Source organism: Centroberyx gerrardi, chromosome 5 (genome assembly GCF_048128805.1).
Source record: "Centroberyx gerrardi isolate f3 chromosome 5, fCenGer3.hap1.cur.20231027, whole genome shotgun sequence".
Taxonomy (NCBI): Eukaryota; Metazoa; Chordata; class Actinopteri; order Beryciformes; family Berycidae; genus Centroberyx; species Centroberyx gerrardi.
The window spans coordinates 29,331,679-29,475,857 of record NC_136001.1 but is presented as its reverse complement, the minus strand read 5'-3'; the positions used below and the strand labels follow the sequence as shown (position 1 = coordinate 29,475,857).

General features: G+C 43.8%; 1 protein-coding gene across 6 annotated transcripts; it reads left to right on the top strand.

The window, feature by feature from the left end:
- The first annotated feature begins 32,764 nt into the window (after nucleotides 1-32,764).
- Nucleotides 32,765-131,435, top strand: foxp1b (forkhead box P1b). Of its 6 annotated transcripts, none has more exons than XM_078283566.1 (18): nucleotides 32,765-32,882; nucleotides 33,091-33,157; nucleotides 51,878-52,047; nucleotides 78,294-78,452; nucleotides 96,978-97,115; nucleotides 97,662-97,766; nucleotides 101,487-101,634; nucleotides 107,915-108,101; nucleotides 113,811-113,918; nucleotides 118,472-118,559; nucleotides 119,906-119,989; nucleotides 124,372-124,576; nucleotides 124,838-124,914; nucleotides 125,607-125,708; nucleotides 127,002-127,123; nucleotides 127,955-128,024; nucleotides 128,241-128,407; nucleotides 131,176-131,435. In XM_078283566.1, exons 3-18 carry the CDS (start codon nucleotides 51,889-51,891, stop codon nucleotides 131,318-131,320), a joined length of 2,064 nt encoding a protein of 687 aa, XP_078139692.1. In that variant the 5' UTR covers nucleotides 32,765-32,882; nucleotides 33,091-33,157; nucleotides 51,878-51,888; the 3' UTR covers nucleotides 131,321-131,435. The 6 variants fall into 6 exon arrangements, with proteins under 6 accessions (XP_078139692.1, XP_078139690.1, XP_071779060.1 ...); XM_078283564.1 differs by having other exon boundaries at nucleotides 101,484-101,634; XM_071922959.2 differs by having other exon boundaries at nucleotides 97,659-97,766.
- Nucleotides 131,436-144,179: the final 12,744 nt, after the last annotated feature.

The window sequence follows — 144,179 nt, the reverse complement described above, 5'->3', positions numbered from 1 at the left end:
ATCACTGTATCTTTCCCTTTCCTTCCTCCCTCCTCTCTCCGTTTTAGACAAGTGTCATCTGTGAAACCCCCATGTTCCTGCCCTCGAGACTGTGAGCTGAATTCTCATTGGAAGAATGGAGTGCCAGTCTGTCCTGCACCAGTGATCGGGGTATGTGGCAATCCTTCCTCTAGCCCTTCTCTCATTTCATATGTGCGTTCTGTCTGTCTGTGAAGTGACTCCAAAACACTGTGAGATCTGACTTATTAGGCTCATTTGCATCCGGCCATAATTAGCTTGAAGTAGATCCCAGCAGATTTACTCAAAGCGCTTTTCATCAGTTGTATTGTTCAGCCGTTCATGCCAGTGAATGTGGATGTGAATGATAAAGCGACTCATAGTATGGAATACTAAAAGATCTTCATCCACAAAGTGTGTGATGTGCTCAGACAGTGTTGTTTCTCATTATGTTAAACTGTAAATTTAATGCAGTGCATGCATAATGTAAAACAACAGCAACAAAAAACATGATTTTTTTTTGTGAGACAAGAAAAAACAAGGAAGCCTTTAGTGCTTGAGGCTATTTATCTTTAGTGGATTTTTTTAATTCTTTTAATACAGTATGGACAGTAAGGGGTATTTGCTTGTTTAACTGCTGTGTGATATTATATGTATTTTATAATATTTATGATCTTGTCATCGTAGTACGATCTTGTAGATATGTGCCTACTATATAATGGAAAGCAACGTTTTCATGATAATCAGTACAGATATTTGCTATCATTTGCCAACAGTACCTTAATAATAATACAGTTCATTGCACACCTGAAATCAATGAAATATTTGACATGCGTTAATGCTGCACATTGCCCTCTACCTGAATGGTGCGCTGTCAGCTGCTTTGTGTTCGTGACTCTCCTTTGTTTTTAATATCTTTGGCATGCTGTAGTCTTTCTGTCCCTCTCCTCACCTCTGTCTGCTCTGGGAGCCCTGATTGGCTGAATACTTTCTGCACTATAGTCTGGCTGCTTGCCAGCCATGCTGCCAGTGGCTGCCTTGCCCCCTGATCAGAAGAGAACGTGACATTTGTGCAGAGGTAATGGAATCTGTGTGCAATTAAATCTCTGACTGTGAAGAGGAGTCTATTTCCTCCGCGCTCCCCCCCCTCTCCCGCCTGTCCCAGCAGCAGGGGGGGCAGGCGTGATGATGAAACCGTCCCAGCAGGCCGCTCACCGCACCCCCTTTCCCAATCTCACTGTCAGGTTGCGTTTTTTTTTAACTTGAGCCGCGCTGGCCTCGGCTCTATTCGGCAATTAATTACAGAAAACGTCAATTAAAAATCTCCTCAAATATTGTATAAGAATTAAATTTCAATTATAGAAATTACATAAGAGGGCTGCTGCATTAGCATTGCTTTAATGAATTCTGCTGTAGGTGACAGTTGTTATTTTGTGGTTGAGCGTTGTTGTCCTGCTCAGCATGTTTTGATGAAAAAATTAAAATGGAGTTTCGAGGGAGGGGGAGAGAGAGAGGCAGAGGGCAGATCCATGCATGGATGAGAAGAGGGTCATATCTCTCAGCTCCTCTTTCTCTGCTGCCCTGCCACTACACTTAACGCCTCATTTGTGGGCTTTGCGGCCAATGGCTTGAGTCTGTGATCTGCTGCCATAAAAGGCAGTTTTTGCCTCTCTGCTGATGGGGCACTTGCTCATGGGTAATGCCAGACCCCCTCTATAGGCGGACTCTTATCTAATGGATATGTGCGTCCCCATCAGGATAGCTCATAAACATAAAACTCTCTGCTGCCATTGTGCTGGAGCTGGCGGGGCAGGACAGAGCCACGCCAGGCGAGCGTTTCCCTTGAACTTGTCGAGGAGTAGTTCCTATCCGTGTTCCTCGTCCACAGTGGGTGGACGGAGAGGCAGGATGTCCAGGTCAAGGGGCAGCAGTGTCTCATTCTTCTCTATGTTGTTCACACCCTCGGTGGCTCTGTCCAGAAGGGCAGGGCGCGATTTGTGACCAAGTTCATGCTTGCATTCAGCAGATAAGCTATTGGACACTCGGAGAGGCAAGATGTGGATATTGAATAGAGAATGCGTACTCCAGTCCATTTAAACAGTGATACATGAAATATAGCTACCTTTTTTTTGTTTGGCATGCTGTTGCCAATCTCTGAACCCAGTTTTAATTTGACTCTTTTTCTGTCATGATTGGCTCTTCTTTCTTTTTGGCTTCGCACTCAGCTTTCCTGTTAATGTATTTTGTCATGATGAATTATTTATGTCAATGCCGGTTGAAGGGAGTGTTGTCTCAGAAAATAGCAGGGTCACTCTAGTTCTTCTTCTCTCCGCAGCCGAGGGTTAATTTGAACCAACAGTTAAATGAACCTCCCCATTTCCTTGCTGCACTATGGGTCGTAATGAAAGCTGTTGGGCCTTACTTTATTCACTAACATCCTGCTAAACAAATGCAACCCTATTGCTCTTGGCTCTCTCCGTTTTCCTCTGTTGCAGATGGCTTTGCCTAGTCGTGTGATACAGAGGAAAGGGCTTCGCTTAGGGAGGGAGGGGGAAAAGAGGCTTACTACACTAGTGTCATTCTAATGGTGAATTAGATCAGTCTGACAGATAGATGCGGAAAATTGTTTTAATTGTATAATTATCTGTGGTTAGCCACTTGTGCGGAAAAGTGCTGTGATGTGGGTGAAGGCCAGGGAAGAGCACATTTTGGCCTTTATGTGCTTATTTTGTCGTTGCACAGGAAATGAACAACAACCACGGGTCCTCAGGATAAAACACACACACACACACACACACACACACACACACACGCTCACACACTCCCCCTGGGCAGGTCGAGACGTGCCCAGTGAGATGCTGCCCTTTTAAGTAATGTGTCTGGCCAGTGAGCCTTTTCCTCAGGCAAGGACTGAACACAGAGTGCGCCTGTGGCCACCTGACCAGGATGGCATGACTTCACACAAATTTAACAGCTATGCAGCATATGGCCCGCTTAATGCTATTGGCTCTATGAAGAGAGAGGCCTATCATATCAGTAGCTCTGCTTAATCACCATCCAGAGGATTCCTGATAAGATGTCAAAATACAAGGCTACGGGTACAGATGGTGCTAAATCTCTCTCTTTATATGCGTCACTTACTTTGTGTTGGTTTTTTTCCTGCAAAACATTCCCATGAATGAGTTTGCATGAAGTATCTGGCTTAACTGCCAATTTTGTTGGAAAATAATGATGCCTTTTCTCTCGTGTCAAACAGCAAGTGTTAGAACAGTGAGAAGTGGTTTCAGCAAAACAACTTATGTTTTATAATATTCAGTATGTTTAACTGTTGGATGAATTTGGCTTAGTCTTCTTTCCTTTATCCTTTTCTCCACATCATCATTGTTTTGCATTGTCATTTTTTTGAATAGAAAAAAAAATCCTGCATTGCATCCTTTGCACATAGTATGTCATCATAGATAAGGCAGTGTAGGGTCTAGTATTGAATAGCTGTGCCACTTTTAGTTTTCAACAAATTTTCTGTGTTTGGATTAAACAGCCTAGGGCTGTCCTCAGCTAAAATCCAGTTGACTAATCGTTATGGGAACTTGTTAACAAAGGGAATAGTTGATTTAATTAGCAATTCTATAAAATGTGCTTTTTCCTCATCATTGTCCTCGTGTAAATGAATGTTATCATGTAAAATGACCACTTTAAATCTAATGATTACTATTAAGCAGTGTGAATAGATAAATAGCATTGTCTTACCAGAGACCTGCAGAGAATCAGAGAAATGACTAATAAAACATGAGGGAAAAACCCTAAAAGACATACAAGTAATCTAGTGAATGTGTAGTTGAATGTTTAGAAAGGGGCCAGCTTTAAATAGCGTTATCATGCTTTGTATTGATAGACTAAATGTCTGGGTTCACACGTACAGATATTATAAATTCATAAGTGATTTGGCCTCCGCTGTCTTTGCCAGTCACATAAACATGAACTTTTAACTTCTGTCAGCCATTATTTAACCGTGCAACTAATAGTGTTGTAAACACAAATAAAGAGATAAGTGTAGGGACACATTTACACACACACATGCACACACAAACACGCACACACACACGCACACGCACACACACAAAGCTTGTAGATGTGGCTTACAGGCACCTCTTGACAGATCAGTAACTGAATGATTTTTCAAGCCTGGTGGGCAATGCTAAGCCCAGGCCAAACACTGATAGGCTGCAGTCAGCAGCTGCATGCAATTTTCAGCTCAACTCATTCAAGTGTAATAAAACAATGCAAGAAGTGCTAGGGGGACAGTGGGCCTGGATGCTCTCACCCTTGGAAGGGCTGGAGTGGGAAGTAGGACAGCAATAAACATCAAAGGGAGGGAGGTGCTACAGTTTATGGCATATTCCATGCTACCATATGCTTTCCCCTGAATGATTGGCTGTTTGTCTCCCTGGTTTTGTGTGTAATCGGTAACATATTGTCACGTAATACGCAGAACCAGGTTTTTCATCACATCAATATCAAACAGGCCTTTAATACTTCTTCACATAATAAGATCATCACACATTGAGCCTGTCTGGGGAGAGCCTGGCAACAGAGAGCAATTTGTGGACGGTGAGCTTGTCATGTCTCAGTTGTTGCCTCGGTCATGCTCTGTTGTTCAGCCGCATCTCCTGTGATAAAGCACGGGGGATTAGCAGGTAACAAGGCAGCGGCGGTCCTCGGAGGACGGTCTGCAGCGCATGACTTCGAGTGTCTCGAGCGACGCTTCATAAACGGAGGGGGAGTAGCACCTAATGGTGATTTCCCGGTCATACAGGGAGCCTCTCCCTGGATAATGTGGTAATGAAAGGTGACAGGAAGGGCTCGGGGTCCGGGACGGAGCCGGGGCAGCTGGTCAGAGCAGGAGAATAGGAAGCAGTGTGCACCCGGGCTAAACTGCAGCGAGAAGCAAATTAAAGCTCATATCTGCCATCTCCCTCGCCTCCCTGCACTTTCCTGTTTGGACTTGAAGGTGATTGGGAGCCAAGGCGGTGACAGTTGACGGAAGCTGCGCAGAGGAGAGAGTATTTATTTACAGTGAGACGCAGCGATGCTTGTTCAGGATGCGGTTTCACGCAGGATGTGCCGTCCCCCCCCCCCCCCCCCCCCCCTTCCTCCCACACGCACCTCCTCCCATCTTTCTCCTCTCCACCCTCACACTACAATTCCCCAGGTTTGATCATCTCAGAAGAGTGGAAGGTGGGTTATGGGGGGGAGGGGGAGGGCCGTCAGGCTGTATTGTGTAAGAGACTGGGCCAGGACAGAGCCAGCAGAGAGCTCACTCAGCACGCCTTCCTGGCCGGCCTCAGGAGGTGGGGCCAAGGTCAGCACAGGTCACTGAGAAAACTGAGTGTGGAGCATTAAGACTGCAATGTGTGACACAGATTGTTTATGTGTGTTAAGGAAACAGTGTGTATGTGCATGCATGAATTTGTGCGTCTACATGGGAGGGGGGGGGGGAGGGGGGCAAGACGAGTAGAGAGAATGAAAGATGATGTCTGTTTGAGATGGAGTATATGTGTAAGAGAGTGTGTGAGTAAGAGAGTGCAAAAGAGAGTGTGTGTATCCTGCCAGGAATTCCTCCTTGTAAAGGGGGGGGGGGTTGAAGGTGTGTAAATCCCAGTAATTACACTGTACGCAGTAGTTGCCGTACAATTACCTTTGTCGTCACCCTACAATACAGTATTCCCATTACGGTAAGCTGCTCATTTTAAATGTGCATGCGTGTGCAACACCACTCCATACCACCCAAGAGTAGACATGCACGAAATATCACTTTATCAGTCGCATCTTAAAGTCACAACTGCACATGCACAACTTTTCACCTGACTGTCCTGCTGTCCCAGGCTCTCGTCTGGTGGGATAGCGAGGGTCACAAGCATGAGAGCGTGGTGAAAAGGTGAGCCGCGCTGATGCCTGCTCACTAACTGTCATGTCGGCACTAGTCCAAAGTTTCAAAGGCAGGTTTTATGGCCTGCCTTACGGCCTCATCTATGTGGACAGCGGCATCTTAACTCTGGAGAACCTGCCACATAAAACGCACATCTGTTAAAGCTCGGGCTAAATTGTAAAACAGCCCCCTCGTCTCCTGGCAGCGTTGTGTTAATAATACACTCAAAGTATAGCTTACTGCGCTCGCCGCTGCAACAATGTCAAATGTGGATTGTCTTATATTCCCTACCTTTGATCAGCTGTTCTGTCTTTTTTGCCCATTTCATGTTGATGTCTTTTTCAGTCTGTTTGACCTTCAAAACAAAATAAGAGATTGTGTACAGTTTTTTTTTGTAGTAGAATTTCCCATAAATTATGTCCTTTATGAATAGAGAGGGTGTAGAAGAAAAGGTGATATTGAGCTAGAGCGCTGCACAGCTTTTGTGAATTTGTGTTTGCATTGTCCTTGTGAGTAGCTTTGGCTAATGGCTCAAAAAGACATTTAGTTCACAGATCACTTGTCTAGTAGCAAAGTATAATGCTTATTCTTATGCCTTGCACTTTAACACTACAGTCCAACATATGAGGTACTATTCACAGTTCTGAGAGTTGCTGCTTAAACAATAGCTCTCAGTACTAGAATACAGTTATACTGCATTTACACCAGTTCAGCCTCTTAAAGAGGAAGTGTAGCCGCTCCCCTTAGCATGTTCATTCATCGCTCTCGTATACGCAGCCATTCAGGGGGCTACATATATTGAACTGTGTCCTCGCTCCCCCCCCCCCAACCCCTCTCTGTTTGTTGTGTGCCAGTAAGTTCCTTCAAGGGACAGCGCTCCTCCAGATCGGTGAACTTGGCTTTGGACCTGACACAAACAACACAGAGGGGAGGGAGGGACAGAAAAACACAACACACTCAATCCCTGGGCTGTTTTGAAGTTTGTTCAAAGGCATCTGGCAAATAACCTGAGTGAGCACCACTGTGCGGTTCTGTATTGTACACAGTCGGGCAAGGCTAGCCACCGTTCCTCTTTGAAGTGGCCGTGGGTTACAAAGGGACGTGGTGGGAGCACCTTGTGGCCCATGTCATGGAGTGAGTGGGGGTGGGGGTGAGGGGGGGTGCATGAATTGGGTAGTTAGCATGAGCAGCGATAGCCACTATGGCTGAATAGTAGAGGAAGGCAATCGGGCTAAAAAAATGGCCGTCTCCAAGGCAAAAGTAGAACGAACATCCGCATTGCCTTTCCAAGACAAAAAGCTCTCCAAGATGTGAAGGGACTGAAGAGCGATGTAGATTTTGGACCGGTAGGTTCTGTTATCGTTTATTCCGCGGTCTACATTGAGTGTCTTTAATATTATGTTGGGCCAGTGCCTACACTGAGTTGCAAGTTAGCCAACTTTTATAAGAAGACATTATTTTGGTAGTCAAACATCGGGTAAACATTTCACAGCTAATTTCTAATTTCTCACTTGAGTATTTGCTTGCGGCTATTGATTGTAATAGATATGCAGAAATAGTGTAACTTAACAGTTATCACATTGTTTTATAAAACATGTTTGATATGTATATTATTATACTATGCACTGGCTGACAGTCTGTTGTTCCATTATTTGTAGTCGCTTCACTAGTCTCACCAGAACAGCCCATGATGGTTTGTTTGGGGTTGTGGGAGCTGCTGTCAGTCCAGTGACGTCAAAGTACCGGTGAAACTGTTGTGAAGCGATCGCTGGGAAATGCAGTGCAAAACACCGCTTATCACTGAAGGTGTTGCCACAATCAAGAAAAACAAAAATCTTACAGATTATCACTTTAGTTACTTTTTTGAATCGAAATGGCATGTGATGATGCTAATTCCCCATATGACTTGGTCCTATGAGAGGGTAGGTACTTTTTGGGAGACACTTTGACATTTCTGCAGGTGTACATTGTCCTGGTTGAAGGGTGATATTTTACTACATCTGTCTGTCATGCTTCCCCACCTATTCTCTAAATATAGTAACCATCTTTGCCCATTGTTGTCTTCTGTCATCTGCCACACTTAACCTAGCATAGCATTTTTCTCTCACATTATGAAGTGAATTAAAAGTTAATTTCCGACTTATCGATGCAGTGATCTGGCTTAATTTTTTGCATTTGATGAGTCAAAACAGAAAACGAGAACAGGGAAAACTACTCACTTCTTGACATTTGGAGAACATTTGCTTTCTATGTCCTTTCCATCTTTCTTGCAAAGAGTAACTGCACCTCAAGCTTAGACTTTTTCTCCTCATGTAGGATCAAACAGCGCAAGATCCAATGTCAGATTTGATGATCATGTCATTTCCTGGTAGCTTATTCTGCAAATGACATTTATAGTGTAGGATTATGGGCTGTTTCATGTGCTATTCACCTACATTGCAAGAGCGGTTGATTCTTTCTGCATTCACATTGTCCAACTCAGGTCTCAATTTTCACCGTAAAATTAATTTAGATTAACAGGGCAAAAATGGAACTGTGGAGCTTAATTACTTTTGCACTTTGTTTTTGGCTTCACAAGGTAAAGCTCAACGAGTTTCAGCGTGCACTAGTCTAATTTAAGTTTCTTCCTGAGAGAGAATACGCGTGTAAAAAGCATGAATAAAATTGAGACCCTTGAAATGTATTAGAGCAGGTTATTGATGTCTGTGCTGCGCTAGACTTCTTTTGAAGCATCAGCTATCCCATTGGCATTGAATACAGTTTACCAGAAATCCATGTGATATTTCTTTCCAACTGCACCAAGTTATTTTGGAATTACTTTGGAGAGCCGCAAATAAAGGGCTCAGGAGCCACATGAAACGGGCGGGTAGTGTTTGTGCCCCCTGTTGGAACACTGTTGGCCCACTCTGGACTTGGTGTACACAGTGATTTATTTGATTTAAGCTATGTTTTTTCAGCCTGAAATGTAATGGTAATGCTTTTTATACAAGGACTGACAGTAAAGGACAGCTTTTGCATGAGTTTTATATGCATTTTGAGCCAGTAAAGGGTTTGATTAAATCTGTAATGTTTGTAAACAAGTAAAGAGACCTGTGTTTTGAGTTGTAATGAGTTAAGAATGTACCTCAAAGCTTATTTCCGTCTATAAGCCAAAGTCTATTCAAGAACAAGTGAATTTAGCCAACACTGAGAGGGTCAAATAAATTCCAGATTGTGTTCTTAAGTGGAGCTGGCCTGGTGTTCACCGGGCCAGAGGGCGTAGCTACAACACCCACTGCTGCTGAAGGCACATAGTGAACAATCTTTAAGAAACAACAATGTGTTTTCGTCATTCGGTTCTGCATTGTGCCGCTCATGTCAGCAATTGATTATGACAACCTGGTTACATTTTGCATGAATAGGAAAAGATTTGTTATTTACTGTGATATAGCAAAAGCTCTATTTGAGTGTAAGCTGGGTCTTAGCCTAATTGATGTTTTGGAAGATGAGCCCAATCGGATGAGTCATTAAGCATATTCCCAGAGTTATATTATATGGCACAAAAAAAAAAGAAGAAAAAAAATCCGTAGTGGAATTTTCCCTTCCTAGAATAACAGGAGGTTGGATTGGTAAAAGGCAGATAATATATGTGTGAGATTGATCAGTGAGTAGCGACCCCATTATCTCCTGAGATGTTAATTACACTCTGCTCAGCTTGCATGTCAAAAGGCAGATAATTGAAGAAGGTAAAAGATGTGCCACACTTTATTTATGCTTTCACTTTGAGCTGGCGGCGGATCTGCTCTCTCGTGCAGCTTTTTATTCCTGTTCTTTCTCCTCTTCCTTTTTTTGGCTACCATTTATTTATTGTTGGGTAATATTACACTGTCAGAGTTGATAATTTTGCAGAGGTATTATTCACAGTCGTCATTGCGGCCTGCGTGTGTGTGTGTGTGTGTGTGTGGGTGTGTGTGTGGACACACTCAGGTTTTTGCTGCCCTGTCTCTGTATTCATGGTGTCTGCAGGTCCTTGAAAATGTCCTAAATTGAATTATCTAAATTCAAGCCGTTAATTCTAAATTCATGGTCTTAATTATGGTCAAATGTTGTGTTTGAGTCCTAAATACTATTTCTGACCTCTTAAACACGTTGCTTTTTCTCAGTGCACTACTCTCTCGGGTGTATTTTCTGATACTGCTACTGCCATTTTACTTTTCAGACTTATTTTGGGGGTGGATTTGGTCCTAAATTTTATTCATGTTGGCATTAAAAAGGTTTTAAAAAGAGTTAAATTTAAACTTGTAGTCACCCTTATGCTGTGCCTGAGTTGCTTTTGGCTGTAGGCCCTGTCAGAATACAACAGTGCAGTCATACTCCTATAGACCCTCAAGCCAAGGACGTTACAACTCCTCAAATTCTATTTAATCTTATGTAAAAATGAACGGTATCAAGTTTAAGCATTTATAAGAAGGGAAAAGTGGGTGTTATATTCTTCTCAGCCCATTTTAGACGGCTTGCTTGTCTATCTCTTGTATCAGTAATGTGTTCCTGTGCATCGACTGCAGCTAGTATTGGTTGGATGATGACAGCGAGAGTGGTGAAGCATGATACCAGCGCAAACAAGAAAGGAATGAAGACGATGGGAGCCTTTGTGAGACGGTCTTAGTGCTGCTCTCCGGCGGTAACCCAGACAGTTATCTAGCCAAAGTGGTCTTCTGAAATACGCTGAGGTGAGAGGGCGCAAAAAGCATCTGAAACCCCTTAAAAGGTCTGTCGCTTGTTTTGTTGTTTTTGTTTTTTTTTTCTTTTCATTGTTTCTGTTTTGAGTGCAGTTTCCCCCACCTGAACCACACGGAGCTTGGTGTCTTTTGACTTCCTATTGACAATGTGAAAGCCATAGGGGACGCGTTGTACCTTAAAAAAAAATGCCGCTTTTTTTTTTGTTTGTCATTTTGCGTGCTTATAGAGATAGCATCAGAACTCTCTCTCCTGTGGTTTCCTGTGGAGAACTGTGGTGTTTCTCTGCGCTGCAATTTACACGTGCACGTGAGAGCCGTCTGCACTCCCGAAAGCAGACGTGCACGCACACAATCACACACACACACACACACAGTCACACAAATACACACACACACACACACACAGTCACACAAATACACGCCTGAGTCCTCCTCCCCCTCCTGTGTTGTCATGCTAACGGGGGCGGGGCCTCAAGGGAGTGGCCAAAACAGTGGTCATCACACCTCAGGGGCTGATGGACAGCTGCTGCCCGGAGATGATTTAGTGCATCACCTGGTGGACACTGCTAAGAATGAGCAGAGCATGATGGGAAGGGGCAAGGCAAAGAGCTGGGATCTGCAGACTACCTCAGATATTATTCAGCGACCTGGAGTGAGCTAATCTGCCTGTGTCATATATTATTTTTCTGTTTTCATAGCTTACTTTCTCTCATTTTTCATCCACCCGTAAGATCTGGTACCCTAAAAAAAAATCAGCTCTCTTGTAACGGTACCAAGAAATGGACAAAGACACAGCAAGGGGGTTCTGAGCTGGTTTTGTAGTGGGACTGCAGTGGGTTTTTTTGTGGAACGTGTTGAAAGAAGAAATTGTGTAAACTAACAGGAAAGCCAGGACAGAGATGGAGCAGGGGGCTGGAGGTACAGGTTCGCCCTGGTCACACACACATATACACACACACACACACTTAACTGTAATATACAGCCACAACTCCTATGATGGGGACAAAACTAGAAACTGTTCCCTCTGCTGCTTAATTTGTTTTGTCTGACCAATATCTGGAAACCATTAGCATCTTTCCACTTGTTTATCTGTCGAGTCAGTAGGTCAGAAATGTCTGTTTGGCAGACAATGGACTCGAGCCTTGATTGCATTTAAAGTTTTATTGTATTTGATTTGAGCTGGGTCTTTTTTTTTTTTTGCCACTTTTTGTTTGCCAGAGAAAGACCTCTGTTCTCTTAGATGCCAGCCAGCAGTATTTTGCCGTGGCTGTGCGGCCTTATCTGTGCTTGAGGTCTGTACTTTAATGGGCTTTATTGATCTAAACAACATCAGGGGTTGCGGTGATGTTATTAAGGCAGAGATAACTTCTGTGTAATTCCACTCCAACAATATATTAGCCTTTTATTGGTCTAAATAACTTTGCCTTTTAGACAGTAATGCACCAGTAAGTCACAGCGGCTCTTCATGTCGGCAGGATCTTAATAAAGCATTTCCTCTGGACATCCTGCTGCGGAGAGAGTGAAAAACGACAGGTTAAAAGGCATGCTGGGAAGTTTCCATGCCATCACCGTAAATTATCTCTTTTGAATACATAAATAAAGCCAGAACAGAGCAGTGAACGGGAAGGGAAGGGAGGGGAGGGAGGGAGGGAGGGAGGGGTGGAAGTTAGCACAGGCATGGGCTCCAATGCTTTCTCCATTTCACACATGGAGGTGCTGCTAGGAGGAGCACTGCAGGTTCCCAAAGCACACACACACAGGAATGGGGGCAACCACATGTAGGCAGTAGCAGACCGGTGTGTTTTGTTAACATAGGGTTATATGAGTTATAACTGGAATTAGGGCTGTAACGATATAGAATCTGTGTAATCCCCACATATTAAATAGATCTGGAGATAATTAGAGTTTTGGAAGGTTGTTGGTTATTGTTAGTGTTTTCATTATTGATTAAAATGTACAATGGGTGACTGCAAACTTCTTAATGGACAGTTGCAATATTTCTTTCCTTTCAAGGGCAGCATATATCTAATATTTATATGAAATAACGAACCCATTTATCTGGAAGCGTATTTTCAAGGGGTGGGGGGGTGGGGTGGGGATTTATAATTTGCAGCTATTTAAAGCCCCGGTTTTGGTAATGAATTATTTTGTCATCTCGCCTGTGATGAGATTCATCTTTAATAACTGTAACAATTATTTTATTAAAAAGAGAAGCCATGCATTATGGCTATCTCGCCAAGGTCTCGAGCTGGAAAGAATTCTCATTAAGAGCATTATATTACCCCGGTGTGCTTTCAGTTGGATGTCCCGCTGAAATTACATTAGGTGTCAACAATGCTTGTGTTAGAAGTAAGCAGTCATATTTACAGAGGCTAGCTTTTTCATTTGCTGGCTGACACTGGGAGATGTATTAAAAAAGATACTAATGCTCTGTATCTGATTAAGTCACTTAAATAGGGAAACTCCTCTAAAGTGTTGACTTTTAATATAACGCAAGCAACTGAGTTTTCTGTTTTCAGCCTAGACATAAATCTTAATTCAAGGATGTGGAAGTTTTGATTGCTTGAGATTATTTTGTGATCTATTTAGTTGGCACAAAGAACTGCGTCCTCACCCCTCATTCCCAATATTTCGATCCTGCCCAAACTGTAGGCATCAGGTTGTTTGTTTCATGATTGATTCCTCAATGTCTTTTCATCTACTTCCTGTGTTTTTCTGATGGTTAGCGTGGTGCGCAGCATTGTGTTCTCTTAATGGTTTCAGGCCCAGGGTTGCTGCTAATGACATGGTTGTAATTGTTTGTCAGTGTGATAATGTGTGATTTCCTATTTCCATGTGAAGTTGGACATTTGATGAAGGAGGGATCTTGTCAGGAAGACAAAGTGCTGCCATTTGTCACCAGCTAAATGAGCTTCTCTCCAGCCATCCTGGTTTACAATGGCAACATTATATTCACACAGACAGATCTCTTTCTTGGGGTGGTATTTATGCTATGATTTCCCACATGATCCACTGCATTTTGTAAAGGGCAAGAAACCCCGAATCTTACCTGCTTGCTTCCTCTTGTGGCTACACATGAGAGCAAAATATCCCCAGATGAAGACAGTTGTCTTGAGTGAAACTACCACTGTTTACTAAGTGACAGCTCGGTGTTAGGAATTGTGAAACTGAGATTCGCAATGGCCAAACAAGGAGCTAAAAGTTCAATACAGGCAGTGTTGTTGAAGAAATCTGTTAACTGTATTTCACAGAAAGACAGAAGTGAAATTACTGAGCGTTTGGTAATCTTTTATTCTTAGTGTTTGCTAGGAGTCATCACTTCCTTAAACTTCAGATTTCTGAACTGAGGAACTATTTCATCATCTTCAAAGGAAAGATCTTGTCAATTCACTAGTCACTATATATTGAGTTGCTCTGACATTAGCTTATTGTGGATTACTCCCCTAGTCTGATAGTCAAGCATATATTTTCTTGACAGTGTTCCAGTGATATCATAAATATGAGGGACACAGTAGAAGCTGTTGTACTACCCTTCATACTTTCCAATGTCTTTGTTGTAGTCGTCCTCTATGAACAGACTGCTTCTGTTTCTGATCAGACTGGATCCATATTGTGGGGTAGGGTGCAGATTTCTCCTAGTTAACGATCTAATGAGCTAAACAGGCCAAACAAAGGAGAGGTGTACTGAACAGGTCTCCTGAGGGAGCTACTTATTGTCACAATTGCCCCTCTGTCTTCTCTTTCCCCTCCATATCGATTCATGTCGTCACTGGTTATGCTCCGGCCGCTGTAGCACACATGGGTGGTGTAATCAGCTAAATGTAGCCTCTGCTTTCTTATTATTACCTGGGTGCTTAACACTGATGTTTTTTTTTTCCTTCAAGGACAAATGGTGTAGGAGAAGGCTGATCCCGTGTGAAGTCCCTGAGCTCTCGCCGAGCGGCAGATCCCTTTTCAGCGCCAGCTGTTCTCTCAGATACACCAGGCCGTGCTGAAATTCTCTTAATATAATTCTGGGGGCTCAGGAGAATAGCGCAAAACAAGCGTGCCAGTGAGGAGAGCGTTGAATTTTTCATCAGCGGGCCTCAACTCGCTGAGTTAGTGGGCAGCGCTCTCATTCATGAGCAGATGTTCAGCGCAGTTACACTCTGCAGTTAATGTGAACTTATTGGCCTCTCTGCCATCGGCTGCAAGGACGTTGGCAGCGACCTGGCATCTGAGAATTACTCCCAGTAAAAGGCGCAGGCCTGGAAAGTGTAGCCCTGGCCTTTTTTAGCCACTTCCCAGCCCAGGAGCTGGAGCCTGGACAGGGGAAGGCACTGACAGCCCATCCGTCTTCAGGCCGACAGTGATGAAACACTCGCCACTGTTTGCTCGGGGAATAGCAGCGAAATTCCTGTAGACAATTTCCACAAGTTTTTCATTAATTTCTTATGACACACTAAACATAAAACCACACCACTTGCAGGGGAATGGTGCACATGAAAGATAAGTACAAGAAGCTACCAACCCCCGTTAGTATGAAGCAGTTATATATGAGGAGCGGTTATTCCAGTACCCTTGAAAGAGGAAATTCATAGAAATAAGGCACCTGTGAGGGGGTAACTGTTTGGCCCTGGTTGGTCCATGGCTGAAACCAGCTGGTGCTGTGGTCAGCCTGGTGGGCTGCATCCTCTCCCCAGCCTGGTGCTTCAGACATCTGCATGCCAAAGCTGCTCAGCCTGGGTTTGATGTGGCCATATAGATCTGTAATAGTTTCCTACTAACTAAGCAAAAGGCTATTTGAAAAGGAATGATGTAAAGCCCCATTATCTGATCACAGTGTGTACGTGACTGAAAGTTTAGTAGGTAGCATGTCGCTCATCTTGGGAGTGTGTGAAAGTCATCACAGTAAAGTTGTGCATATGGGACTTAAACAGTGGGAATGACAAGCTCTTGTTTCCTCTGCACATGTCTCATTTTCACTTTCTAATTGGTCGTTTTCAGGTTGGCTTTACGAGAGCAAAACTAATTAGTGTTTCTAAATTCAGCAGAAAAAAAAAGTCAGTCGGCTTGATTGTTCTGGTTTCCTCTCCTGTGTCAGGCGCTCAACAATAAAATAAGACTCTAATCATTTTCAAATTGCTCGTATTTTTAAACCCCGGAGCTGAATGTCACTCCCGGTCTCTTGGCATTTTGTTTGGCAAGATCAGGGAACAGCGGTTGCCCTCTCGCCTGTGTGCTCTCTTTGTGATTCGTGGGAAGTTTGGACTTGGGGCCGGTTGGAAAAAAAACAATGCATCGTGTTTTAGGTGGGGTTGTTTCTGCTTTGATTGGGAACGTCCTGCTGACAGGAGCAGCCTAGCAAGTTTACAGTAGCTCTGACATTGCCGTTACCTTTATTCAGAGTGCTCCAGCTGCAGCGAGCCCTCAGGAAGCCCAGCGCAGGCCCACATGGGCGGCTGGCGGCCCACAGAGGGGAGAGCGAGCCCTGTTTGAGTTGGCAGACGCTCCCCTCTCGGGGAACTTTTGCTGCCTCTGCAGAAAGGCCAGTGGCGGCGGCTCTGGTGGGGCGGCGGTGATTCCAGGGGCAGGATGGACTTTTTCCACCTCTCCTCCCTTTCAGGAAACACATTTTGCCGTTTCTTCCCTCCGTGTTTAAAAACGGAGGGAAGGAGTCGAGTCAAAGGGGCACGGGGGCAATGGGACTGAATGACAGATCTCAGCCGCTGGAGGTCGAGCGGTAATGCGTGGCGGCGATTTGAGACGGGGAGTTTAATACCCCGAACAAGCTATTTCAGAAAGCTTGGGTGTTCTGAGAGCTCGCTCTGTTGGGGCTTCATTTATATTGAATAAAAAAAAGTTTACAGGTCATTTTAACAGCGTGCTGTAAAACTTACACTATTTTTATTTTTCCATCAACACTGTAGGGATTTGTCTTCAGAGGCCAGTAATTAAGAAGTGCTTGATCTAAGGTTAGGGAGGAACGGTGTTTAAATGCAATTAGAGCAATGCTCAAATCAATTTGAACTCAATTACAGTTTTCTGAATGTGTCATTATTTGTTTAATCAAGGGAGTTCTCGTTTGAGATGCTAAATATGTGTCCAAAGATATTTAAAACGGGGGTGGGGGGGGGATAAGCTCTGTGGAACCTACTTAATGCTGCCTTAATGAATAATAGTTTCAAAGTGACCTCCCTCCCTCCACTCCTGCTCACACTCTCCTCAGAGGCACACGCATGCACACACATACACACAAACACACACACACACATCCCCGTAATAATCAACTTGCATCCTACTCTTCTGGTACTCTTTCACCATAAAACAAAGGAGGAAAAACAAAGAATATATTTTGCTTGCTGTTGGTCACGTTTTAAAGAGTTGCCACTGTTTTCTCTAACAAACAATCTCCCTCTCCCCCTCCTCCAACTTCCCCTCCTCCCTCCTCTGCTCTCCCTCTCTCCTCCCCGTCTATCTGCTGCGCGTCCGTCCAGCCAGGAGACTCCAGTGGTGACATCCTGTGGAGCCAGAGATCAAAGTAAGTAACTAGTGGCACTTCCCATGCACGTCAATAGACAGCTGCACGAGCCAGTTAGCATACATATTCCTCTCTCTCACACAGAGCCTCTATTGGCTCAGCAGCCTCCACAGCAAACTCCTGCATCATTCTAATTTTTAGACAAACCGGTTTCAATGTGTCTATTCAGAGAAGGCCATTATATGGAAATTGTTATCAAATGACTTGGTAAACGCGTGCGAAAGCCACAAAATGATAAGCCCGGTTTTTGCATAGTAACCGCTGCCTCAGTTCCTGATGCAGTTGCGTATTTACATCACTTTGAATGATGCTGAACGTGTTGACAATGACAATGCCCAGTCAATATAAGGCCTCCAGGCGTTACACAACTCTAAGGTGACTGTGAACCTGAAAAGTAAAGAAAATCGCAGATAGTGTGCAGGATCATGTCTGCATCCCCCTGACTATCCTAGAAGTCATTACTCTGTGTGTGGTGTATAAACACGTCAAAAACAAACAATGACCCTGGGCAGACTCCACACTGCAAAACAATTTCAAAGCCCGGAGTGTAGTGTAAACACAAAACATGGCTGACCTTCACGCAGGGAAGACTTCACCTTAAACCTGGTGTTTGTTTTATAGTCCCTGTCGACCTTGGTGAGATATAGTTTACGTTACACTCATCTGTTCGGCTTTTTTCAGTAGATATATCTCAGGTTGTATTCTGTGAACATGCTGACATTTAGGTGAAGGCTCACAGTGGATCTTTGTACAGTGGTGTTTATTAGTGAATGTATTGTATGCGTGTGTGTGTATTAATTAGGCTTCAACCTGTGTGGGTTTTTGAAGGCCGATACCAATGTTTGTGTATGGATTGAAGCTGCCAATATTTTGTGCCCATACTCAAAATGTGTAAATTCTACTGTTTTTGTGCCCCCCAAAAATACAAGCATTCAGTGTGTATCCCAGAATTTCATTCTTAATTCTTGTCAGGGCGGAAAAGCCTCTGAAACCGCATTTAGATCATCATGGGACACTAAAACTCTCCATTGAAACCCAGACTGACTAATGAAATTCCTTTAGGGGGGTGACCAGCTCCTTCTTTGCAGGTTTTACAGACTGTTGAGTAAAATCCTCTCACAGCACACTGGAATGATTTCTCTGGTCAGACATCTGAAATAAAAATAATAATAATAACTAGAAGGGCACTCAGAGCGCAGACCTCCGCCAAGGTTCGTGCTATTATTGCTTGTTCGTGAGTCGGATCCGGATCCGCTCCAAAATGTAATGGGTTCTTCCTTGGCCCATGCTACACCCTTCCACAAAGTTTCATGAAAATCGGGCCAGTCGTTTTTCCGTAATCCTGCTAACAGACAAACAAACAAACAAACGGCACAGAAAACATAACCTCCTTGGCGGAGGTAATAAAAAAAAACATTTCACTATATTCACATGGTGGATGACAGATTTTTGATAAAAGGCCAGTATTGTCCCAGTGCTTGCATATCGGTCTAACCCTAGTGTTAATGCTGCTTTGCTAGGTTGTAGCTGTCCCATGCAGGGAGCCTACATCTGAAATGATGAATATTCATATCCCTGGTTCATTGATTCTATTCCCTCTCTGAGCTCTCTCCCACACTGAGCTGGGGGTGACTGTAGGGTGCTGTGAACCCCCACTTTTAATAAAGCCCAGCTGCCGAATGATCAAATAGTGTCTCTAATTAAGGCCTCAGTGTTCACCCATGTAAAATTCTCCCTGGAATGCTAACAACCTGTGATATTTCCAGAGGAATTTGCTGGGCAGGTCTCAGAGAAGGGAGGGGAGCTGAGTGTTTGGGGTTCGGGGGGAGGGAGGGAGGGAGGGAGGGGGGCGGTGTTCATGTGGCAAGCCAACATGTTGTTCACATCCGTGTCAGATTGAGGCTAATGAAGGCCAGACTGATCCTTGGATGCAAGCCTTAAGCAAATGATCCCTCTTTGAATATATTAGAGCCCCTTAGCGGCGTTGTGCCTCCCTGCCGTGCCAGCGCAGCTCCGCGTTGTCTTGTGGTCTGACGTGGCCGGTCAGAACGGTAGTCACGGTGTTCGATCACGCCGCACGCCATCCAACCAGATTTCAGCCTGTGTTACGGCACTATTGTTGCGTCGTCTCGGTTCGTGAGGAGCCGCACGCTGATGGTTTCCAGGTTAGTGTTCTTGCAAAGCAGCTTGATAGTAAATGGAAAGTATGAGTGTTGTGTCATTTGACAATGTAAATGAGCCATCTACAAAATTTTTCCCCACCTTCTGAAGAGGGATTGTATTTACATAACAGGCTGGGGGTTTGACACTCACGCAAATTATTCACATAGAAAACCATGGCTTTTCGCATTTTCCAATTAGCTTTTTTTTTTTTTTTTTCGAGCTGTATTTAGGATGAAAGAATTTCATTTTGTTATTCAAAACATTTAAAAAATAGCTAAGATAGGAAAAACAAAAGAAAGAATTCTCACAGACAGAGCTTTTTCACTGCAATTTATGGACACACTGGCACTTTGCATGTAAATGAATCCTAAACGTGTAATTACTAGGCACTTTTGAATATTGATTGGAAAGACAAGGACATAGAAATGAAGCACTTCTGATCCCCCGTATCCCCCCCCCCCCAACCCCCCAGCTTCTGTAACCATCCCATTAATAAATACTTCTCTGGCTCTTTAGTGCTGGTCTTGCCTTACGCAGAGTGAAACAATGTCGTTTGATTTTCGCTGATATGGCATGTGTACTTCATAGATGGATGGATTGGATGGATCCAATTAGCCATGGTCATCGCTCATGTATTTAAGCTGACAATGTGAGTCTTGCATAGAATATCCTGGATTTTGGCAATTTTGTTTAAAGCTCTCTCAAAGTACTTTAAAAGCCCATAAAGAGCACATTGTGAGGAATGCATCCTTGATAGAGATTTGATTTACAGCAGTAAGATATTTTCTCAAGTAGACATGGGAGAGAAGTAATTGATTTTCAGTAGGTAGTGGACAGTGATGGGGAGTTCTTAAAGGACGATAAAGTGACTAAGATCCATACATTTTTTTTCCCTTTTATAGTATATACAATCAACACTGCAATAATCCCTGACTTTTACTTTACATTTCCCAGAGGATTTATCAGCAGATAATGCATTTCTTAATAGAGAGCTCTCACACTCTCACTCCACTACATTTTCAGCCAGCCGTGAGGATTGATGGCTCGTGACACCAGCTGTATAGGTCCAGGTAGCTTGTTGTCAGGCCTCCTGACCCTCCACACGCTGTCCACCGCGCCGGCCTGTTTGTAAGCGGAGGCCCTGTTTGTAAACACGGTCCGAGGCACGAGAAGCACGCTCGCTCGGGTCGCGCTCGACTCGCAGACATGTACAACACAATCTGACAAGCAACAGATGTGTCACACAGCCTGAAATCAAAACAGCCATCCAGCGCGGAGCGGCGCGCGCCATCAGACATGGCTGCTGTGATGAGGCAGGGAGGGAGCGGGCGCTGCTGGCAGACGAGACAAGGCAGCGCCTCCGCTGCTCCCAGCTTCCTGTCTGGGAGAGGACAGGCCTGTTCGTAGGCTGCTCTGACACTCCCAGTCACTTTGTCATCTGGGGTGCATGCCGGAGCTCTGATCACATGTACACGCTGCATTCAAAGAGCCTCATATCACCATATGAAAGGTAGGCTCCCGACGAGACAACAGCCAAAGGGGATGTCCCCTTGAATACGCTGTGAGTGAGTACAAATGTGCAGCGTGCTAAGACAAAATAACATCATATGACATCATTCAGAATGATCAAATTGCTCTTATGTTTTTTTTTTTTTTTTTTTCAGTTTGGAAAGCAGTGGGTAATGTACAGTGTCATTTTCAATACTGCCCCGCATCATAACAGAGAGGCATGTACAGAGAGAAAGGGACCAAAGCCACACTCAACCCATCCATGTCCACTTTATGCAAACTGATTGTTCTGTTTGACAGCAGCAGTAAAAGTGCAGCAAGCGTTTTGCCGTACAGAGGGACTGTTAATGATATTCTCAGCAGTTTAATCTGCCTATTGCCGCTGCCCCGTAAGCAAATAGTATGGGCCCGTGTGGAGCTGCGGGGGGAGAAACGGGAATCCATCATCTGAACAAGTGAATGAATGAAGGTGCTGCAACAGCTGCTTGACTGATCACGCACCGCAGACTGTCACCCCACATCTGTTTACCACTCCGACAGCCACACGAGTGTTTATATCCATGGGTGTAATTGAGCTATTTTCCCGAGGGCGGCTGTAACCCGCGCTAAGTTATATCCCAACTTTCCATTAGAGCGTGGGGGAAAGTTTTGCCGATAGGAATCACGCACAGCAACACTGCTATGTAAATATGGCTTTATCAGCATTGCCAATTTGGTTAAGTGGCATGGACGTGGGTGATCCACACATCCAGCTCTGTGGCTGTGACCCAGGCCACATACAGTAGACATAGTAGCTATAAAACATAGGTAAGTTGCATTGTTAGGTATGTATGCGACAAGAATGTAACCAGGAAAATAATAATGATAATAAAAATGATAATAGTGCCTCTGATCTTCATTGTTAAGAAAGGATGCAGATGTTAAGTGCTAAAGCTGCTATCTGGCCAAACTCAACTGTCTGCATTCAGCATGGTATATGGAAATTGCAATGGGAATATCTAGATCTAAAACGCATCATTTCAATATTCAAATGTTAACACCAAACAATATAATGCGTTATGGCTTTTAGTATTTGCATACAACCCTGTTTGCTGCTGTGAGCTCGGAATGATACAGGGAAGAGAGAGGGAGGGAGATAGTGTGAGAGAAAAAGTGTAGGAGATGGAGAACACAAACAAAGCTTTTGTCCGCCAGTTGTAGGCAAATGGAACCTGATAACTGTATGAACTCTGTATGTTAGTTCATTTTGTTATTGTATGTGCTGTCATTACTATGCATAGTACAGAAAGGTCAGTTTAAAGTATTAATCCACAACACTTTCATGTAAATAAGTGGCCTTTGTGCTACTCCCTATCACCGATTGATATAACACTGACTCAACCTATGTTCAGTTCAATGAAGTTTTCACATTTGCTGTTCTAAACAACCGGTGTCTGGTAGGTCTTCACCAGGTGATGTTGATGTGATGCTTGTGGCGTAAGCATCACATCAACTTTTCTCTGTTGTGTCACCACTATTGGGTATTTTGCCATAGTACTCCACTAATTCTCTTTCAGAAACACACATTACACCAAATAACCAGGTCTTATCCGTCACTCTCTCCCTTCTCTCCACTTTTCTCTCTCTCTCTCACCTTCCTCATCATCTCGGGAATGAGTCTGTAGGTCAGACATTCAGAGGACAGACGGGGAGGGAGAAAGGGAGGAAGAGGTAGAGAAGGGCGGGAGAAGGAGAGAGAAGGCCCCGGCCACTGTCTGACAGGGTTAAACATAGTGAAGGATTGCCAGTCCAAGCTGTGACATCTGTACCCACTATCAACACACACTGTAATTAAGTGGAATCAGCGATTTTTTTTAAAAATTCTATATGCTACGTAATAACAGCACCCGGTAATGAATAATTTAAGGAAAAAGGGGGTCGTTACTAGGCGCTTTTTCACTTTGTGTTTAAATTTAGCTGGTGTCATTGTCCGGCGGTGTGATTAATAGTTTATCGCTCTCGACTATACATCTCCATGAAATATCTCTTTCCATCTGTCATTAAACTGCACATGGAAATTGGTTATATTTTCAATCAGGCACAGACTAGACACTCGGAGGGGAAAAAAAAGAAATTAGAAAAGGAAATAGCCAGCAAGATGTACTCATATGCACGTAAAGGCTTTGACCCAATATGGGGCATAATTCGTGGAGTAAGTCTCATCTCAAACTCTACGCCTCTGAACACTGCTCACCCGAAAAATTACACTGAACGTTTTTTCTTCTTCTTCTTCTTTTTTTTTGTATGATAATTGGATTGAGAGCTCATACAAGGCACAATAAGCATCCTAAATGTGGTTTTAAACAAGCCGGAGGTGTGTAGCCGTGTAAGTGGGTTGTGTGTTTTGAGAGAGGGGCCCTACCGCAAGGGGTTGACCGGTGAGCCAGAGATTGGCTTCCTTGTCAAATAAAGATTAGGCCTTTATTTCACCATCTAATCCCTGTAAATCTCTCATGGAGGAACTTGGGCAGCGCGGGGCTTTTAACGGCGCGGGGGCTTCACCGTCTGCATGTCTTCTTTATCTCTGCATGTAGACCTCATTGGATACAACAACCTGTGGTCTCTAGTCGCTCCAGTCAATCCGTTTCAGTCTGGATCATTCTTGTGTTACAAACCAGTTTAAGGTGGCATGGGAAAGTGTTTTTTCCATGATAATTGACTGTTAGCTCTCTTAACTAGCTGCATACCACTTGAAGCTGCTCATAGGGCTTTGGGACTTTGCTGTTACAGTAACCAACTAACTTGGTGGTATAGTGCGACTTCTCCGGTTCCATTTTCCCACGTTTAGTTATCGAATGCCTCTCTTCAGTTTTTTTCCCTCAACTATGCTGAACATTCTTTTTATTGAATTATTAATTTGTGTGTAGTGAATTATTGAAGGAAGATAATTTCTGATCAGATTAATATTAACACCCTGTGAAATATTCATGGCTGATGTTAAAAACGATGAACTTACAGAACTATTAATATAATCGTAAACAGACATAGTAAAAAGCGGCGCGAAGTCAAATGTGCTAGGACTGCCCCAATTCCTTTTCAAGCTTCCCTTGAGGTCGGTTAAATATGAAATATTGCAGTAGCTGACTTCATGCTCAGATGTTTGGCTAATGTCAGCGGCCAGTCCTGCCCCGGGGCAGACGCAGGTGTCGCAGGGTTCACCAGCGTTTGTCTGCAGGTTACCTTTGTCACCGAGTCCACGAATGACCTGAACTATGGCCAGGGAAAAAGTTAGAAAGATGTTTTGGTTTTATTATCGGGCTGGCCCCTCCATCGCCCCCATACTGATTGGCAGAGCTCCGCTGACACCTCCAGTGGTCGGCTCCTCCTCCCCACTTTCTCTCTGAAGGCCAGTGGGTGAACTCAAGTGAAGCTGGAGTTGGCTGAACTGCGTTTTTATCTTTTCTGTCTTATTTATTCTTTTTTTTTTTTTACTCTTGAGTTGACATAAAGTGAATTTCATCCAGCGAACCCAGAGGAGGTTAAATCTAGTCTTTTGTCAGTTTTGATTAAATCTCTCTTTAGATTAATGATATTCAGCAAAGATTTGATATATCCTTAGCCATTCTTTGGTTTGTTATTACGATCTTCCCATTGTATTCATAAAATATGGAAATCAGAAAAAATAAACCATTATTGTAACATAATGGTAAGCACCTTGAAAAATATGGTTACATTAATTATGTTTTAAATGCTAATGCCAGCGAAGAACATAATAACGAAGACATGAAAGACTCCCTATTCAAAATCTGATAGCCAGGGAGAAGCAAATTATTTCAAATATTTGATATTTAAATTATTTTCAAATGAACAGAGACATGAGCAGAGCAAAGGCGAGTAGTTTCCCCTGGTGATCCTCCAGGCGCCTTTGTTTCCTTGGTGTGTCTCCAGCTCATTAATGTTCTAAGCATGTGAGAGAACCAGCACATACTCCATAACCCATAGCTGGGTGAGACCTCGGGCCCAACACACACACACACACACATATACACACACACACACACACACAAATCCCTCAGCCGTTTAAAGTCCACTGGCTCTTTCAGGAAGTGATGGCCGCCGAGCTGTCCTGATTAAAATGACAATAGTCTAATTAACTCGACCTCGGTGTCAGTGCACTAAAACGGCTGATGGCCCGCCAGTTCCTGTTTGAAAACCCTTTGTCTCCTCACCGTCCAAAAATAAGACGTTTTTTTTTTTTTTTTCCTCAGCAAAACGCCTCAACCCCATTTGACAAGATTTGCTAATGGCAATTATTTTTCATAAGCTAATTAAATCTAGGCAAAGTTTTTCATTTTTTTTTTTTTTTTTTCTCCCGTGGAAATCCTTCTGTGCAATCCTTGAGGGATTTGTCATTTGGGGTATAGCATTACAAGCACCTTCAAGCAATGTTAGTCGTTTTGAATACATACAATTACGAAATGGTCTGTTTGCGCTCAACCTGATTTTATTTCAAGCATGCTCAATTATTCTCATTCTCCACTCCAGCGATCTGTGCGTCCGAATCGAAGGTCAGTCCGCTGGTTGTGTTGCCCTCTACTCTCTGTAGCCTCCATCAGTCGACAAGGCAGAACAGACAGATAAAGAAAGGCCAAAGATGGTGGACCCAAGCAAAAGGAGCCTATTTTATGGTGGAAATCTTAACTAGATAGAGTGCCCGCTTTTATTCTCTGCAACAGACAATATTTGAAAGTGGGACTTTGCTTGTGCCCCCGTGATTCTTTAGCATTATTTGATGGGCTCATCTAAAGTGCGGGAGCGAGAGAAAAAGAACAACAACCAAAAAAAAAAAAACTTTAATGACTGAAGTAGAAACTGCTTTTTGTTCTATTATCCTTCTGCTGGTGATTAAGGTCTATAGGGAGATAATTACGCTTTAGTCTGGAGTTAATGAAACGAAAACTTCTCTTTTCTTCTGAAAAGGAAGGGCAGATCTTTTGTACTGCTATCTGCAGACATCTCCCACCCTTGACAAGGCACACAGAGAATTGGTTTTGTTTTAAGGTTGGAGCCCCCTCCCCTGCCTGTCAGTCTGAGGCTGATATGAGGGATCTGTGAATGAAGCCAGAGTCAATGAGGTCTCTCTCTGCTGCACCGTTGCATCTGCTAGTCTCTGTATGGTAGGTGCGCTGGAAAACATCAAATGAAACATCACAACAGGTCATCTGGGATATGTGCTGATTTGGAAAAAAAGAAAGAAAACGGGGGCGAAAAATCTTCATTCCAACTACTACATGTTGTATTATTGTTACAGTGCTCCACTTATCGCTCCCTGTTAACCATCTAACAGAAACTAGCATGTGTTCCCCATCCACAAATGACCCCTCGGTGTTGAGCATAAAAGGAATGTGCGGATCTGAATTTATCACACGGCAAAACACGGGAGCCATATGTATCATCTGACTTCAGATACCCGCGGAGACAGACGGCCCATTTGAACACATGGAGGTGTTGACCAAGCCGCTGTCTGGTATGCCGGAGCCGCGCGGCACAAGTGGCGGCCAGAGAGCACATATTAAACTGTCCTTGTGGAAGTTCACATCTGGTGTGTGGGGCTGTATGTGACTGTGGGGCAGCCCCCTCGCCCCCCCCCCCCCCCCCCCCCCCCCCCGCCCCCCGCCCCCCGCCCCCCGCCCCCCGCCCCCCTCGCCCCAACAGCACTCTCACATTTCATCATCTGTTCTCCAGCGCCAGGGTGCTCCGGCACAAGTTGGCCGCTCTGGATCCATCTGTTGTTATTATTTTCCACTGATAATTGGCTTGAACAATGGAATGCCTGTGTCCCCCCTTGCCTTTGAAACCCTACACCCTGTTTATTTTCCAGAGGTCTCATTTCTGCTCTCCTCTCTCTCTTTCTCTCTCTCTCGCTTTCTGTCTCTCTCTCCCCCCTTTACAACCTCCTTCGCCCGGTGCCAGCCCTCCCTCCCTCCTCCTCCTCCTCCTCCTCCTCCTCCTGCTCCTTCCTCCCTCCCCTCCCTCCCCCGATCCATTTGAGAGGGTTTCACATGAAAATGACATCTTTGACTGGCCACATCAGTATGTGTCACTCAGCATCTGAAGCCGGTCTCCAGATTTTCTGCGGGGGCTTAGCTCCCATTCTCCTTGGTTTTTAGTCATGACGGCCTGGCAATTTTCTCCAGGAGTCTCCCCCACTGCATTCATATCCCAAAAGAGGGAAAGAGAGGGATATACAGATAGAGGAAGAGGATGGGAGGGAGGGAGGGAAGCTGGGAGGTAAGAGAGAGACAGAGAGTCTTTAGGAAGTAAGACGTAGACAATGGACGTTCGTCTAAATCAATTTTTCCTGCCTATTGAAATTCAGCTTTTATTTTTCCCCTCTTCCACTAGGAGGTGTCTATAGGAGGAGCAGATGTAGGGATGAATGAAAGGATCACAAGGTGTATTCTATTTTTTTTTACTGGACATAATTTAATGAAAATCCACACAAAAAATGACCTAGTTTAATTAATTAAATTTGATATTTGAATTTTTAATTAGAGTTGAATGTTGTAATTAATCGGTTTAATGTTGAAATCTTCATGCCACCGTTAAAACCCCAGTTAATTTTTAACATCAGTCATAGCAGCTCTGCATGTTGTTTGCTAAATTCCATGACCTTTTATTAGCAGTTTGACAGTTGTTGAAAGTAAGGTCGGGGAAATAATTTGCAAAATTTATCGAATTGAACTGGCGAACTGAACGAGGTGTAAAGATGAAAATTGTATCAGGAAAAAAAACATATTCCACTTAATTTTGAATTGTGTGCGCCATTTCTTTTTCCAACTTCCCTATGCTCTTCTCTCATTGAGGACAAAGTATTTTTTTTTTTTTCTTCTCCCTTTTGTTCTGCCGTGTGTGACCGTGCTGATGTTCATTTGTTCTGCCTGCTCTTGTCTAATTAAAAGAGGCCAGGACAGGTAGGGCTCTCAGCAGGCATCTGCTCTGTGCCAGTTCTTCATTTGCTGAGTGTTTGTGTTTATGCAAAGGGGCCTCTTCCTGCATATTTAATCTAGAGCAAGGCACCGGCTTTTGTTGTGTTTAGACCACATACCTCCAGTCCCTCTCAACACTGCAGTCTGGGCTCCAGTTCACTCTCTCTCTCTCTCTCTCTCTCTCTCTCTCTCTCTCTCTCACTCTCTCTCTTTCTCTCTCACACTCTCAACTACCACGCACTACTTCAACTACTCCATACCTGCTACTTTCACTGGCAGCTTTCTCCTCTCCTTCACAAGTGGATTTCAAAACACTCAATCCTTGGAGGGAATCTGCATCAATATGATGAACAGAGTTTCATGAACGCAATGAAAGTCTGTTTCACTGTTCATGGGTAAGTCTGTAAAGATTTCATTGCTTTTTTTCCCCCCTCTCTCTCTCTCTCTCTCTCTCACTTTCTCCTCCTCTTCTCTCGCCTTTTATGGGACGGTGCTGGATGTATGTGTGTGCGTGTCCATGCGTGTGTGTTTGTAGGTGTGTTCTGGAAGTGACTGACGGAGCCGGTGTACAGCGTGTAGATAGCGACGTGTGCCTTTGTAGAACAGGAGTTATCATTGGACGTTGGGCATTTAGATGAAATACCTCACAGTGTGATATCTCACGTGGTTGGAACATTAATCACTTTTTAGTATGCATAACTCCTAATGAGTTCAAGAGCAGTCAACCATGGGCATCAGCTGCCCCAGGGATTCCACATTACATTTCTAAAACCTTGTCTGTAAATCTTACTGTAATGCATGTACAATTTATTGTTAGGGTAATCCGATAAATACACACAGTTCTGTATCCAGCGTTGTAATTTCCAAGCTAAATGGGGTTTGCACAGTACCTGTAGCTTATTCTTGCAGGCATGCTTATGTTAGTCAATAGCCTGATCAACTTAATACATTTTATTTAAAGCGCCTTTCAAGGAACCCAAGGACACCGTACAATACATATTTCTATATCATTCCCTATCTCTATAATCCGTATGGCTTAAACATTGTTTGCTAGTGAGGTTTTCAAAATGAATGCAAGTGAATGGAGAATCAGAGAAAATAACTTCAGGTGGCTGTAGATCGATAGAGATAGCAGATGTTGACAGGTGACAGTTCACGAGTTCATAATGGAGGCATGTGTGAAAATGCAGTGAAGTGAAACTTAAACAGCAGCTCAGCAGTTTGCCTGTGTTCACGTTGAAGAAACTGACATTGGGTGTGTATAGGTGTGTGTGTGTGTGTGTGTGGGAGAGAGAGAGAGAGTGTAAACTGCTCCTGTATTGTTTTTTTCGAGAGCAGCAGGGTTGGAGGCGATAGTAAGTGGTGACCCTACTGTGATGGGTGAGGGTATCGGTTCCTGCCCTCACTCATCCCCCTCTTGCTCTCCCATCGTCTTTGTCCGGGGAAACGGAATCTGCAGCTTATTGATATTAATAGCACACAGGATCTGTGGTTGGAGAAGAGCAAGGACCTGGGAGAGAGTGGAAACCCGATATGGCTGGGCAGAATTGACAGTCCTCCTACTTGACAGGGTGGAAAGGAGTTGGCCGTAAAAATAGGATTGCATAATGTGTGCCGCGCGTTAGCTCTTTGTGTGCTGTACATGTGTGATTAGAGCTGAACTTTTTTGACTGCCCTGATCTAGTTTCACGTGCTTGGAGTGAGACTTTGTTCAGCCGTGGTTCTAATGCTGTTTGTGGATCCTCAGCTGCCCCAGCTGTGGCTTTTCAACAGATGAGCGCAAATTACACACCAAGTTCAGTTTTGTGATTATTTGCTCCATGGATCAATAGATTAGAATCTCTATAGACACAGAATGGTGTGATTTGGGTATCCAGAGGAGGGGAATGCCTGTATTCAAAGAGCTCTGTTAACATTTAAATAGTGTAAAGAAATGCGCCGTCTTGTTTGTTTTGGGTTAGGAGTGAAATTCCACTTCCTTGGTATTAAGGCAGCAAAGCTCTCTGTGTGCACTCTGTGTACTTTGTTCTTAGCTCAGCAAAACGTGAGGGCAGGTCCAAAGAATCTGGGGGATCAGACAGGCCTGACATTCACCAGACTGCACTGTTGCCTTTTCAGCTTAGAAAAAAAAGAAGAAGAAAAAAGCCCTCCGAAAAAGGGCTGGTTGGAGTGAAGTTAGGTTTAATTGGTGGGTTTTGAGCCTGTTTGCGTGTCAGAAAGTGCTGTTGTTTACAGTCTGTGTGGGTGTAACAATATAATGCCAGGATCCTGCCAATCGCATCAAAAAGAGAAAAATATGCTTGCTTTTTTTTTCGTTTATTTGAATGCCGACTTCTTTTTCTTTTTTCTTTTTTTACGAGACTTAGCTATGTTTTTCATTGAATCAGTCCATCTTAATAAAAGCACAAGAGAAAAGAGAAAGAAAATAGTGTGCAGTCAGCCCTTTTAGGAAATCACAAGTACAGTAAGCAGCTGCATTTGTTGAGAAGTGAGTCATGCTTTAGATTTTCCTGTGTTTCAGAGCACAGACAGTGACTTGGAAAATCTCCTGCACACACCCTAAAAACAAACAGCAATGACCCTGTATATAGATATCACTGACTCTACACAACCTAAACTCTCCTACGCCCTCTTCTTATTTACACAAAGCCCTTAATACTGATCCACCGGCCATTTAGCCTTGAGGAGGAGTGTCGAACCAGAGTCGCTACCTTTTTTTTTTTTTGTTTTATTTCAACACACTGCGAGTCCATGGCATGATAAATAGATACGGTAGATCTATTCAGATGCTGTCACTAAGTGATCGAAGCACCCCGGACGGGCTGTAAAGAACCACGAGACAACTCTGGCAGCCTCCTATTGACAACCATTGAGTTGAGCATTAATTAATATGGTAATGATGTGTGAAAGTTCATTAACGAGCCGCCACAGAAGTAGCCACAGATATAGTATTAAGCGTGCTCAGAGTAATTAATGGAATAACTTTACTTAGTGGTAAATATTCATGGGCCCTCGTCTTTTTGTCTGCGCAATGTGAAGAGAGAGGAGAGCCTGTCCATTAGAGGAGCTGAAGAGCTGTCCAGAGTGGATGTGGGCCTTTTGTTGGGATTGGGTGCGTTTCAGTGGAGGGGTATTAATTCATATTTTGAACATGCGATCTTACAACAAAGCCAGAGGCACCGATAACATACCTGGGACTAGAGAGCATATTGTGGAGCCGCGACCTCCTCGCGAATAGGGGAGTCCACTTCACAGGTTTGCGCACAGAATAAAATGAGTCTTTGTTCACATTCAAATATAACCCCAATAGTTCATTACCATAGCAGAAAAACCCTCTAATTGTCCATTTCCTCTGAAAATATGGTGTTTGCATGTTTTTTTCCTCACAATTGCAGTGAAGCCATTTGCATAGAGAATGGAAACATGCATTTGGATCGTCTGAACTTCTAAAGGTGTCAACATAACTGACGTGTTATCTCTATTTCAACCCATTGGACATAACCGGTCTTGTGACTACCATGTTCTGTTTCTTTGTCAAAAGTCTTTTGCTGTCCTGTTTTTCCACCTCATCCAACACAGTATACCTACAGCATTCTCTAAATACTTTACCAGAGAACCTTGCAAAATACTCCTTGGCTTCTTTTGTCTTTTGAAATGGTTGCATTTTGATTCATATTCTTAGCTTAGGCCTCTCACTGAGCATGCACATAACCCACCTAGGTGGGTAATTATCTCAACCAGGAGTTGTTCTCTTCCCTAAAATCTCAATGTGGGAGTGTGTGATGGGCTCCGTTTTCCCAACCGGTTGAAGCAGCGTGTGCTTGTTTATCCTCACCCTGCGCTCTCCGCACCCCCACTGTTCTAAATGGCAATATTACAGCCTTGTGCAGTTTGAAATGGAGACAATTATCTATTTAGGTATTACAAGATGGGCATTATATTGCGAGGAAAAAAGGCATACAGCTGCTATCAGAATTCTGTTGTTGCCTTTTTCCCTCAATACAAATTTTCCATCATTAAAATGATGGAACATTTATCTAAATGGATGTTATGCATTGGGTAAACTCATTTAGCTCCCAGGGCTCTTTCAGGTGATGGGGATTAATGATGTTTAGTAGTTTGAAACTGAAAATATCTGTCATTTGTCACCACTCGCTATTGATTTACGATGCCATTGATGATATGTTAATTGAAGTGTAATGAATCAGAATAATAGGGGAGTTGTGTGGGAATGGTCCATTTTCGATGATTGTTCAACCCTCAGCAGAGTTCAGAGCGAGTTGAATGTTGACTCGCGTTTTCAACAAGGGCATTTAACACATAATTAATGCTGAAACTGGGCAAGGCGGGCTGGTGTGTTTTTTATCTATGCACAGTCTGCTTTAGATAAACACTTAAAACCTGCACAAGCGCCTGGCCACAGTTTTGACTGCCAAATGTAAACGGCACAAAAGAACAGTGGAAGAGGGGGTTGGATTTTTTTTTTCCCTTCATATTTGGATATGCTTTAATGCTTTTATTCAAATGCACCTGAGATATTGCCCCATAGTCACTTCTCAGTTTACCATAAAAATAAGATTTTGTTTCTTTCCTTCTCTTTTTTCATCTCTCCATGCCTGGGTTGAGTGCTCAGTTAGGAATGCTGTGTGCATGCAGAGCAGGGCGGCCCAGGGGAGTTGAGTCAGGGCCAGCCTAGGTATGTTCACCACCAGGGGGGGCCGTCCACGACTCCCACCTGATAAAGGCATCTGCTGTCAGGAATATGAAACAAAGTTTTTGTCTTGCAAATAAACTGTCCACTCACGTCAGACAGCCCCATTGTTCATTTTTATCATCCGCCACGGGTGTAGTGGTAGTTATCGGACAGATGGAAATGCGAGGATGTGACTGACGATGACAAAGGCTACAGTAGGATAGGCGAAGGGTGACTTCTGTCCTGCTCCGAGTCCGTGATGGTGGCTGCAGCTCCGTAGAAGCTGAGGGAGGTAACACCGGCTCGTACGGCTTCACACAAACAAAGGAAAAACAAACAGCACAGCAATGAAGAGAATTGATTCCATCCTGATGATTTCTCAGAACACGTATGAAACTGTCTGTGTATGTTGTTATCAATTGTGATCAATAGCAGCAGCAACCGGTGGGCGAGTTGGTACTGGCAGCATTACCAATATACATTGATTTAGTATGTTTCACTCTGTAAATAGCGTTGTGGGTGCTGATGACAAGTGTTTTGGTCTGCGGTGGTAATTACTTCATAACTAGAACTAATTCAACGTCTTGTGTCCGCAGGGCAAGGAGGCTGTAGTAACACCGCTGGAACTGAAGATTGCTTTAAATAAGCAAGTCCTTGTGGAAGGTAAACACACAATCATTCACTAGACCCAAGTCTCCGCATGAGGGTGAATGCTGTATTGAATTGGCTTAATAATTAACTGAATGCAGTGTGGTTGCCTTGTTTGTATATTTTGTGTGTGTAGCGGGGTGGGGGGAGTTGGGGTGGGGAGAAACTCTACAGGTGCACTCTGTCAGCCGTTTGCGAAGCTGCCGATTTGAGACTAACATGGTGAGTACTAAAGGAATAGTTTGCCTAAAAGTAAAAATTGGATTTGCGAGGTGTTGTTCCTAGTATTGCGATGTGTTTTAAGTTGCTTTTAGCACTATAAGGAAATGGGGACATGAGGTTGTCTGCTCCATTCAGATACATCTATCCGTACTTAACAATATCCAGTCTTCCCACGTTTGTGCATATTGACGTCTAGTCTTTGTCGTAAAAAGTTGAAATATGGCGATATTCCATGTCTGCTGAACATACCGGGAGCATACGGTCCTGTTATCAGTGGCATCTCAGCCACTGTTTGGCCGATATCTCGTGTTTGCTCCTCACACCCCTCTCTGTATCTCTGAAGTTTTGGGGCCCCAGGATGTGAACTGCCAGGCTGCAGCGATCCAATGGGGCGGAGCGGGGCTGGTGGGGGGTGTTGTGGGGGGTGTTAACACTTCAGGAGCTCAGGGCTTCAGAGGAGGAGTGTGTCTGTTTTCTGTCTCACACAGCTTCGGCTTCACCATCTCTCTCTCTCTCTCTCTCTCTCTCTCTCTCTCTCTCTCTCTCTCTCTCTCTCTCTCTCTCTCTCTCTCTCTCTCTCTCCCTCTCTCTTTCTCCTCTCTCCCTCCATCAGCACTAACAGCATGTTGTGACTTGTAGGTAGATAGATAGGCTATGTGCACATAATGTGACAAATAAAGACTGTACAGTTGAGCAGTGCTTGTTGTTTGTTGCTATTGGAGAACAGCAAAGCTGTTCTGAGGAACAGAGTTTGTGAGGTGTAACTACCGACAATTGTTTTTGAAGGCTGATACCGATTACAGTATTTTTTGGGATCGAAGCTGCTGATTGACTGATTGAGTTTATTTGATAATCTAATATACAAGGGGATGCCCTGACCAAGGAGGGATCAAGTACACATCAATAAAATTATCAAGGATAGCACAATAAAGCTTAAAAGCTTATTTCCATTGGGGTCCTTATGTAAATATCCTTATTTCCATAGGGTCCATTTACATATCCATATCCTTATTTCCATATCCTTATGCTGATATTTTGTTTTGATGTTCAGTTTGATCACAATGCTAGATTTGACCATTTTCATGCCAAAAAAAAAATATCCAAGTTTTCAGTGTTTCCCAAGGATTTTATTCTTTGCATGGTGGAAAACTCTCAGAAACAGTATCTTGAACATGGGACACTAAGACTCTCCATTGAAACTCTTTAGAATCAGCTCAGGTTAAGGGCTTTCCATAGACAATCAGTATTGAGCAATTATACAATAAATATGTAATCAAACCAACTGCATCATATCCATTGTATCAGAGATGGACGACACTGACTGGCCAATATCCGATTTTTAATAAAAGGCCAATATCAGCCTGCTGTACAGCAAACTGATACATTGGTCTAATGTTAGGGGTTACTGCGGTTCAGCGGCTCCTCCATAGAGTTTGGAGAAGGCAGAACCAGCAGTAGCTGTCATTAGCAATGGCTGTAGGATTTGAATGAGAATAGTTGTATTTCTCCCCTTTGGAGGAGGAAGCTCTCATCGCCACAGCATGTTATTGTTAAGCAGCCTGTACTCCTCTCTGATTTAATTCAGGCAATCACCCCCACATTTGGAAGACAGTGGCTTGGAGAAAATGAAAGGGGGAAAAAATCATGTTGCTGTTTATCTGGAGTGCATTCTCTGCATAGTCTTGTAAAAACAGGTCCACTCCACCAGGCCCCACAGCTGCCTGCTCCAGATGTAAGATCAGCCCTGAAATCTTCCAAATGATTGTGTAATTAATGTTAATGTGGCAAAATCAGCCTAATTATTGACACAACTTTCCAATGCGATTTTGATTGCATCACTAATGCAGAAATCCCTGTGGCAGCTTATGGGATTAGTATGCCTTGGTGTTTAAAGCCCTTCTAAAGTGCAATGGAGTTTAATACAGAAGAGCTCTGCTCCTGTTACTGCAAAGACGTGTGTGTGTGTGTGTGTGTGTGTGTAAAAGCATGCACGGTGTTCATGTGTGCGTATTTGGACCAACCTTTTGTGTTTTACCCATATATGTATACTCATGTCCCTGCTTCTTTTTTTGTTTAGGAATTAGGAATTAAAGCAGTCTGACAAAAGGCTTGATTTCACTAAATTGGCTCCAGGCCAGATTGGAACAATTATCATCATATAGGCATCTCTGCTTGATAGGACTGCCTCTGATAGAATATGCTACATGTAGGCCTGTTTTTTCTTTTTGGCCAATTTATTCAGACCTGATGAAATCCAACTTTACAGAGAAATGCCTGCGCTTAGAAGAAGCGTCAGATGCCCAAAATGTGTTTCTCTGTTTTGAGGGCTTCTAAATGCTTTCGTCTCATGTTGGACTTCATTTGAATTTCATGAATCCATATAACGGAGGGAGGAACGTATCATGCGAACAGTCAGTTGCTTGTATTTCTCCCTTTGCTGTAAATGAGAGTGCCTCTGAAGATCACAGAGAAGATTGCTCTGGTTTTAGCTGTTCAAGTTGCTTTGTTTAATCTGCTTTTTATGGAAGTATTAAGAATAAACAAGTGAATTCATGAGTTGGACCCAAAGAAAGGTCGTGTGCAGATTTATGCTGGGATGAAAATAGGGCCTCTGTAATAGTTCCCTTGACTGCATTTATTGCTTACTTTAAAAAAGTAATTTCTTTATATCAGCATCAAGCTGAAAATTGCCATGTATTAGTATTAGGCTTGGTAAGCTTCTAATTCTGTGGCATTTACAGCCGGCTGTGTTTCCATGCATTTATAACACTTTGATTCTTAAGAGCTCCTTTAATCGCTTTTGCCTAGCTTGGAACATAATAAACAACTCGCTGTAGCGAAAGTGCCACATGGGGGAGATTGCTAGCAAGAAAGTTAAACGCTTCTGTCACTTGCAGTTTTGTTGCTGTGTTTTTCATGCACTGTAAGTACCGTAATCTACTCTCTGAGCTTGGCTGCTGTAGTTAAAAACGGTGACAGGCAGAATAGATGCAAGACAGTGTAAAAATGAAACATTATCGTCCGTACAAAGACGTCACACCGGAGACCGAGGCAGAAACATGACGGCGTGGGCCTACTTTTTCCTGTTGATTGAGATCACAGGATGTGTCAGGGCCTTCTGAACACCATCACCTGGCCGCCGTCTGCTTTCTCTATCTGATGCTCTGCTCCCATGGCAGTATCAGCTGCTATCAGACTCGGCTCTGGCAGATAGCCCGCCTCTTTATTGTCTGGCTAAACAGGTTGCACAGGTAAATGTATGCCTTATTCTGAATACAGTGTGTCACCGAACAGAGCAACACTCTTATTTTCACTTGCATCTCCCTTGACTTTCATGTGAATTATCTTCTCTTGTAAGGTAGAAGGAATTGTACTGATAGTGTTATCACAGATGTGTTATCTTGAAGCTACTTAAAATACCTTTTTGGGGAAAAATGTGTTTGGCAAGTTTCAATCTATTTTTCTATCAGCATCACACAGACACGTCTTCTTTTGGTTTGGAACATATTGACGGATGTATAAACTCTGGTCTGTCTAGAAGAGTGAGGAGCTTTGATAATGTCAGCCTGCTACCAGGTGCAGACGGCTAACGTGACGGAGTCTTTGTGCGAGATTGACTGAGGCGACAGAAGTAAGCAAATTCCACCCTCAGATGACTTGTCTTACAGCAAGATGAAAAGAAAATCACAAAATTGAGAGAAAGTGTCAAAGCTCTCTCAGGGCTTTTCTTCCACAAAGGTTTGGCTTTGGCCTTCTCCCACCGCTTCAGAAAAGGTGAAATGGAATTAATCATTTGGATTGATTTTTAGTCTTCTGAGCAAGATTGCTGTCCAGAGTATTTCTTTGGATAGTCATGGCCTGCCTCTATCATACTGAAGATGCAAAACAAGATAAATTGTGGAATATGTAATAATCTATTAGTATAACTAAAATAAAACGGCTATAAACTGCACCTGCATTCTACTTGCTCCTAGAAACAACATTATAAATTGATATATGCTCACATGTTGATGAGACACATCCTGTGTGCAGTTGGTCTCCAGTGTAACTAGTGCAGAACTATGACTATGTAAGGAAATTCAAAAACAAGTGCCTACGGCCTTGGTTCTTATTTGGACGGTTTTGACTTTGCTGCATTCACGTCATGTCATGGTAAATATCATTTTGGCAGTCCCTTGCATTCTCCATTTATTTTATAAAACAAATCCCTTTTAGGGATAAAGCACCTGGTGGGGCTACTTAATGGAATGGCTTCAGCCCTACGCAAATAAACAGCTTGCATTTTTGGTGTGAGATTAAGAGTGGGGTTGAGAAGGCTGCTGGAGAGAGAGCTGGTGGGTAAAAACCAAACAAAGAAAGTCAACACGTGGAGAGGACGGAAATGGAGGAGTTTAATGTCTGTGTCCCTAGAGTTGACTGCATGTACTATAAAAGCGCATATGAATGTGTTGGTACTTCGTGAACTTTGAAACTGAGTCTGAACCTTCGTAGCCAAAGATTTGCTTTTTTGTCAGATTCAAGCTGTGGGAGAGCTCTTTTTTTTTGGAGTAGTAGACCAGTGAGTCAGCAGTAGGATAGCATTCAAGACATGAAAATGGGCTGGAAAAAATCTGAAGTTTTGTTTTCCACACTTCCATACAAAAACATGCAGTCATGCCGTTCCTTTTAACCTGGAAAAGATAGCGTGGTAGCTAGAGCCAAAGAAAAGGGAGTGAACAGGGAGGAGAACAAGTGACCAGTGAAATATAAAGCAGAATGATTGCTACATTGCTTTTAAATAGCTCAACATGCCGTTAAGATTAGTGAGAAATGGAGCCTCCCAACCCAGACATATCAAATAGTATCTCTCGTTATTTCATTCAACCGCAAGTTCGCCAACTGCTCTAATTCACGTCATACATCGTTGCCAATTAGGTTCCCGCTCTTGTTCCCCTTGTTGGATTGTCAAATAAATTAGAATGTTAAAATATTTAAAATGTTGAATTAAAATTAGACACTTAAAAGATGCACTTGAAGCGGAACCCTTCTTCTGAGAGGGGAGAGAAAAAGTGGAGGGCCTTTTCTTCTGAAATGCGGGTTTATTTAATGTAATCGAAAGAGAAAGGCAGAGGCATTTTTTAAACCGATATTTATTTACAGTGTTTTTTTGCACTGGTTTCAGCCTTGGCTCCTGCGTTGTTTTCATAAACAAAGTCTCCCTGGCTGGCTAGAAAAAACCCAGGGCTGTTCAGTGCACTGAAAACAGGAATGACAAACACCATTAGCTGAAAAATTTCCATCTCATTGCAACTATGTTATTGTTTACTTTACCATACACGTCCTAATATGGTTACCTCCCTGTTAAAGCGGGCCGGAGCAGAGCCGAGGGGCCCTCGCAGGGAGACGCTTTCAGCTGCCACTTAGACAATAAGAAACAAATGTCACAGCTCGGCAAAAAGGCCCGGCTTTCACAGTCTTACAGTGCTCGGCCTTCCACGCCGCTTGGCTCGGGCTCCTGTGTGATATTTATCCACTCTCCCCTGTTAGGTGCCCTCACAATGTACCCCCCCGCCTCCCTCATTCTCTCCCTTTCTCTCTCTCTCTCTCTCTCGGCCCCTGTCTCTCTCCCTCTCTGTCCCTCTTTTCCTTTCTGTCTTTCTTCCCTTTCTTTCCTCTTTATTTGTCCGTATCTCCCCATCGATCTCTGTCCCCGTCCTGGTGTTGGCCGTGCGGAGGTTGACTGATGGGTCTCTGTTTGCCGTGTTTAGTTATTTATCAGGGGGGTGGGGTGATGTGTTCGGAGTGGCTGTTGTCCTCCTCCCTGTGGCCGAGCGGAGGCCAGTTCAGCTGCAGGTCACGCCCCGGCCCAACGCTGCTGCTGCGTTTGAACTGGAAACATCTTGGCCATGCTTAGAGGCCCTTTATGCTCCTTGGATGAAATCATTTCACCACACAGAGTCACAAAGTCCTGGGATACCGCAGCAGAGATGTAGCATTCTGGAGGCTGCGCCTTTATTGACTTGAATCTTTCTGTCAGTGGGACTGTAAAAGTCATAATCCATAACATTTTCATATAAATAAACGTTTTGTTACCCTCTATTGCCTATTGACGTAACACAATAGTGATTCAGCCTTTGCTCAGTTCATGAAAGCTTGCTGTTCTAAACACCCGGTGTCTTTCAAGCAGCAGCAACATTGATTTGCCTGTAATAAATAGAAGAACTGGGTAGTTAGCATGAGCAGAGATAGCCACCATGGCTGAACAGACAAAGAAAAGAGCGCCACCTACAGAAACAGAAAAAAATTCAAGGAAAAAGATGTCACAGTACTGGACACACTGTTTGATTGACAGGTGATCTCTGGGAAGAGCAGTGCAGAAACACCACAGCAATGAGCACTTAGCACCAAAGATGGAGACAAAATCAAAAAAATGAGGATTACGCAGACAACCACTTAAAAGTTACTTTGACTGAAACCTGCCTTTCCAAACCCCCCTGAGGACAGTGATAATCTCTAAGTTTTATTCTCCATGGAAAGTCAATATGTAGGTTATTAGGTAGTAGGGTCAGGCCACCTCACCGTAGGTTAGTTTGGCAATAGGTGGAAATTGGGTGCTTCCAGATGCATGGGCTTTCTTTTCCCCAGTTGGTGGAGGATGATGGCAGCCTCACCTCAATCCTAAAATCCTCACGTTTATGATATTTGCCCAGTATTATCTGTGCCTGTGGATGAATGGGAGGACAGGCCATGAGGAATGTAGAAGGTCAGACTCCGTGATTTACACAGGACAGAGCCAGAGAATCCTTGGGAAAATACTTGGGCCGGGATCAAACAGACGTCATGTGATATGTTCTTAACATTGACCTTTAAATTCATGCGTTTCGTTTCTCCCCTTTGGCAATGATGCGCCGGATGTAAAACTATTCTTACTTTAACATTTTTGAAAACAAATGTAAGCAAATTAAAGTGTTATTTTGAATAATTTGTGCAGTTTCAAAGGTGTTGGTTGTTACAGTAGGATCAGGCATTGGCAAAATTGTGCGCTGTCATTTGTTTAAAATTTGTTATATATTTATCTAACAGATTTCTTAAACAGTGAAACAGTGTCATTACCAAATGTAAACCCAAACCCAAATGTTTTCTTACTCACTTTGTCTCTAGCTTAAGCTCAGCTGATTGGCCCATTCTATGCTTGAGTACCTATTGTTGATATTTTGGGAGTGGTTTGTTCAGGATACTCTGGGCACAGAATGATTAAGTAATAAACGTATAATGCCACCAGGCTATTAGAAACACATACAGCTGCTGTGGCGTGAAAACCTCATAATACCAATTTCACCTTTTTCTTTTTTTTTGTTTTGTTTGGTCTTTCTTTCACTGGGCATGTTTCATGAATCCAGGGACCCAACCCAACCCATTAGTAAACATACACACATTTCCGAAACGCATAGACATCAAAGGTTAAATCAGCCAGTTTATCTCAATTCCTGAAAAAGTTATTGGAGGCACAGGGTTTGCATCTGATTGAAGCATTAGGCTGGTGAGTAAATGCATATCCAGAGACATAATGACTGTTTGTGTTTATGAGGAGGAGGAGAAGTGGTGGTGGTGGTGGTGGTGGTGGTGGGGGGTTCCAGTCTTTTTTTTTTAAGGCAGTAATTCATCAGAATTTATAAAATAAATACTATAGTTCAAACCTGGGTCATCTTCATTATTTATCTCGTATTTGTTTAGGCCTAAATATCATTTCCACTTCACTGCAGTATTCTGTTGATAAGCTAATGGCAGCTTTTGTTTTTTTCAGTCTGAGGGGAAACACTACCCTCCTTTTGACGTTAATGAACTTTGCGAAGGGGTTGTTTACTGACTTCAAGGTCAGTTTCTGAGAAGGGCAGCAGGTTTTCTTGTAAACATATTTACAGCCAAAGATGTGTAAACACTGTAAATGTATACAGGTGCAGCGAGGACGATACTGGCATATTTTCCTTTTTTATTTTTTTCTTTGCTGTTTTTTTCCCCTGACCTTTTCCCCCATGACACATGCATAAAGGCTGTGTTTGCGATGTTGTGTGCATGTGTGTGTTCTCTCTGGAAGCACTTTAAGGTAATATGTGCACCAGCAAAAAGCGAAAAAAATTTTTTAGTCTCACAAAGCGTAATGATGTGCCTGCTCACAATATGAAGCTGTAAGGGAAGAGAGGAGAGAGCTGGGCAAATGCAGGACTAGTGGGGGTATTAAATATGAATTAATGGAATGTTGCTCAGGCACATCTTTGAGTGTAGTGTAGTGTTGAAAAATAAAATTTATGTTGCCAGCTACTAGCCGTGAAGGTGCATTTGGACTTAGTATCCTTTAATTAGAAGTGAGATATTAGCATTTCATAGGGCTTTATGCTGGGTGAGGGGATCGGCCAGCCACCGCGCCTTCATTAGCCAGCTTCTCTGCATGTAATGAGTGCCGTCATTAGCTGATGGAGTGGATTTGCCCTAGCTCTACCTTGAAAGGCACATCTTTTACATACTTGCAAGGAATAAGGCCTTTTAATGGATTCCTCAATGAATAAAATAAGATGCCACTTCTTTAAAATTTGACGAGTGCATTTCTGAAAATGTACACCACTAGCTGCTGCCATTTTTTTTTTTTTCTCTCGTTGGAATGATGGCAAAAGGGGCACAAGGGTAGTATTACCGGTGGTGATAGCAGTGGAAAAGGGGAAAACGCGGGTGCGCAAGGGGTTGGGTGGGGCGGGGGGTGTGACTGACTTATGTTTCCAACGTAAGGCATCGGAATTCACTTTGTGTGTCGTGTAGTGCATCATAAATTCTGAATTATATCAATAACGTGGGGGACGTGGAAGTATAAAAGTGCTGGATCAAACGGGAGAAATATGACATGCAGGCTGACTTTTGCCTTCAGTCACAGGCACATAAATAAGGTGTGTGTGATTTGTGTCAGAGGCCCAAGGAAGTGCTTGATACTGTTCAGTGGGGGCTCGCTGAGCTATAGTGCGAGATGTTAAAATTCACCATGTTTATCAGAGAAAAGGCAGGACAGCTCGTGGATAAACCTGTCTGCATATATGCGCGCCTGTGTACGCGTGTGCGCACATCCAAGAACAGGCGAGGCGTCAGAGTGGAGGTGTTTTTTTGTGATATGGAAGTCTCCCTAAGCCTTCAGCCGCAGCTCCATTCTCAGAATCAGGCGTGAAGTGATTAGTATTTTATTGATGAGCTCCTGAAGTGGCAAGTGTGGGAAATTGGATCTTTGATCTCCTTGAGTTTGGGAAATATAACCTGAGTGTGTGTGGAGCTTGCCAGGTAAGACACCCCCCACCCCCCACCCCCCACCCCCCACCCCCCTGACTCACACACACACACTCCCCCCCCCTCCACCCCCCGCCTCCCTTCTCGTCACCTCCCCTCATACACCCCCCGCCCCAACCCCACCCTACACACACACACACACACACTCGCAGACCTGTCGCCTGAGAGGGATCTTCCTCCCCTTCTCCAAAACACATATTTGTTTTGGATGTTTTCATTGAGGGTCTACACGGTGATTACAGATGTTCATTAACAAAATTGGGTATTTGTTTTAAACTTTAACCAATCACTTTGATATGCTAATTACAGTGTAATTTAATTTGAGCCCCATAATGATGATGCTGTTATTATGGACATAAATGATGCAGTTAAGCTGAGAGTAATCTCATTTGCATACTGTACATGCCAGTAAATTAAGCCCTTTCCTGCGTTGCTTCAGCTTTCATTTTCCACTCCTTTTCACACAGCATCCCTCAGCCCCTGCGCCTAATAGCAGGCCAGCTCGTTTGATGTGGAGAGCCGCTTCCTCACACTAAATCTAGTCACAATATGTAATACATAAAGGCCCTCATTATCGCTCTAAGTGCTCCTTTAAGAAGTTGGTATTAATAAGCAGGCAAGCTTTTCGTGCTTTGTAGTGATACACAAAAACAGTTTTGTCCCTAGCCATGATCATCTCCTAACATCCCCTAATCTGCTGCTGGAAAATAAAAAGTAAACACGATCGTGGTGAGCTTATAATAACGATGTATCCGGGAATACTTAAAGCGTCCCTAATCATATCGTATACCTCTTCCACTATGTGTTGATCAGAGATGTCTTCAAAGAGGTGATTGCATTTTGATACTCCTCCTTTGAAAAAAAAAGATGAAGGGCATTTGAATGTGTCTTTTTAACTAGGATTTTTTCCCCCCAAAAAATTATAATTGAAATGATGCCTTATTATATGTTTAGAGCAAATAACTTGGCTTCTGTTGATACACATGCTTTTTGATGTCCATATAAAAGAGGCATATGTCTAACAGAGGGACATGGCTGGCCATGATAAAGGTGCCGTGTCATTAGAGAAGCAGCACCTCATGGTGTCTGATTGTCTGATGTTTGCTGCGAGAAGGTAAACGTGTTTGTCATACAGGGGTGTATTTATGCTGATCAAACACGTGAGGGGGGCCATGGTGAATGCTAAGGACTTCGGCTCACCGCCGCGCTCGACGCCTCTCTGAACGCACGGCCTCACAATGCCGTCTAAACTTTCCCTTTTGTCTCCTGCTTGCAAACAGAGTCCAACTTCCCTTTGTGTTATGAAGGCGGGTCAGGAGGGTGGTTTATGGACTTTAACACTGACAATACAATTGCCCTTCAGTGAGAATGCTCCTCCATTTTGTACCATAAAGAATATTATTTTTCTGCCAGCCAATTTTCTCTGTTAGTCTCTAATTGGCTACATAAATCTCGGCCGTTGAGGGTGAGAAATGTTGCAGTGTCACAGAGTGTAATCTTCACCCTTATTTACCAATTCATTAAGATTCATTGATGCAGGATCGGTGAGAGGAAATGACAACATAAATCAGGCCTCCAACATAATGACCCTAATCAGTTGGGAATTGCAGAAAATGTCATGATGAACTATGTCCTTGTATTAGTGCCACTGTACATTGTCATTGTGCTGCTTTATGAGTGGGACGCATCCTCCTGACACGGGCTGTATTTAACGAAAAAAAGAGTTGTTAAAACCTGATTCCATTAAAACACAGAGATTCATACAAGGTCTTTCGGTATTTAGCCCTGCGCCCTTTACCTTCAATTTAACTGCTTAATGGAAGGCACAGACCCCCTTCCTTTTTAACCCTCCATGTCCTCTCTCTGGGAAGCTGGGGCTTTTAAAATAATGACATGCTTCTTAGGCACAAACGACCCCGGTGCCACGTCTAGGAAGAATGGCACCTTCGGAAGCAGCGGGAAGGGGTCAAAGGTGAGACCACTCCCATACCAATGGCAATGAATCTGATGCCCAAATTTATTTGGTCCTATGTTGTGATTGGTTAATTGCCACCCATAACTTACCCCGAGACTATTTAAGTGCCTACATGGATGTGTAGTACATCTAGTACAGCGTCAATAGAATACAGAGTTTCATGCATTTCGCCATACAATTAGATTTATTCTAACTTGAATAGATTGAAATTCTCATTGGGCAAAATTTAGTATCAGCAACTTGGCTCATTTGTGGGAATGAACAGAGATTATATATCGTTTTATCAAAATTTTCCACTTCAGACTTGTTTCATTGTTTTATATGCAAATTTGTAAATTCCAGTTAATGTTAAGCAATCACTGAACATTGCAGTTAGACGAGATTACTGTTGAAATGAAATGGCCATTGCATCTCCATGCCGTTATTTGTGTGTAAAGGTTAATGATTGTGTCTGGACAATCAATATCTTAACTTAATCTCTGTATGACTAACTCCAAACAAAAGAGGTTGAAGACCCACACCTGCTACCTGTTTTTTTCTGCAGAGAAATATTTAACACTTTTGATACAGAATGGCTTAAATAACAAAGGTTAGACCGGGTTAGACCGAGCCCTTGAGTTACGTCAGTTAATAGCATCCATTTTATTGAGAGAGGACTCATGATAAATATATCTAGCACCCTCGATGACTTACTCTACAGTAATTAGCACCATACTTGGCGTGTAGAGATTGTGGTTTACCACAGGTCTGTTAGGCTATCCAACAACTACAAAACTCTCATCCACTTTTCCCAAAAATGAAATTCGCCAGAGGCAGTTAGGAGTTGTCAGCTTGCAGAGGAAATGTGCAATTGGCTGAGTTTACATCCCCCCAAAAGACAGCAGTTCTAATAATATTGTCCTCTCTTGGTATAGGCCCACAATATTAATTAGACAAGTTCGTTGAGCCTAACCTTGGCTTCCCTAGGAAAGTGCATCTGACACATTTCCTCTCCACAAGTTCGCGTTTCCATACCCACGGGGACGGCCCTTACATGAATTCTAGTAACAATGATTAAAAATATATGACACACTTTAAGTAATGTTAAAACAATAAGCGCTTTTGCAGATCCCATAGGAAGCCGGGAGATTGAAGTCTGTGTTTTTCTTTGGGTGTGCGTGTTTGACAGGTCTAATTGGTAAGATGAGCTCGAAGGAAGTAAGGCCTGCTTTTTCCCATGCATCGGGCCTGTGGTCAGAAAAAGAGGCCCCTTGTCTCCCGATGTCTGTCCTCTCGCTGTAGTGTTAATGGGCATGAGCCACATGTGAGGGAGATTATCAAAGTCAAATGAAGGAGAGTCAGTGAGGAATGTGTGGCGAACCACTCCTAAAAGCGGCTCCACATCCCAGAATTACTATTCCATTCATGTACAACCAGATTTAAACTCATTAGACTTCTCTATTTACTTAGTCTCTATCGGCCCTTGTTGTACTAAAAATACCATGGCCTGCCTTACTTTGGCACATTCCGTCATTGTCTATGCACAGCAGGCCTTTACACCGAGGTGTATCTCGGATGGCTTCATGCTAAGGAGACAAACTGCTTTGTGTGTTTTCTGAAATTATGGATCTACTTAGCTTCTCTACTGGAGAGTCTGCCTTCTGGTAGCATTCTTATTGTTAATTTATCTGGGCTTGTAGCGTGATAATAGGTTCATATTCATATGAATCATCATACTCACCATCGCTGGGATGTCAAGCCTCTTTCCTCTGTTGATGGTGTAGTAATAGGTTTGGATCTAGATTTCATGCTTGAGAATCCTATTATAGTCATCGCAATGTGTCATAAATATGTGTTTGGCTCCCTAGATCATTCTCTCTGCCTTCCCTATATGGGGGTAACTGGGTTTGGGGGCCTAAATGAAATGATTATGAAAGTTGCTCTTGGAGGGGAGTGGAGACAGAAAACTAAAGACTCCGGGTAGGGAAGCCTCGCTGGCTGGCTCCGGCTCGGCAGATGGCAAGTTGTTGTATGCATGAAAAATTCATGCTCAAGGTGACGTGCAGCTTGAAATTCCCCACACTAAATCCTCTACCTTGTTTTTTGTAATCGCTACTTGTTTTTGGACAGTGAATCATTTGATCTAGCATATGGAGTAACACATGATCTTAAAGGCGAACTAATACATAAGGCATATGATGTAAATTCAGTAATCAAAGCAACTAATTTGAATCTGTGATAGACAATTCCTAATTCCTAGTCAGTTGAATACCACCTTATTCATATTTTTTTTATTTTTTTTATCGTGCCCTGGTGTTATGAGTGCCAGCTTCAGGAGCCGTCAGACATCCTTTGTTATTTCCACGAACCCGGTTACTGAATAATTGAAGGAGGTAAATGTTTAACATGTTTTTACAAGTTCCTCGCTGCAGTGTTGTGAAGACCCACTGTTTGTTGGGTCTGGGGAAACTGTTGGTTGCTTGCTTGTGAATGATGTGTTTCCATAGGAGACCACCTCATTGCCAGCCCGCCCCAATCCCCCCCCCCCCCCCCCCCCCCCGCCCCAGCATCCCCCATCTTGTTCACATTCACGGTGGCTTGCTAGCAGCTGCAACGCACCAGCTTAATGCTTCTTCAAATGTCAGAAGAATGACTGTTTGTTTATCTTGAGTTCTGCCTCGTTGTTTATTCTAGCCGAAGCTGCATTTGCATCGACCTTGATTCCCTAAAGCCTGGCCCCCTCTCTCTCCTCCCAGAACCTGTTTACACTAGGCCTGCCCCGAGTGTCACCTAGGAAATCGGCTGATCATTCCACCTGGTTAATATTAAATGGCTCCTGCAAGGAGATGTGTTTGTTCATAAACACAAACCCCCGCTCCTCCTGTTTACTGTAGCCATGGCAGCAATCACTTATTAAACAAATAGCTGCTTTGTTTGCCAATGTGAGTGGTCTGCTTATCCCCCTTACAAGGTCTGGGAAGAAGTTGGGAAAAAAGCTTCTGTGTCTCGAGTGGTGAAGTGGCGGGGTGCAGGGACCTGGGGCTGGGGGTGGAGGTGGTAGGTGGTAGTAGATGGGGTGGGGGCAGGAGGGTGGGGGCTATTCCTACAATGTTGTCACAGTAGTCTCGAGATATGCTTTGCTTATCTGTGACTTTTGGCTGAAGTGGCTGGCAAGATTACAGGGTTGTTTGGTCTGACTGTGAAGTCTCCTTTGGCAGAATGTCATCCCCGCCGTTGGTTCCTCTCAGCGGAGAAGGGCCAGGGAATTGTAGTCAGAGTGGCAAGGCGGTCCAGATTGTTGCGGGCTTTCTCAGTGAGGCGCTTCTGGTTTGCAGAGCAGCTTTTCTTTGAAGGTAAAGACAGGCGAGGGCGTGGGACTGCAGTGTGGGAGGGTTAATGGGGTCGAGCCCAATTTTCATATCTGTCGGTCAGAGGAAGATTCCAAGACACGTATTGCCTATTCTCTGATTAGCTTCTCATGTATGATGAGGGCACCGATACTGGATTATTTAACATACAGCTTGTGTTTGACTTTTCCCGAGAATCAGGAGCCAAAATATGGCAGAACATGAGAGTCTCAAAAACCTTGGGAAGCATTCTGTGGTCGTACCTTTGGTACAGGCTGTTGTGTTGTCTAGTCTAGCAACCAAGCCGAACCTAAACAGCTCTAAAGTGAACCTCTCCCCATTGTCTTCTCCTTTGTGTGTCTTTATCTCCCGACCAAGAATGTTGTGCTTTTGTTGTGTGCTTGTGTAAACAGGGGCTGTGTGAGAACTTGGCGAATCGAAGCAGGTGGCCGTTGAGGCTTTACTGTCATGAGCATTAAAGAAAAACAGAACACGGAGAAGGGTCAGGGCACAGCTGTGCGGGCCGACCCTACCTTGAATCGACTGCTGACTTGTTTGAGCTGTTGAATTCCAGGCAACCATGACAGGGGGACAGGCATTAGATTTCCAGTGAGGGGGAAGCGGAGTGGAGGGGAGGAGAGGCAGGGCTGATGAGCTCTGTCCGCCGGCTGCTCTCAACCTGTCCGCTCAGGTGGGAGACACATGTGACTCTTGTTTGTACTGTACTCCACATATTAGAGGCAGGGAAAACAAAACAAACTGTAAACAAACAGAAACTCTGACCTTTTTTCTGATCCAATGTTTGTTCCAAACACTTGTTGTGTTTTGCAAGCATCTCCCCCCGAAAGAACAGACAGACATCTAATAATCAGCAGCACAGCCAGTTGTGTTTTCTGTTGTTGCCTCGTTTTAATCTCCTGGAATTTCCATTATTTGGATGCTTTCTTTAAACTCCTTTTTTTTCAAATTGAACAAGGCTGACATGCTCCATAAATAACAAACAGGCCTTTTTCTCATGACTCTGTGTGCGTATGTTGTATGCGGAAGTGTTTGTGTGCGGATGCATGAATACATCTGAACCCCAGTAACTACACTACTTTTAGCAAGACGCTTGACCCATAATTACCCCTGGATATGTTTATGTTGTATAAATGGAATGGAGTGAAAAGCTAGTAGCATCACAGACAAGGCTATCCTCTGAGCAAAGGGAAAATAAATAGATGGATAAACAAACGCGGGGTGAAGTCACGTGACAGAGTTGCCCGGGCCCTAGCTGATGATGGTGTCCCTGCCTCAGTGCTTCACAGATTAACATTGTTATCAGCACAACTCTCTAATAAGGCTCTTTCCTATCTGCTTGATATTTATGATGGATAATGCCCATTTTCCATTTTCTTTTTTCCTCCAATTTTTTCACTCATGATATTGCAGCTTTGAATTATTCTGTGGTAAAATTAATGAGAAAGTAGATTTATGGGTTTCATTTGTTTGTCAATTCGAAAATTAATTGGGTGTTAATTTTAGCCATCCCCTCATCAGTGCCGGTTCCAAGCATGCGCGCATTACTTTGCATTCATTGTAGCCTTCCTCTCCTTTATTGTGGGTCACTAGTTCTGCATACATTAAAATAGCCCCGCGGCTCATTCTCTTGATTACTTTTGGAGATGCCATGCATTTGGAAATTTACGCCTTTCCGTTATAATTATGAAAATTTTGCATGGAATGACAGTGCATGCATAATAGCCATTACTTTCCCCCCTTTTATGTAGCTTTGAAAAAAAGAGAGTAGGCCCTCTTTTTTCTCTGCATGTGGAAAAAATGTCTTTTATTTGAAAAAGAAGTGGGGGTGAATAACGTCAGCACATGGTTTATTTCAAATGGCATTTAATTTCGCCCGAGAATGTGTGTTTCTAATTGGTGCCTCAGAAGGGGAGTTGGTGCAAGCGGGGGCCTGTAGATGGAGTTGTGGCTGGCTGCCTCCCATCCCACAGTATTCCTCTTGCTCACTCCTTGTTTAGAAAATCCCATTATGGAGGGAGGCTGTGCCAGACTGTAGGGGTGAGCCGGGTCAACATCTGTCTGGAGGGAGAGGGGGCCCAGCTCCAGCCCCGGCCCAGAGAACGGGGCCTGTAGGCCGGGCCCAAACTGCTCAGACAGGCCCCAGAGTGTGGGGGCGGCGTGACACACAACTGAACCAGCGCAGGCCACAGTGTCAGATGACTCACTCGGACGGGCTTCTTGCAAGGAGGGCTTCTACGGGAGAGGAGATGTAAACCATAGTGCAGTTTGGGGATGATTATTGTGCTGGTGCTGTTTTTACTCCCCGTAGCCCACAACTGCTACTGACGATAATCGAGCTGTGAAACTATCCCTAAGCGTAGTGATTGAAAAGAGCAGCGCTGGTTATAGCGCTGTTTATTTTTTAATAATGCCATGTCTCGATTATTATCTTACTTTTGTTCCGTAAATATTCTGATGTGACAAGTTGTCAACCTCAATTTCCTATCTGTCAGCCTGAGTGTGTGTCCCCATGGTGTCTGGGTGTGTGTCTGCATCTTGTTTAGATCGGCATCTCAGGAGACACTGGGCCCGCATAGTTGAGCACATATTAACTCACATTGGCCCTCCTATTACACGCCTTAAACGCAACACCATAAATCTGCATTTAGTTCAATTTTCACCTTCTTTCATGATGAGGCCCAGTGTTTTAAGGGCATTTATTCTGCTTCATATAAATAATTAATCAGCCAAGTTAATTCGCTTCTGCCTGACTTGGTCAGCTTCATTAACCGCCCTGGAATTGGGAGGCTAGACGCGTCGCACCAGTGAGGCCTGTGACCAACACACAATAGATGTAAATCATTCCACTGATTTCAGGAATACAGGCCCAGATAAGCACCAGTGTCACTGGCACTCATCCCCAGAGAGACAGAGGGGGTGGGTGGAAAACGGGAGTCTGTCTGGCTTGTGTGTATCCAAAAGCAGAGGACTTAGAATGTAAGCAAATAGCTCTGCCTTTCATATTTAACACTGATTTGTAAAGTCATATTTTCACATAAAGCACAAAAAGCATGCGGTGATACATGCAATTACACTGCCAGTATTTGTGTGTTATCCTTTTGAGTTAAATGAAGTTATGAAAGACAACATATTTTCCAGCGACTCAAAGAGGTTTATTTATATTCAGACCTGTATTTTGGTGTTAATTGAGCACCCCTGAAGGATTTGACTGTTTTTGCTCGGCCTCAGATTGGATGTTTCTCATGGAGATCCTTTGGCAGGCCTCACACAGTTGCCCTGTTTCCCATTAAAAAGCCATTCTGCCGTGGTTCTTCTGGGAGCCATGCGAGTAAATATATCCATTTCCATAGAAAGTGTTTTGTTTTGGAGGTCCAGTGTTTTCTTGGGCTCCTCTGCTCTCACTCAACTCAGGTTGGGTTCCTCTCCAATGTGCGCTGGACCCCCCCCCTCCCCCCCCCACCCAACCCCTGCATATGCCCCGTGACGGAGAACACAAACAAAACCTGAGTCCCGCTCCTTTTTTCCTCCAGCTCGGTATGGACGTGTCATCTGCAAAGGATCTGCACCGGAAAAGACAAAACAAAAGAGCAGTTCATTACTCTGCGGAGAGGGAGTCTATGAGAGCGTGTGCGCGTGTGTTTGCCTCGTTGCATATGCTACAAGCAAACAAACAAGAAACAGGGAAGCACAAACCAATAGGGAAACCTGCAATAAAAGTGAAATTGTGTGGGAAGGATATGACACATGTTTATAGTTTGGCCCAGAGTTGAAACGCAACCTCATTGCTGTGTGTTTTAACAGCTGTTTCTCTCTCCCTCTCTCTCTCTCTCTCTCTCTCTGTCTCTCTCCCTCCCTCCCTGTTTTCTCTCTTTTCATGTCTTCTCTCAGGTTTTTAAGTCATGATGCAAGAATCTGGGACGGAGGCGACAAGCAACGGCCCAGCCAATCAGAATGGAGGAGCGAGCGTGGAAGGCGGAGCCAGGGAGGGACGACCCAAGAGCGCCACGCCGTCGGTGGAGGTGACTGCAGCCGACCTCCTGCATCTCCAGCAGCACCAGGTAAACCAGTTCCCCTTTCACACCTGTCTTCACTTTATTAAGCCATGTCAACAGCAGGCCCAATCCCCCTCTTAAAGTGCCGCTTAATATTTAATCAAACCCCAAAGTACATCTAGTACATAAACACATTATTATTATTATTTATGTATATTGAGGCGCTTTTTGAATATTTAAAGAAGTGGAAGTGCTCTCTCTCCGTGATTGTGTTTGGTTGCCAACGTATTTATCGTAGCATGCAGCATCTGCATTTCGGTGAAATATTTATCATGGTGGTCGGACATATTTTAAGTGTGTAGGTGCCACAGGATTTCGTAGACAGTTAAGGAACCATGACATCCAATAGGATGACAGCGTTTTCCCCCGGCTCATTTTAAACACGCCTCACACTCACAACTAATGCCACACTCCGCTGTGTCCAACCAATGAGGCGCAGAGATGCATGCCAGCTTTATTGTTAGTGAAGCCCCAAACATTTTCACCATCGCAGACTTGAAGCAAACAGACAAGCTCTTTCTGTTGGTGTCAGCGTTATGTGTGGCACACGACAGTGTGTTTAAGGAAACAGCATTGAAAAGATCAGTGTGTCTCCTGCTATCTCGGCCTATCCGGCAGAATGACTGGGGTTGTTGTCAGGAGCTGTTTGGTGATGATGCACAGGCTCTCTGCTGCTGTCTGTTGTCACAGCACATCCATCAGCATTTGTACAGGGAGAGGAACAACACTGGGACATGGAAGATACTGCGCTCTAATGTATAGCTTAGCTAGGAATATGGCCTCATGAATCATGATTGCATTTACATTATGATTAGCCACATTTTCTTTTAATTATTTTCCCCTTTCACCTCTGTTTATTTTATTGTAGAGACAGATTACACAGTAGAGAGAGGGGCAGACATACAACACAGGCCAAATGTGAACTCATGATGTCAGAAGTACATGGTGTGCGCCTTGGACCACTGAGCCATCAGGACGCTTCAGTTAATCACATTTTCAGTGTGTGGTGCAGGACAGCACTTATTTAAATATTAGAGGAGGAGAAGCATTTGTTCAGAAAGTCAGAAAGGGTGTGTCAGCATGCGTCCTGCTCCTCAGCCTCAGTGTTAGGCCTTTAGGCCTCTCCAGATTGCCTGTCTGTCCTCCGTCACCCCCCCCAATACACACACACACACACACCACACGCACACACACCGCACCCCTTTTTTTCCAGCTCAAAATGAGCATGTCGTCAGTGAGAAAATCACAGCCATACTGAATTCATTACTGCAGTAGTCACACAAAACCGTGGATAAAATTTCAATAACTGCAGGCCACAGTTGAGTAAACAGTTGCACTGAAACTTAATTCCTGTTGACTTTTCCTTCATTCTTTGCCAGGGGCGCATTCTGATTCGCTCTGCAAAGACAACAGGGGTTACAACTTTGATGAATGTGAGGCAGACGAGAGAGAGAGAGAAAGAGAGAGAGAGAGAGAGAGAGAGAGAGAGAGCAGTGTCATGGATGCGCACTTGACACCAAGGAGGGAGGAAAAGAAGCCTTCCCTCTAGAATAGAGCCAGTCGTCCAAGGATGGCCCCTGTTTTCTAGTCATCCAGAAAGAACTATTACTCTCCAGGATCTGTCTTGGCATTTTTATACGGAGGAAGGGAAAAGAAGCAACTCTTTTTTTTTTTTTTCTGTTCTTTCACCCTTCAGTGTATCACAGTAGCATTTTTCCCCCCTCTGCAAATAGCAAGTGCTTTTCGTTTTTATGCCTTTTGAACAAATCCAGCGGTTAATTTCTGTGGCCTACGGTTGGAGTTGAAACGAAGGGAGGCGTATTAATTGTTCTGTGTGATAAATGGCGCGTGGTTGGGGATGAAGGACGAGATGTCTCACTCTCAGCTCCTGACACTGGGCTTTGATAGGCTACTTACCAGGGGAGCGTTACTGGGGAGGCAGGCAGGCAGTCTTTTTATTCTCCCATTAGACTAACCCAGGATTTTCACTCATGCACCATGAACCATGTTAATTGTCCCCAGGGCATTAAGATCTTCGCTCAATTACTTGATAACTTTTTACTTTTTGTGGCATTTCACAGTCTTTCTTTTAAGTTGTATTTGCGGCTCGCACTAATACGCGGCTAACCGACGCACCGGGGCTCCTTGCGTCCTTTGTTCTCCGCAAAACATCCAAGATGCCATTACCCCTTTAGGTGATGCAAAAATCAATCTGAAATTTTCTCAGACTCAAAGTGCAAATGTATTAGAGTCCCCTGAGTCAGTGGGAACAACAAACCTGGCAGTGGCATATCATTTATTCTTATTAGGGAACATAACTATGAAAGACAGTGCTCATTAATAAAGATGGGGGATGAAATAATTGTAATCTGTTTGATCATCTTGATTCTGACAGGGGAATTCATCTTGTGGACTAGTCAGATTTGGGGGAAGTGGACCATAAGCTTGATTTAAGCATCTCTATTAGTAAGTCAAATACTGGTTTTTAAACAGCGAGGAGAGAAAAAAAAAAAAAAAGGTGCTGTCTTCTCTCTCTAAGGTATTGTGGAAATCTAGCAGCTTTCTCTTTTGAGGAACTGAAATTGTTATCTCTTGTGTTGTAAACACTCAAGCGCATTCAAATTCAATTGGTTGTGGAAAAAATGATTTCTTCTTTATGGTTAGATGTTTGGTTGTGCTTTATGAATTTTTGGCTGTTGCACATTTTTGTTGTTTTTTGGATACAGTCCACATTTTTGAAGGCCTTTGTTCAGCCTGTGCTCAGTTTGTTTGCTTGTGCATAATATATGAGTATCTCTTTTCTTAGAACAAGAAAATAATCTTTTTCATAACAACAGATATGTGTTTGCCCCTGTCTCTTTGAGTACGTTGACTTTTCTCTGTTTTTTGTTTGTGTTGCAGAAGTTGTGGTTTTCAGTCTGTCCTCATGAGGAAGTGAAGATAGACGAGAAAATAAAACAAAAACGGTCCTATAAAAGAGTTGTATTTCTGCATTAGCTTGTTTTGTGATTTGTGTGTGTGTTTTAATTGATTTTGCAACAGGAAGTTGTGCTGTGAAGAGGAGTGGCCATAGCAACAGTTGTAGCCACATAAACACACAGTCACAACGATGACGTGAGGGAGTTGTTGTTGTGTCAGCTCCGGAGCTGCTGTCTTCAGGACATTCAAGTCCCTGCACATATTTCCCATGATGTATGGTCAATTTCAGCGCTGTATTTATAACATCTTGCATGTTTAAGCATGCAAGAGATTCCTTCACTGGAAATTTGGCCCAACTGATAGAACTGTAGAGTATTAAATATTAATATCCTGTCTTTTAGAAGAGCCCTTTTAATCAAGTTGGAGCGATTTCTAAAATATCAGCCTGTCTTTTTCTCTCATTGATACAAATACACCCCAACAATATCACAAAAGGAAAAAAAAAACAGGGATGAATAATTGCTTTTCTTTTATTGCACACACATCCATCCAGCCTGCTTTGTCAAACAAGTGCTTTAAAGCTTTGTTACAAATCGCAAGATAAGGCCAGCCAATTATGGGTGTTTTTTTCTTCTTCTTCTTCTTCTTCTCTCCCCTCCATCGGGGCGTCCGTAGCATTGCGTGTACAGAGGGGAGAGAGAGAGTCACACACATAACGGTGGCGGCAGAAAGAGCTGAGCAGGCACCGGTTGCCTGTTTGCATAATGCAAGGCTTACAAGGTCCCTCGCAGAGGCTTGAGAAGGTTGAAATGCACATCTTAGCCAGCGTCACTGAACTCTGCTCCGCCGAGCTTCGCGGGGGGAAGTGCTGGATGATAAGCTGTGCTATCACATGACGGTACACACACACACACACACACACACACGTACACGCTCAGACAGAACAGAGACCCAAAGGCCGGGCTTGGCGTTGCAGGGGCCTGCTGGTTTCTGGGGTCCGGTCAACAGACTGGACTAATGGTCAGACTGAGCGAGGTTAACAGCATCGGGTCACAGATGAGGCCAGAGAGGCTCTCGCTGCGTCAGATCTGCGCTAATCGCATCTACTCCACCGTGGTGCTGAGGGCAGGAAGGAGCGAGAGCGCTATGCCTGGATTGAAATACATACGCTGTTCTGCTGTTTCACAAGGAGAACGCAGCCTTATCACCGCACATTTGAATTGAAATCCCGCCAGTATCTTTGTGTGTTTTTTTTTGTCGTTTTTTTTTTCTTCTCTCACAGAAGAATTGTATATCTGTGCAGCGCTGCATATCAAACACGTGCGATAAAGGCTGCTTTTCTCTGGGTGCTTTTTGACCAAGGGCTGTGGTGCATTATCCTACTGAATGTGCGCTTCCTTCCTGAGGCATGCGGTTGCATGAATGCACGCGTATGTGCACGTGCAGACACACACACACACGCACACACACAGAGTGCAGATCCACAGAGAGGCTCACACTGAAAGTATCTGTGTCCCCATAGCCTCGCTGTGGATAGTCTCTCCTCCATCTCCGGGAGCTCTCAGGTATCTCCATGTATACTGTTCATATTGTCAGATGGGGCCGGGGACGGCAGAGGCTCCAACTTATTGGAAAATCTGGCGGAGAGGATAACATCAGTGTTATGACACTGCATATTGCCCTAAATTGCTTTATTGGTAAAATGATAGTGCTCGTCCAATTTGAATAATTTTATGGAATCCCTCACAGAACAGTTTAATTATGTTATCACACAACTGGCAACATCTGTCTTTATACCGCAGCACATGACAGTTTTATTACAGGCTGAATTTCTTTGCTGGTTCTGGCAATTGATGTGTGATCTGATTAATAATCACACAGATGGAGGTGAAAATTGAACAGTAATGCGCTGGTATGTCGAAAAAAAGGGGGGAAATAATTATTAAAGGGAAAAAAAAATACACAGCGTGTGTCACTGAAAACTTCATCATTGTTTTCACTAAGGCCTAAGCCTCCTTCAGTTGAACCATATTGCTTTTTTGAACACAGTTAATTGTTGCATGCAATATTTTTCTCCCTGGAAAAGATCTGTTTAGTCTAGCGGCAACTTTGCAAAGCCTTTTGTCACCCGGGTTTTTTTTTTTTGTTAGCGAGGTTTTGGGAGGTAAACCACGCAGCACCTCTCCATTGTCTTATGGATGCCTTCCAAGACAGCCAGCCCATGAACTCATCCATTTTGTTGAGTCTACCTCCAGCCGCTGCTCTCCGAGTGGGAAGAGATGAAGCGCAGGTCGCATGTGTGCCCTGCCCAGAGTTTAAAATAGGTGACTGCTGCATGGGTCGACATCCTGTTTACACACCCTCCTTATGTGGGCAGCGGGAGGGGGGATCACAGGAGTTGTTTGACAATGAGGTAATGAGAGTGGCTCTTCACCCCCCCCCCCTACCCACCCCGCCCCACCCACGTCCCAACAACACCGGATCACCTTCAGGTAGAAGACTGCATGGTACCTTAGCTCACAACTCATCCTGGCCCATATGAAAAGGAATGGAAAAGGAGTGTGGATAATGGATTTCAGGTCAAATGGTCACTCCCTGGAATTACAGGGGTTCTTTTAGGAATTAAAATGTTACTCTATTTATACACTTATATCATCAAAGACGCTTAATGAAGACATTCTCTTCATTGATTTTATTTGAATGGTTAAATTTAAAGTTATTACAAAATGGATCAAAAATCTTTTTTTTCAGGCTGTTTTGGACTAACTCAATCACAACTGGACATGGTCTTGATTGATTGATTTTTAGGGTCTAAGGCTGGGGTGCCGGGTAGGTTAGGCTATGTAGAATAGGTAGATTGTTTGTCTTGCTAAATCTGCTCCTACCTACCTTGTGTTTTTCACTTTGTTTGTCCTACATAAATTTTGTTTACCACTGAGTGTGTTTAGTTAGATCTAGCTAGACACATTCTCTGTAAAGTCCTCTGAGACATGCTTGTGATAAAGGGCTATATAAATAAACTTGACTTGACTTGACTTGACTTGATTGGCTTCCCTCACTAAAGAATTACTGAAATCTCTCCAGTCAGGCCAGTTTGTAGTATTTGAACTGGAAAGCCTCCACTCAGCAGGTTTACCTCATTTGAATTAGCTGAGCTGGTGTTGTCAGCCAATCAGGGTCCAGTATTGTGACTGTTCTGCCTGTAAGATCTTAATCTTCAAATCCATGCGATAAATACCTTTTTACCTAAACTGCATGTAGTTGCAACACATTGTGAATAACGTTATTCTTATTGTGAGCCTTAGTATATTTGGAAAAAACATGAATAGTGAATAATATGGGACCTTTTAAGGTTGTACGCAGGAGGAGAGGTGAGGAAAGTGTAAAGTGGTGAAAGTTGATTCTGCATCCCCTATATACGAGGATATATATGTCCCTCTGGAGAGTGTGTGTGCATGAGTAAACCTCTTAAGGACCATCTGAGGTGGGCCTGAGTGTGTGTGACATGCGTGTTTGTACAAATGCCTCCTATGTAAATGATGCGCCTGTATGCTGGTATCATTAGGAAGAGTGAAGTGGCTCTCATTGTGTGGCGCCCGGATGGTCTTTGATGGCCCTGTCTGCGTGTTTGTGCTGAAGTGGGCAACTCTAAACTTTGAGCAGGTGTCTGGAGCAGCTGGCTGGGAGGCAGACGGGGAAACACGTCTGCGTCGGTTCAGTATTAGACGACTCGCAGCGAGGCCCCAGCTAGCCAGAGGACTAATGCATCTTCAATGTTTTATTTAACGTAATGCCGACAACCTCTCCCGAACGCTCCGCATCAAGACACACACACACACACACACACACAAATCCTCACACGTGCACACACACGGACGCACAGACTCATTTTGCTCTGTTTAGCTGAGCAACTTGTGTGTTTAGTGTTGTAAATAAGTAACCGTTTTAACAGGGCCTCAGGAGACTGTGGTTGGGAAAGTACAGGCTCAGACATGACTGGTTTTAATAGCCATTGTCAAAACACTATTTCAACAAAGCCCCTTCTTCACCGGATTGGAATGTTTACATTTAGTTGAATAATAATGCCATTTTTAGGAGAAACTGTTCTTTTAGGATAGCCAATTTGACCCAATTTATTAAGGGTAGAGTTAAGGATGCACAATTCCTCTTGGGAAAACATTCAAGCACAGGGCCTATCCATTTTTAATGAGAGCTCTACTTTAAAAACTTCATAGAATTAATATGTATCAGTGAAGTCTTTCCTGCGCAGAAAACTTCAGGGTAATTAATATTCATAGGCTGTGCTTGTTAACACCCCCAATGCTAGTGCAATGTAGATCCAATTAACATAGAATGGGCCCTAAGGAATTGGGCAGATAAGGGTTAAACGAGCTATTGAAATTGAAACCGGGACTGTCTCCTCTTAAAACACTTATTTGTTTCAATAAGCCCTAATCCTTGTTGCAGATTAAGGCATCTGTTGGATGCTCAGAAGGACAGCTACGAAGGTAGAGTTGTCAGAGCTAGTTCACAGAGACATGTGTGTGCATGCAAAGTATTTGTGTGTGTGTGTGTGTGTGTGTGTGTGGGTGTGTGTGTGTGTGTTTGTTTGTGCGGGCAAGCATGTGCCTATGTGTGTGCACTTGCTTGTGTGTACGTATGCGTGGAGGCCATCACCTACAGAGCAGGTCTAATGTGAAAGCCCTGTAGTGAGACTGGCTTTTATATCTTATTCATAATCTCCTGGCACAGTGTGGGTAATAGACGTCAGTGTTCATCCCCAGCGTCAGCCCCGGAGCCCAGGCCAGGCCGGGTGACAGAGGGGGATGTGCCGGGACTCAAAGGGGAGCTAAGTGATGGCAGCAAAATGCCTGTTTGCCGCCCGCTGCCGTCTGTTAGCACACAGCCTTCAGATATTGCTCCCTGGAGCACCCTGAGACAACTGTGCCCACCATGTCTCAGCTCCTAAAGGACTCAGGACTAGCTCTAAACAGGTTAGCTAGCTGATAGGATGAAACCGGGATGAAGGGGCTCGAAGAGAAAGGAGAGAGGAGGATGTTTTTTTTTCTTCCACCTACGTCACTAGGTTCCTCTTTATTCTCACCAAGGTTATTGTGGTTAACTAAAACCAACTAGGGAAAAAGCAATTAGTAAAGTATAATGAAAATACAAGTGTGTATGCTGGGGAATGGAAACTTGACTGAAACTGCAATCTGCCTTGAAACTGACTGAAATGAAATTGCGTTATTATCATTTGTAGCCTTTTGTCAACAGCCAAAAGGAGATTGACGGATAATAAGACCCACATCTTTTGAAAAATAGAAAATAACCTAACTGAAATCGAAATCACAATTAAAATCCACTTATTTATTTTATTTTATTTTATATCTCCAGACTATTATATCCCTGGTCCACACATGGACAGAAGGTGTGACATTTGAGCCTCCTCAGGTAGAAACTCAGTAAAGTTGGGCAGGAGAAGTCTGTACTTTGTAAAACTATTTCCCAGGCTCCATAGCATCTCTATACCTTATATATATTCCTAAACCTTTATGTATGTACATCGCAAATCATTGGCAAATTATGCTGTCGTTACTTCTAACTCTCTTACTGTCTTTTTTTTTCGTTTTTAAAATTTTTTTTTATACACTTTCTGCTTGTTTGTGCATATGAGGGGGCGATGGAAGGGACGAGGGACATGAGGATACTCGGTGCACTCGGTGTATTATTATGTTTGTATGTTTATTCATTAGTACTGGTTATTGCACGCTTTCCTTTTGAAAGTGTACTGACCTTTATCTGTGGTTCAGACTGTTGCTGGTACACAGCGGTGTTGTCATGACGCCAAACAAGAAAAGCCGTCAAGTAATGTGTTACCACAGTTGACTTGGACAACTTTGACACAGAGGCTTCAGTACGTTGGTCGGGTGTTCGTCTTTGTCGGCTCTGCAAGTGAAACAGTTCCATATTTGACTCCTGGCACCGGTTTGTCAACTAGTTGAGGTGAACTGGGATTCAGTTCAAAACATGGCGGACTGTTTGACGCTGTTGTCATGTTTTCAGCTGTTTGATTGTTTGAATTTTGGACTGACTGCTGCAGTCCACTGTCAAGAGCCAGACTGCAGCTCTGTCTATCCCAATCCTCCTCCTCCTCCTTCTTCTTCTTCTTCTTTTAACTATTCCAATCCACATGTTTACGCCCTCTGGAGGTGACTCAGAAATGGAATTTCAGCTTGCAGAACACGTTGGTGAAAGTATTGAACGTTTCTAAAAATTTCATACTGAATTCAGTCTTTCACAACGGTACTGAAATTTCAGTTATCATGACAACACTAGTGCGCAGTGTATCCCTTTTCCAATGATACAGAAAAAAAAAGTCAACAGCTCTTTGTTTTTGGCACACAGGGTGAAATATGATAAATCACTGATGCCGATGATCAAATGAGCCTTCATTGAAGTAAATATGCATGGACCGCCACACCAAGTGCAGGTCCCCTGGAGTAAATTTGATTGTTTGACGTGTATTCGCCCATCAACGTATGTATCAGTGATTAATAACAACCCCCCTGTGCGTTCAGGAGTGACGTGGCCTCTATTTGAGAGAAAAATGGCACGGGTCGGCATTCACTGGCGAGTAGCTGTATACCATTTAGAGAATGATATGCCGTGATGGGATGTCTCGTCATAAATAACAGTGATGGCACCTCCACATCCTGTGAATGACGTGTGCCATAAATACTTAGCCGGGCCAGAAACAATGGCTCACATCAATCCTCATTCACTCTTTTTCTCTCTGTATAAAACAAAAGATATATATTATTTAAATGGACAATAAAAACAAATGTTTTTTCCTCCTCAGTTGGCGGCGGAGACAGGGTGAGCAGGGCGGTGCGTGTCGCTCCCTCGCTGTGGTCTCTGCTGCTCTGTTGTTATTTGCTTGTTTACAATCTTTGACATGATGTAATGGGATGGCTGTGAAAGTACTAGCCAGCAAATGGCACAGAAAATAAGACAGTCCTTTATGTCTACCCCCTCCTCTTTTTTTCTCTTTTTTTCCCTCTGTTTTTTCTTTTTTTCCCCCTCCGCGAACTGGGAATATGTTCTCCATTTGACTGAGGGAACATGAGCCTTGAATATAAGTAACTGTTTTTTGCATTAGGTACTCCCCGGAGGTAGGGGGAAAATATCATGTCCCTGCGTGAAATGTGAATGTGAAATCTAGCAGAAAGAAATATTTATGACCATTTTCTGCTTGATTAGAGCTGGATGACATGCCTTAGGAGACAGTGAGTGGACAAAAGGCAGCAGTGCTGCTTCTGGGCAGATGTTTAAGAAAGAGTTGTTTAGGGAGGAGGGCTGCCTGTCCGGGGGCTTGGTGTGTATATGTGTGTGTCTGTGTCTGTGGGTGGGATGGGGTGGGGGTGGGGATGGGATGGGGTGGGGGTGGGGGGGCAGCACAGGGTCCATCAATGGCCTTCTCCTCACAGAAAACACTGGTGTCGTCACAAAACAAGGATTTTGACTTTGATACTAATGCTAAGTTTAATATCTAATTCGATAATACTACGATACCACGACAAACAAGAAAAAACAGCAAGCAATGTGCGACCACGCTTGACTTTTACACACAGGCTTTGATATGTTGGTTCCATGTTTCTCTTCTGACACCAGTTTGTCAACCGGTTTAGCTGAACTGGGACTGTTTTCAGCTGTTTGACGCCACTGAATTTTGCGCTGTCTTTTCCATCTTCTTCGTTTAAAGTGATAATCCGCAAGATTCTTGTTTTTCTTGATGTTTGGCGACACTTTTGGTGATAAGTGGTCATTGTTTTGGTGTTTTGCACTCGTTGTAGGCACTGGCCTAACATACTGTAAAAATAAATACACTCAATGTAGATTACGACTTCTTATATTTATTCCAAACAAGCTGCTAATTTCATGAACTAGCTATAGCTTGAATTGATAGCAATCAGCAATAGAAAGTAACAAAACAGACATTTATCTGTATTAAAAAGTGTATTTTTTTTCATACAGATTATTTCTTTAACTATTCCAGTCGGCATGTCTGCCCTCTAGAGGTGGAAGTATCGGACGTATATAAAATTAAATATGTAGTTCAAATTAAATTATAATATAATTATTAATTATAATTCTTTTGCAACAGTCTCGAAGCAGTATTGACATTTCAGTTATTGTGCCAACACTAACACACACACACAGACAGGTCTACATGTAACCTGACTATATAGTGGACATCGTGCCTTTCAGCAGAATGTAGAATAAATCCCTCTGTCAACTGTTGGAACTTAACGCTGTTTTGCCTGCACATTAGCATATTTTACATACACCATATTAGCATATTTTACATACAGTAACGGCAAGGGTCAAAACAAGGATTATTGAAAACCTACAGGGCCCGCACATGTATAATGTAGTTGTACGAACATTTAAATGCATAAGATGTCTGGTCTATGCAATTTTGTGTATGCAACTGTTGTCAGTGAATATGCATCCTATTACCAGGCTGTATGTACTTCAGGGAGTGTGTTAATGTGTGAATCAGTATGTACTCAGGAACGAGAGAGAGACAGTCATTTCCCTGCTGTCTGCACTTATCGACACAACTTCCCGTCATAGAAGGATCCCTGCTATACCACTTGGTGTAATATTTTTGCTAATTATGCACACACTCAATTTTCCTTTGTCAGGCCGGGGATAAACATTTCTGTAATCATCACCGCTTGCAACAGGCTTATCCATGTTGTGGCGTATCAGGGTAAGTGCCAACATATAAATAATCAGTTAATTACTGTATTGATGCAATTGTCCTCCTTACACAAGCAACCCATCTCTGGCAGCAGATTGATTGTGTTTAGATGGAGCCTGTGACTGGGGAGAAGCCACAGCTCTTACAGCCATTTCCTATGGATCAGAGAAGTACAAAATTGAGAGTATGATTAATTTTTCAATTTCTCTCTGCGGATATCTAATAATTGTGCCCATAGATAGCCAAGGGCCCTTATTAAACATTAACATGCAAAAGAAAAGTTAGAATCAGAAAGATGGTATTTTGGATTGAATAATGTAAAATATCTGTAGGGCAACAGCGAAAGAAGCAAACTAGTCCAGGTTTATTCTTCAAATGTTTTCCACCACCGCAATGCCTACTCTTAATTACTGAGCTCTTATCTGCACACTCAACACTATATTTATTTTTCCTCATTGCTAAATGCAAATTTTTCTAACCTTTTAATAACTTGCGTACATGTCAGTAATTTTTTAAAGGGAATCATTAGAAATGTCAGTCGGAGTCTGCCAGGATTGTGTTTTTAATTGGTATGTAACTCCAGTGGACAGACAAGTTTTTATTTTTTAATTCAAGTTTTTGATAATTAATTTGAGACTGTCTCCAGCATATAAATGCTTGGCTCTTTGATCTGGTAAAGAGAGTGTTGTGAGGCACATGGTTCTCATTAGAATAAATCAGGGCGTTAACTCTTTGCTTCCAGCAGAGAGGCACTTTGCCTTTAAGAAGCCGAGCCGTAGAGGAGGTTCCACCTTCGGGTCTCTCTCTCTCTCTCTCTCTCTCTCCTTTTCTCTCTCTTTCTGTCTTTTTTCCCCCCCGTCTCTCCCTGTGCTGTCTCCATCACTTTGCTCACTTCCACATAATATCATCTTCATCTCAGATAGCTGTGGCACAGGGGAACTGCATTTGTTGATCAAATTTGGCTTGGCTAACACCGACGCCTCCTCCCCTGCAGTAAGGGGATGTGCCTGTAACGCTCGCCTGAGCCCGGCCGTCGCCGGCTGATTGAGTGATTCTGCCTGTCACAGGACAAGATAACCACATCAGTAAATACTCTCTACTCCTCAGCCTCTCGCCACCACACAATCACTACCAGGGGCAGCGCTGCACTCCGCCACACTGATGCATGTTGTGAATTCATTGCCAAGCCTCAGTTGTGTCACGGAGGTCTAAAGAGCCCAACCTGTGATATTTATTTAGTCCGTTCTTCCTTCTATCAACCTTTTCACATCATAGTTATGATGGATGTATTAAAAACGCATATTCCATATTTAACACATAGCCATATTGTACCGGCTCTCTGCTCCTCCGAAGGGAATTCGGACTCGAGTTACAGTAGGCTCTTCTTCTCGGTTTGATGAGGTCTCTAGCCAATATCGCAGCACCAGACTCCGGTTTCACAATGCGATCTTTTTATATTCCCCTCACTTCAAAACATCGTCGGCATTGAAGACGGATTGAATTAGCCATTTGTGGTGTATTTATCTCAATCTGAGAGTGATTCGGTGCTCTCTGTCTTAGCACTCAAGCTCAATGAAAACAATAAATGGTGTCCTTATCTTTTGGAGTGAAATCAAGATAGGCACAGAAGGCTGTGAGTTATTTGTGGTTGATTTGGAGGGAAAGGAGAGACAGGAAATGGACACCCATCTTACATTACCGCTCGCCATACGGGGAGGAGAGGGAGAGAGAGGCTGAGGGAAGGTTTTTAATCAGCGGAGGGCTGTGTTTCTAATGTAAAAGTGTCAAAGATGTGCCTTAGCCCTGCAACGAGTGAAATCTGGTCAAGTCCTGTGTTAAATTGAAAACGGGGCCAGTGGGATTTGGAGGTGAGGGGACAGGGGACTCGGTGGTAGCAGCATCTTGGTCGATTATCACAGTCTCCCCTGCTCTACTCCACTCTTCACTCCTCTCTTCCTCTGGCTGGCCCGCCACACAACCAACAGCACCAAGAAATGCAAAAAAAACAGTTGCATATCAGCAAATGCTTCTGAACGTGTTCGTTGTTTCCATTCAAATTATGTGACGAATCTTCCCCGAGCCAAGCGGGTTTGCCTCGGCTCACTACTGCAGGTGATTCCAAGTCTTTCTACTGCCGTATATCTCATGAATGAAAAACTGCTGTGCGTGCCTCTGTGTCTCCCCATGCCCTGCCTGTAGCATCGTCTAGCTCAGCTGCGTGCCCTGGCATATCCCAGCAGCCTCTCCGGCCGGAGAGAAAAGGATCACTTCCTGGCAGGTGCAGTGTGGGGAGCCACAGCTCCTGCCTTTTCGCTGACTCGCCACCAAGCGACAAAAACTGAGGGGAAAAAATGAAAGTTACCCACCGCTGTATTTGTGTGTGTGTGTGTGTGTGTGTGCGCGCAGTCTATTTTAACCACCTGAGCGGCAGCCAGGAAGCCAGTTCTTGCCCCATATTTCAACCAGATGTTGAGGAGGGGAAGAAAAGCCTCACAAGAGTCCCGCAATCAAAATAATTATCTTTATGGGTGGATGTTTACAAAGTGTTAATGTGATATTGTGCTGGCTGACTGACTGAGGCGGCTTTTATGTGTTTAACATAATACATGCCTCTATCTATTAATAGGTCGACACCTTGGAGAGGGACATTGTACTGCGTTGCCATATTAAAGCAATACTGTTTATTAATGCCTGTGCAGTTTTCTTCAAAGAAAGAAAAGAGAACATCTATAGTCAACCATGATCCTCATACTGTCTTTCTGTCTCCCTCCTCCTCACCTGCCCACTATGAATCACAGCAGACAGGGCAGACAGGAGTGGATGCGGCCTCTTTGATAGACAGGCAAAGAAGTGCCAGCAGAGATTTGTAGCCACAGGGCAACAGAACTGCTTTAACTTGTCCTCCTGCCAAGCACTAATCACAGATAGAGGCATAGGTACAGGCTGCTGAGCATATTTTGATCGTAATTCATATTCCATAAGATCACGCTCCTTATTCGGTTTAATTCTGCGAGTATCCATGTGAACGAGCAAGCCTCCCCTCTCTGTTTGTGTTTTTATTTATATATTTATTAGCTGACTAGGCAAGTGGTATTGAATGTTACAGTATGTAGGCCAAGATCTAATAGAATTCCCTCATTTGGCTTCAGGGGAGTTTGTTTTTGGAGCATATTAGCTTCTCCGCATCGTAGTTTGACAGACATTTTCTCCCTGGAATGGATGTTTAATTTGAATAATCACAAAAAGTATGTTCTTTTGGTTTGCGGGGACATCAGAGTCCCAAATGAATAAAGAAGTAAATGAGGGGAAGAAAAACAGGTAATTATGCTGAACCAGTAAATGAATGACCCACTGACCCCCAGTCCTAATTGATTTTGTGGAGGCAAGTCCTATTTATCACCCATTTTGATGTTTTTGTTAACTTTCTATTAGCTTTTTTGATGTAATTAATTGGTTATCTGAAAAAAGAGGCAAGTACTAGAAACTTGCTTCAGAAAAGGCAGGAAATCTGTTCTATTTACCAGCAGGGCAATTATACTTGGCAGCATTTGCTTTCTCGAATGATGTCACATCCTGGAAGAAGAGCAAAGACTTAACCTCCCAGCAGAGTCATTATACCCACAATGATGTTTTGTGTTTACTGTTCTAAAAACCATAAATGCATAACGGCATCACGCTATTGACTGTTTGGTGGAGTAGTTAGGCTTGTAACGCAAATTATGCAAATGAGCGAATGTGAAACATCAGCGTCGGCAGCAGCTGCCTGCGTTTCGGAATCTGCTCTGCGAGTGTGTGCCCAGGGTCGGGCAGTCAACCTCGCAAACCCTTGCGAATGTGTTGCGGTCAGCGAGTGTGTGTGTGTGTGTGTGTGTGCCGAGTTACAATGCGCCGCCGCGTGTTGCGAGCGCACTGTCTGGGTGATGACATGTGCCACTTTACATGTAAATTCTCCAGCGATTCACCTCCAAGTGAACCCACTGAGAGCGATTCTGGCGCTGGCCTAAAGACAGAGGTGTGTTTTTATGACTAGGTGAGGCACGTCCTCTCCAAGGCCCTCAAGCACTGTATCCCTCTACCCTCCCCTTTAATCACTGTATCAGCCGCTCTCATAAACTCCATGAGCTGTGTATTAGTGCGTGTGTGTGTGTTTGCGTGTGCGTTTGAGATCGTGTGTGTGTGTGTGTGTGTGAGCTTTGTGTGTGTGTGTCCGTGCGTGTGTGCCCTTCCGTGTTTCCCCCGTTTTTAAACTTAATCAGCAAAAATAAAAGCCGTTGTAAGCTGGCTCATATTAAAGAGGTGATTATTGGTAATAAATACTTTTTTATACATACTTATTACAGAGGCAGTTTTCTTCTTGCGCTTAATGAGAGTAATTTGATTTGCTTGAGAGATTACAGTTTCCTAGAATTAATGCGGCAATCCCCATTCCAAGATAGAGTGAGATCTAAGATTCTTCACAGGTCGTGTGCTGCTAGATGCACCCCTCTCACATAGCAGCTAATGGAGTTGAACAGCAGTCTGTCATTTCCCTGCCCCCCCCCCCCACCCGCCCTCCCCAGCTCTATAGCCCACATGCCCTTGGTTCCTGCAGTGCTTGTTGTTTAGGCTACTTCTGCCGCCTGTATTTCACTTTGGGTTTGCCTTTTTTTTTTTTTTTTTTTTTTTTTTTTTTTGTCTGTGTGTGTGCGTCAACCCCTGCTATGTATCTCTCTCTGAAAAACAAGGGCATGGTGATTTATTGTATTTATGCAATGTTCAGTCATCAAAGATTCAACATCTGGGGAAATTATGCACCCAATTGCACCGATTCCAATTGCGCTCAAGTCTCGTCAAGACCTGTTTTCGTAAAAGACGCCGTTGTTTCTCTCCCCTGTCTCTCGCCTCGGTTTAGCGTTGTTTAATATTTCCATCACATGTTTATGTAAGCCCCTTTAAGCTTAGCACATAACTTAATTTGCGTTGTGATCATCTTCTCCTGCGACGTTTATTGAAGCCTGCAGCTCAGGAGGTCTCTGCGCCTAAAGCTGAAGGTGGCTCAGGCAGATTGAGGGCGGCCAATTCTGTCACCGCGCTGCACTCCGCATGTTAATTAAGCTTTAGGTGGGTTTGAAAAGTGCTTACACTCAGAGGACTTTTCCCATGACTTGTTACTCCACAAACACTCCAGACACTCCAGGCCAAATGAAAGAGGACTCGCAAATCAGACTTGTGAATTGGGGATGTTGTTGGCCAGTCAGTCCTCTACATGTACCTCTGCTAGACTAGGATTAAATCCCATGTCTCCCCAACCCTTTGTCCCTCTCTTTGTACTGTCTCAATAAAGATTAAAACAATTCTTAAAGAATAAAAAAAAAAAAACAAATCCAAAAGAGTGAGGCCCACCATGTGGCACATCATCCGCCTGTGTGACTATGATACATTGCAGTCCAGTGTGACGGGTGATGTGTCTAGACCCTGCTGGAGATTACTCCTCTTTATGGCCAAAGCAATCCGATTTTTTTTTTTCTTCTTTTCTTTTCCCTTCCTTTATTCCTGGCGGCGTGGGATCATATTACCCATCTTGGAATGACTTCAACAGAGACACTGCTATTCCCAGGGAGCTGTCTCTCCCCGCTGCAACTCAATCCATAGCCAATTGGACCGGCCTGTGATTTATAGAAAATCCTCTCCTTTGGAGGAACTCTCCGCTCCACACACACACTGGGAATTCTCCTCCTGCAGCTCATGATGTGTTAGGTCTCAGGTCAAGACAGTTCAAGGCAGTGAGCATCAGTGGGAAAAGATGCACAGGCGAAAGCCCCAGAAAGCCCTATCAAAAAGCCCTACGGTAAGGCTATTGTTTTAATGCGAGATACCGAAAGCGAAATCTCGTTTACTGCAACAAAGAGCGATTCCGTGTCACTTCCTAATGCAATCAGCAGGAAGTTTCGGACAGATACTCTTCTTAGGCAGATGTCATAACTAATCTATTTCCCAGGGGCCAGTCATGGTTTGCTGCGGGCAGTGTCACGCCTGTTGTCTAGTTTACTGATTAGTGGGATTATTCATATTAGTTGGGTTACTTTTGCATCGACACTGAGTTAAGCAGCGGCGAGCTCTAGTGAAGAGGCCGAAGAGCGATCAGCTGACAACACGGGGCATCAGTTTCAGCCCCAAGTACTCAGAGCTGCTCTCAGCTGTCTGATCAGTCTTCTCCTCAAGCGCTGCTCTATAGTTGCGTATCGTCCGCATTCATCTACATTCACCACAACTAAATTGTAAGATTTAGGGGTTTTACCGGTCGTATCCGGGGAGTCTCGAGTGTATCGATAAAGTTGAGTCCTCTGTCTATGAGACCGGGGCAGACCGATCTTCCCATTCTAAACAATATGATTCACACATGATAAAATCTGCTCACAATCTTCTAGGTCTCACGCTGGGTTTTTGGAAGCGCCCGTTTTCCCAAGCACAACACTCCGCGCTGCTGTGTGATGCAACTCTTCCAACAAAGATGCAATCAGGAGGAGCGGGTGTTTTCTAGCCGTCCATCTAAGCACCCAGCACAGTTGGCATGCCTCTGCTATTTTCCCCCCGCTTTCTCAACTTGACGGAAATTATCGCCGAATGCAGTGGTGGGCATCCCGGGACATCGTATGCTCGGAAGGAAAGGGGGAAGGTCAGGGAGAGAGGGGCTGCTGAGATCTGCCTGCTGCATTGTTCCCAGATCTTTGGCTTCCTTTTTTTTTTTTTGAAATTGTTTTTAGCTCCTCATTTTATCCTCCTCTCTTTCTCACCCTTCTCTCTCCTCCTTTCTCTCCATCTGTCCGCCATCTAAATGAAACCTAAGCGTTGCCTGCTCCCCCGACTGATTTGCCTCGGTGTGACCTCCCTTTAGTGGAGTCGTTCATAGGCAGTGCTGAAGTAGAATGCCTGGCGCTTGGCGGGTGGAGAGAAGTGAGAGAGAGACAGTGACACGCGGCTGTGCGCTGATAGACTTTCCACTGGAGTGGATTAAATCAGCATCAGGCTAGTGGAGCTGATTACCCCAATATGAAAATGCAGTATCTTAATGGTACATATTTTCATGAGGCAGCCCAGTTGCCTTTCATTTTGCGGCTAATATGTCTATTCTTATGAGTCATTTACTTCTTTAATTACCTTTAGCAGCAGATGCACAATGGTGTATTAATGTGAATGATTTTTACTGCCACTTTATCATACTGAGCCTGTGAAGTTGAAAGGCGTAATTGAGGTGGAAGAGCGACTCATGAGGGAAACAATATTTAGTTGACAGCTCCTCTTGTACTCTGGGAGGGTGTTTATGAGTTTACACCGCACTAAAGCTGTAATAAACACAGTATTCATTTAATAACTGCTGAATGGCAGGGGACGGAAATGCCTTCACTGAGATTTGCTCCGTTATTGAATCATGACAGGAAGTTGTTTGCCGTGATCAGAAGACACTGTGTGTGTGTGTGTGTGTGTGTGTGTTTGTTCACTTGCATACACCCTTGCATGTTGTTGCATGTGTCTCTTAATGTGTCTTGTCTCCATGTCTTTGATCAAATGAATGTTTGCAGCAAGCAAAACCTTATTTGCTGTCCTCCCTCCCTGCTGCATGTGCAACTTTGACAATCCATGTCATTTGCATGTGCGTACTTGTGTGTGTGTGTGTGTGTTTTGTCTGCAGCTTGTGTACTTTTCTTAGTGTGTATTTTTTGATCCAGACAAGCTGAATAGAGGCCTTCTTTAGCCATCTGTTGTTAAGCTGCTGGCTAAGCAAGGCTGGAGAATCCAAACAAACGGCGAGCACACAGCAAACGGAAGCTGTCAGGCCCGCATAGCTGAGCTGACCTCGCTGGGCCGGGGGGGGTGGGGGGTGGTGACCCCTCTGTACCAGGCTCCGAGCGCCCGAATCGCCTAGTTGGGGCACTGTTTACCCTCTTCTCTGCACCTCCTCCCCTCTGCTACACTCTCCTCTCTTTCTATCTCCTTCTCTCTCTTTACCTCTCTCTCTTCTCTCTGTTCGGTCTCTGTTTCCCACTCTCCCCCCTCCTCTCCACAACTCTATCTCTTTCTCTCTCTCTCTCTCCCTCTTTACCCTCTCTTATTCTCTCTTCCTCCACCCCCCCCCTGCTCCTCTCCCTCTTTTCATTCCACTCCCTCCATCATCAGTCCCGCTCCACAGCCCCCCTCTCTTCCATCTCCACTCACAGTTAATAACTTTGCTTTCCTCTTGTTTTTCTTTCAGTCATTTTTCCCCAAAAAAACATTTGTCAAGGCACTGCATTACCTGTTATGGAGGGATGGCGGGTGGGCGGGTGGGCGGGTGGGGGTGCGGGGGGGGTGTACAAACAAAATGGGGTTTTTATTGAAGTCAGCTTTGGTCTTGTGTAAGTGCACGCACTGCCTTATTGTTTAAACGTGGCTATTTGAAATGTTTAGTGTTGTCATAAATATTAATAGATTAGTTGAAAAGTGCGGCGAAGGAAGGGGAATCTAATGGTTTGAAGTGGGTATAAAACGTTGATTTATTTATGTATTCTACATGAATTAGTTTGGAAATCTAAACACAGGCTGGAGAGTGTTGTTGCGAGGGCCCTGTAATGTGCAAGGTTTGAGCACGGGGGCCTGCTTTCCATGTGGAGTGGCTTTTTGGAAATGGCATTAATTATATACTTACTGGGAAACCAGCCTTTCCCTGCTTTGCATTGCAGATAAACGTCTGTATTACTGGGGGAAAAAAAGAAAGAAACAACGCAATTAATATAAATAGACATGATCCTCGCTGCTTATCCGCTCACATGTTTAAGAATCCTCCCCCAAAATTATATGCATTTCAATTAAAATGACAATTATTTCAAGTGAATTCCATTACTATATGTTTGCATACTCAACACCCCCCTAACCCCATATCTGGTATCAGTCCCATTGTGAACAATGGATATCAGTTATACCCCCAGCTTCCATGATTTCAGGGCCACTGTCTACAATAGCCTATGTAATTTATGAAATGAATGGCTCAGTGTGCTTACCACTGGCTGTCTGTGGAAGGAAATTAGCCTGCTGTGCTAGCGGCTCACGTGGAGGAGCTAGTGAGAGCAGAACCTGGACTCCTAGGCTTGGTTAGGCTACCGCTGAGGAGCAGAGGGCCTCGTGTTTGAACAGGAAACAGCAGAAGCGCTCAGGACGATAAATGTCAGGTGAGTTGAGACGTGCGATCAGTCAGAAAGTCAAGCAGATAACCTTGACATTTAGGCCATCAGCGCCGAAGCCCCGCGGAGGCTGCGGAGCGAAGCCAGAGGGCCCGGTGTCTGCTGAGCAGGACTACATTAACAGCTAACCTATTAGCCGTGTTGTTGCTGCCTGTCTCTGAGCCACACTCTCCTGCCTAATAAACCCTGGTAAACCCCAGCCACTGAGTAAATACACAGTCAAGCACACACACACACGCACACGCACGCGCACAAATAAACACACACAAGCACTGAAACACACACACACTCACACATCTCTTTCCTTCTCCGCTATCTGAGTGGCCGCAGGGATCCGGTTACACCTGCTTGCACATCTTCTAGCAATTAGGAGCAATCTGCTCGAAACCATTTCACGTTCAAGGTCTTCCCCGGCTGTGGCAACAGGAGGCGGACGTTGGTAGAAATAAAAAAGTCTCTCTGATGATGGGCCTGAACAAACAACGCCGGCCCCGTCGTTTGTCACAGTCCGACTCCCGACGGAGACACCCTGAGAGAAGCCCTCTCCCGGTCTCTCTTACTGACCCTTTTATCACATTCTTCTTCTATTTGTCTGTCATTTTGAAAATGGGAGATGAGTGGTGTCGGTCTCCTGCTTTGTCTCTCTGCCACACTCAAGTCAATTGGAGTGATTCTCCCTGATCGCCGTGCTTCCAACACGGTTGGATTTGGGTTGTTGGTTGTGTTTGCGACTGTTACTCTGGGTCAGCAGAGTTGTATAGAAAGAAAGAGAAAGCATGAGAGAGAGAGAGATCTGAAATGTGTCTAGTTTCCCTCATAGTGGGGAAAGGTGCAGTGAGGGATTCAGCAGAGAGCAGACTTGACTGTGTGGCAATGCTCTGAGCTGGGATTTGTAAGACACCCAGAGCTGGCTTTAGCAGCAGGAAACCCCAAAGCCTGTAAATAATCCACATGTGCAGACTGCACATAAAGACATCCAGTACTTAGCAATTCCCTTATCGCAGCTTGATAGCCCAGGGACATAAGAGGCGCTCCTGCCTCTATTCACTAATATGGTGTGAAAGTAGATGCAGATAAGACGCCTGTTGTTTATTGAGGCAGTCGCGTTAACACAAGGAAAGAGGGTGTGAACTTTGAACATATTTGAAATGGGGAAAATAAAAGAGGATTGCAAATGACAAGGATACCAAATTGCACAGTCTTTGTTGCTGATAAGACCTTGTCAGGTGCTGCAGGGTGTTTTCTAATCAAAAGCACCTGGAGGGTTCACTCTGTCTTTGGTGTGTGTGTTTGTGTGAAAATATGTGTGTGTGTGCAGACCCATGCGCATGTGACTGTATGTATGGTGTGTGGATGTAAGCGTCTATCTATGCAATTGTGTTGTGTTCCTTATCCCAGCTTACACAGTAACAAGCCTGCCTTCCAAACAACCTCAGCTTGAGGTTATAATAGCGCTACTGTAGTCTCAGACGCTTGCACAGATGAAATAACCCACACAAATCCAATTTGTGTATTCCAAAGATGTTCCACCAGTTCGATATAAAGCACATCACAAGGCCCGCTTTTTTTTCCCCTTTTCATTTTTGTTTATTAGTAAGGCAAACTTCTATGATTATGCATTTAACTCTTTATTGTTGTGAAAACAACAGGTTAAATTAATAATTCTCTCCAGATCTCCATCTGCCGTGCCTATAGCAAGGCTGGCCTCTGTTCTCAGGGCAACCCAGTCACCCGGTACCATTATCCAGCTTTGAACTGTTTTTGTATCTGATCAGTTCCACCTAATAAGTCTCTTGATTTGCACTATTGTAGTGCCCAGACAACATGCTGTTCCCCTCATCTCTCTGTGCTTTAGATGCCTCGCGCCTGTCATCGGTTGCCAGTTTATCACAGTCGTCTGGAGCTGCTTTTAGACTTGCATGTCTATCAAGCCTCCAGTACCTTTTGAATGGGAGATCAAAAGGAGATAAATTCCAGAGGAGGAGTGAGAGAGATAGAGAGAGACAGAGACACAGAGAGAGAGAGAGAGCGTGTGGGGGGGTTAAAGAGAAAAGTGGGTGCTGTGTAAACATCACAGTGACAGTTCACAATAGGTTATTTTAGCCCAGCATTAGGCCTCTCCAAGGCATGCCAGCTCCAGTGGCCTTGTTAAAATACAAACATCACAGCAACATTCCTAAGCCTGGAGCAGGCCTCGCAACACAGGTTCTCAGCTCGCTCGCCTTTTCATCTCATTATTTTTAATAACGACAACGCCTTTGACTCATCTTGTATCTTTGGCTTTTTTAAAAGTCACATTGTAAAGTTGTTAAGAGCCAAAGTGTCCAAGCAGTGTGTGTCGTATGTGATTGTTGTCTGGCGGCGGTGTGATTTCCAGTGTGATTTCAGTTAATTTGCTCATGTCAAGATGATCATTGACTATGTTTACACGCGCACGGTAATGTAATTATTGCCCTTACTTTAATTGGAAGAATAATTTGATGAAGCTGTTGACATGAATAGCAGAAGGCTGTTAATTTCCCCGTTTCCATGCAATCTTGCATACTGCCATTATTATTTGAACGTCACGTGGCTCCTCCGCTAGAAGCTGCATCAGTCATTTCCTACTTGCAGTCATATTGCTCCCATGTAACTTTCACGCTATTAAATACGGCTGTAAACAAAGATTGTAACTGTAAAAATTACTGACTGTATGTGGAGTTGAGTGTTGCATCTTGTGGAAACAAATAATGCAACTAATATTTATGTACTCCACATGTCTTAATTGCAGTATTAATAATATGTAACCTTAATTAAAGTAACATAATGACCCATGTCTGAATCACAGTATAGTCATAAGATTGAAATGTTAGTGTGTATGTAAACGTAGCCTCTCAGTTTAACAGTGCAGAACATTGCAATGCCACTATTTCCTATGTATCTACTATTTATGTACTTGCATCGACTGATCCTCGCAGTCATGAGGCTTGCGGTCTGTTCTTTTTTTTTTTTTTATGATGACAATGAGGGAAGACTTCCCAGAAATGTATCTCTTCATCCATGACTCTCTGGACCTCCTATCATATCCTGTTGACTCAACTGCCTTTGTTCCAACACCCTCGGTTGTAAACCCAGACACACCACACACACATTTCACGGTGTGTGTCATCAGTTACACGGCAAAAGACAACAGAACACTTTGTTTACTCTTGAGTGTGCCGTCATACCACACCTTGGGCGTAGTTATGTTTTTTTTCTTCTCATAAACGATCCGTGTTTCACTTAAAGTAAGAACCTGTTTTAGTCATTCAAGTTCAGCTTACCTTGACTTGAAACATTTGTCTGACTGTTTGTATTAGAGATCGTCAGAGAGCTCTTAATATGAAATGATCACTCTGCTTGAGCCACAATATGATATTTGAATCTTAAGGTTCTTTGGTGCTCTAAGTATTGTGATGTGCTACTGAAGTATATTGCGATTTTGACATTTTACCACAAGAAAAAGCTGAAATAATTTTCCAATATAATGTCAAAATGAAATCAAAAATGAAACTCAAGGCCGTTCAGACTTTCAATCTTTCAATGACCATTTTTTCCATTTGTTAGAACATCATTTTCAAAATATTGCTCTGTATTTATTCATTAAAAATCCTTCATAATGGGATGAAAAAATATCAGCATGCTGCCCAATATCACTATAAGAGCTTGTCACAATCTGGTGAGGTGTAATATCCCAGTTTTGTACCGCGTTAATACTTTTCCCACCCCCTGCTTATCATTAGTTCTGTCAACAGCATGTTTTTGCTTTGATGTTTAAGCTTCTTCTACCATCGCATTGATTGTAAGTCGCTCTGGATAAAAAACGTCAGCTAAATGCCTGTAAAATGTAAATATTGCTGTGTGGGAGTGAATCTTGCTCGCATAGTTTTTATTTTTGATTTCTATACTTTACGTATGAGTGTGGAGCGGCGGGGGGGGGTTCCCCGCCACGAAATTTCAAAGCAGCGGACAATTAGGCATGCAGAATGAGACATGTCTGTATAGCATCATTCATCCTTACATGAGAATTGAGAGAAAGACACACAGAGAGAGAGAGAGAGTATGCGTGCTTTAAACTTAAGCATGGTGAAACGCCAGGAGTGTGGCCTCTTTGTAGCCTGTGGTCATATTTATGCTTCATGATGTCATCCGACAGCCTTGTGTTTGGGAGGGTCAATACATACACCCACACATAGACACATAGTGGACCTCCAAACAGCTGTTTGCTCCAACCCCGAAGTCTGTCTCCCCTTTCTGTCTTTATATATCGTATGTCTTTACAGGCACACAGATCAATTCTGTAAGTAAACTCTGTCTCTCCGTCTTCCTACTTTCTCTATGCCTTCTCCCTTTTAGATATCTCACTTTCACGCCATCTTTCACAGGTTTCACTCAACTTGTTCACACGTTCCTCTTAACTTTTTCCTCTTTTGTGCTCCCTGCTCTTTCCCCTCTCCCTCTCCGCGCGGTTGCTATCTCCTTGTTAAACATTCCTCCTTTTACTTTTTTTTACAATGTCTGGCAATCTCTGAACTTATCAAATAATCGACTGGAGGACTTATAGCTCGTCTCTCCGCGAGATGGGCTTGGATGTGCCCCCGACTGTTTGTTTAATTGTGGGAGTAATCGTCTGAGGAACATGGAAAGAATGAGGCCAGTTATTTACCCAGATGGTTTACTGGTGGAGGTGTGAGGCTGGCCAGCTCACTGTGGGAACACAACGCTTGCTTTTCTTGGTATCGCTGGCCGTTTTCATGACCACTGTTTTTTTTCCCCAGCTCTCTCCGGCTTTGTTTGCTCTGGATGGCATGTTTGATTATTTATCGTAAGGGAAAAGGGAGTAGCTGGAGCAATAAACATGTGACTGCACTGTATTTTGTTTTCCACTGAGAAGGCCGTGTCCTTTAACAGATATTTGAAGCAGCCATAAAGCCTTTTATTTGCTTTCTAGAAGGGCGTTTGACTGAGCTAAAGGAGGATCAAAAAGCACTGATCAGTGTCTTTGACGGTTTCTGTTTGCTCTAAGTGCAACTTATCAACAGATAAATATTTTCTCTGGATGGTTGCTGTTGATTTTTTTGTCTTCTTTCTGTCTCTGCGTTTGTTTTGTCATCTGATCATTGTTCCCTCTGTGCTTGTAGAGGAATTTGTCTTTTTTTTCAAGGAGGGGAGTATGGAAAGGTCTGTATTAGGATGTTTGTTTGTTGTCTATCAGAAGGCCAACAGCACATTGTTTAGGGGGCTCTGATAACAGCCATAAAAGTGTTCTCAAGGGGCTATCAAAATATCTGCTTTTAGGTTGTTTGTTGTTGTGTGGACATTTTTTCATCCTATCACTTTATTCTTCCTATTAGGCTCTCCAAGTGGCTCGGCAGATCCTCCTCCAGCAGCAGCAGCAGCAACAGCAACAACAGCAACAGCAACAACAGCCACCCCAGTCACAACAACTGCAGTCTCAACAAAACACCGGCCGGAAATCGCCCAAAGCCAATGACAAGCATCAAAGCCTACAGGTACCGTAGATGTCTTGTCATTCTTAGACAGTGCACTCTCACATTTATTAACTGGCTGGGTGATCTGAGTTTGTGGTTGCTCAAATCCAAAAAACACACGCGAGTGAACTTGTGCAACTCTGTCTAGAACACAGTGTGCGAGAAAGCACAGTACCAGGCTAAGTTCACAAACAGGAAATTAAGATTGGCAGTGCAACAGTTGCAGTTATGTATGCTCACGCATTATGTGTGAATTTCCAACACACGCACACACTCAAGCGGTGACACCTAAATGGCTACACAATACATTAGAAGCAGCTTCTATGCACAAATGAGCGTCGCTGTGAATTATATAGGCCAGACTCTTAGAAAAGCCTTTATGTGGCCAATTTATATCACATGAGCTCATCTAGTAGCGCCAGGATAAATCCAAGGCAGTAGCACACATCAGTGTGTGTGGCTGGTCCTGACTTCCACATTTGAAGGTGCGTTCCTTCCTCCTCTATATTACTTGGTGTGGGCAGTGCACAGGCTGGGAGAAAGGAGGAGAAAGTAGAAAGTGTGGAGAGAGGGAGACGTAAAGAAGGGAGGGAAATGAGAGAGCTCCACTCCTCCAGCAGAGATCTGAGTCTGGCCAGGCATAGGAAGCTCCATGCTGTCCCTGTCTGCCTTTCATCACTGCCCCTCCACATGCACAGTGGAAATGGAAAAGCACACAGGTCCCTACCACCAGCAGCAGGAGGTGCTATGGAGCAGCCCACGAGGAGGGGTGGGTGTTGCAGGTGGAGGGGTCGGGGTGGGGTGCAGAGAGAGGAGCAAGTAGGTGGGAAGGCGAGCGCTGTGAGGGGCAAGGAGGCGGCGGGGCAGCGGCAGTTATTCGGGCTGCCTTTGTGATGCAAGGAAAGACAGCGGGAAATAATCTTTTATTTTTCATCTTGTTCTGCTTTTGAATGGGAACAGCACTGCATATCTGATGCAATATTTACGTTAATTTCAGATCAGGCGTCTTGAGCTGCCTCGGAGATGCATATCTTTGTTTGAACAAGGAGGGGTTGTTTGTTTCGGTGTGAAATTGCAAACGACTTCAGGGCATATTTGGTAATTAATACGGAGGCCCTGTTCTCTATGTGTGTGTATATATAATATTTAATACCCCTACTATCCCGTTGGGGGCCCTTTTTAATGAGCTATTGTAGCGGCTAGGTCTAATGTCAGGTAGCGAAAGAGCCTCTTTGTTGTGCAGATGTCTTCGGAATAGCTCCAGAGGATGAAATATGACTGTGATGACCTTTCAGTTGTGTGCATATTTGTCAGGATTCAAATAAGTTGAAAGGATCAAACTAAACAGTTTCCCCAGCCTGGCAGGGAATTGTGCTGCAGAGGTCAACAGAGGGGACCACAACGGCAGATTCCAGCGTACAGCCAGTTGTTGGTACATAGTGAAGTACTACACCATCTCCTGCAGACAAAGACAAAATTAAAATTCTAATTTATTAATGTATACAGAGAGCTTGGCCAAGCTGTCACTCAGCTATTGAAAAGAGAGTCGGGCCCTTTCCCTCCCCCCCCTCTCCTCTCTCTCCCCTCCCCTCCCCTCTCCTGCCCGGTTCTTGTGAAGAGAGCACAGGCTCGCTGTAGTATCTAACTAACATGGTAAATTGCCTGCTCTCTAATGTTGTGTGTTACATTTCGCCGGGTTGAAACTGCCATTATGAAAAAGCCACAGGTCCAGACAAGTGTTTATTTATCTCTGAATAACATATTCTGCTAATTAAACGCATCCCTACCACAAAGACACACACATACACATACACACACCCAGTTTAATGCCTAGTGTTCATACATAAACAGCAGTGTGTGGTTGTAGATATTTGTTTTTGTTTGTTTTCGTGGTCTCTCTCTTTCTCTCTCTATCTCTGTCTCTCTTCCCCCCCCCCCCCCCCCCCTTTCTCTCTCTCTCTCTCTCCCACTCTTTCTCGCTCTCACACACACACACACACACATACACACACTTACGGGATGGTAATTTGTGAAACACCAGAAGGTAACGATCTGAGTCTCGTCTCGCTTCCTCTTTTAAGAACAAACCCATGCTTAGACAGAGAGCTTTAGAAGAGCCCCCTTCACACAGAACATTCACTATCTCCATCACACAGCCTGGATAATGATTCTCTGTTGAGCTGGACCGGGTCATCAAAAGACATGATCCAACAATTATGAGGCTGTGTAGTAAGCTGACACCCCATAAAAGCACCTGATCTGCGGACGAGGCTCCATTCATCTCAGCGGTCTCCCCATTAGGCACGAGGAGATGTGCAGAGAGACCTCGACTCATTTGGAGATGTGACTCACTTTCCAATTCATTCTTATTCAAGTCAAAAATAATGAAGCACGGTATATATGGAACATCTGAAAAAAAAATGACCTGCATAGAGGAGCGAAGGGAAAAAAAATGAGTCAAGCAAGCCCCAGAATCCTTGATCAGCATTAAATGGCTCTTTGGTTTTATATCTCCAACAGGGGTCCCTCTCAACCCCCCCCCCACACACACACACACACACACACACACACTCTGTGGAAGCCTCTGGAAGAAGATACCTCTGCTGTGTACTTGTGGCCCAGAGGCGCTTTAATCAGACTAGATACACAAACAGCTGCTGCGCAGGCTGGAGAGCAGCTAAACATACTTGACTGGTCAAAAAGCCAGTAAATTACATTGACAGAATGACACGTGTAATTAAAAGCGTCCATGCTGCTCTTACCTTTTGCGCTTCACACCTATAGTGGCACCGCGAAGAGAGCCGGCAACTCCCACCCCGCTAATTACCATTATCAGTGAAATGGTAGGGTTTGACTCATTAGTTCCATGTGCATTTAATTAGAGGCAGGCTGAAATTGGATTTAACTTATTACTTTTTCATGGATCACTTTCTTGTCATCACTTCAAATTGGATTGCAGCCCCAGGTAACTAATTATGCCAGCCGCAGGATCAGGACTGGAGAAATAGGTAATTAGGAACAACACTGTCGGACCCTCGCTGATAGTCCACCAGCACCGCGGAGGGGGAAGGGGGGAAATGAGGCTCGTTTGTGGCATTGCTTAGGAGCCTGGCTGGTTAACTACACCACACTGCAAGGGATCCTAGGTAGGCACCCACCTCCTACAGGGGATTATGTGGCGTACAGCTGGGCTGAAGATGTTGTGTCAACATGGTGTCTTTGCTATCAGTGTAATGCCCAGATTAGGCTTGTTTCCGATCCAGGCTTGTGGCCGAGATTGGCCTTCATTATTCATGTCACTGGTACAGTGTGAGGTATGGCTAGAGGCCAGCTAGAGTTCCCTGTGTGGACCCTGCTTGAATGACATTGACTGTTATCTGTCTGTAGTAGGTCTGCACTGATTGTAACGAGAATGTGTGAGTAGTCGGATGGAGGAGAAGCGGATGGGTAATGGAAGAAGTAAGGATGCTCTTAACAAATGTCTGGTCCTCAAATCTGTTCAGTTGCAGCTTTGGGTTAAGGCGGTTTTTACAGAAAATGCTCAGCTGAGTTCAGAGAACGGTATCGAAAAAAACATAGGAACTTCACTGTACATATTCACTGCTGAGAACTTCCATTTTTCATCTTTGAAGCCCTTGTTTGTGAGGAATGGAAAAGCCAAAAGATCTTTTCCTTTCTTTGGGTTTCATTGCTTACTCAACTTTGAGATTATGTGCTGGCCTCCTTTTGTGTTTAGAAAGTTGCATGATTCATTTGACAGATCACCTCCTCAACATGTTCTGATAAATGTTGCATTGAACATTTTGATGATGTCAAAGGTGCATCACTTGTTATTCTTCAGACACAGACAAACCTCTGATAATGTGTTTCAAAAAGCATGCCAGCAGCCAATTTTCTTATCTATACTATTGCCAGTTGAAACCACAATCCACAATCACTCTTTCTTTCTTCTTTCTTTTCCTCTCTCCCTCTCTCTCTTTATTTCTCTCTCTCCCTGTTTTCACACCATAGTGTGCAGCCTCACAGAGGGCATCTCCAGGTCAAAAGATAATGTCTTTTCAGTTTACATGATGAAAGCCTTTTAAGTTCTAGCAGCGCCCCCTCCAACGCCCCTCCTCCCCACGTTTGCTGTTCACATCCTTCATTTGTGGTCTGTTGGGGGGAAGCGTGATGTGACAGAATCCAGGGGCCAAGCCTCTCTGTCTGACAGGACAGGGAGAAGCCGCCGGCTCTCTCTCTCTCCCTCTCCTACTGGTTTTTGCAGTAGACCCATGGCATTGTCCTGACACATGTACACCACAGTGCTCCAATCTGTAAGTCATTAGAGCACTGGGCCGAGGCCTGTCAGCTGGAGCCCAGCCAGTGCTGCAGGGCGATCCGAGGCGGCATTTCGAGGTGTTCCCGCAGCCCGGTCGGCCAGTGGCCCAAAGTGGCGCGGCAGCGGTAGCCCACCGGCGAGGTGACAGTGAGCACAAGCCCAGCAATCTCTGGCCCCTTGCCCAAACAGGATTTTTTAAACAATATCTGTAGAATTTATCCTTTGTGTTCCAGGTTAGTCGCACTGAGATGAAGAATCTCTTTTCACAAGGGAGACCTGACCAAGACAGCAGCAGTATATTTAGTTGCAGGGGATAGAAAATACAGTTGAAACATTACAGAATAAAAATATATATATATAGATAATCTGAGAGGAAGAAAAGAAGGAGAGTGAGCAGGAGAAAGAGGAGCTGAACAGAGAGAGAGAAGGAATGGTGGCACAATCCCAAAACAATCAACCAAATCAAAGCATTGCCAATTTCCAGTAGATTCATCTTCCATTATCCTAACAGCTGCTTTAAACTTGCTAAGAGTAACCAGTCCATTAAAGTTCAAATCCCTCTGCAGGTTATTTATTTCACATAGAGGTGACAGAGATAATGCACAGTGGAGGTGGATGCAGCCACCCAATGATGGTTTAGAAGGTGTAGGAAGAAACCCCACCAACATTAGCTTTCATTCTTCAGAGCTTGTTTCAGACTGTCCGGGCTTAAGTGTATCCATACTTAAGAGAGGCTTTTTTCCTAAACACACACTCTTGTTTGAAATAGAAATTGGTTTGTTTTGCTCCATCATTGCTTTCTTACTCCCAGGATGTATTGCCGCTATTGATATTTTGAGGAAATATCCTTCAGAATAGCTCCCCTGTCAGTCTGCAAAGCGGCTCCGACCGCCAAATCCCATAATTCACCGTGTGTGTGTGCGCGCGCGATCCTCACAAGGACTTCATCTCTTTGTGTTTGTAAAAGGTCTCAAGGTAATGCCGTAATGAATTCTCATTTTGATGCGTGCGTTGCTTTGAGGTGATACAATCTGTCAGGAATGATCAACACAACGCCGAGTCCCGTGTCCGTGCGGGACCCCAGGATCAGGCCGTCTCCTCCGCCGCTTGTTTTCCTTGTCATATTGTAAAAATGTATTATGTGTACTGTATAGATTAGAACCAGGTTTGGGATAATCCTGTCAGAATGAAGTCATCCCTCCTATTTCCATGCAGCCGAGCAGGCATCGGGGGGCTGTTGTGTTAGGAGCTCTCTCCCAGCCGAGACGATGACTGTCGGATTGACTCCAGTCACAGCGCTGGGAGCCACTCTGCCATTTTCAGGACCCTCTTTTCATTTGAGCCCTGATGTTTCCCTTCAAGCTGTGCACCCTTTCAACCCCCCCCACCCACTCACTCATCCACCCAGACACACACACACACACACACACACACACACACTCACTCCCCCCAAAAAATGTTGTATCTTTGAATCATCCTCTGGCACTATATCTTGATGTCAGCCATGTGTTGTTTGGAGTGATTCACACGCCCTTTGGGGAGGGGTGAATGGGTGGATGGATGCACAGTCAACCATAGCATTAATAAACACTAACAGCTATGCAAGGTGCATTCAACTCGGCATCAGCTCACAATGCCGCTTCTTCTCTCACAAGTGACGAGTGTGTTCATCTGGATGAGGCATGTTGTCTCCACTTTTGACAGCTCGGCGATTCACGGTTTCCATCTCCACCAAGGCATTTCACCCTGTTTTAGGAGAAGGGAGCAGGAAAATCGTCTCTCTCAGACTGCATGAGAAGAGCTCCAGAGACAGAAGTGCCTTAAGCAACATGAGGGCATAATTTGAAGATGTATATTTGTGTTGGACATTGTACAGTAAGCCCTCATAGTACACAACCCCGTAATCCATGTAGCTATAACTGCTCTATGGAAAGCTGCGAGGAAAACTTAGATCTGTGATTTCTTTGCTGTTGCGTTCTCTTTTTACCTTAACAGGCAAAATAAATTCACATTAAGTGCGAGAAATACTGGATACTGCATTATTAGGAAAAGAATGAACAAAATGATTACCCCATCTTCATCTCTTACCTCCAGTTGAGGAATTTTACTGGGTGGTTTGGAAACAAACTGGGTTAGCTAAACAGTTAGCCGTAGTGGCTAGTGGGGCTGTAGGCTACCTTCCCTCCTACTTGAAACCCTTCTTTAAAAAGCGATGACCAGCGGCACCAAGTTTAGCAGATTCTCGTACTTTCTAAGAATCAGTGTAATTGTAATAAATGCTTTTTGCTGTTATCTGTGACACAACATTACAATAACAAGCATTTCATACAAACTTTTCTGTGGCTTAAAATTCAACATTGCTGCACCGGAGTGTCCAAGTCTACTCTTTTTTTACTCTACAACTGCCCTTCCACAACCCACACTGTATCACTCTTTTTTGCTCAACAAAATGCTGTGGCGAGTCTGTATGTTAATATAGTTTCTGATTAAATCAAATATGAATCAGATCACCAAACAATAAGAGGCAAGAAATTCCCCCACCTCCGTAAATCGATGTTGCTCAAACCCAAAAGTGTTCTTGTTTTGACTAAGTGAAAAACCACAGTAGACAGTACACGCCAAAACACAAGCTCCGTTATACGCTGGCTGGCATATCACCTCAGGAAATATTTTGCAAATACAGACTTCACATGTGCTGACTAAACAATGTGTTCATGAATGCTGAAATTAAAAGTAAATAACCAAACCCATACATAATAGACCAGGAGGAACACGTTGAGTCAGGCGTGACTTACCGTAACTCCATTTCGCTTTGAGTGATAACCTCATTCACTCCAAATATGACTTATTCCATGCATCAAAGGGACTATTGGTAGATTGCAGATGTTAAAGGGTGGGTTCACTATCCTGTAATAATAATAATAATAATAATAACAATAATAATGATAATGATAATGTTCATAATGCACTTTATTTCATTGGACTTTTTCAAAAATAGTTTCAGTTTCAAAAATGGTAAATAATGAAAATGCTTCACATGATTTAGAAACAAGGGTGCAAAAAGATCAAACAGGCAAATACAGCCAGAATAAAATAAACAAATCAAGGAAAAACAAATCAAACAAATGCTGGTCTGTTAAAATTTGTTTTAGTAAGTGATTTAAAAGATGACAGTATTTTTTAGGGGCTCGGACGGGAAAGGCCTGATTACCTTTGGTCTTCAGCATGGAAATACTGAGGAACTACTGTTTATTGTTCACTAACAAAAACACTTCACTTCTTTCGGTCCATCAAAAAGGTTTTTGTTGCTATTGTTTTAGAGCTGTAGAAAAATTGCACAGCATCCTCCTGCAAGTCAGTGGGTCACAAAACCACAGAATGTGAATGCAAGTCCCTCTCAAACTGCTGCTTCGCTAATTCTCAGATTTGCCGCAATTTATAGAACACAATAGAAAAGGCTGTGTTGCTTGTTTCTGTGATGAAATGGTTTGAGTCTCCATTGACTTGGATGATAATAGAAAGCTGTTGACAAGTTCTAACAGAAATGTGTAAAATAAAACGAGGATTAGACGTTATGATTTGTGAGATTTTTTTTTTTTTTTGCCTTGACAATAGTGTATAGAGCAGCTGTTGTTTGCGTAGGCTCCACACCTGCCCTGCTGACGCCCTCCATCAGTAAACAATGATTTACTTCACACACATAGGGAAACAGACTGTGTTTGTTTTCTCATGACAAAGGCCCAGGTCACCGATGCCTTTCAAGAAAACCTATGGGCATATTTTCTTCCACCTCCTCTCTTCTCTTCTCTTCTCTTGCTATAACTGTAGCAGGAGTTAGATACTGGCCTGGCATGCTGGTGTAGCTCATTCACTGGCTGTGTTAGTGTTTTGGGCAGGCTTTGTAATCGGAGCCGTGTCGTTATCTTTAGCCAGAGCAGAGCCCGGGCCAGACCAGACATTAACTCATACTTTCACTCTAACTCGAGCAGGAAATGGGAGTATTTTATAATGTCATCCACTCTGTCATGAGCACAATCGCTCAGTGCTCTCCGTAAACTATCACAGGGGACGGCGGTTCAAGGCTCAAGGATATTGATGCTTTTCCATACACAGGGAAAAAAAAAAAAAATCTATATAGAGTGTGTATCACATCGACACATATGTGTAATTATTGTACATGGCGCAGGCACAGAGGCAATGGATTAGAGAGACAGTGTGTGAGAGGAGAAGCTTGAACTGTGTGTCTGCTAAATTTATCATGAGGCCTTTGGGAGCGTTGAAATGAGAACAGTGGCCTATTACTGCTAAGAAGGTGTTTTATTGAGAATACGCCGACATGCCACCCCAGGGAGAGTGCCGGGGGAGAAGAGTGTGGCCACAGCCTAACCACTTTGTGTGTGTGTGTGTGTGTGTGTCTGTCTGTGTGTGTGCACGTGCAGTTGCGAGTGCATGCCTGCATGTCACTGTCTTTTTGTGTGAGCCGTCTTGAGTGTGTCAGATAGAAAATAAAGAGCCTTTTCTTCCACTTAATTATTCACTACGATATGTATTGGAATTGTCACTTTTGACACTTGAGGTGTCCCAGTCAATAATTTATATAGGTCAGGCCAGCTTAGCAAAGCTCATTGTTAGTTATTAGCAGATGAGAGCGGTGGCTTGTTATGCAGGCTCTCTGTTTATTTTACCAGTGTGTTTGCGGACTGGAATGCATCCCATGAACATTCCTTCATCCTTGGCCAAGCGTTTATAGCTGTTGATATGAGCTGTGTTTTAGTGCTCTGTTATTCTGCTTTGTGTTTATTGTCATGGTAATTAACAAAGTGAGGTGTTAATCCTGCCTCACTTTGTTTTCCTAGAATTGTATCCTAAATAGGTTGCACAGGTTTGTAACAAGTGAATCAGATCTTTTTTTTATTTCTTATTAGAATTCAGTCTGACAAATAGCTCCTGCCAATTTTTTTTTTTTTTAAATGAAGTTATACTGTAGACGGAAACATATGAAAATGTAAAAGATAGACAGAGAGATTGGAAAGGTTAGATTCACTGTCAAAAGAGAGGAAAATGTAGGTTGACAGGAGCCAGTGTATCTCGTGCTGCCTTCTCTCTCTCCTGGTGAGTTCAGTCAGATCTCCAGTAGGTGGCAGGGTCCTGTTCTCCTCTGCTGCCTTCTCTCCTTGCTGAGTGCACATGGGTGTTAAAGCGTGTGATGATATCATGACAGCTAATTGCTCTCATTGGGATGGAGTTGGACGGATTGCCTGGTAGCTGGCGTGATGTTAGCTATTAATGTAAGTGGTTTTTAGCTCGTCTGAGGCCAAATTGTAGGATAAGTATTTAAAACTGTTAAAAGTTTATGTTGCTGTGTTTGGTACAATGAACAAATACACCCAAACGTGTCTTGGTACACTGCAAATAGTTGTGTGCTGTGGTGTAAGTGTACACATGGCATTAGTGGGGGAAAAGCAAACAAGCATTGTTTTCATAAATATCTTATTTTACTCTAAAATGAAGTACTCACATATGGTATTGTCTCAACTTGGGAAATACAAATAAAAAAGAAAAAAAACAACAAGCCCAAACAACTACAAAGCGTCTGGATTGTTGGTGCGTTTGTTGTTTTCAGCATGTGAAATGAGTTGTGCTCTTTGTGCTGGCACTATAAACAATTCCATTTAGCAGAACAATAAAGGGGCTGATAGCGGGGCCAGTTTTCTTTCTTTCTTTCCGCTGGATAGCTGTGTTTACTTATCTGTTGTTTAATTAAAGGGCCTCTTTCTTTAGGCTCCCATTGTTTCAATAGCACGGCCGGAGTCCCGGCAGGGGTCAAAGGGTTAACAGCCGTCAACTGTGGCTTTTTTTTTTTTTTTTAAAGGGGCCCCCACACAAAGGCACGGGTTCACCTGCAGCCCGGCCCGCGGCACCCCATTGTGTGGCCCCATTTGAATTGATTATGTTTAGAGGGCTGGTTGTGATTGGTGGAGAAGGGCGTGGTTGATTGGATAGTTTTGTATCTTGTCAGCCAGGGAGCAACCTTGCGCGTGCAATCTGTCTGTATCCCGAGGAAGGTTGGAGTCTCTACAGCACAGCAGCGCTTGTTCATCCGCCTGCCTGCCTGCCTCTCTCTCTCGCTCGCTCGCTCGCTCGCTCTCTCTCTCTCTCTCTCTCTCTCTCTCGCTCACTCTCTCTCTCTCTCTCTCTCTCTCTCTCTCTCTCTCTCTCTCTCTCTCTTCCCTTGCCGCTCTGCTCTCCGCTCTGCTTCACTCCACACCGCGCGGCCCGGCACTCTGTTTACCCTGCCAGCTAAATGGAGTTTGTCAGGTTTGTCAATATGATTGATTTTTGTGATTTTGCCAGCTTTCTTGTGTAAAAAACTTGACAATTTAATTTGACCAGGGAAAAGGAGAAAAGGAGGCTTATTGTCTGCCTATTGTTGATGTTCTATCATTGTAATTGGTTAATTTTGTCATGCAGTTTGTATGAGAGGAGAAGTGATCCAGGGTTTACTGTGCCGTTGAGACACTGACAGTGTACAGGCTTGTCCTGGTGGTAGAAACACAGCAAGCAAGTGTGATTTATAGTATATTTATTGTAGCAGAATTTGCTGTTTTTTTGTGTTTTTTTTAAGAGTGTGTGTATGCTGTAGGTGCATTTGTTTATCTGCTGTGCTGTTGATGGTATTTATAGATGGAGCCTTTCAGTTCCTTTAAAATGCGTTTAAGCAACAGTTCATATACTTTGCTTGTTTGTTAGTATCTGTATTTGCTAAGCCTTTACAGTAAGTTGCTGACTGCCATTTTACTGTTTGTTTAGTTTCATTTACTTTGCTGATAGTGAGCTAACCAGTTAAGCAGGATCCTGTACCGTATGTTGTTTGAATTATGGAAAGTTCTAGGAAAAGCACGAGGCAGGTTTGTCTTTTACACTGTTTTTTCCCCCACAAAATTAGTATTTTGTTACTTTAGTGTATTTATTATTCTCAGGGTCAGGCACTTAAATTGTACGGAGAGACCTTTATTTGTTGTTGTGTATGGGGTTTTGCTGGTTGTGTATTTTGTTATGGCGTGTGTCTCAGAGTTAGTGAGTGCTGGTCAGACTTTGCTTGCTCTCAGGCTATGGCCTGGACTAATCCTCACTCTCCTCACCATGTCACAGTGAATTAAGACAGAGGGAGGCACAGCTCTATATTTGACACCGTCACCACAAAACCACGTTAGAGACACGCTGTCACTCCAAATGTCAGCGCTCATATCTTCCTGAAAAGTTAGGGAGTGTGAATGTTTGTGTGTGTGTGTGTGTGTGTGTGTGTGTGTGCGCACGTGCATGTGTGTGTATATGTAGTAAAGGGATTACGGAGTGCATTTAAGTGGGAAAGTTGTACCTCCGTCATCTTCCTCCTTTTTTCCTGTTGTGGAGTTTGAGTCCTACTTGGCAGCCGTGAGATTTTACACAGAAGACAGCTATTGACTTTGTGGTGTTTAATGACCTCAAGTCTACTGACTGCAACGATTTTAAGTAATACACTCATGCAAGCACCGAAAAGCATTCGCTTCACTTTTTCGAGTATTGTTTTCCATTCTCTGCGCCCGCCGTGCGGCGGTCACTTTTCTGGATGCAAGTTTTCAGCAGCTTGTGTCAGTGTGAAGGAAGTGGGTGAGTGTGGCAGTGAAGGAAAGAGGGAGAGACGGAGCCGGCGGAGGTGAAGATCAGATGGGCGAGGAGGAATAGGAGGAGGAGGAGGAGAGCGAAGCCTAAACAGGGCAGCGTGCACCGTAATGCCGTGCAGCTGTGCCGGGACTCGCAGTTTGGGAGAGCTGGAGTGCGAGCTGATTGGGTTGACAGTTTGTAATCAAAGTTGATTTATTGTTCATTAGTAGTGCATTAGCCCTTTCAGGCAGGGGCGTTATTTGTGCAGTGGCCTGTCAAGGCGAGGGGCTGCCAGCACCTGTCATTTCTAAACCATGACATAGGCAACCAGATATTAGCCTTGTACCCGGAGAGGGGGGCACAGGGGGGTAGCCGCCAGAGCCCCACAGCTTGCTGGGATATCCTTTACAGGGATGGTCATTGCTTTGTAGTGGAGCAGGCAGGCACAGAAAGAGAGAGAGAGAGAGGAGAGAAGGGGGAATAGTTTAGCAGTGATATAGTGAGCCACCAGCTGCTCTCTGCTGTTGTTCACTGGCTTTCCAGACTAAAACATGTTTTTACTTGAAAACGGCTTTCATACATTTTTTTTTTAAGGAGTATTACTGCTTGGAGTACTTGGTTACAGTGTGCGTCTCTGTTTCAGATAGGAAGATTAACTCTACACTTGAGATGCCATGCGTTTCAAAGGGTTGAGATGGTAGGATAATGATGTGATTACATGGTGTAGAGTGTTTTATGGCAAAAAGATGACCGTACTTTTTTTTCACCACTCATCTCAATCATGACCTATATTTTAAAACGATGGAGGCAGTGATAGTATTGACAAGTTGCATCAAAAACATATGGCTGAATCAGTGGGGCTGTGTGGAACTAAACCACAATATGATGTGTCCTGATTCATCATAATTCATAATGTAAACCAACTGCTGACATTGAATATCTTTTTTTATTTATTTATTTATTTTTTTATAGAATTTTATTAATTGGCTGTATAGTTTATGAGTCACTAAAGACAACATGAGGAGCATGAAGAAGCAACACAATTTGTGGCCCCCTTGTCTGCCGTCATGGAAACAAGGATTAGCTTTGCGTTGCTGGTGTGCAGAGAATAGAAACAATCTGCATGAGGATGTGTCAGCCATTGTCTTTGGGTACAGTTTCATTTGAAAGGGATTTTAGAGACTGTGATCTTAATTAAATCTCAACCGACTCAAATAATGCATCTACAGACATGCAGTGTTGCGTAACCGTGCTGAGCTGGTAGACCATAGATCATGGGCATGCAGCAGACACAGAGACAGTGATAGTGGGACGTTTTCGGGGAAGGTGAACGGCTGTGAACGGCGGTGTGTTGGACGGCAGTTGTCACCCCAAATTTGTGAGCCAGGTCTCAAAAGTCAAGTGCCTTTTGGCTGTGGAATATGCATTCGGGGGTGTGGCTAGAAAGGTCAGCGAGAGCGACGGAGGATGTCATCAGAGTTTCCCATGTGAAAATGGAAAGAAGCACTCAAGCTTTTCTGTGAACCTGAATGAATTTTGAAAATGTTTTTGTGAGGAAACATTCACTTCCAAATAACTAAAATACAAAGGTGTTTTGGGGTTTTTTTTGTTGATTTTTTTGTACAAGAAAACAGCTGGTTATCAATTTGCCTTGTAGATTGAAATCATATATTCTGAAATATATAATGCTGAGTTATTGGAAAAAGATGAATGCTACTGTAAACTGATAGACCTTTGTGTGAGTGGCGATGCAAAGGATGCTGTTTCTCTCACTCCAGTTTCAGAGATTGTGGCTGTGTGTGTGTGTGTGTGTGTGTGTGTGTGTGTGTGTGTGTGTGTGTGTGTGTTGGGGGACCATGCCCTCTGCTCTGTAGTCAGCAGTGGGCACCTGCACTGGCGGCCGCCTCCAGTGTGGGAAAGAGCGTCCGGCACGCAGCTCAGCTGTTATTGTTGGGGTGAGAGCCTCGCTCACTTTGCCGTGCAGTTTGTTTGTTTAAACCCGACGCTGGGCCCGACCCCGCTGAAAACCTGTTTGTTTGTAGTTGAAAAGTTAATTAAAATGCAATCTTGACTTTTGTTTTTACAGTTGCTGCGAATCATTTCGACCCCAACCCCTCCTCCCCCCCAAATACGGAATATATATATATATATAGCAAATGGAGAGAAAATGCGACTGTGATTATCCTGTTTATCTGAATGGTAAACATTTTTAAAACAGCTTGAATGTGGATGACGGAGAAAAATGATCGAGGTCTTAACACATTCAGGGATGGATAGTTCTGTCCTCTGCTGGTTAAATTTCATAGGCCAGACTTACTTACTAAAATGTGTTATGTACAAATATGACATTTGATTTAATTGAGATATTTATTTTAATTATTATCATTATTATTATTATTATTATTACTGTTGGAAGAGAAAGGTTATTGGTATATATATGTTTTTCTTTTTTACATGGGAAGGTAATGTGCTTGTTTTTCTCGTAAATGCTCTCCACCTCAGAGATTTCAATCAACCTGAATGGATGATGGGGAATTAGTCTTTCCAATCTTGTCGACGACTAATTATGTTCACACATCACTTAAGCACAATGGCTCCCGTGAAATCCTCATTTCGGCGACATTTTCATGCAGAGGATCGTAGTCAGGACGCTGGCTGCTTCCCTTGCGCCACTGTAGGCCAAGGTAAAACATCAGCATCAAACGGACTGGACTCTCTGATTTCTCAAGGGCTTGTTATTTCTTTACTTCTCCATTCCATTTGATGCCCCTACAAAACAAGATGACCCGAGGGAGCGCAAATGAAAATTTGATCATTCTCTTTCTTTTTTTTTTTCTTTTTTCTTTTTTCTTTCTTTTCTCTCCTTCATCTAACCTGCACCTTCATGGCCAGTTAAACGTCTGCTCCGCTCTCACTGATGTTGGCCTCCTTTCCCTCATTTCTATTCTCCTTAATTGCCTCGGTGCAGGGAGAGAGGCTATCCCAGTGCCAGCCCGGCTCACCCCTACTCCTTCTCACCAGGCTCTGACCTCTGACTTGTGATGGGGTGGGGGTGGGGGGGTGGGGGGGGTGGGGGGGGGGAGACGGAGCGTCTTCATTAACTCTGAATCAGTGACTAACCGACGTCGTCAGATGTGCGGCTTGTGTTCCCTCATTAGATTATCATATTTTGTGCTTGTTCTCTTGAGTGGTAACGCACAAAGAGAAGTTGGCTTAGGTGTCCTTTAATGACAAACGCTACACTGTGTGTGTGTGTGTGTGTGTGTGTGTACCAGGGTGTGTGTGTGCATGCATGTGTGTGTGTGTGTGTGTGCTTTCTGAACATGAACGTTCTCCTGTGCCACAAGTTATGCAGAGGAATACGATATGATAAATACATTTCTATTGGTGTCAGATTGCTAACTCTGACAAAAAGGAATATTACATTTTTTTCCAATTATATGTGTGTATATATATGTATTATTTTTTCATATTTTTCTGAAATACAAACAAGAACACACAAAATAATTGAATGAATAAATGCTGTACTGAAACATTTTTAAAATGCAATGCCCAGTTTTTATATTGTACATGTGGTGCATGCATACTGCCCTGGTGTGTGTATAGTAAATATGGTTTTGTTCCTCCTATAGATTATGTGCTGTACATGTGCCTGTATGTGCTTGCGACAGTTAACATGCCTCAGTTCAGGTTTGTGTGTGTGTGTGTGTGTGCGTGTGTGTTTGGCCAGCAGGCCTGTGCTGGTAGAGTATATTGCCTCCAGTCACTCTGCAGCTGTGTGAGAATGTTCCAGGTTTGAATGTTTATGTATGGGAGGCACCTGGAGAGCACCACACCTTCGTGAAATTCATAAACGTCAGCTATTTCTGGCATGCCCAGAATGTCCTCTTTTTCACACCCACATATTGGTGGAGTAGATTAGAGCTGGGCTCAGAAGATCCCTCCAGTTATTAGCCCAGTGCGAGTCTCCTTTTAGACTATCTTTAGATGGTGATGTATTTTTGTGGTTCATCTGGAGTCATGATGTTATCCAAGAGATAAGGGAGTGCACCATATGGGAGTGCTCTAAATGGCGACTGGCGTCCTGTGTTTGCGTTAAATGGGCATGATACAGCGGCCAGGGCAATATTTTTCAGTTAAAGTGCTCCCTCCCGCCCTTCTCCTCAATAGCCCCCCGTCTTAGGCAGATTTTCACTCCTTCAGCACAGGATTAAATGGTAGTAGTTACATTGATCAATAGGTTAAGAAGCATACAATCCCTCTTGCTGCTAATGACCTCAGTAGTAATGGGTAATAAAATGGGGGTCTGTAATAGCCTCTTGCTGGGGCTGTGCAGGGAGGAAGCTGCTCTAGCTGTAGTTACTGTGAGCCAGACGCTCCTGACAAGGCGAGGTGTGAAGCCATGATGAGATATACACCCAAGGTGTAAAAATAAAGACAATTAAATTGAATGAAATCTCAATCTAATTTGGAATGAAATTGTCAGCTATTGAGAGCTGTGAAAGTGTGTAAAACCTCTGTGTTAATTTTAGTTTATTTTCCCTTTCTGCACGTCAGACTCTATATAATGTGACATCAAAGAAGCATGATAAAATGATTATACATGTGAAAATAAGGCTAAATTTACAGCCTTAACGTGGTGGTAAAAAATATAGCATGTCAAGTATGGAGTAGATTTTTAATGCATGTAGTTAATGTAAAGCATCTAAAAAAAGGACCGTTATTATTTATCCTCGGTGAGTGTGGGGGGTAATTGTCAGCGGTGCAGACGGGCCATATCTATCACATCGTGTATGGGGCTTGCGTGTCAGCAAGACAGGGCTGCTTGGTTGACCTTCAAAATAGTTCATCAAAATTAGTGATGCCCAGAAAAAAGGACTTCAGTGGATAATGACTGTGAAATTAGGAAGCGGGAGGCCGAGGCTATGCAAATGACAGGACAAGCCATGTGCAAAAGTCAAGATGGACTGCATATTAAGACATAATACAGGGGGGAATTAATATTGCATTTTCCTCCTCGTGCTCGTACGTCTGGCGCTGGAAATGAGAAATGTGAAGTGTGTGTTAGTCCTGGGTGGGGCTGAGCCTCCTCCATTCTCTCTGGGCTGGAAGAACGCTGCACAGTGTAGTACAGCGCTGCTCAATGAAGTTAACTGGAAGCATCAAAGCTGGTCCGTCCTGTTTGACATCACTGCCCTTTCCTCTGCAGTTGCAGTACAAGCTGTTCATTACGGCTCCGCTTTGTTTTTGTTTTATGCTACAGTGGGGAGAATGAATAAGGTGATATGCATGCAGGGTGTGTGTCAAGAGAAGCCCCTTAGTAGCCGGATGAGATTCTAAACAGCTAAATTACATTCAGAAATGCATGAAAAATTCAAAGGGGTGTCATTAGCTATAAGGCCGGCACACAATTTGGGTAACCTTGGCGAAGACAGACTGTCACCCGTAATGTCTGCTCGATCAGCCGCTGACATCAGCCTGCGAGACACAAAGCACATTTTAACACACACACACACTGGCACGTGCACGCTCGTGTACGCGTGCGCACGCGCTTACACAAAAGAACCATCACCAAAACATGTTAACAATCGCAAAAGTGCAGCGCTATCAAGTACATCTTAGTCGCTGTTTGTCATCCAAATGTCAGCGAAAGGAGCTTTTAATGGTATCGCACATCATAGCAGTGAGTGGCAGCATCCAGACACACTCCGAGTCCCCTACGCCGCCGGAGCAATTAAGGCACCCTGACAACTGTGGGGCTCTTTCGGTGTCACAACAAATCACTTGTTTTGAGGAGTCATGCACTCACACCTTTCTGCTGGGAGTTAGTTAGAGGCCTGCGTGTTCTTCACCGTGGCTCCTCCTCCAGGCATTCTATATCTTCACATTAATAGATCGCTGTTGACAGCATTTCTAATGAAATGTTCTCACATGACATGTCGTGCGTGCACAAAGAGGGAACCGCAGCATTTTGAGGCGATCTTTCACGTCCTCAGGTATGGCATATTTGCCATGTTGTATAAACGGCGAGCTCTGAGAAGCATCACAACAGATTGCAGATCATGTCCGATGCCGTTGAGGGGTTTGCGAGAGAGAAGTGTGTGTGTGTGTGTGTGTGTGTGTGGGGGGGGTGTTGTTGCTGAAGGTCGGCTGTGGGGGGGAGGGGGGCGGGGGACGGCTGGCTGTTGTTGACTCTCCACAGGCGTGTGATCCAAGCCTGGCCGTCTTGTGTCCTTTAGTCCGCCTCAGTCTAGCATGGTGTCATTACGACTGGGGGGGGGGGGGGGGGGGGGGGATGTTGGCAGTGGTGGCGGTGGAGGGGGGGGTAGACTGTAACATGCCAAGATGACACTCCTGGTGATTTCTTCAGACCCAAACAGTCTCAGGCTAGGGGCCGGACTAGCCTTAGCTGTTTCCTCTGAGCAGTGTGCAGCGCTCCGCCGTACTGCAGCCGTCTCTTTCCTCCATGTGTGAGGATCGGTGGCTTTTCTGCACTGTGTATGCACTCGTGGACCAATTGTTTGACAGCTGTCCTCTTTTTTTTTTTTTTTTTTTTTTTTTTGCACATGCGTGTGTCTCTGCAGGTTCCAGTGTCAGTGGCTATGATGACACCCCAAGTGATAACTCCACAGCAGATGCAGCAGATCCTTCAGCAGCAGGTCCTGAGCCCTCAGCAGCTCCAGGTTCTCCTCCAGCAGCAACAGGCCCTCATGTTACAGCAGGTACAACTAACATCACCAACAACCTGCATAGAGATAGGTAGCAATATATATGCCGTATATTATCATTACCTGAATTTCATCATTCAGTGTATTTAAAACATAGAGGATCCAGTCTGTAAGGGTGTAATCATTTTTCAACCCAAGACTTGAGTTACCTACTATCTTTTAAAAAGAGCCATAATCTATTTTAATTTTGTGTCATTAATCATTTTGTCGGACTAGGCATCACACGTTTGAAATGGCGGATGTCTCATTTTGGACTGAAAATCTACACACACACACACACACACACACACACACACACATATATAGACAGTGTTTCCCACAGATAGATTCACTTTGAACCCTTCTGCTCCCTTTTAAGCCTCAAAGACAACATTCCTCAAAGTATTGAAAATTCTCACAAAACCAAAACCCACTGCTGAGTTTATATGTACACTGACTAACTGACTGACTGGTTGTTGAGCCACCCCCCCTCCCCACCCCCACCCCCCATCCCTTTGCTGACATGTCGCCCTCCTCTCTTCTCCGTCTCTTTTGCAGCAGCAACTCCAAGAGTTCTACAAGAAGCAGCAGGAACAGCTCCACCTCCAGCTCCTCCAGCAGCAGCAGCAGCAGCAGCAGCATGCAGGCAGCAAGCAGAGTAAAGAGGTAGGCTGACATCACCCCGACCGCCTGCCATTACCAGCCCCGTCAGCCAGACAGAGCATGGAAGGCATGTGTGCTCCCTCCCTCAACCCCATCTGCTTCCAGCCTGTGGTTAGAGGAAAGAGGAGAGAGAGGGAGAATCAAGTGCACTCATGCTTCTGATTAGCATGTCAGACTCGCTGGGTAAATAGCAACAACTGAATGATACTGTACCAAGAGTGCGGTGTCCCTTTTTCCAAGACAACGGACTGATACGGCTCAGGCAACGAAATAAACGATGGGGCCAGTTTTTTTTTTTTTTCAAGTAAACAAGTGTCCTGTGGAACAAAGAGATGACCGTTCCCGTGAGCCTCTTGTAGGACATAATGAAAGGCAGAAGGGAGAAAGGCAGGAACACGGAGCATATAAATCTGAGAGGCTTTCCTCGGTAATTAACATGGAAATGGCAGAGGGAGAGAAGGCATGTAATTGTGAGATATCAGTGCAGAGAACGCTCCCAGCTTTGTTGCCTGTGTTGAGTTTTTTTTTTTTTCTTTCCCATCTCTCTCTCTCTCTCTCTCTCTCTCTCTCTCTCCCCCTCTCTCTCTCTCTCCTTCGCTCCCTCCAGTACAGCAGAGCTTGCTCATAGGCAGCAGCTTAATGCGTGTTAATGACTGGCGGATACAGGCATCACTGTGGACGAAGAAAATGATTATTGTGCGGTCAAAAGAAGTTCAAAGACAATCTGGGAATTTTTGCTCTTTTCCCCATTGAGTTCCACGTTTGGGGAGAAGAGGAAGGGAGAGAAAGCATAGAAAATTAAGTCAAATGTTAAAAGCAGACACACACACACACACACACACACACACATCCCCGCGCGCACACACTCACGCACGTTCGTGAACTGTCGAAGCTACCAACTTCAAAGTCGCAGCTCCCTAATTAATGAACTGCGGGCTTCAGTTTGGACAAGTTGTGGCGTGATGCTCCCATAAATCAACATGACAGCGGAGCTCCTCGGCCTCAGATAGGGCCTGTCACCAAGTCGCATCTGATGTAAACACCAGAGGAGCAGGGGAGAGGGAGGGGGGGCACAAGGAGGTGCAATTGATCAGTTGAATGGAGCACGAGAAAAAAAGAAAAAACAACTTTTGAAGCGTATTATGTATGATCACAGGAAATGGATGCAGCCTCGAGAGTCTCTCCCCCTCTGCCGATGTTTTCTTTCTCTCCCTCGATCACTCTCTCTCTTTTCAATCGCATTTCTAGCAGCCATCAAAAGACAGAATAAGAATTATGCAGCGACTCCCCTGTGGCTGCCAGACAATAACCCCCTGTTGTTGCTTTGTGCCTCTTTTATTTTAAAGACATCAAAATTTAGTTTTTCAAAGATCTTTAACTTTATATTTGAAGCTTGACAATAAAGGCCTGCCAGTGCCACTCTTTATCATTTGTCAGGGACTGTATTTTTCTCTCCCTTGTGCCACTTCTTGTTAACCTCTTATTTGGTCTATTGGGTCTGGGGTTTTTAATGTGTCTGCGTGCTGGGAGCGCACAGGAGCTCCTGTCAGCTGATGAGACCAGAAGAAAGAAATTTGAAGGGGAGAGAGTTAAATTCATTTGCAATATTCGTTTTTTTTTCTTCTTCTTTTTTTTTTTTTCCCCCCCGAAAAGCCACCCTCTATTTATTTAGCGTACTGATGAAAGACATTGTTCCCTGTGAACTCCCACCCCCGTAGCACCATTATCTTTGTCTCAGGCTGTCAGGCAGGAGCCGGAGAACAGAGAGCCACTGAAGACATGAGAAACTTCTCTCGCGCTGAAAAAGCAGCAACCTCCTTTCAGAAATAGGACAGATCAGAGGAGATCACAGGCCACCTGTAAACCGAATTTCACTGAAACCTGTGAGATCTCTATCGGGTCTCTCTCTTCTCTTTCTCTATCTGTCTCTCTCGCTCTCTTGTTTTCTCATTTTGGGTTAGATCACACAGGACGCCGTAATGAACGCGGTTAGTCGTGAATCATGAACCTCCACCACCACTGTCAAAGCGCCGACTCCCCCTCATCGGATTGATCCAATGAGACGACCCTCCTAGCTATATTAGACCAGTGCTGCCCAGAGCTTTATTTTTAGTGAGCCAGTGCCGGAGCAGCAGGCTGGGTGTGGGGCAGGGGAAGGGAGAGGGAGAGGGAGAGGGAGGGGAAGGGAAGGCCGCTGGACCCTTTTGACAAGCCGAACGGGGGTGGGCGGAGGGGAGACGTTTTATCTGGCTGTTTCAGTGGTTTCAGAGCCGCCGGCGGGTGACCTGACAGCCGCGTTGCACCGAGACCTTTTTTGTATGCACTCAATTGTGAGAAGTAAACAAAGTGGTGTATCCTGTGTTTGGTAACAGGGCGCGGTGCACAGCTTGGCAGCCCAGCGCCGCATTTAATGCCCCCTCCTCCCCATCCTCTCCCGCACCCCCCCACCCGCCTGACAACTGGCCTTGTATACTCATATTCAGGCCTGGTATCCTGTACCCTCTCGGGCGTGCTTATTTTATCTGGTCCTCCTTATCTGTCAGAAAGTACACACAACAAGGTAAGCTCCGTCCCAGTGGATCTTTATCTCGACTTGTTGTTTAGTCGGTAACAATACATGCGAGTTGGCCGAGGGTCTGTCGAGAAAGGGGGTTAATGAAAGGGTTAAAAGTCGTCTCTCTCCTCTCCACCCCTGTTATCTAAATAGCATCTCTCGGTTTGTTTTGATTCAGAGAAGATTGGGGATATTAGATAATTTCCTCCTATTTATTGTTCTGACTCTCTCTGACTTTCTCTCCTGTCCGTTTTCTGCTCTCCTCTCCTCTCTCCTCTCTCTCTCTCCCTCCCTCCATCGCTTTTTCATCCCGTGCAAGTTCACACGTTTCACTTCCCAGAGCCAAACTCTCAAACGCCGGTCAAGTCCAAAAAGATGCACCCCGTATTTCACTAAAACATTTCTTTTCTTCTCGCTGCAATAGCCCGAGCACAGTTAGATCAACAAAACAGCTATTCCTCAGTCAGTCCAGAGTATGTGATTTAGCACAGCTTGCTGCGCTGGTTGGGGGAAGAGTGTATCCCTGAGCTCAGCGCCATGCCTGGGAGAGTTGTGAGAGTGGCTGGGGTGGTTATTAAGCACTTTGATTTAGTCACACGTTGTTTGCTGAATTATGAATGGCTGTAATTAAATTCCTGTGGCTCTTATTATGAATGATTAACTATGTTGTTTCATTGTTTGTCATTTGCCTCCCGACTCCTCGTTAATTAAGAGAGAGAGAGATGTATACTCTACCTGTCTTAAGTGTGCCTAGACAAACCCACACTAAAGGAAAAATGTGTGAAAATTACAGTGTACTGTTTGGTGTGTGTTCGCGTGAGTAGTACATTAACCGGTTTTTCTTTTTTTTTGGTTTTCCATGTGTAAACACGTGTTGATACAGTACGTTTTAAAATTTACATTCTTAACTATAAACTGTGTGACCTTGTCTGCAAATTCAGATCTATACATTATGTTTGAACTTAGAATTTGCATGTTTTTTTTGCGGGCTTACATGGATCCAGTATTGTACAAACTTATATGTCAACTTTACGTGTTTGCGCTGGCTCCTATGCTTCCCAATATATGTGTTTGCTGATGGTGTGCCCCTCTCTCTCTCTCTCTCTCTCTCTCTCTCTCTCTATCTCTCTCTCTGTATGTATGTGTGTGTGGGTGTGCGCCCCCAGCAGCAGGTGTCGGCGCAGCAGTTGGCCTTCCAGCAGCAGCTCCTGCAGGTCCAGCAGCTCCAGCAGCAGCATCTGCTCAACCTCCAGAGGCAAGGGCTGCTCACTATCCAGCCTGGCCAGACCGGCCTGCCGCTGCACTCCCTCACTCAGGGTCAGTACTCACTATCACTGTACTATACTATACTACCGCACTACACCGCTTTGTCAAAGCTCCAGCACTGCACTAAAACTACATCAAGGGATGAACCGATACATCTTTGTCACCTCCAGTGCAATTGTGAGTGCAAGTTCAATTTATGCCAAGTTACAATCCCACCCACTACTTTTACTGAACATTAGACTGGAGGTAATAAGACAAAAATGATGAGAGACAAGGTTAGACTCAGGCCAATATTGGACTTTTATTAAAAATCATACATTGGCCAGTCAGTGTTGTCTATATGGAGGTTCCTCCCTGACCATAGATAATGTTTGTATTACTTGTATGAGTATTAGTATTATTAGCATTATCATTAGCATTTTTATATCAGATGTCTGACTAGAGAAATCATAGCAGCGTGGTGTGGGAGAATTTTACTCAACAGTCTGTAAAACCTGCAGTGAAACCTGCCTCACCCTGCCTTAATGAGCTGCTGAAGAATTTCATTAGTCTGGGTTTCAATGGAGAGTTTTAGTGTCCCATGACGGTCGAAATGCTGTTTCAGAGGCTTTTCCACCCTGGCAAGAATAAAATTCTGGTGGAAACACTGAATGCTTATTTTTTGGCATGAAAATGGTCAAGTTTAATTGAATTTCCGGCAGAAATTACAAGCTTCAGGACAGATATATTTGGTTTGGTTTGGGCCTTCAGAAACTCCTATTGTTCTTACCCTTTTGGAGATTGCTTTGCCTTGATGTCAAATAGGGCTCTTCGTGTGGCATTTTAGCTTTGGGTATTTTTTTGATACCAATATCCTGTTTTAGCCTAATGTCACCCTGATATTTGATGCAAGTATTGGTGTATCTCTGCTATGCTCTGTCCCTGCCCTCGCTAAATACTGCATATTCACTGTTTTACTGTCTGCTTACTCTGTTTGCTGTGCTACTGTTCTTGCACAACTACACTACCTGTACAAATTTGCTCAGTCAAAGTGAACAATGCACTACTATGTCGCCTAACCACACACATAGTCACACTGACTCAGGACACAGGAAATAGGATTTACATATTTACAGTTGCTCATCTTCCCAAGGCCTCACTCTCCGGTTCCCCCATTCACTAAAGAGCAGCTTACTCTCCCTCTTATCCGGGACGGTCTACTGTCTACACCCTTGCAGTCTTGTTGGCTTTAGCGTACTATCAGTTGAAAGTGCTGCTTTTTCTATGATCATCCACCTCCTTGGTGACAGTAGAAGTTAAATATACCGATGTGCAGAAGGGGAGTCTGATGTCCATGCTTTGTCCTTCAACTCTCTGTCCTACTGCCTCTATGATTGGCATCCTGGTGGCAATCCCTGTAGCCTGGAGGAAGACTGGCTCTATTGTTCCTAAACTTCCAGTGAACCTATCATTGTGAAACCTTGTGTTAGTTGATAGGGAGTCAATACTTGTTTGGCCAGGAAGTTTATTTCTTTATTTATTCTTTAATATTTTCTTAAGGAGCGGTTCCCCCCGTGACAAAGACGCCTTCATAGAGGTTTTGGAACATGACATTGACTATTCATTCCCAGCTAAGACAAACAGTTTTGAAATAACAAGATAAGGGCGATAAAACGGGAGGGCTTGGGGGGGTGCTTAGGTAATGGGCAAACACAAACAGGGTTTGTACAGTCGTGTTATTGTTTGGACTGGGTATGGAATCACTCATCCGCTAGCAGACGATTGCCATAGGCGCAGGCGTGGAGGGCTGCTGTGTTGTGAGTGTGCTTTGCTGAATTGCCCTATGTCAGATGTCTGGCAAACATGCACACACCCTTTGAGTAAAGCATTACACCAGATATGGCGAAGTACTGTACTTTTACTGGATTTCACAACAGTCCATCCTGTTTATACTAGTGTCATCGTCAAATACCTCCAAGGTATCTCGCCTACGCTCTTAGACACACACTTTTGAGTTTAGTTTGTATTTTGTATTTTGTATTTTATTAGTATTTTACTATTTTTCATAAGACAGTTGTCAATACAGTGGAGGGGATAATTTCTCTTGGGCGTTGTTTGTATAAACATCAAAATGAGGAACTGAATCTCACCACGCAAAATTGGTTGGTTTCAGTTTGTTTCATCCAGTCAAACCTGGTTAGTCTGCCCTTGGAATCCATTGATGTTAACTCTGTGTCTCGGACAGCTGTTAAAACACTTAGGCTTCGGGCCCCCAGTTTCTCTTCCTATTCTACACATTTTCTGCTTGACTGTTTGAAGTTATTGATGACCTTTCTGTTTTCCACATCGCTAAACTCTTTCATGCATCAACGGGCCAGGCCTATAGAGCTCAGATCTAATCTACAATATCCAGCTAGTAGTTAGCACTGCAACGGAAATGATGAGTTGATCTGCTCTGTTTGGGCTGTGGTGATTATGCATTCAGACTCGGGGGCAATGAATTGGCGTGACTTTTAACTGATGATTTTTATTTCTTTCATTTCAAAATGTAGATATCAATAGAATTGTTTGAAAAGGCCACTGCTGTCACATGAACTGCACTGTTGCCTTTTGTCATGTATTGAGACATTTAATTTACTAACAAGTTTTGCAATTTTTAGGTCATTGTAACATGAATAATAATAAAACAAGGATGTCTGCAATGTGTACTTCGAGAGTGTTTTACTACAACAACGCAGTTTATAGTTCATTTTGGTTTCAGTCTCCTGCTTAGTTAAATTGTCGGCAGAGACAGATTACAGTCATTCTTATTCCAAATAGATGGACTGAAGAATCACATTGAATTAACTCTACGAATTAAAAAACGTGATAGAACTAATTAAGTATAAACTTGTAGATAGCAGTTTTGAGCGAAGAACAATTGCTCACTTTATCTGAAGTTTAATTTGTTTCTCTTGCGGTAAATTCTTTTGACATTAATGTTCAAAGTCTTGGAAGCGGCCAGACGGTATCTGTTATAAATTACAACAATGTGTTTGGGGAGGATATAACTCTCATAAATATAAATTTGATCCAGCACCCCCCCCCTCCCCACAGAAAGCCTCTCCTCTTGACCTGATCAGAGTGTAAGTGAGACAATGGCATAACTCCACGTTGCTCAGGTGCCGTGTCTGTGTGTGTGTTTGTGCGTGTGTGTGTGTGTGTATCACAGCACTCGCCTATCTCCGCACATCCTGATTGGCTAAAGTGTGTTTTGTGGCCCGACGCCCTCCCAGGTTGCTCTGTAAGAGAGTGAGTTTTTGTAGCCGCACAACATCAGTTAAGCTGTCTAGGAGCGGCCAGTGGGACAGTGACAAGACAAATTTGTCGGTAATATGAAAGCAAAGAATGTGGCGAGCCATGAAGTGCTCACAGTGTAGCGGCACATCAGGGACAGCGGTGGGTAATGCGGCTGACCTGTCAGTGATTGATACATCCAGCAGTGGGCTACTGGTAATAGTTCCTGCAGCATTAGGACAGGACATATTTCAGGCCTAAGGGGTGCATATCAGCAGGCCAGTGATTACGGCAACATAAACAGGGGTGCAGTAGAGGTCCCAGCCTGACGGAACAATAAACTAATAGCGGTGTCACTGTCCCCCCATGGCACCGACTCTGTGTGTGAGAAGTAACAGCCCGGTTTAAAGAGCCGGGAGCACTGGGGGCCATTTTTTATTCGCGGGATGATGGCCTGCAACTGATGTCATTATGAGCCTTAAATCAACTTTCTGCTTGCTTGAACATGGTCACCTGGGTACAGGGGGACAAGGACAGGAAAAGGTTGAAGAGCTCGGCCTGTCTCGGTGCCAGAGCTACCTGCAGAGGTAAAATTGAGTTGAGAGGCCGGTGATCAATCAAGTGTCCCAACAACATACATTTTTTAAAGTGCTTGTCCGTATTTCCCAGTCGTAATGAGTGGAATAGTTGTGTTGAAAAATGGAAAGAGGAAAGATAAACCAATCTGGCATTTAAAGAATGGACGAACTGGGGGCCCAAAAAAAGGATTTGGAGATCAATGTCATTATGTCTCCCACAGTAATCAGATGGGGACCTCTCCAGAAGAAGCTCAATGCAGTTTGTCCAAACACCGAACATAATACCCTCTGAGACATTTGTGTAATGATATTTTATTGTCATTTATGTGGAATCATGAGCCATAGCTGTTGCTACAGTTTGAAGAGGTCCAATGAGGTTAGGGTTAGATAGGAGCAGCAAGAGAGAGGAGGCAAATAGAGAGCAATAAAACCACGGACTAGATCCAGAAAGAGACAGCTTGGTCCCACTCCGTTACCCCTCTCATCAGACCAGTCTATCCGTTGCGGTTTCATCTGAGTAAACAGTGGTGTCGGGGTCACCAGGACTGCTGGGTAATTGAGCCAGTGTGGGCCGCCCTGTCAAGCACATCGGCTAAAAATACATCGCCCACTGTCACCGGGCACCAAGTGGGGGGAAAATGATTGTTCCCGCTGTCGGAGCGCAGGACACTCGCATCACCAGTGACCTTCCCCTTCCAAACCAGCCATCACAGAAAAAAAAAAAAAACTTTTGCTCCAAGGATTCCTTGCACCATCAAAACAACAATGGGGTCTCTTAATAATGCAGCTGGAAAGCAACAACCAGTGGATTAGCATGCTTTAACGCAGGGCGCAATATTAAGCATGTTTAGCCTGTCATGGACGTGCGCTTCGATTAGGGCACATCAAGGCATCGGAGAGAATAAGGGAGAATACAGGCAGGCAGAATAGAGGGAGCGTGTTGAAATATTCGAATGAGGAAAGACGCTCCTTGGAACGTGGAAAGGTTATTGATTTGTCCTGCAATCATTTCCTGCTCTTTGATATGCAAACGATCTAGTGTGAATTTACAGCAATCCTATCAGACTCATTTCACAGTTCTTAGCCCCTGCGTCTCTCTGGAGTCCTCCGCCTCATTAGGCCAATGTTCTCCATTACCAGCATAATTAAAATCTTTAGTAGCTTATCAAATTAAAAATATTTTTGCTGATCGTATTGAGATCTTCACCTCACAGTTATTTTCCACAACAGGAATAAATTAAGACTAAGCATTTTGCACACAATGTATTACAATCTGGTGCTTGAAAGGAGCACTTCTGGTATCTATAGAGCTGGTGATTAGAAATGGGGGGGGAAAAATCCGGAGAATATAAACCCAAGGAGATAAGCATGTGCAAATCATCTTTCATTTGCCAGTGCTCATTTTGAGAATGGATTTAATTAATTGTAATGTTAAACGAGTGGTCTTGCCCATTGCTCTGTGGTTTAATTCACCACATATCCAAGGGCTTCTTTCACCATGCTTAAAACATGCGGCTTTAAGCGCAGATCTGAATACCCAATACAAATCCACACACATCCTGCTATTGGATCTTTCAATATGCTATTAAAAATATGGGTTACCCCAATGCAGTATGTTTTGACTGACAATACAAATAGCCAGAGAAGCTGCGCCTATGAGGCTGAATCTTATTTTACATATCAGCTTTAGCCTCATTTGTGTCAAATGAAAGCAGACTTCTCCTGCGCGGTAACAGACACGCTATAGACGGACACATACACATATACATTGTGTGCAAACAAAGGCTCAGTTCTCCCAGACACGGAAAGTGGGGTGCACAAACACAGCATTATCCTTCCTCATCCCCAATCTGGCCCTGGGTGTCGGGATCGCTGTCACTCAGAGGCAGAAAAAACACACACACTCCGTAGATGTATTTCCAGCGCGCTGCAAAATGTCTTCTGTCTTCAAGGGATTTTTTTTTTTTTTTCAAAGGGCTGTGTGAGCTGCAGTGTGCTTGACTTGTTAAATGAGGTTTAAGTCTTCTGTGTCAATTGGAGGCGGTGCAGAGCTTTAAGTATTTTGCACATTAATGCGCTTTTGAGAATATTACCCCAGGGTCCTGTTTCTCAAGGAGGCAGGGGTGGGGTGTTTTCTAGCGTTGCTATTGTAAACTTTTTGTTGTGTGTGTTCTCCCCGTCTCTGTTGTTGCGAGAAAATGATGGTGATTATTCAGATTTCATGCCTTGTCTGGATGTTAATTATTTACTGTGGGCATGAAATGTGCGTGAATGCCAGGGATTTGTGTATACAAACACGCTTCAGATCACAGGAAAAAGGGGAGGGGAGAAGGAGGCAGGGAGGAGGGAGGAGGCACGAGCTCTCAGTGCATTACCCTGTAGTGGAATATTTTCTAATTAATACTCGGCTTTGTTTACAGACGCTTTGATTTAATTAAGTGACGAAGAGAGTTGGATTAGCTGTTAATTGATTTAATTATCCAATTTGTTTGTTTCAGGCATGATTCCAGCAGATCTGCAGCAACTGTGGAAGGAGGTGACGAACGCTCACGTGAAGGAGGAGCACAACAGCAGCAACAACGGCCACCGGGGCCTCGACCTGTCCTCCCCGGCACCGCCAAAGAACCCACTCCTCAACCAGCATGCCTCCACCAACGGCCAGTACATGAGTCACAAGAGAGAAGCGTGAGTCCCCCCCCCCCCCTGCCACCTCTTTTGTTTTTTTCCTAATCCCCAGAACACACACACACACACACACACACACACACAAATGCACGCATACGCTTCACATCTTTCACAATGAGACCATGGGTCAGCGAAGGCACACGAGCTCACAATGACCACAGCTAATGCCTTTATACAGCAATCGTTTTTCAAAGCAGCGTACCTTCTCTTTTATGCAACTTCCAACTGGTAGTTATTAGGTGTGAAATACTCTTCACTGTCATCTTTATCCAAAGCAAACAGGAGGCCTATGCGCCGTCTATTCCCATTTAAAATTGCGATTTCTCACCGGGCCTCAGTTGATGGACACGTCCCCATAGGCTTTTGCCCACAGATTAATATTAATTTATAGTTTGTAAGTACTATTTTCATTAAGGCCAACACAGGCACTTTTCCTGTGTGCCTGGATCCAGCTGGGAATTTCACAGAAATACCTGGGAGCAACGGAGGGATTTGGAGAGGAGATTGCAGCAAAGAAAATGGAATCACCACGCTATTAATGAGGGGGGTCAAGGGTGGTATTGTGTCAGTTGCACATAGGAAACTGCAGCTGTGACTTAAAGCTGCATTTTCCTCAAAAGCAGTCAGATTACCAGTGTCTTTACAGCAACGGAAAACCACACATCCTGAACACTTCAAGTCCCCTTCAGACTGGGACATTGTTGACGTGTAAAAACACCCTTAAATCATCGCCTGTCAATTCAGTAAAACAACTTTTGAACACTACAAGAATAACAGTCAGAAAACTATTATAAGACAGCAAAAACATATCCTTTACAGTACATACCCAACATCGGGTGTTGCTACTACATGCTGTTTCATTGCTAAATGAAAGAGAATGGTATCCGACATTTCAAAACCAAGCTAAATCACCTATGATAGACATTTACTAAATCTTCTGAAAGATTTATAGATTTTCCACGAGCTCTCTGAGCCGCGTCTGTGTCTTTAAGGAAGGAATTAATTTGGCATCTAACACATTTACTTGTTTTCTTGCACCGAAGCCTGATCTTTGAACTGCTAGTGAGGAGCCTCCAGGCACCATGAGCTCACTGCATAACATCTGACTTGTGTTTCAGTGATCAAAACCTACGTGTCATTATGAAAGCAATGCCGATGAAAACATGTTTAGCACACTAAACCAACAGGCCTTGGGAGGTGAAGAGGGGTTCACACAGACTGCTAGTGGGGGGACAAACAAGCTAGCAGAGGGGATCTGGCTGACTGACACCGAGGGGAAACACTATGATTCATTGATGCTCAGATGCAAATTCAAAGCAGTCATTTCTTTCCAAGTAGTGTCATCGGTTTGAAATAGATTCACACGGCCATATTACCTGCGAAAGAAATTTGTACCGGCTTATACTCTTCTGTGTTTCAACGTTATCTTCCGAACGCAGACACACACATACAGTCGCGCACATGCTGGAAAAAAAAAAATATATATTTCAATTGGGAGAGTGTTAGTCCTCTCACAGTTGACAGTATCCAGAGGCTTCCAGTGCTTCATCCAGTGCCTGGCTGACTGTCTGGTTGCCATGTGGCTAAAGACTAATCAGAGGGGAGGATATTGACACGCTCACTCCATCACGCGTCGTCGCCAGCGAGCAAACAAGGTGAGCATCAATCGCGGGAGAAGGTACAACAAGTCCCAACTGAGGGGCTCCATGAAACATCGGAGAAGACATAACGCAAAGAGCTGGCACCCCTCCGCCTCGCGCTCACTGTCAGAGATTAAAGAAGACGTCAACAGCAGTTTAACACTCGCTTCGCTGAAGAAGGCAATCTGGGCCTGAATATTCACCCAGTATCTTAGATCTGTCAGAAAACCAAGCAGGTGATTCTCAACCCCTCTCTCTCTCTCTCTCTCTCTCTCTCTCTCTCTCTCTCCACTAGGCATGGATTACCCAAGTTTCAAACACGCAATTACTACGAACCGATGACTGATACAAAGTGAGCACAAAACATTCCTTATTAAACACTGGATGATGCTAATTTAGATTCACACAACCAATAATCCTTTCTTGTGTTAATTTTGGCACACTTAAATCGCAAAACTATCAAGAGCATTATTCCTCTTTTGATGATGCAGACTCAACTCTAATCAGAATCCATGGGAAGAAAAATGAAATATTATTAAGCGTGATTATTCCACGCAAGGCTCTGAGAAAACGTCTGTATTATAATCCAGGGATTTGAATAATCAGGTTGAAGATAATGGGCTGGGCCGGCCTGGGCGTAAATAGAGAGCATCCACTCATCCTCCCAGTGCTGAACTTAATGAACTTTTAATTGATGCGGTTTTGCAAGTCCTTTTGTCATGCAACAGAAACAAGCCTCTCTGCTGATGGGCCTGTTTTCCCGACTGGCTTCAGATTGGTTTACAGCAGGCCCTAAGTACCATGTAGTTAGTTTCATGTGTCATATAAAATCTGCCCAGGCACAGCGACGCCTGCAACTAAAACCTTAAGTGCATCCACAGGCATCACTCGCCGGCTTTGCACTTCCGTCTTAAGGAAGGAGGAGAAATTCAATCACTGCCGGCTTGACACACCGAAGACGAGGCACGTGTTCCTGCTTTTAGCTGTCTCAAAGAACACTTTGGCAGGGCAGGCTGGGATTTCTGTTTGTCTGAACAACAAGCCTGATACGACCAGGGCCTCAGTCAGTCAGTCAGTCAGTCAGTCAGTCAGTCAGTCAGTCAGTCAGTCAGTCAGTCAGTCAGTCAGTCAGTCAGTCAGTCAGTCAGTCAGTCAGTCAGTCAGTCAGTCAGTCAGTCAGTCAGTCAGTCAGTCAGTCAGTCAGTCAGTCAGTCAGTCAGTCAGTCAGTCAGTGTGGTTCCCCAGCCCAGGCTCAGGGACGCATGGAGAGCCAGGTCGTCCTTATTCAATGATTTGCTTATTTAAATGAAATGTTTCCGATCTGTATCTGACATCAATTCCCAATACAGCGCCGCATCAGCCTTGTAGCGCGGAGCGTCCTCACAAAGCGCTTGGCCCACTTTACTTCCCAGCAACCATCAGTAACCACAGCTCAGGGACTGTAACGCAGCAATCTGTTAAGGAGATAAATAATCAGATTTGGCACAACACTCCCATCTCTCTCGCCTTTCATTTGTCTTACACCAGGAAAATGATAATTAAATCATTTAGGGTAAACCGTTGAGTGGCAGAGAGAAGAGCAAGAGGGAAGGAAAGGATGGAGTAGAGGCCCGGAGAGGTAAAGGGGGGCCGCAGGGGAATAGACCGACATCAATACCTACAGTGAGGGAGAGTGTTGTGACTGGATTCACACACTATGGCCAGACTCTGACCTAGCATCGTGGACATCAATCTTCCCTCTCTTCCTGATAGATTCAGCCCATCAGCACGCCGAGCCATAGATCATGACTTGTTTATGACCCAAAGCATCTCATCAAAAGAAGTGAACTAGAATACAACTGGCTGCCAGCTGTCGAAACCCTCTTTGTCTGCAGTTCCTCCTTTCTGTGTACAGATAAACATAGTGCAACACCTGGAAGGTGTAGACACTTTCTGTCCGGGTCTAGAGGCACTTTAATGTTCCTTCTTCTCCAAAGGAAGCTGGTGACACGGTTTTCCTCATTGCTGTTACAAGATCATTAGAGTGTTCTTCCCCCAGGGCTGCCTGACAATAATAACATCCTGACAGACCTGTCGTGGGTGCGAGTCAAATTTAACGCAACGCGGGGAACTGCAGAGCTGTTTTTCTTTTTCTTTTTTTCTCTTTTTTTTTTTTTTTTCCTAGTGCTGAATGAGTTCACAAACGGGAGAAAACCCCATGAATCCTATGCTCTTCTCCTATTACACTAATGTAGCTCATTTGGTGTAAATTCTGTCATTTACTACTGTTTAGCCATCCACCGTTTAAAAGGGCTCTTCTGCCGCCAGCCCTTCACAGTGCTTTGTGCTCACTGAGTCCCAGCGCACTCCACATTTCAATATCTTATTAATACAGAATTAACCAACAAGCCTGCTCGGAAAGAATTAAAAAAGGATCTCTTTAAATTAAAAACCAGCGCTACCTTCAGCAGTCCACACATTTCCTTGTTAAAAACTCATTATAATAGGTCTTCTGCCATCTATTTATTAGCTGTATCAAAACAGAGGTCTTAATGTGAATGCATAATTCATAATTGAATTAAAAAAAAATTCTGACTTTTGAAAGAGGAAAAAAAAACTGCTAACCACATTCATGAATGCTTGACTGCTTCCTAATTGCAATGCAATTATCACATGTTATGAACAATGTGAACTCTTAAGCAAGTAATTATAACACAAGGAAACCTGTGACGACCCTTAAAATTTCCTACTTGAGGTACAGCTTTACTAACATTGATACAAATGAGATTTTAATCTGAACATCAGCCTATTTAATCCTGCAAAATTGGCACGCCACGATTAGATTAATTCCTTTTTTTTCCCTAATTCAGTTTTTTTTTTTTACCGTAATTTTAATTCATGGCAGATGGATGCACTCGATTGGCTTAACAATGCAAGAACTATTATTATTTTTTTGTTTTGTTTTTTTTCCCCCCTGTCCAAGGAGTCTCCTTAAGGAGTAGTAGATATTGCCCCTTATTGAATATCCATATGAATGAGACCGTAGTGGTTGGAGTGATTCCCTAATGGCAACACAACAGGGTTTGGGGTATAATGAATCTCTCCCTGTCCGGCCCGTCTTCAAGCTCCTGGAGAAGGGCCCATTACATAAGCGGGGCTCAGACTGGAGGAGGAGCAGCAGTGATGTGCTCAAGAGCCACCAGAAGCACAGGTGGTAGCGATATAGGCCAGTCCCCCAGGCTCTTGTAGCTGAAAGTTGTGTGTCTTGTATAGTGCCTGTGTCCATATGGCTGCCTGTCTCGCTCTCTTAGCAGACACTGCCTCCACACAGGCCCCTCTCGCTCAGCGCCGGTTGTGGTTTTCTCCGGTTCCACGCCTCTCGCCATATGGAAGATGTTGTGAAGTTTGTTTTTCAGGGACGTTCCCCGCTATTTAGACTGATTGTGAGGAGCCATACGCTCCCCATAGATGTATGCGTGTCAGCCCCTGGCGATGTGGATTGGTCAGTAGATAAATTGCTACCAGGCGGGGATGTTTACAGTTTGCGCACGGTGTGAAGGTGGCTGATGCATTTGGGGGTTTCATACTGTGGTACCGACTTCTCCAGGTGGGTTCTGGGACACGATGCTGCAGGCAGAGCGGGAAAAGCAGCGACCGAGGGTGCCCCCTAGCAGTCTTGATCAAAGTGAATTGCAACATGGCTCAGTGGTACTAAATAATTACATATTGATTTGGTTCTGCTCACACAAGGGCTGCCACGACAAGAGTCTCCTCTTCTAAGAGTAGAGCAAGCAGAGATCACAGTTACGCTGATCCCACGCCGCCCAAAGTTCAGAGATCAACTTCAAATCAACGTTTTCATGTCGAGACATCATATGGTTCACAGTGGGAGGTATGAGCCAATGTACAGGCACCAGCTTAACGCCAGCCACCATCATCCTCGACCCCTAGTCATGTCATGTGGCTAGAGGCCTGTGAGAGGTCAGAGTGAAATGTCTGTGTTCCATAGAACTTGTGATCTGCTATTTTGTAAATGTAAATTAGTATTTATTAATTAGTGTCTCTGTCCCTGTCTCTCTCTGTGTTTCAGATCCACGCTAGAAGAGCCTTCTCACCACAGTCACCCTCTCTACGGCCACGGGGTTTGCAAGTGGCCTGGATGTGAGGCAGTGTTTGACGACTTCCAGTCATTCCTCAAGTAAGTGGAAAGGAGTCGGAGCTCCGCTTCTATCAGTGTTTGTGTGTCCTCATCTCGGGTCGATTACACCTATTGTACCCCCCCGGCGTCTTAGAGGCACTACAGGTGCAGCTGGTTGTTATTCCTGAGTGTGGGTGCCGGGCTGGCCCTCTCCTGACGAGGGTGCTGAGGTGGGGTCTCCTTCTGAGAACGGCAGGGGCCTCTAATTCCTGTGATAAGTGCTGTTCCCATGGTGACGGGAGCCGTTTTTCCCAAACAAACAACGGGAGGATGTTTATCTGTGGCAGCCCACACTTAGGGCGCTCCGCATGTTTGCCCTTGTCACTGGACAGGGGGATTGGTGTGTGTGCCTTTGCCTGCCTCGCTCAGCTCTTTCTGTCTTTCTCTCAGTGGTCTGTTTGTCTTTCACCCTCCTTTCTCATGCCTCCTCTCTTTCACTTCTTTTTTGTTTCCAGTGTCCCTCGTTTGATTGTAGAGCCACACACCAGCTCCATGTTTTGCATACTAAAGCGGAAATGTAACTGTGTAGGCTTCTGAGAACTAACCAAGTCAGCATCACTTGCTGTGTAGCATCTTCCTGTGATTCTGAACTGTGTGCAACCAGGTTGACCCTGTCCAGCCTGATCCAGGCCTTTGTTTTGCTCTATGATTCCCTGTCTGAGCCAGACCCCTGGTTTACTAATCAACCCTGTGTGCAGTGCGCTCTAGGTAATCCAACACATAACAGCGCCATGGTTACGGAGAGGATGAAAACATCTGCGTTGTGGCAGCAGATCAATGGCTCACTGTCACCCCGGATTAGTCGCACTTTAAACAAGATATGACACAATTCCATTATCCTAAAACAAGCACTCAGCGAACACAGAGTTTCCTCACAGACACGGGAGAGATAGGTGTTGCGCAGGACTGCCGCACACTCAGCTGAAAGTTTTGACTCTCTTCGTCAACATTTTGAATCCTCTTTTGATCCAATACAGAAATCCACTTTGAGAGCAGTTTATTTTTGAAAAATCGTGTAACCTTCAATTTCTGGGCGAGACAAGAAAATAGGATAGGTACAGTTTTGCATTTTTTATGGTTAAGAATTGATTTTCACCAAGTTATTCAACCTCTTATTAAATATTAGCAAACAGACCCCCCATCCCACCACACTCCTTTCCCCAACTGAAAAGCACGCACACAAACACATTTCAGCTTTGGGAGTGCCCCCTTCAATCCATCACTATTTATTGTATTCTGACATTGCCTCACCCTTTGTTTATAGAAGAGAGGGGAATTAAATTCTGTGCGCCCGGTAAAGCTCTGCCTTAAAAAGTCTCTAAGTGCACTCTGCTATGTTTTTACAAGTGTTTTTATCATGGCAACATCTTGTTTACTTTAGTTGCCTGCCTAAACTGCTTGGAACATGTTAAGAAAACATTTGGGGAGAGTCTCCACAAAGCTGCCTTTGTTTAACAGCGGGCAAGAGTGCGAGCAGCTCACCAAGGTGTTAACTCTCAAACCCTTAAGCACTTCCACATGAAACCCAGCGACTGATACTCCGGGCCTCCAAAAAGAATCACAAATAAAAACAAAGAATAAATCAGGCATTATAATTATTTTTTTAGAAAAGTCTCCTAAGGTAGAAATGTTGGAAAATAAAGGTGAAGAGAAATGTGTGAGTGTGTGTGTGTGTGTGTGTGTGTGTGCAGTCAGCAGAACACAGTGTACTGTGTACCAGAGAGAGAGAGAGAGAAAGGTGAGGAGGACTCTAACGTCAACCAGATTTCAGCTCCACATGCCAACAGTAACAACTAACACGGGACTGAAATGTTGTTTTAAACCGTGCGCATATTTATTCTATCTTTTAAAGAAAACATTACATACCTACATGCACTATCTTGATAAATACAAAGCACCAAATCCCTATCCCTGTTTTCCATTCAGCGCGGAGCGGGGTGGGGTTCGGCTCATAGCAGAGCCTGGTGTTTTTATGAGGGTCAAGACCCTTCTCTTCAGTGTCCAGTCAGAGGTCAGAGCCAGTGAAACACTGCAGTGCCCTCTAGTGCTGCACGCTCCGGCTGCTGGAGCCACAAAAAGTCAGCTATCCAGTGAATTCAATATCCAGTGAATGCTGAAGAAATAGTGTTGTGAGGTATACACCATTTTACTGTTAGAAACCATACAGGCACTTGGGAAAGAACACAAACAAGCAACAAAACAAAACAAAAACAATGAACTCCTGTTAGAAATGAATGCATGTATGTTCAAAAAAACTGAAATTCTTAAAAAAAAATAGAAGTAAATCAAATCCATGATTTTTTTTTACTGTCAAAAATAATTGGAAATATGCATCAGAAATGTATAATGCATTTTTAAGCTTAGTTAATACAGAATAGACATCTGTGTGCAATTTAAAATGAGAACAATTCCAGCCAACAGTGAGCAAGATAAATCTTCCATAGGGACAGTGTTAAGCTCTTGGTCCAGTCTATATAATTAAAAACTGTAAAGAAAAAGAAAAAAAAACACAAGGCACTCTAACTGATATGTAAAAAGCTGACTGTTTAAGGAATGTCTGTTTAACTTGTTTTATTGTGGCAATTTACATTAGGGACTGTCATCCTGCCAGAGAGCTTTTAAAAGCGGCTTCATTTGAAGTCCAGAAAGTGACACATGCCAACGTTCATAGTCTCTCTCGATGTCAATTCCCCATATCCCCTGCTCCCGTGTCCAGACGCTCCTCTCAAGGCTGCATTAGGGCCATTTGAATATTTCATTTCCTATTAATTATGCACTGTGACTCTCCATGTCATTAGAAGAAATAAAGTGGAATGTAACAAAGGATGAAAAGAAGCAGGGCACATGGCTCCTATGAACAGAGAAATTCCAAAGCTCCTCACGTAGGCCACCCTTCATTGAAAATGCAGTCTGTGCCAGTTAAATTGAAGTTGAAACGTCTTTACCTATTATTTTCTTCTTTGAAATTTAGTAAGATGTCCTGAAATGTTTACCAGTTTCATTCTCCAACCTACTTAATTAAATGGGCATTTATTTGATTCAAGCAAATGGACAGCCTAGAGTAGACGGAATTGATTTCAGCAAGGGGTTATTGCCCACGCTTTCTTTAAATATGCCTTTTTAATTCCTTTTTTTTTTTTTTTTTTTTTTTTTGCCAAAATAATTAACTTCAAGTGCTGAATGTATATCACAGGCATTTTGAAAAATGTATTATCAAAACACAATAGGCGGACCTGCGGGGGGGGGGAAAGACCACATTTCCCATAAAGATTTAAATCATCCACCTCAAGGTTGAAAATACCCAGCTGAACAGAAACCTTCACATTTCGAGCGGAGCACTATCAATTTTGCATCCCCTCACATGTGTCTGTTTTCCGGGTGTATGGGTGGTTTTTAATGCACAAATGTGTTGTCTGTACATAACGCAATGGCCTCAGATTTATTGGGCCATCATATTGCCAGCGCTGCCACCGTGCCGGCCCGGGTTGACTCTGGCTACTGTTGATTTGCAGTAAATGACAGAAAAAGTGCATTTGAGAAGGCAGGCACGTCGCGCACCATTCTTCCATCTGCCGGCGCCACTGTGTGCACACAGAGGCATGCCTAGTGACAGTGACCTACATGGTCACCGAAGATGTGATATAATTTATGATATATATAATATATTGGATCCATTAGCGAGCATAATGAAGTAGTGAAATGAAAGGGTATTTGTGAAATCAGTTCAAACATCCTGCTCGGATTATGATTAAATGATTAATGAAATGCCCCTGCATAAGCATTTTCAAACAGTAATTCATGCGGAGGCTGATAAAATTCCTCCAATCATATTTCCTTCACTCGTGAACCTTATCTCCACCATTTTATATAAATCACGGAAAAAAACCCTGTCTGCTGCCCGGCGAGCTACTTATTTAGATTAGTTATAAACGTACAGGAAAAGAGAACATCTTCGCCGTATAAAATAATCACGCATAATTATATCCATAATTCAAGTTTGTGACAGATTCCATCTCCTCTTGCTGTTGTCCTCCGCCTTTCGTTCTGGCTTCATTTGAGTTCTCTTAATCTTGATGACATAATTAACAGGAAAAAAACACCAAAATAAGGCAAATCGACCATGCAAAAAAGCAAGGTGCACTGAGAGGACATGGTATTAGGGCGCTGGTGCATAATTTACCCAAGGAATCCAACCTGAAATTCTTCAATCATTCCTCTTATCTATGAACTCAAGTTGGAGCAGACATGACCATCATGAAATATGAATGTCATTCTTCCCTGTTAAAAGAAGTATTTCTCCACAGGCTCTGAAGATAATATATTACTAATCCTTGTAATATTTTTGCTGCTTTTATTTAAGCTCTGCATACTATTTACCCAAATATTATGATACATTCTCTTACAGCGCGCAGTTGTTTTGCTCTTAAAACTCTAAATAAAATAATTACCAGATCGCGTCATTAAGCTCACAAGAGTTTTCTGTGACATCTGAGAGGCTGCAGAATGCGAACGCCAAGCTGACATCAGCTTTTTGTGTGTTTTTTGTTTTCCAGGCATCTTAACAATGAGCACGCCCTGGATGACAGGAGCACGGCCCAGTGTCGGGTGCAAATGCAGGTCGTACAACAGCTGGAGCTGCAGGTATTGTCTCAACGTTTGTTTTGGCCCAAATATTTGTGTGTCGTCTCCTCCTGACACTTCCTCAGTGTCTGCCGCACCCCTCCCTGTCCATCTGATATCAGCCATGGGGTCACTCGTGGAGGGGGGGCGGTAGAATGAAATTATTTTGTACATTTGCGAGTAACCAGTCATTAAAAATGTGTTATGTATGCATGACAGCCAGGCAAAGATATATGAAGGGCCCGGGGCTAAGTAGAGAAGATAATTACATTTTGAATTTTACTGGGTTTTAAAGTTATTTATGACTTTTAACTGTTTGGCACCAACAATAAAACACTTGGTGAAATGCCTCGGCAGCACAGCGTGGATGGGCGCGCTCAATGTCGAAGGGGTTCATTGAACGGAAAAGTTCCCCTAGCCCACTGCAGAAAACTGGGATGTGGATAATCACTGGTTTTAATGCAGTGTCCTCTCTGAGTGGTCTTTCATGCGCTTTTCTGTGAGGGAGAAAAAAAAATATGCATATGTACATTAAGTATGCACTTATGGAAAAAGACATGGTTCAGTGTCAATCCATTAGTGGGGGTTTGTAATGGCCAGTGAAGTGTGTGTGTGTGTGTGTGTATTTGGGGGGGGGGGGGTGGGTTGAAGGGTGAGCATGACCCCCTATGTTGAAATAAGGTTGCGCTTCTTTATTAGTATGAAAGGGTGAAATGAAACAAACCATTCCATTAAGTGGTATTTTTATTTATTAGTGGCCGCCACAGTTGCTAAGCAGATCTAGCGGAGAGCACCTTTAACGTATTACAGATTTTATGCAATATCCACTTACAGTACACATATTAGCCACATAATACCCAAATAATGTCAGATTGATTATGATTACAAAACAATCCTGGTTTACAGAATGTTAACCTTCAACAATGAGGGTTATGAGTTCAGTTGCTTAAACATTACACCACACCGACGCCCTGTTATTTCCGCTCCGGCTGTGCATCATCCAGAGGGAAGGAGCGAAGGTTTATCAGACACACACTTCCTCTGCATGCAGCCTATCACCATAATATAAGCTGGCAGCTAAGACAGCACCGAGTTTTAGACAGGTAGAGAGGGCTTGGGGTTGTTATTGGCAATGAGACGCAGTGTAGTTTAACCTTGAATTGGAGACGCTAACTGTTAGATTGTGTGAAGCAGCTGACAATCGGACAATTTGGACCACATTAGATGGCCCACAGAGCAAAAACAGATTTGCTGAAACACATTAAAAATAAACTATGCCTTCTATGCAAAGGGATGTGTGCAATATATAGAAATGGATTTTTTTTTTTTCCATGAAAAATTTAATGCCTTCTCCTTCCTCATTACAGCTAGCGAAAGACAAAGAGCGTCTGCAAGCGATGATGACGCACCTCCATGTCAAGTCCACGGAGCCCAAAGCCACCCCACAGCCGGTGAGCAGCAACCCTGTCATACGTCTCTCTCTCCCCAACCCCCACCCCCCCCCCTCGTCCTTTTGTTTGTCTTAATTGGCACACATGTATTCATTAATCCATTCCTCCATCTCCTTATTTATCTGCTAAACAAAAACAGCTGTTCTCTTGAGGGAGGCTGTAAATATTGTTTGGACCACATCTGCTGACATCCGAGATTCAATTTGGTTTCTGTGATGAACTGGATGCACACTCTGTAACAGCCCCCATGGCAGCCTCAGTGAACTGGTGCCTGTTTGGGCAGACAGAAAAATGAGAAACCACAGGGAAAAAAAATAGCAATAATAATAACAATAAATAATAGAGTTTTTTTTGTTTTTTTGTTATTTTTTTGGCGCTTTTCAAAGCAAAGTTACAAAGTGCTTCACAGGCAGGAAAATAAAAAGTATATTTATTGAAAAACAAACTAGGAATTAATGCTAATGAATATAAATATAACAATGAAGCGTGAAAAAAGAAAAAGTGCTATTTACAGCTATGGGACACAATTAGCAGAATAGAAACAATTAAATAAAAGCAAGTCTGTAAAAGTGTCATATTTTAAGAAGCGATTTAAAGGAAGATACTGATATTGCTAACTTGATCTTGTCAAGCAGGTCATTCCAAAATATTGGGGCTCTAGTAGCGGAAGATTGATTGCCATTTTGATTTTAATATAGATTTTTGGGATGGCTGAGAGGATCTCAGTCTGTGCTCATATAGGGTTAGAAGGTCAATGAGATAGTCAGGAGCTACACTCAGCCATTCCATTAAAATCAGTTCTGTATAGAAGCTAAACTCAGGTGAAGGGATAACTTTCCTCAGGTCGGGCATTCATACAAAAACTTAATTTTGCCTATGTTTCGTGGCATTTTTAACTTGCATATTTAAATTTATCAAAGACAACACCGGGGTTTCTGACGGTACATTTTAACTTGGCAGAGAAAGAACAAAGGTCATTTTCAATTTGAAATCTTGAGCATAAAGTATTTATCTTGAGTGCATGTGGTATTCCGGTGATTCACTAAAATCTGCTGCGGGACAACTGAATTTTGAGTAAATGTAACAGCAGATCAATTTATTATCTCCTCGCCACATTCCAAGGATCATGCTTATCACTCTTAATATATGTCATGCCATAAAGCATGTTGCTTAATCCTTATCCTATAGGGGTAAGGGCTTAACATATGGCATTTAAGTATCTGCGCTATTTTGTCATGTTTAAGAAGGGGCCCCACTACCATATTTCAGTCAGTGTGACAGTTCATTCGGACAGCCAAATGTGCAAATATCATTTTACTGCGGGGGGTGAATTTGGAATCACACACACACAAATGCACAATATACATGCAGAAGCCCTCTTTCTCCCAGCACATTGTTCAGCCTGGATCATTTATTTACAGTCAGAGAGGTGGCTATTGACGTGCAGGGGCTGTATGTGCGCTCCACACAGCGCAGCCAGTCAACATAAAGCGCCTGGAGATGTCGAATGACAATAGGCTGTCTGTTGGAGCTGTGCCTCTGTCACACACGCTGATTGTGCAGATTAGAGTGCAGAACGAGGGCCCTGACACAGGGACATTTGTATATGAAAAGTGGTTGGGGCGGCAGATAGCATCTTGAGTTCCCTACCTCTCCTCTCTCCCCGGGGCCTGTGAGAATGGCTGTGTCAGAGCTCAGCGTTAACACTCTCAAGGGGGCGAGCAGGGATTTTTATTCAAATAAATAGACTCCCATTCTCCAGCGCCGCGGTGCATGCTGTGAGCCGCTATGAAATGCTATGATAAATATGTCTTGCTTTGGCTGGGTGAGTGGTGGACTTACACAGGTCAGGGCCCGTGGCCCCGCCGAGGCTTTACTGAGATTGCAGCATCAGAGGTGGCCACTCCAAAACCTCCTCTGAGCAGGAGCAGAATGAGGCTGTTCTCTGGGTTGGCTATTGGTAGGAGAAAAAAAACAACACAAAACAGACAGTCACAAGAAACAACTTTGTTCTCTCAGTAATTGCCAGTTATGTTTTTCTGCTGTTCTGTGCTATTGCATATAATAAAGGAATGTATAAGCAGCCAACTGCCACAGCAGACTAGCTCAGATGAATTTGCTGGTTTACAGTTAGTCATAATTAAAGACAAACAAACTGATACTGTGCATGCACAATGTCGAATGAATGGGATTCAATTTATTCTTTTGAGCCGGATGGGGGCGGGGGTAGATCAAAACAGAATGCGGCACATTAACAGTGTGTGTTCCTCTGTGTGTGTGTGTGTGTGTGTGTGTGTGTGTGTTTGTGTTTGCCTCTGTGTGTGTGGGTGGGTGTCTGCACTCGGTGTCACTAAGCATTCTTGTCAGAAATCTGACCTTTTACGCCATACATAATTAAGGAGGGACTTTTTGTTTATTTTCTTTAGCAGCTTGCCGAGTCAAAGCCAGTATAATTAGATCACCAATTACCATTTAATTAATTTCTGTCTGAAGTCTCATTTTGTCTAGGCACTGGAGTGAGCCCAAATGGTGAGGCAAACAAAGGCGAGGCTATTACCAGCCTGTCTGGCCTATTGTTGAAGCCTCTCTGTGTTTATGGCCAGGGAATATGGATGAAACATGAAACAAAGCCTGCTAATCCACAGGAAGAGAAGTCAACACCGCGGCCCCATTCTTTTGATAGCATTGTGTCAGAAACACACAAACCCAAGTGTGATTTATTTGGTTCTTGATTTAGAATAACACTCCTTCTCCTGCTGCTGGTGAGGACGCAGTACACATTTGTGCATCCCAGCAGTAATCCAAATTATTTGGGTAGACTCTGCCAAAAGGCGTAGTTCAACCTCTGAAACGTACAGTAAATAGACATTGCAAGTAGCTAGACACATGTCCGTTAAAATGGGAGAATCATGAAATAAATGACCCTAATTTTAGCTGGAAAAATGCTAATTAATAATTGTAAAAATAAAAAAAAACTGATCTGCTATAACCTTTAGTTTAAAAAAAAAAAGAGATTTCTTTATTATATACGTTCCTGTCAAGCTGACTCTGTGTGTGTGTGTGTGTGTGTGTGTGTGTGTGTGTTCGGGGGTGGGGATGGCGGGGTAATGAGTGTTAATGAGGTGGTTGGTAATTTGGCGGCTGAGGAGGATCAGTGTGGTTGTGGAGAGTCAGATGTTAAACACTGTCTGTTCACTCTCACCTGTCTGGCCTCAGACCTTCCGTCACCTCCACGCCATTATCTGCAAAAATTAGACATCTGATATCCTCAACGCAATCAACAAACGATTGTCAAAGATGAGATGTGTCCTGCCCACGGTCTCTCTCTCTCTCTCTCTCCCCCTCTCTCTCTCTCTCTCTCTCTCTCTCTCTCTCTGTATTTTTTCCTCTTTCTTTTCCTCACAGTCTGAAGTCATGTTTAATTTGGAAACTGGCCTCCTTCGGCAAATTAGCAATTAGAACAATTTTGTGGGAATATGTATATGTGTCATTAGTTTTCCTGCCAATTAATAGCTGGAGCATGGGGTCAGGCTAGAATTTTCCACTTGACTGCTGCTCCAGTATGGAGGCTTGGCACTGGGTTTGGAGCCGCCACAGCTGCTGGAAGCCATGCTATACCTTTGGAGCACTTGCCGTAATTAGTTTACCTTGTAGCCATTATTACTAAAATCCCTCCTTCCCCCTCGCCCGCCCCACCCATCCGCACACGCAGCCCCCTCAGTGGAAAAGCCAGCCCCTCTCTCCACAAGGCTCTCCACGAAAAATACCGTGGGGCCATCTTTACGGCGGCCGTCGTGGCCCTGATGATGGAGGTCAGTCAGATACAGTAGTTAATCATCAGATCACCTCCATAAGCAGCTCCTAATTAGAGTCCTCACAATACAATTCCAGCTTGTAATTAGCCCAGATTGGCTGCTTCCTCTGGCTGCCTTATTAGCGGGGCTGCTCAGCGGTAGGTGAGAATCACACTGTCATTTGTCAGAGCCGTTCGGGCCGCCCATCTTCCGCTCCACACTCCACCCTCACTGGCTGCCACGCCGCCCAGCCACAGAGGGAGGATGAGGTGGGGGCGTGTTGTCCAAAACGGGGTGTGAGGGACAAAAGATTAAACAAAGGCGGTGAAACGGAGAACCGGGGAACTGGCCCGACGAGGCAGAGAGAGAATGGAGGAGGTGGAGAGCGGAGGAGCGGGGCTCGCGGGTTGTTTTCCAAACATTTAGCGAACGTTCACGGATCATCTCAGGGGCTGCCCGCAATTAGAGCTGTGATATGCATAGTCAATGAGCCGTCTGAGACACAGGGGTAATTAGCGGACTAACCGAGCTCCTGTCTGTCTGTGTTTCTCTGTTTGTTTGGTGTCGGTCTGGTTTCCTCTCCCCCAGCTCAACCTGGTGTCCAGCGTCACCTTGTCCAAGTCGGCCCCCGAGGCCTCTCCTCCTCTGAGCCTGCCCCAGACCCCCACCACGCCCACGGCCCCCCTCACGCCCCTGTCCCAGACCCACTCCGTCATCACAGCCAACAGCCTGCACAGCGTGGGCCCCATGCGACGGCGCTACTCAGACAAGTACAACATGCCCATTTCTCCAGGTACTGCACGATGCACGCACACGCACGCACTCACTCACGTGCACACGCAAACACAGTAAACTCCACGCTCACCCAGCCTTGCTCATTAACTGACACGCATACACACCACAAACCATAATATACACACACAACCACGTAATCACGCTGTAATTGTGTTATCAGCCACCGCGGCTGCTGACAGGAGCTTGACTGTTGACACCTGATCATTTAATTCCATGTTGACACAGGTATTTAATCTTTGTATTTGTTCCCTGTGTACAGATATCGTTCAGAACAAAGAGTTTTACATGAATGCCGAAGTTAGACCACCGTTCACGTACGCCTCGTTAATAAGACAGGTAAGGACTCTACTTGTGCCGCTCACAACGCATTTAATCTGTCACTTAAGGAATCGGGCCCTTATTCTGCTCCACTCTGTCTCGGCTTAATAGGAAATATAGCAGATAAATATTCAGCGTGGACACAAACTACTTCTGTTCCACTTTTTTCTCCTCCCGTTCCTTGTTAAATTTCAAATACAATTTAGACGCGCAGGAGCAGATTAACCATCTGCAAATGAGTGCAAGAATGCGCACGGGATTCAAAAAACGGCCACATATAACAATTGCTTTTGATTAAGCATTTCAGTGGCTATGATTATTATGAAATTCATTTCACACAACAGTAGGGATGAACCTGTTTTAAGATGGCCAGTCAATTATCGCTGGGCCGCAGTAATCTGGGATCTCAGGAATTAATCTGAGCCAGCCATAATTGCTGCCCTGTAATCTGCCTGAGAAATGTTTTCGCTTGCCCTTCATTTACACCCACAAAAGAAAATATATTCAAATCTGCCGATTGGAATGAGAAACGGAGGAGGCTTCCATAAACAGAGCGAGGAGTACACATCACACGGACAGTTGCTTTCCTGTTGTCTGCGTTTTTCTCCAGAGCGCACACACAAACCTAGGTGCCTCCTGTGAATTATTGATCATTTTTTTGAAGGGAGCAAAATTGTAAATGTTTGTTTCTGTCACTGTTCCTCATCCAGGCGATCCTCGAATCTCCAGAAAAGCAGCTAACACTAAATGAAATCTACAACTGGTTCACACGAATGTTTGCATATTTTAGGCGCAACGCAGCGACGTGGAAGGTAATATCGCCCTTCTTTCCTGACTTCTTTAAACCAATACCGAGGGGGAAGGAGACGCTGTGTTGATGTTGGGGGAATTAAATGATAGCCAGGCATATCAACTTTATAAATGAACCTTTACCCAATTCATAACAATACACCACTTATTCTGTCCAAATCGAACCGCCCTTTACACAAACATTTGAACCTCACAGCAAAACCAATGAGAGGAAAATGTGCATTCTTGTAAAAAAAAAAAAAAAAAAGAAAAAACAATCCCCCCGTAATGTGTGGGGATGTTTTGGTGGTGGGTGGCATGGGTTTAACATAGCAGTGCTTTGCCAGTGACTCCTGGCTGAGCCCCTCACACACACTTCAGAACAAGGAAGACTTTCTTTTCCACTAGACCACAGACGCTCACACACACATACACACACACACACACACTAAAAGCAAACACAAAAAAAACCCAGACTACAGAGAGGGAAAGTGAGAGATTAAATGAGATAGACAGTGATGAAGCATTGAAGGCTGCCCTCATAAGCTTTAGCTGATCTGCCACATGCAGCTGGGAGACCCCCCCCCACACACACACACACACACACACACACACACCACACACACACACACACACACATACCACCCTCTCACTGTTCACTGGTCCTCCGTCAGCTCTCACACTTACTGACAGCCCTTCCATAGGGGCGCATTGGAGTTATAAACACAGGATCCCACATCCCTACACACACACACACACACACACTTACTATATCCACATGCACTCAGTATAGCTCCTGGCATAACAAAGGGATGATATATACAGGTCTACTCATGCCTCAGTGATCAGTGGATTTACAAAGTGTTAACTGCATACTATAAAAGTATGACTAAACAAACCAAAAGTTAAAGCAGAATACAGCTGTCTTTTTTAATAACCCTTCTCTTGTAACTGAAAGTGACACGCCAAAATGACCAATAATTGTTTCAGTCTAAACATTAGTTTTCCAGATCTTTGTTCATTTGTATTGATTGATCATAAATTGCTGCTCTGTGTCTGATAAGCAAAGGGATGTTACTGAAATGAGAATGTATTGCCATGGAAACCAGGAAATATTTATGCATTGTTTTAGTCATTTGATACTTTAGCACCATTTACTGCCAATAGATTCCTGATCTTATTATTGTAACATCCAGGTTCAATCATGTGCCTGTCTAAATATTTCTGCTCTGAAATGAAATTTTTTCAAAATGATATTTTTACTGTACTGATAGCAACCTTGTTTTTTTCTCTCCTTGTTTTTGCACCTACTGCAGAATGCAGTCCGGCATAATCTTAGTCTTCACAAGTGTTTTGTGCGAGTAGAAAACGTAAAAGGGGCTGTGTGGACAGTCGACGAAATAGAGTTCCAAAAGAGACGGCCTCAAAAGATCAGTGGGTAGGTCCGGCCTGTTGAGCCCCGGCTGGCGTCTGTCTCACTGTTGACTGATGGGAAGAGGCTGCTGCTGCTCCATCTCATTGTCTGTGTGCCATAACGTCCAAAGTCCCTGCTTGCTTTGGCGCGCCTTCCCTCCATGCTTTCAGAAGCCCTTTGGTGATGCCCCGTAACCCACAATGGCTTATGCTTATTTTCATGTTGATCCTCACCCTCTCCCTCCCTTCCTTGTTCCTGTGTCTGTCTGTGTGTGCGTCCTCTGTCCTGTCGATCACTGCATCTGCATCTGGCTGTCCCCCCCGCCGGTTCGCTTTCCCAGGGTGCCATTCGCACCAACCTTTCCCTGCATAAGTGCTTTGTGAGAGTAGAGGATGAGTTTGGGTCCTTTTGGACTGTTGATGATGGGGAGTTTAAGCGCGGCTGCCACATACAGCGAGGCCGCCCTCGGAAATACGACGAGCTGCTCGTACAGTAAGCACTTCCGCCTGCCCTGCCACGGCCAAGCCCCACCTGCATGCTCTGCCTCAGTGTTCCCATCATGCCTTTGTGTTTAGCCCCTCATCCATCATGCTTTCACAAGATCTGCTTCCATCAACCTGTTCTTCCTTCCTGTGAATTGCAAAGTGTTCAGATGGTTGTGTGGTATTGTCATGTCACTGAACGTCTTAGAGCTATAGCCTTAATATCCACATTACTACACCAGTAAATGTATTTAGTTGTTATATAAAGTTAAGTGCATTGATTTCTTTTGTATGCAATGTGATACTATACAGTAGGGATGCATGCTAGGTGAGATATGAGTCTGTGGTTGTAATGTAATTTCTGTGTCTGCAGAAGTCCAGCCTTAGTGAAGAACATTCAGACCAGCTTGGGCTATGGTCCGGCCCTCTCTGCTGCCTTCCAGGTAAAAAACACCGCTCCGCCTTCAGCCACCTTTCTCTGCACTCCAGAAGAAAGGCAGGAAATAATAAACATAAGTTTGTCTCCACCTCGTACGCCCAGTCACCTAGTCTTTGCTTTTTGGGGATGTGCGGGTATATGTACAGTGTGATGGGCGACTGAGAAAGTGCTGACAGCTCTCTTCCGTTTCGCATTTAATGCTTTGCGCTTTGCTTTTCAGGCTTCAATGGCAGAAAACAACATACCTCTATACACTACTGCTTCCATTGGAAGTCCCACCCTCAACTCCCTGGCCAACGCCATCCGTGAGGAGATGAATGGAGCGATGGACCATGGAAACAGCAACGGCAGTGACAGCAGCCCGGGACGCTCGCCCTTGCCAGCTATGTGAGTGGCACACACAGGCTTTCTATCTCCACCGCTGTCTGTCTAAGAAGGGGGAAGAAAGTTAGAGTTTCAGCTGCATACACCGTTGGCACAACCACACTCCAAATATAGTAGATTTAGATGTGGGGGAAAAAAAACTAATTTCAATGCCCACCCAAAATGCACTAAAAATTACCCTAAACATGGCATTAGATGAAAAAGAAACAATGCCAAAGAGGACAATAAATAAAGCGAAGAGAGATGATATTGGAGTGGTTGTGTGTGGGGTCACGGCCAGAGCTGTGGCCAGCCTCCCTGTAGAAAAGGAAACTCCACCTTTTCGAAGCTTCCATCGCCAGGCCGGCCGGGAAGAACAGACCGGAGCCCCTCTGTTATTTTAACAGCAAGTTTATAAACTCTCCTTTATTGCAGTTCAAAAATGTGTCCTGCCGTCTGCCGAGTCCCGCCATAATCACCGCTCCAATTTGTTAAAATATTTACAAAATGCCAGAACGCAAAGTGACAGAGCTGCTGTCTTCGACACACTGAAACATGAGCCGCAACACATTCGAAAACCCCTCTGAGCCGCTGAAAGAAAAACAACACAAAAGCATAATTAGTCTGGAAGACATGATCCAAGATTCTCATGTAGGAAAGTTGCGGTCGGCCTGGAAACCGCAGCTCCCCGTTCACTTGTTGTATAGGAGTGTCTGCTAAGTTGTTTGAAGCCTAAAATAATACGGCGCGCGCTGCATCGTTTCCAGATGTGGGGGCAGACCACCGATGTACAGCGAGGGTAGGCTCGGGGATGGCCTCCTGAAATGTCTGAGCTAGAGGGAAATTCTGCCTGAAAACAAAAAAAGGTGCAGTAATGAGCTCCTGGCCAAATGGAGGAAAGTGCCATCCCTAATCACTGTGAACATAGCTCTGAGCATGGCTGTGGAACAGGAAAGGCAGAGACAGGATGGGTGTGCTGGCCTAAGGGCAGCCTGCTTCTCCCTCTGCCCCTCTGCCTCTATCTTTAGGCTGATAGAGCCCAAACTCTCTCTTTTCCACAATTATGTGCATAAGCTTTATGCAAGTACAAAATGCGTTAAGTCTATTTTCTTTTGCTTTTAAAGAATGTCTTTATTCTCTTTAGCAGAACACACCCAGTGTTTCATGCCTACCGAGACCGTGAGAGCATTAAATGTTATGTAGCACTTACTATATATTCCATCACTTACTGGAAGTGTCCTCATACTCCCTTTGCTCTAGGAATAACCCATAAAATACCAGGTAGAAAAACATCACTCTCTTCCCATTCAAACCTATTATGCTGTAGCTCAGACAGTTCCACGTTCAAGTTCATCCACTGCCGCTAACTCTGTAACAACATGTGTTTTCCACATGGCCCAGTACGCTGCTGGTTGACAGAACCCAGCTTTTTAACACTGTGAGGAAAGCAGAGCAGTTCTCTTTAACAGCCAGACCAGAATCAGGTATCCAGAGAAGGCTAATTACAAGCAGAGTGTAGAATTAGCATGCAGTTCAATAGCATAATAATAACAATTTCATGTCTGCCCTGCAGCCAGGGAGTGAGACCCGAGGCAACGGGACTTGTGGAGTTACTTTGATCTCGAAATGATAGAAAAGCTGACTTTACTTTTTCCCCTTTTTATAATTTACACCAAAATATGTCAGCTCATTAGCATAGGAGCATCTCCATCACAATAGTCGCAAATCACACAAGACATCCTGGCGTGAATAAATCAAATGCAGGCTAGGGTGATGAAGAATGTGCCAGTTGTCCCTTGTTGTTGTAGTAAATGAGCCCAGCGCCTCGCCTTGACATCGCTCTACCTCCACTATAGCAGGCTGGCACCGCAGGTTAGAGCGGCAAGTCTCCTGCAGCTGCTCATAATGTTTTTTTTTTTTTTTTTTTCCCCCTCCTTTCTGCCACAGCCAGGCCTCCTCTCCCCCTGTGCTTTATTCCTGCTCTGTTTCTGTAATGAGAAATTTGGCAGATCTCATCTCTTTAGTGCCTCTTTTGCCCAGGCTGCGGGCTGGGGGGGGGGTTCATGTTTTTGCCTTGTTTACAAGTGACAGCGTTATTATTCTCATAAGGGCTCTGTTTCTTATCACAATGTTGTGCCGAGTGCGCCGCCGCTGCTCTCCTCGCGCGCCTTTCCTGCCAGCGCTTTTCTTCCCTTATTGACACTTGGTTGAAAATATGCATTAATTCTGGAGTTTAAAGCATGTATGGCGGTGTCTGGTCGCTGTGTTTGCTTGAAGTTGATTAATGATAGAAGCCGGCTCGGGGTCGTCCTCTGGAGACCCGCCTCGCAGGTTGTGCATGTTAACGAGCAGGAAGGGGAACACACAGCGCGCCGCTGATCCTCCGCCACCAGGAGGCTGACAACGGCAGCCCACTCGCTCCGCAGAGTCCATTCTCTCCTCTCCTCGTCTCACGTTGTTAATCTTCCTCATTTATCAATTCTAAGTGAATACCCTGTTGTCGGTTGCCATGAAAATAAAAAGCCTGCAGCTTTCCCGGGATTGGAATACCTCAAAAGAAAGCTGAAATTATCATCAGTACCAGTGAGGCCCCCACTCAGAGTTTCATTGAAGCCAGACATTTGTTTTTGTTCCCCCTTTTCTTCCTTTATAAACAGAATCAGTATCTCTTTTTTTTTTTGTGCGCGCGTGTGCATCTGTGTGAAAGGTTAAAAAAAAAAAAGGGATTGAAGAAGTTAAGGATAGCGGAACTGGGGCGTCGCTCCATTTTTACGCTCTTCTTCTCCTTCCAGGCATCACATCAGCGTTAAGGAGGAACCACTGGACCCCGAGGACCACGAAGGGCCGCTCTCCCTGGTGACGACTGCCAATCACAGTCCGGATTTCGATCACCACAGAGATTATGACGACGACCAGGGCCACGACGACATGCTGTAAGGCTTAGTCCACCCCCCACCCCAGCCCCCCCTCGCCCCCCTCCACCCCACCCCCCCCCCCCCCCCTCGGCCTCAGAGGCAGAGGCAGTCTCGGTCATCTGGGAGACGGGAGCGCTCCGCAGATACGAACGCTGAACTGCAGTCTCCGCCGCTGATGACAGCTCTCAAATGTCTCCAATTGACTTTTAGTGCCATTACAATACATAGTGAAAACACACACACACACACACACACACAAAAAAAAAAATACGTCCCGCTCGGGGGATATTTTTTTTTTCCTTTTGATTTCTTTCTACTTTTGATTTAAGTGAAACTTAAAAAAAAAAAAAGTGAACTTGATTTCTACTCGACGTGGGTCGGACGGACTTGTTTGGTACGGGGTGTTCCCGGTCGGCGCGGGAGATTTTCGGAGGCCGGAACGGGCGGGGACCTTCAACTGTGCAGCCGGGACGGACTGCATGCAGCCCACTCAACCCAACACTGAGCACGGACTGCGGAGGGGTTGTGTCTCTCTTCCCCCCTCTCTCTCTCTCTCTCTCGCTCTCTCTCTCTCTCTGTCGCTCTCACACACACACACACACATCTGCCCCGCAAACTCGAGAGAGAGAGAGAGAAATGACTGACGTTTAATTTACACCGTGTGTGCGAGGGGAGAGCGAGCGCGGACTTCTGTTCATTGTCACTGCCTTCAACACTTTTCATTGGTTTGCTTCCATCTAAGGGTGGGAGGGATGTTGTGTTTTTTTTTTTTGTTTTTTTTTGGGTGTATTCTTCGGGAGGGGGGGGGTGAGAGGTTCTAAAATATCGATGTATGTGTCTTTTTCATCATTCATGGCTGTTGTTGACGTTGCTTTTGTTTTTGTTTTTTAATTTCTTTAAACTGATCAGACCTCATGCCCATGCTGTGGAGATTCTGTGTGGTCAGCACTTGATGATGAATGTTTATGATTTCCTTTCATGTTGTTCCATGACTTTTTTTTTTCTTTTTTTATACATACACATGAAGCAGAATGTCAAATACCAAGTAGTATTTTTCTGTCATTTATTCCACAATCTTCAGAAAGCCACCTCCCTGACATGTAGCCCGCCCCCCAACCCCATCCCCCCACCCCCCGCACCCCCCCACCCTCCACCCCCCCCCTTCCCTCCTGCTCATGAAGTCCATCGGCAATGCACTACTCATAATGAAGGCTCTCTCCACGCATCAATGAAGTTTAATTTAAGATGCGAATGAATGACAGAGAAATCATGCAGGTTATGATTTATCCTTATGAAATTATTCTTTAAAACAGCCCCTTCGCGGCGGAGCATGTTGAGCCGCAACAAAATTTCTGATCACTTACAAGCTCCGTTTTTTTTTTTTTCTTTTCTCAAAGGAAAATGAAAATGTCAGGTGTGCACTGCAGAGATAATGATTTAGACCAACTAATTGTGATTCCTGAACACAACTGTCATTGTTAATCAAATGTGTCTAGTTTTTCCACGCTGTAATTTCATTCATCGAGGCAATGCTTGAAGATAAACGTGCATTCCCTATAGTTTTATTTGTACCACATGCATGACTAGGTTTTAAGTTTTAGTGAGTGATAATAATTACACATGAGATGAAATATTCATTTCCTTCATCTAGGGAAAATCCCAAGACTTGCAATAAGACCTAAACATTGCACATTCCAACATTTGACAGCCATTATAAGGGCCCAAACACTTATATGCCATTGAGGGAATGTGGATATAGCAAGGTTCAGTGTCACCCAAAAAGCCAATAGTTGTAATGTAAGTCCAACGTTGAACCAGGTGGAATCCACACAGGGACTGTGGTTTTGTGAGGCTACAACAAAATAGGCCAATTCCAGGTTTGGTAGACAGTCAAACTGAATACATTCATAAAAAAGACCATTATTTTTAAGACTGCAATCAACCACTTTGATTTGTTCTCTTTTAATTTATTACTATTATTATTATTTCTATGTTTTATTTGGCATTTTTAGTTGTTGATGTGTCTGATATCTTGTTCTGTGACTACCAAAGATAAACTACAAAGTCAAACAATGTTCTCTGTTCCATGCAATAGCAGATAAGGCCAAATATCTCTCCTCCATTCTCTCCCATTGGATGTGAACGGATCTTTACGGGGAGCGGGAATAGTCTCAGCTGTGTCGAGCCCACGGCAGATTGAACAGAGGGAAAAAAGCTCCTCAGACTGGTGTTTCATTCACTTTATAAAACCAAAGGAGTGTCTTGAACAGGACAGCTGCAGTAACTTTCGCAGTGACCAAAACTGAATGGGGAGGCGCAGAGAGTCCGACTACATTATGACCAAATTAGGGAAACTTTGTCTTTGGGCCAATGAGTGGAAAAGGAAGCTGTTGGTCAGGAGCAGATTTCTGTGCAACATAAATGGTATGTAGATAAAGTTGATGAGGATAATATACCGGTAAGCGGAAAAGCTTTGCAGAGAACAATGTGAAATGGATTCTATACTTCAACTGGACCACACAATGATTCAATGTTTTGTTTCTCTTCTTTTATTCCTTTTTAATTTGTATCCTTTCAAATGATTGTATGCCACTTTTTAGGGGTTTCTAGCATCTCGACGGGACTCCGCTGTTCTTTGTCAAGATTGGCGAGACTTTATGATTGTGTTTTAGTTTCTGTCAACGTATTACTTTTTATATTAAAAAACACTCCTGTCAACTAATAAGCTGGGTACAAGGTACTTTATGGCAGTTATTATTATTTCTTCGAAGTTCACCATGCGTTTACTATTAAGAAAAGGGCAATCTGTGGTTTCCAGAAGATGTATTTAATATCCAGGCAGCTGTGGGACGGGTCAGCGACAGCCAGGCTCGGATCGTGAGAACAGGGCCGAGCTCATCCACAAACCCCAGTCTCCGGCCGGTTTGCTTGGTATTCAGAAAAGGGGGAAAAAGCGCTGGTAGATTAGAACATTCTCAGCATGTGTAGCTTGACATTACTAAAGATAACAGCATGAGAAAACCGTTAGTACGCATACCTCAGTTCAAACCTATAGGGAATGATTCAATTAAATGAGAAAAAAAGAAACAAACATTTCACTCAGTTGCACTTAGTTGTATGTCTTGCATGTGTAGTCTGAAACTGTAGAGAGAAAATATATTAAAAAAAAAAAAAGAAAAGACTAAAAAATAAGAAAATGAAATTAGAGCTTGTTTATCTTAAAGGTCTCATCCTTTTTTTTTTTTTTTTTTTTTTTTGCCAAACCAATCCAAACCTCAGGCCTTTGTTCATTAAGATATCACCCAGCTGTATGTGGCACCATTCATTTTGTCACAGTCTGTTCTCTGATGTACTGATGGGTTGTTTTTGAGGGCGTTCCAATACTATAGGTTGTACATACATGTCAGTATAGCCTTCGTCTTTCTCCTGTCCTTTCCTTTCCTTGTTTCTTTTTTCAAAGATCAAAAAAATACATTTGTGTTCTAATGTTTGCTTTATCGCGACTGCTTTGTATTAACTATGAAATAGCTATGAGAAAAAACTGCTGTATGTATTGGAATAGCAAACTGTGCTGCAAATGTATTTTACTTAGTAATCCTTGCTTTAAAAAAAAAAAAAGAAAAAAAAAAAAAAGTCATCCATGCAGACATCTGGGCGAGCTGGGCGGGGGCAGGCTGGGGGGGAGATTATCCCCGATTTTGGATTTTAAACTGTAATATAGAAAACAGACTTTTCTCTGTTATCATTGACCTAAGCATTTTGTACAGATTTTTTTCCTCTTTGTGTTAAGCTGTTTTTGATACTTCCTTTTGATGGTCCAACCACTGCCTTCTGTGGCTGTATGTTAAAGATTACTGCTCTGTGAAAGGGCAGACAGGTATATTTCCTCTACAAGACGGAGATATCTTGCATGACTAATTCCAGGGTCACAGAGATGGGGGGAGGGGGCGGGGGGGGGGGGGGGGGGATAAGGTTAAAGTGGTCAGTAATAATATAAGGGTGTATCAATCTAATGATATTTTATATGAAATTAATAGGAAAAAGAAGAAAAATATGCAGTGCCAAGATGTAAAGAATATTGTTAAATGCTGTTTTCTTTCTTTTTTTTTGGATTTTTTTTTTTCCAGAGAAATTCATTCACTCTTCTCACGCATCCGAGATGTGTCCTTCCTCATCCACGTCATCAACGACACCGCAGGTTAACGCAGACATTTTGGTTGACATCGAAAAAATATCTCTATATTTTTATCTCGACGATTTGGAAATGGGTTTATTTTTAAAACGAGTAAAAAAAAGGAAAAAAAAAAAACCAAGCACAGCAGGTAGACACCTTTAAGCTGAGCCGCGGGGTCGCGGGGCGGGACGGCGCTCCGGACTTTCGGGGGGCCGCAGATTTCCCGGCACCCGCGCTAATTTGCCATCGTTTCATCCGTCACCATCCCACCCCGCTGTCGTTCGGTATACCGTGTCATTCCGTCCCCCTCTTTCTCTCTTCCGCATCCCACTTTTGTGTTTTTTTTTCCCAGACGGAGGGGGGCAGCCCAGGAGCCGTCACTCATCCTGCAGCAGCTAGGTCCAGCTTTTTTTTCTTTTTTTTTTTTTTCTCGTTTGTTGTTTTCAAGATGTACTCTGTAGTTTCTTTTTTTTTTTCCTGTTTTCTTTTTTTTATAAAGAGAAATATTATGGCTCATCACCTCCATCAGTCTGTAACCTCCTCATCATTCCTCGTCTGTGTGATGCAGACTCTGTTGTAGTCAGTGGCAATGACTGACGTGAGCATTCTAAACATGCAATAAAAATGCTGGTTGTTCAGACGGTTCTCCTCAAGTCTTCCATCGTCTGTTTTCCATTGCAGGGACTTGCAGGCAGAAGCCCCCCCCACCACCACCCCCCCCGCTCCCTTACAGCGTGTGACGCGGAGCTGCAGGTTTCCATTGTGTGCCACATGTAATTGAAGTCTAGTATAGACAGGGCAGAGTCCTGGCTGACGGTCCATTTCAGAGGAAAGATAGAATCCAGAGTTAATGTGGTCGTCTAAATTTAGCATGCCGTCACAGTCGGGCGAAAACCTCGTGTCTCCAAAATGTCAACTTTTCAGGAACGAAGAATAACAGCCTTGGTTTGCGCTTGATGACAATGTGTTTTTGACACTCTCCAATGGGTTTCGAAAGGGTTTCATCAACGTCATCTAAATATGAAAATCACCAAACTTGGAGTTGCAAGGTTTTCACACGACAATGGCGATATATTCACATGGATTCATATTAGATAGATTTTTACTTGAATATACATAAGCATACAAGATAGGCTTTTTGCAATTTTCACATGGCGTCATAACACAAAATACACAGGTGCAGTGTTTACAAACATTACCAATTTTAAAGTTTTTACAATTGCAAAATACATCTATAACTCATATGTAGCTGTCATATACTGTAAGGTTAGTCCATGTATCAAATGAAACAATAAGCTTCAGAGTGAAAAAACATGCATATACCTTCAATCCGATAAATCATTATGTAAACAAAGACGTGGCAGGAATGTTTCAATAGGGGGTGCTGGTCTGCAAAACGGATGGGATCTTTCAAATTTCTCAATCCGGTGTTTTTCGTGTTATTTTTGCAGGCTGGTTCGACTCAGGCATCTCTGTTTATCTCTTACAGGACTCTGCAGCCACTACTATCATCTCAGCTTCAACATTAAATTATATCGTAATTAAAAAGAGACAGTTAAACTGTCTTTTCCTAACAGCAATTTAGGTAACTGCATTTGATAAGCTATAAATTGTAACAGCATTAAAATTCCAGAAATATTAGCGATATGGATTCGGTGATGGGAGCTAATGCTGATGACCAAGACTTGCATTTTTATGACGGAGGCACAGGTCATGTTGGCCACTAAACAGGAGACAGAGATCAAGTCTAAGCACTTTTAATCTTGTGAAACAAGCAATTACAAATAGTTGCATTGATTCGTTAAAAAGCTTTAGGTGACATAAATCGTTTCTTGCTTAGCTTATTGCTCCAATACATAAATGTCAAGTGTATTATTAATTAAGGGCTTTGAAAGACAAGATTTAATGGAAACTATATAAAATCACGACCAATCTTTTTGTAGGCAGTATTTCACCCTGCATTCGGGACAGTACATTTCCATGTTGTTTTCATGATCGCAAACTGTACCAAATAATATAAACTTCACAGAGCGAGGAGACCTTATAAGGAAAGCTGTCCATGTTTTTAAATCATCCTGTGTACCGCAGGGCAGCCGCATTCATATAAATTAATCATACAATAACTTCTCACTTAGAGGCATTAACATATGATATTATTATAGTCCATAAAGGTGGATGAAATATTATGGGAACATTTCTCATCGGTGGGTCTACACAGATATATTGGTGCAGTGACATGATCAGCCAATACTGGCCTTCCACACATAAATCACTATTGCCATGCAGACCATTGATAAAGCAGCGATATATAACCGGGACAAACCTTGATATGTTGGCACAATATTCCATATAGATCGTTATGGATTGTTTCAGATTTACACAAGAAGAAACTTTAAAGCTTTTAAAGTTTCCCAATGACCCAGTGTTAAAATATGGTTCAGAATGCTATTTTGTCTTATGAAGGCTATGATTATGCTTCATATTAACTTAATCAGCACATATACCAGACATTGTTAATTTTCCTCCCCAGTTATAGATATTGCTATTGGACCCAAAGGTTGTGCATCCATTAGACCCTAGATATCAGTGATGATGTGTCAGATATTTTACCACTTCTTGTGACTTAGAGGGATTCAATGCCCCAACCTGCCTTAGATTAGCCAGTCATCTTATTTACCTCTTCTTGATTGCAAAACAAACATGGATTGCTGCTGTTCACTTTATTCTAATTAAAGCGTGGCACAGCCACATCCATTCACACAAGAGCTTCACTCAAATAGTCAAAGCTGGCAAACTCCCAATATTGCAGCAAGGCAATTAGCAGCCCTGCAGTATTTGCTATTCATGGTTTGATGTAAAAATTTGTTTATTAAGATGGGCTGCAGGCGCTGGTGTGCAATAGACCTGCTTGTAATTAGATTCCAATTATTTGTCTGTTTCTGATATTGTAAACTGGCACTTACCACATCAGTTAAATTGACACACTGCACTGCTTGGTTTACTCGGTAATTAAAACGTGTTCTGTTAATTAGATGATGACCACTTTATTCCAGGGCTCTTGTGTTTGGGCTCCTCGGCAGCTCGCTGTTTGGATCATGAGTTGCCAGACGCTTCCCTAATCAGCCCTTGTTTTGTTTCAATTACCACCTGCTGTTCAAAAGGCATGCCTCGCTGCCCCCCCCCGCCCCCCTCGCCCCCAACTCACACACACGCACGCACGCACACTCTAAACAATGCTAGGCCTGCATACTACCGGCCCCAGCTCCAACACCACACACACTAATACACAGCTGGGCCCACTTTCTTCTTTATTAGAAGGCGCAGCAAGGTTTCAAAGAGAGTCCAAGCAATTAAAAAGGGAACCAAAGGAAGATGAAAGTATAAAGGTACTTATCACATCAGTTAGTAGTCCTCTTGTGAGTAGCCAATGGTAATTACTCTCATTGAGTAAATATCTCAGATGCTCAGATGTCTCCTTCCCTTGGTAACAGAGTGTTAAGGGTGAGGGAGTTGTTGGACCCACTGATGATCACACCAACTGTAGTAACAGTTTAACGCATTATATTGTGTTTTGATGGGAACTAAATGTGGAGGCACTTTTGGTCAAATCATACACTTTTCTCTTCTGTAAACAACAGTATCAGTTTAATAAGTGTCCGTTACGTTTTGTCACTTATGAACAGTCAAGACAAGCCCAAGTCAACTCCAAGACCAGGTCTAGTGGAGTTTGAGTCAAGACCGGGTCCAAAGAGGGTCGAGACCAAGTCAAAACCAAGACCAGAGCAAATCAAGTCCTATTCAAGGCCAGAATGGGAAATAAACTGTGTACATGTTTTTCCTAATGTAAAAATAATGCTTAAGGAGTTTCTTAAGGATCAACAGATGTAGATTTATCTGCAGCAGCTCTGCACTACACCATTCAACATCCAACTGATCAGTGCATAGGAACTGACTAATCAATGTTTAGTAGGCCCATTACATACACAGGTTCTTATACTGGTGAAATTGTTTGTGGCGCTGGGGAGAAATTAAACCAAACATTACCCATTACCCATTTTTATATTTTTAGATCGGCAGTCAAAAGTCAAGTCAACATCCAATAGAGGCCGAGACCAAGACAAGTCAAAACAGGCACAAGACTGAAACAAGTCCAAGTAAATTGGTGTTGAGTCTGGACTCAGGTACTACAATCCTGTTTATGAACCTTCAGAACTATCTCAAGTCGGACACAATGAACCCCATCAGACACAACCAACCCAGCCATGGAGCAGATGTGCAGGGTGTTGTGGCTCCTGCTGCTCACGCTGTACCTTCAACAAAACCAGACCTCCATCACTCCAGTGTGAGAGAGGCAGGTGGCTGTGATGAACCCCAACTGTAATGTCCTCTCCTCTCGCCGGCTGAAACGCGCCACCGTCGCGTCCCGGTATCCGACCTTAAGAAATGTTTTGTTTGAATAATTGAAGAGATGCAAAACAACATGAATAATTACATTTCACTCTCCCCACTTTGTGTCAGAGCGAATTAACGGATGGGGCCAAGCGGCTGCCGGGACGGTCAGAAATCATGATGGATTTCTGATGCGGGGGGGGGGGGGGGGGGGGGTGATGGGGGGGGGGGGGGGGGTCTTGATGAAGAGACGTTTGCTAACGTGCATGGTGTGTCATCAGCACAGTGAGGGAGGAGAAATCACTGTATGTTTGTTTTAGGCAGACTCAAGAAGAAGATATCTGACCCTAACCCTGCTTGGAGGCCATGAAAATGTTACAACTAATGCAAAAAAAAATTGACTTTTCCCCCCACAAGTGTTGCTAATTTTAAGAATGCTTAATGGATTTACAATATAATCTGCTCAAAACAGACTGATGCACTACCATTTAGAATCAATTCCATGCAACCAAAGCAACATAGCGACCAAAGCCTTGAGGCAAAAAAACTATATAATGTAAGTTCATTTACATGTGTTTGAACAGCCAATGCACCTAGAATTGTATATTCAATCCATGTGAATGTTATACATCATCTGGAAGCTCACCACCCCTTGTTGCTTTGACTAAAAAAAATGCACTCAACACGCAAACGTTCATTTTTTTATTTGAAAGCAGCAGTCAGGCGGAAACTTAAATTGTAGTTTGGGTGTGCATTATTGTCTGCACTGTAGATAGCCTTCACTGCCAGCAGCATAAGGAATACAAACCATTTCTATTCAGTGGGATCCTGGTCTGATGCATGCAAGGTCTTTCTGCCTCTTTCACACCAGTCCTCTCATTCCCCTGGGAATGTAATGCAGGTTTTTTTCCTGTCAGAAAAGCTATCATTTAAACATGTCATGGGTAGTGTTTACCTGCAGTGAACCTTGATTGAGGGAGCCTGTGACTTTACACTGATGCCTTCCTAATCTGTATGACTGGCATGCTAATTTCTCTGACGCTGCCATTCAAAACACAAACATGAAATGTTGGTTTTAGAACTGGGAGACCTGGTAGAGTGAATTTCAAGTACTTATTCAAATATTTCATTAAAATGTAAATTTTTACAACGCCGTACGTCTAGCTGTGCACAAGGCATGACTTAAGAAGTTATGAAGTTATAACAGCATTTCTCTCTCTGATGCCAATTAACTAGGGGACTATAATGTCCTTACCTTGTTTTATCTCCGCATAACAGCATGCCAACAAATGCATCAAATGCAACAGGAGTTTCAGGGAGGCGTATTGACTATTAAGATAGGTGGAGTGAGAAGGAAAAAAAAAAAAAAAAAAAAAAATAGAAAGCCAAACATGAAGCCTCCTGAAGAGTGGTGGCTAATCAATTCTCTTATCTTCACAAAGTGCAAATTAAGTGATTAAAATTGAGGTTATGCAAAAGAAACTATACTGAAAGTGAATCGTAAATGAGTAACACCCCCCCCCCCCCCTCCCCTCTGTGTGTGGACATACAGGTATTATCTAAAACATTTGCCAGGATTGGGACCTATCTGTAAAAAAGCCTCACTTAGCTCTCTGTCTGTCAGCCCAGCTTCACTGCTGTTGTGAAAGTGCTGGATTGCAGTATGGATCCCCACAGGCAGAGCGCCATTGTCATTATATTATATCAAAAAAGACATTTTTTGGGCTTTTTGACAAGATGTTTTGCAAGCCGGCCTTCTGTTTTGAATATGTCGCAATTACAGCATCCCTGATAAAGCCAATGATACGTAGAAAATCAGCTGCCAGCCTTGTCAATGCACATCAGCGATTACTCATCCCACTGCGTCTCCTTCCCAGAACACGAATCAATGAATAAATATAGAGGGCTGTTGACAGTAAGCAGGTCAATTTGGTGCAGAAAAGTAGAAAACACTCCTGTTTGCTGTTTCCCTGCCTTGATCAGATGCTGAAACTTTAGTGGAAGCCACCTCCGGGTTCGTATCGCTCGAGGTTCTTCACTCTCCCCTTTTATTTCTTTATTTATTCTCTCATTTTTAACTTGCAGGGGGAAGACAAAATGGTTGCAGGTGGTGATGAAAATAAGAGCCATCCATCATTATTTATTAGGCATGAAAAAGATACACAATAATGTAATTTAATCTCTCAGCAGACAATTATTTCCACATATTGATAACGCAATGCGAAAAGTGCCATGAATCCTAATATGATGTTTGCTTTTATTGGTGTATGATACAAGCAGAACAAATAATGTAATTGTATCAGGGAGAAAATGTGATTATTTGCACATGCTAACATTATAATACCAATCTGCTGGAGACAATGGTATCATATTATTTTGCTGTGCTTAACTAGTTACAATTTGCATTAAGTTATTATGTCTGGGTGGCAATAAAGACAGCTCTCTGCCTCTGGTCTGTGCTTTTCCTCAGCTCTTATTACAGCTCTCATCCCTCTGCAGAATTTTGGAATATTTCAAGTCCAACAGCCGGCACGACTTCAGATTTTGCGAAGGAAAACTTTTAGATAGGGCGGAAATTGAACTGCAATTTAACGGTGCTGCTTTTGAGTCCGACTGCACACGATGCCCTGCTCATCTATTTATTTTTTTGCATCTCTCATCAAAGCTCCACACCCAGCAGGGACGACTAAAGTGTCCTCATCCAGGACAGTCTGAGGTTAAAGAGACAGGACACAACACACACAATTACTATGCAAATGACCGTGCCAGAAACAAAAAAAACCCCACCTTTTCCATTAAAAAGTAAAATGCTTTAAATATTTGCATATAGGTGCACTGATTTGGTTATTCACAATTTCCTGATGATTAACATTAATGAAGGAGCGGCTTGATGCAGCAACTGTCAGGCCACATCAGGCCACCTCTGTAACCTCCTCTATGTTTTGCATTGCATGGCATTCACGCCATAGTGAACTAATGACCAAGTGAGCCCATGTAAAATTAGATCATGCATCTACAGAAGTGTCTTTCTGACATTATGAAAATGTTTTATTGATGACTCATTATTAGCAGTCCAGCAGTGAGGTGAGTTTGATCCACCCAGAAGATGCAAAGTGTAATAATAATAATGCCTGGTTAATTATTAATACCCAAAACCTAATCCATCTCAGCAGAGAATATGTACATATTTTAGTGTCTCATTTGAATTTCCGCAACAAACACACACCTAAAAACCATTAGACGGCCACAGTAATGACAGGTTTAAATGGGATGATTTTTAAGAATTAATGTGTTATTGCCGCTGCATGGCCCTTGTTGAAAGAGGTCTTCCTGTTTATTCTGTTTCATTCCTATTTCTTCTGCAGTGGCAAAAACACGTAGCGTCCCAGCGCACGTCCCTGTAGAGAGGCAGAGAGAGCAGAGCGCACACTGTGTAAAGGCGTCATTTTGCACCGGAGGCTAGACGAGTGTTTGCAAGTCATTAATGCTTTGTAAATGATATTTGGTCCCTTGTGACACATCATTTGAAATGGTTTTCTAATAACAACACCCACTGATAATAAAATAAGAGGGCCCTCATGTTGTGATTATGCTTTTCATAAATTTGGTTTTGGAAAAAATTGCACAGACACATGAGTTCAATATGAATAAGTGCTGGATATGTTGATATGAATCGTACTCCCGGATGTTATAAGCGTTAAACATTTCCCCGCGGTTTCTCATGATCGGCTCCCGGTCCTGAAGCCTTTGCATTAAGAGACGCTCAGGTTGAGTTTTGACTTCTAACTCTTCGGCGTCTCCCGCCGAGCCGGGACACTTCCCTGTGTAAAAACTTCTGTTGCCGCCCCGACTCGTCTTTGTTGTTGCGCTGAAAGAAACAAGCGACGCTCCTCTCGGGCTTATTGCACTGTATTCTAAATGCGAGAAGCTGTTCATTTGAACTGTCACCTCCTTCCTTAATGACTCCTGACAAATACCCCGTCTTCCTGCGGCGCGCTTCCTGCCCGCCGCCGCACAAAGGGGAGACGACTTGGCAACGGGACGCAGTGTGTCTGGTGAATGGGGAGCCACACCGCCGCTCTAACACCATTTGCCTTGTATTTTATGAAATGAACCAGCGGCTCGGAGATCAATAGGCCCCCGCGGTGAATGCGAAACAACGCGACGGAGTCCTTATCAGGAGCCCGCTGCCAATCTGTGGCAAGCGAAGCCTGCACCTTCCCTGGATACACCATTGGTCTTTGAAATTAAAGTTGACGCCTGTAATCCAGGGAAATGGTCCCTCTACTCTCGCTTAACACCGGTTTAGTTTCACCCC

Bases quoted from the DNA above. Each gene is read 5' to 3' on its own strand.
- foxp1b (XM_078283563.1), top strand. From the start codon at position 51,889: ATGATGCAAGAATCTGGGACGGAGGCGACAAGCAACGGCCCAGCCAAT. The intron at 52,048-78,293 runs GTAAACCAGTTC...TCTTCCTATTAG, and splicing joins TGCATCTCCAGCAGCACCAG to GCTCTCCAAGTGGCTCGGCA. The intron at 78,453-96,977 runs GTACCGTAGATG...GTGTCTCTGCAG, and splicing joins ACAAGCATCAAAGCCTACAG to GTTCCAGTGTCAGTGGCTAT.